Below are 127392 nucleotides of genomic sequence, written 5' to 3'. Positions count from 1 at the left end.
TGCAGCTGTGCCAGGCGCGGCGAGTGCGGGGACCCCCACGCCATCCCCGGGGCGCTGGGGGCACGTCCCCTCCGTCCCCAGCCGCTGGGCGCTGGGGGCACCCCGAGGGACCTCGTTCAAACCCGCGCACCCCATTTCCCAAGCGAGAGGCCGGTTGGGGGGGATTCATCCTGCACCAAGCCCGTGCGCGTTGATTTGCAGGCAAGTTCTTCCAACACTGCGTTAATATTTCGTCGGACTTGTTGAACGCGCTGCTTTACCCCCGCTGCTGCTCCAGCAGCACCGGTCAGAAAAGGCGTCCAGCGTTTCGCGTTCTCCATCAGCGATGGAAACCGTGGCCCCATCGCCGAGGGCTGCGTGAGAGAGGAGCGGGGGTGCCCGGCCCCTGCGCCCCCGCGGAGCCCATCTCGGGGGCGGGGGGCTGGAGCCCGCACCCCTCCCGGCAGGAGCACGCGGCTCCTGCCTGCGCGGCTCCGTGTCCTTTTTGCTCACCGCGGGGACGGCTGCAGGCTGGCCTCCGCCGCCGGCTCCAGCAGCTGCCTGAAGTTCCTTGTGGGCACCTGGTGCTTTTCGGCAATGATGAAAGGCAGGGTAGCTTCGAGGGACTTTGCTTCTGCTGCAGGTGCGAGGGCTTTTAGGCAAATGTATGAAAGCACCTGTTACCTGACCGTAACGTGAAGTACGATCTTTACATTCATAAAGTAAAGCTTCATTTACTCATCCCAAAAGAAAAGTGGGTGGTTTTTCAGTTGTTTTGGGTGTGGGTTGGTTTTTTTTTGCTACAGAAAACCAGGTTTTAACATTAGCGGTGTAGGTGCGAGACGCGCAAGGCGTCTGCGGGGAGACACCACCCCACCCCCCTTTTGCTAATTTTCTGCCTTTTTCTCCCTTTTATCTGAGCGGGAGGCTCGAGATGAAACACCAGAGAGGAGCGATCGCGCTGTAGGGCGTGCGGTGTTACGTGAGAGCTCTGTCACGTTTAGCAGTAGCCGGCGCTGAGTAGCCACAGCTTATTCTGCAAACTGGAGGGGCCGCGGGCCAATTTCTGCAGGGAAATAGGTGGATTTGGAGGGGCCGCGCGGCCGCGGGCAGCAGCCAGCACCCAAGCCTGCCAGCGCCGCGGTGCCCCTTCCCAGCACCAGCGATAAAATGAGGGCTTCTCCAGCCTTATTACTATTCCTCGTCCTTGCTGTGGTCTCTCCCCGCCCCCGAGCAGGGACAGAGGCGGCGTTCTGGCAGTGCAGAATTCTCCTAAAATGATGTTTGGGGTTATTTTTTTGGCTGCCCCCACGTGCCGCTGATGGGCAGCGGGGAAGCGCTTCTCACCGCTCGCTCGCGCAGCGTTTTGCTTTGTTGCAAGACTGGGGGGTACTTTTGTCTGTGGGCAAAGGACGAAGAAGTGCTCGGTATCTCCCAAGAAGTGTTTCGTGTCTCCCTTGTCCGGAGCTCCTGGGCAGCGTTGAGGCCCAGTGTCCGGATTCCAGACGCTACATGGGAGCGGAGGGCTTCTAAAACAGCGCTTAGTTTTAACCCTGAGCACCGGATTTTCAAAATCCTGGTATTCAGAGGGGGTTTTTTTTGGCTAAAACCTGAATGTATAGGCCCAATTTCCAGCACTGTGGGTGTGTTTGCAGGGCTGCGAGGGCGAGCGGACCTCGAAGAGGAGCGGGAGCCTCATCCCGTTTCCCTGCCCTGCGCGGGCCGGTGCCGCGGCGGCCGGGGGCGGCTGGAGCAGCCCAGCCCCGCCCTGCCCTCGCCCACCACGTAGCAGGGTCCGCCTGCGAGAAGCGGCTGTGGAGGTTTCAGCTTTCCCAGTTTGCTGAGCTTTGCGCTTCCAACGGGAAGGTCTGACAGCACCCACCCCTCGGACCCGAAGTGCTCCACGGCGAATGTTAAGCCATCAGGTAATGAAAGGTAATAGAAAGGTGTCGTGTTAGATTAACCTACGTATCCACAATATCTTTAATCTCTTGTGGTGCCTCGTGATGAGACCCGGCCCGGACCCAGCCCGCAGTCGGGGGAGAGGCCGGAGCATCGCTCTTCACCTGCACAAGGTAAGATCTTAAAAATAGAGGGCCTTGGGAAGATGCTTGCTTGTGGGAGCGGGGCTTGGTTTATTTGTACCAAACTTGTTATTCCTGGAGGAACTGTAGTTATCATTAGTTTCTTTCGGAAGTGAAGGCGATTTCGCTCGTGTGCTTTGCAAAGCTGCAGCTGGTGAGGCGCAGCAGCGTGCCTGCACGGGGTATTCGGCGGTCAAACAGCAGAAGCCGCGAGAATCGTAAATGTATAAAAGTGACGTCGCACAACCGTGGTTCACGACGTTCATACGTCTTGCCCCCGCTCCCACACACGTTACGTGTTTTTTCCAGAAAAAAAAAAAGACTATCTGCCGATCCTCGTTGCATTGCAACTGAGTATCGGAGTCTCCACGTGCCAAAGCAGGATGTTTAAAAATAAGCTAGTTACAAGTGCATATTTTATCTCTGCATAAATGATTTCTAGCCAAAACTGTGAAGACAACTTTTTATGTGGTCTGTGAATAAGAGCGTGCTTTGTTTTGTTTAGCGCTTCCCTAATTCTGAAATATCTATGACACAGAAGAAACCCAAGAAGCAGCCCAGGAGGAGCCGTGTGTGAATGCGGCTGGGTGAAAGCGTCCCCCCGCGCCCTGGAGAGGCTCTTTGGCTCAGCGAGGGGGTGAGAAGGTCTGCAGGGAAGCCAAAAAGTCCGTTTTACTAGGTAAGTGCTTCACTGAGTTCTTTGCACCCCCTGGGCGTATGTAAAAAGGCAGAAATACAGAAAATCAGAGAAGAGGAGGAAAAAAATCCTAAGGAGATGCTACGGTTGGAAAATGCCTGGTGAGTTTTGTAGAATGGCGTCATCTTCTGGCAAAAAATGTGGAAAGGCTTTGAAAACTGGGTTGGAAAAGAATACTGTAGGGGGTTTTTAAACTGGTAAAGTAGATGAACTGAATAAACTCATAGAGCTCTCTAATAGATGTGTATATATATTATATAGGTGCGTGTATATACACGTATATGTCTGTTTATTTAAATGATGCTATTTTTTGAGCAAATTCTAATGGGCGTGTTGCAGGTTGCTCCAGGCTAAAGCTTGACTTAAGGTATTTTCAGACCAGGAAGGAACAGGCTGCTCTTCACAGGGTTACAGCCAGTACCATTTTATATTTTTGTTAGCACAGGGAGAAAGCGCAAGGTATTGGCACAGCGTTAAGATCAGCGAGTTTGTTTTGAGGCTTTTGAGAGCTCTTTTCTTCATAGCTGTCGCGTATGAAGAAGAGATAACGATGGCTACCTACTTAGAAGTACTAGCAACATATTCATTAACCTTCCTTTAATCCTTACGATATTGCTTAATGAAGACTGTTGTTAGATTTATATCCCAGTAAACTGCAGTTCCTTAGGATGTGAAATGCACTGGAAAATAACATTCAGTGGGAAAACCTGTTCTCAGAGGGATCGTGTACTTAATCTTACAAAATCTAGGAGTTTTTTTTATAATACCCTGGCATTTCTTGAGCACGTAAAGAAGACAGAATTCAGACATGCAAATAGCAGTGTTTGTCACAAGCCCGTCTGCTCGGGGCTGGGATGCGAGAAGCCTTGCTGAGCCCTTGCCGCTCTTCTGCAATAAATGCACATCGTGCTTCGTGAGATGCTTCGCTGCTCTAGCTCTCCATCTCCCCGTGCAAGAGCCGACGTGGGACTTCGGTGTATAAAGTGGGACTTTGACAGGATTTGGCTGCAAAGCAGTGGTCTTGCAAAGCAGCGCGTGCGTTGTAACCTCACCATCAGGGCTGGATGGAGCATTGGAGTCAGAGGGGATCTCATCACCACGTACCAGTACTTAAGGGGCAGCTACAGAGAAGATGGAGACTCCCTTTTTACACGGAGTCCCATGGAGAGGACAAGGGGGGATGGACACAAGTTGCTCTTGGGGAGATTCCGATTGGACACCAGAGGGAAATTTATCACAGTGAGGACAGTCACCATTGGAATGATCTCCCCAGGGAAGGGGTTGACTTGGCCACGTTGGGCACCTTCAGGAGTCGGCTGGACAGGGCGCTGGGCCGTCTTGTCTAGGCTGGGCTCTTCCCAGAAAGGTTGGGCTAGATGGTCCCTGAGGTCCCTTCCCACCTGGGAATCTGGGATTCTTTGAAAGAGCTTTGAGACCTGTTGTAGCTCTTCAGCGTGCCAGCCCTTCGCAGAGGCTGTTACGAGGAGCCGCTAGACAAGAACCCTGGTTATAACCTTGGGTTTTTCTTTTTCTTTTTCATTCTTTAAGATGCAAAGAGCTGGACCTGAAAGCTGTTTGCTACTTCTGGAACATTGTCTGTTCTTACCACCAGCTGGCTCCCCAGCCCCCCCAGCAAGGGAAATAGCAGGTCCTGACTTCCTTGCTTTTAATCAAACCTGTGTGTGCAGGAATGAAAATTTATTGCGATTATGAAATCCCAAGAGCTGTAACGTGAACTGTGCATTTCCAGAACACATTTGAGATGTGAGAAAAATGTATTTTAAATCATTTTCACTTGAAGTATAGTGAAGATTTTTGGCACTTCATAGATGCAGCAGCAGAAAGAAAGGAAGGATTTATATCCCATGCATTTAAAGCAACCTAACACATGTTTTTGAAAGCTCTGAAGCTGCGAAAGGAGCTAACGAAGCATGTATTTCCTTCCTTGTGCTTTTGCACTTCAGTGCTTACTCTTAATTTTCAATTAAAAGGAAAAGGAGAAAACCTGCTACTTGAGCTCTTCCTTCTCACCATGGGTGTAAGAAACTGTCTTAGAAATCCTGCATTAGGTTCAGGTGGGAAAAGCAACCTTCCGCATAGTGCGCACCCCAGCAGACAAACTGTGTTTCTTCTAAAAGATACCATCTTTATGGCTTATTTAAGGCTGTATATTCTTGATATCCATATAACTGTTGATCATCCTTGGGAAGCAAGATATTTCCTTTCACCTTAATGTAACCTGCCCCTGTGACGCCCAGCCAGACCTTGGTGTTCCTCCAGCGAAGTGACATGTGCTAAAGCTCCGTCCCGCTCGCCTCTAAGGCTCCGTCCCGCTCGCCTCTGCCTCCAGCCAAATAAACCCAGTCCCTCCTAGAGGCATGTCGGTTGCTTTTAGGAAGCACAATTGCTAAAGTCACTCCAATTATCTGCTTGTTTGCAGTCTGTCCTCGAGTAGCCAACGGTTGTCTCCAGTTTGCTGATAATAACTCATCCATCAGATATGCTCGCCACGGCCCACGAGCAGTGGCGGGGGCGACCGAGAGGCTGGAGCTGCGCTGCTTTTTAGCACCACGTGGATTTGGGTTTTTCCCTCGGCTGAGGGATCGTCACTCTTGGAGATTTTATTTGGGAAATAAGTTCAGCATGTTCCCAATGTAACCGTTAGTAGGCTGGCTGCCAGCAGGTGCGATGTGGGAAGGCAAGAAGCAGAGGAGGGAGAGCGACAGAGACCTGCGCTTGGTGACCGGGAGAAAACCTGTAGCAGAAGCTGGGAGAGGATTTTTCTCTGTGTTAAATGTGAGAGAAGCTGTCTCCAGCGGCAGCTTTCATTCGCCTGCAAGCTCCCAGCGTGCTAATGGGCCTTTCTCGCGTTTACCTCCTCCCGACGCGTTTGTTTGCGTGCGTGCACGCCCCGTGTTCGCCTTCCTGGGAGCCGCTGCACGGGGCATTGACAGTCCTGCTTCATCTGCAGGGGCCGATAACTTGGGAGCAGCCCTCGGTGTCTCGTGGTTTTGTGATGGTGACAGGGTTTGATTTTTTGTGGGTGTCTGGGAGTCCTTATTCCCACCCACACACACCCCCCAGCGTTCCAGCCCGAAAAGTAATTTTTTAGAATTTTTTTTGCATGATTACTTTTTTGCTTAGATGATGTACTGGCTCGGCCTCTGATAATGCTCCATGAGTCTAACGTGGTTGCGATGAGGCAAGGCAACGAGAGAGGCATGCCTCGGGTAAATTAAGATCTTCTATGTCTATTAATGATGCCATTATTATGGACTCTCCTACAAATAGAAGTGGATCCTGATCCCTTGGCGCTGCCTCAGGGGGAATTTTTTGAATAAAAATGAGGATAATAAGCACATCCAAGCTAAGAGGCGTGCATGGTTTGCACAAATTTGGCTTTGTTGTGAAAGTAAAATGCTCTTTCTTTCTTTCTCTCTCACTGATTTGCCTTCCCGTGAAGCGAGGTTCCCGGCCTGCTGCCCTCCTGGCTCCCGGTAGCTGAGCTCCCGTCGAGGAGCCTGGTGCGTGTCCGGTGCCGTTTGGTTTGGTTCGGTTTCCTTTGCTGTCTGGCCCCTCCGCGTCCGTCCCTTATTCATGTAATTATTTCACATCTTCTTCCTGGGAAGAAGACCCAATTAATATGTTTATTTTTCAATTTGCACATAGTTTTGGATGTAAAGCTGTAGTTAAAAAGCGTGTAGGTTTTGTTTTCTGTGTAATGAGGTCTGTTGGCCGCGTGCTGGTCTCACTGAAGTCACTGCAAGATCAATCACTTTATCACTGGATTTAATGAGATCTGCCTCTCAACGCCGGGAAGCGTCTGAGACAAAATTGCCCCTTTAATCCGTTACTAAAGCTGGATATACAATTTGCATACGCTGAAAATATAGGACCAAATTCAAACCCTGCTCTCGCTCTGGGGTGACGGCCACGGTCTCTGGGTTTGCGATGCCGTGTGACAACCCCACGCCTGCAGCGGTCGGTGTTTCGCAGGTCCGGGTGGGCGCAACGAGGTCTGCGTGAAGACGCGACGATGTGCCGACAGCTTCTTTCTGTCATGAAGCGAAGACTGTGTGCTGCCTGGAAGGTAAGCTGCCAGCACTGGGAGGTGGATGTCGTTCAAAGTTTAACCGTACATATTTATTAATCTCTTTACAGCCCGTTGTCCTAAGAACGTGAGGCTTGCTCGGTCTGCCGTCGCCCCGGCCCGCGCTGCCTGGGCTGCCAGCCCACCTCCTCCTCTTCCCCGCCCTCGGCTCAGCGCGACCCACGCTCGATGGCAAAGCAGTTTCCACTCACTTGGCTGAAAACCTGTGGGGATCAGAATTTGCCTGTGCGCTGTATGGCCCCGCGTGAGATGAGGCCCTGCTCACCACCTTCTTGGCCACCTTTAGATCGCCCTGACCTAGTTCGTTGCCTACAAGTGCCAGCAAATCTGTTGTGCGCCGCGATGAGGTGCTGCCGTGTGCAAGATCAGGCTCTCCCCGTGGACCGGCATGAAACTGCTCGCCCTGTAACGTCGCGTGGGCTTATAAATAAAGGACATTTTAAAAATACTGGCTGTCCTTATAATTCTGCAGAAATTACAAGGCTGATTTTCTCCCACTGTGTTCAGAACCACCCCGTGACGCCGAGTTCGGCGCGAGGAAGCCGTGTTACCGGCGCGCTGGGTCCGGGGGAAATCCCACACTGCAGCAACGGCTTGGAAAAAATCGATGCAAAAGGACAAGCATTTCCCCACACAACCAGGTATTGCAACAGTGCTGGCACCGGTCACACTTAGAGGATTTAATTAGCAAAGAGAGGCGACGTGGGGTTTTTCATGTTTGTAGTTTTAACATTTTTAAATTTTTTTTTATTTTGTTTTGTTTTATTTTATTTTAATATTTTCTTTTATTTTTATTTTACTTTATTTTTTTTGCATCTCCTCTCCAGTCCCTCTTTCTGTCCTGTGTGTCCTTTGCTGTCGGGTGTCACGAGCCGCCGGGAGCTCTGCTGGGTTTGGGAGGGCCACAGCACCACGGTGCAGTGGAGAACCCTTGGTATGCGCATGTCTGAAGTCACCCAGCTTTTAAAAAAACGCAAAGCTGTCCTGGCCACCCGTGATCTCCCATCAGGCAGACCAAAAGCACTTGGAGCTGGTGAGCGTTTCGCTCTGGAGTCAGTAGTTTGACGTGGTAGCACAGGGTTTAAATAAATGTGAATATCTATAAATCTGAGCCAGTTACAGTAAAACAAAATAACCCAAAATAGCGAACCCAAAACAAACCAAACAAACAAAAAACCAACTTCTGAATAACTTTTGAAAGGAAAAGGGAGAAATTTTGTGTGAGAAGACTGGTAGAGCCAACGAGCCGGGTGCACGCAGCAGTTTGAAGCTTGCAGGCTACCGCTGGCAGGAAAGCCGTGCGGATGAGGGAGCTCACATCGGTTACCCTCTCATCTAACCTGCTCGTGCTGTCCTAGTTCCTGCCTCACCATAATAGCTAGTGGCCATTTATTTTATCTAAAAAGTGTTATTTCTTTGCAAAGGCAACCTGAATATCAAATAGAGGAATTATATGTCTCTGGAGAGCAAATTAATTCAATGCTGGCGTCATCCTTGATGGATGGAGCCCCACCACTCCTGCTCAAGCCCTGGGCAATCTGGAGCAAACCCAGGCGTCGACTCACCGAGGGCTTGCTCAGTTTATGGGGTATTTCCATGCAACAAAATGTCTGTGTTTCATTTACTTCCCTCTCTCAGGGTCTCCCGGAGAAGTAGTGACTTGGGACTGATATTGCTGAGGGCTGCCGGTCCGTTTGCGCATTCACCCCGTGCCTGGTTTGAAGGTGTTTCTACCTCAGTTGGAGCCTCTGGTTCGGATGGTCAGAAACGGCTGTGAACACGATCGTACTCGCTTTGCTGTAGTTCCTCTGTTACTTACGTTGTACTTTTCTTATGCCCTGAAAACACAGAGGGGGTGTGCACGGTAACGAAAGGAAATTAGCCCAGTGTAATGTAAACAAAAGGAAAACGTCGAGGAGTCAAGTGAGGCTGAACAGAATTTGTCTCTTGTATCGCCTTACCCTTGGTTACGATACCCAAGTCCTTTATGGCTCTGGGGTCCTTTAACTCTTCCTGGTGGGAGTCAGAGCATTAATTGTCCTTTGTATTCATTTTTTTTAATACACACTGGCATTATCCCCTGGAATTTATTTTGAAGGTCAAACAAAAAGCTGAGGGAATCGGCTAATGTAACCGTCGCAGGTGACTTGCTTGGCTTTCAGCGAGTTCAGAGATAAGTGCTCTTATGAATATTGCATGAAAACACCTCTAGTAATGGATTTTAAATGATTTAATTTTGAAAAACAGCAGAGTTTAGCAGAAGAACAGTGTTATCTGCATGGGAAGCCAGCTCAGCAGCGCGGGCCCCTCGGTCACAGTGCTCCTGCGGCTCCGGCGCAGCAGCCCCCCGCGTGCAGGGGGTACAGCAGGGCATCCCTCCCCCCGGGACGAGCTGCTCATGGCCAGGGGCTTTGCCATCCAGATCCAGTAGATAATGATGTAATGCTCTAGAAAGCCCTTCCCTTCCAAGGAAAGAGCTGTTGGTATGTGTCGGTTCATGCTAAGCTTGCATGACTCCGGTTGCGAAGACCAGCGGTGCTGACTGTGCGCTCTTGTTTCCCACCCTTCGACTGCGAGCTGCTTACTTTCTGTTTAGGCCTGTAGTGGAGCAGCCAACGAAGAGAAATAAATGACGTACTCGCTTTGGCAGCGACTCTCAAATTCCCATTAAATATGCTCTTGGCTTTTGAGCGATTCGCACTGGTGCAGCAGGCACTGGGTGCAAGTCAGGCTTTGGGTGCGGCTCCTCCGGCGCTGGGTCTGCCTTTGCAGCTGCTGGGCTGAGTCCGAGCAGTGCCCTGGGTGTCTCTGCCCATTTAACCAGCTGTTAAGAGCAAACGGGAGTGCTGCCTTCCCATAGAGACTCGCAGACTTTTAGGCAAGAAGGGCCTGTTACAGCAAAGGCCAGGCTAGCTAGTAGGCTGGAGGGCACCAGCCCATTTTTCCTGTGTTTGAGTAAAATGCATTTTAAAAAGGAATCGGCTCTTGATTTGGAGAACTCTGGCACTTCAGTTGGAAGACTGCTTCAGCAACCAATTGCCCTTAGTCCTGCAGGTGAGCTTCTTCACTGCCCTAGCATTCTTCTAAATGCTTTTTTATGAAGAGTTCTGTCTTAGCGTGTAATGCTCCCAAACTGTCCTTGCAACAGATCAGTCCCTTTTCAGTTATGTTCCCCTCATTTGTGTGGAGACTCTGCAGAGAGGCTTTTTTCCCCTTCCATTGTGTTTGCAAGTGGTTTTGAGACAGTCCAAAAGTTTCTGACTTTTAGTCAGAGTTTAGTTCAGTTCAGTCACTTCTGAGAGCTCACAAACCTTCCCGTGGTTTCGCCGTTGTACCAAGCGAGGTGAAAGCTCCTCCTTTTGTCAACACTGAGACTCAATTACATGGATTTAAAGCCGCCTTAGGCAGTCCCGGTCCCCGGGTCGGAGCGGAGGTAAGTCCGCAGGCTGGTTTATCTCTCCGTTGAGCCCAGCCCTCCTCGCTCCAGCCGCAGAGGAGGTGGGGATGCTCTGCAAATCCCACTTGGCTTGACGGGGCTGCGCTTTTGTGTTAATGGTGATGGTCATAAGATATGCATGCGGCAACATGATTCATGGTGTCTGGTGCTAAAACAGGAACAGGGGACAGTGAGGAGCAGCCCGCAGTACATGGCATTCCTCTTTACCGTCCCAGGTGGCTTGTCTGGCCCTTCCTCGCCAGGGTAAGGCATCTTTCTTTTAAAAAAAGTTCAAGCAAATGAAAATGCTGAGTCTCTGCCTTCTGCCAGAGACAGCAGCAATAATAATTACTTGCACTGTCTTGAGGCACCTGAGTGGACACCAACTTCCCTCTTCAAGGAGGGCTGCAAGTCCCTCTGTGTTTTTACATTGCAGTGCTGAGGTTCCCCCAGGCACTTTGGGGTCATAGAAACATGGAATCGTTAAGGCTGGAAAAGACCTCTAGGATCGTCAAGTCCAACTGTCAAACCAAGACTAAAATGTGTCCTAAACCATGTCCCCAAGTGTCACGGCTACGGTTTTTGAACACCCCCAGGGATGGTGACGCCCCCACCTCCCCGGGCAGCCTGTGCCAACGTTTGACAACCCTTTCAGTGAAGAAGTTTTTCCTAATTTCCAACCTAAACCTGCCCTGACGCAGCCTGAGGCCGTTCCCTCTCACCTGTCCCTGGTGACTTGGGAGCAGAGACCAGCCCCCCCCTCACTCCAGCCCCTCTCAGGCAGCTGCAGAGGGCGAGAAGGGCTCCCCTCAGCCCCCCCTTCTCCAGGCTAAACCCCCCCAGCCCCCTCAGCCGCCCCCCAGCACACTTGTGCTCCAGACCCTGCCCCAGCCCCGCTGCCCTTCTCTGGACACGCTCCAGCCCCTCCAGGCCCTTCTTGTCCCGAGGGGCCCAAACCTGAGCCCAGCACTCGAGGTGGGGCCTCCCCAGTGCCGAGCACAGGGGCCCCATCCCTGCCCGGCTCCTGCTGGCCACACCAGTGCTGACACAAGCCCAGGGGCTGGTGGCCTCCTTGGCCACCCGGGCACTGCTGGCTCATGCCCAGCCGGCTGTCAGCCAGCACCCCCAGGGCCTTCTCCGCCGGGCCCTTCCCAGCCCCTCTGCCCCAGGCCTGTGTGAGCGCAGGGTCCTTTCCCTGTTTCCTACTCCCTGGCCATGCTCCCCCCCGGCGGTTCCTCCGGCGCCCCTGGGAGCACGCCATGGCGTCCTGGGGCGTCGGGCACCCCCCGGGCTGCCGGCACAGGCCATGGGCCACCTGGCGCTGCCAACGTGTGGGACTTCGCTGCTTTCCAGCGGCGGAGGGATGCAGCCTCACGGGAGCAGATCCTGCTGAGATCACAAAAAGGCATTGCCCAGATCCCACCTTTTTTTCCCCCGAGCAAAAGGGAGCCGTGCAAGGCTGCGCATCAGGAGGTGCGACACCGGCAACGCGCTCTGCGGTGGGTCTCTGAAGGGGAGACAGCATTGCAATTGCTGAGATTAATGGAAATAGGACAGAAATATAATTTTGATTTCAAATTTGTGATAAAGGCTTCCACAAGGCTGTGAATTTTTTAATGTTAGAAAGTCCTTTCTGTTTTTTACATGGGACGAACTTGATTCAGTGTAATACGACAGCTTGTGGCAGACCAGGTCTTTTCTCTGGTGCCAGAAACAAACCCATTCATTTCTGTTCCCTTCTTCAGAGGAGCATCCCTTGGGTTCTGAAGGCCAAGCCCTTCCAGCTTTGCCAAGGCTGGGTCTCAGGGATGCAGGTCCCCGTTGCTGCGGCTGCCCGGGCAAGCTCTGCCCCGCTGCCTTGGGTGGGTTTTTTGGACACCCCGAGGAATTTTTTGGGGAAGCATCACCACTCTGATACTTTAGAGTTCTGGTTTCTTTCTTGCAGGCTTTTAAATATCCTCGTCAACCTGCCTTTTCCTCCCTGTTTCTGTTGGCTCAGGTTGCTGCACTACAGTGTCATTGCTGAGTTGCTAAAGCCCTTGTTTGAACGATTCAGATGCAATACAGTGCAAAGAACTACAAAAGATCACATCTCCAGATATTTTAAACAGGGCTCTCAAAATACTTTTGACCTCAATTCCTCTGACTTAAGCTCCAGCCTGTAAAATTAGGGGAAGATAAAAATCTGTTTGCCTCCCAGGGATCTGGTAAAAACCAATTAGCTTTTATGAAGTACTCCGATAATATAATGACAGGCGTGACAGAGGAACATGGGGAGAAATTTGTGGTTTTCTGCCTGGAATAAAGTTTGAGTTATGTGCAATAAATAAAGCCCGGGGCAAGGCATTGAACAGGAAGGGACAAAAGCACTGAAAAAAGTGCTGCACAGAAAATCAGGAGTGGGGAAAAAACTGTCATGGGGTCTTATAATTAAAAATGACATTGTACAGCTGTAGAGAGAGGAGGGGGAGCAAACCCAGGCTGCACAAGCAAGCTCAGTTCTGTGGTTTTCTAATTAAGTGCCTAATTTCACGATGGCATTAGGGCTATGCGCCAGGTCCCACCTCCCTGGGATATGGTTCCCACCGCCCCTCTGCGAGGGCAGGTGGGGGGGCTCTGCCCCCAGCACCCCCTATATCCCGCCAGGGCTCCAGACGGGCGACTTCCCACCTGCTTTACTGGCTTTTATCAGCATAGCCCTCGTCCCACCGCGGGATAAGGAGCTGGAAGGCGTTTTCCAGGGAATATTCAGTGGCCGGTGTCCTCAGTGGAGGGGGTGCTTGGGGGCTGCTCGCACCGGCGGCTGCAGGGCACTAAGCTGTAATACTCACGCACCTGCAAATTCTCCCTGCTTAACCCTCGGTAAGTACCTAAGGAATGGCCACAAACTGTTCTTTGTCTTGTTTTTATTTCCCCCCCTCATGCTTGGTAAAGTTTGAACGCACTGTCACAGTGGAAACAGCCACAGTCCTCATGTTCCTGTGCCAAACCTTGCATATGAGCACCATGAAGGATTTAAGCAAGTAAATAAATAAATAAGCTTCCCAGGGATGTATTGTACAAAATTGTATGTTTTCCCAAGTCATTTTTTTCAGAAAATACTCCGCTTTGACTTTTTGTTTTCTTTTCTCTACAAATGGATCACCTCCAGTGGACACTTAGCATCGCCAGTCTTTAATCGTATCAGTTAAAATCCTCTGAATGACGAAGCAGCTGGACCCTGCTGGCAGGAACCGCTGCAGGTTGATAACGGGGCTCGGGGCTGGGCGCGGAGACGGTAAATGCAGCGACTGGCACCGAGCCGTGCCGGGCAGCTGGAAGCCGGAGCTCGGGTACCCGGATAACCTGCGGGACGCGCACCCTGCCCTGGCAGCCCGCTGGGAAGTGCTTTGGTAGAACAGAGACTGTCTTTCCTTGAAGGTGCGGCAGGAGCTGTTTTCTGGCGTAGTTTTGGTTATATTAGAAGGCAATTGCCAGGACACTTTCAGCTTTCTGTTAGTTACTTGTGGTTTTCTGAGAGTGACTCTTAATGACGGCTGGGGTGCCGCCGCGCCGTGCCGCAGCCCCCCTGACGCTCGGCTCCGCTTGGCTCTGTTTTACTGAAAATTTGCCCTCAAATCTTCCGTAAAATGGGATATTAGTTATCAGCGTGGCATCATTTCCTTGGGAATGCTAACAGAAGGTACTGAGGGAGGAAAAAGGGAGCTGGGAGATGCTATGGAAGTGAAATGTCTGCGGGAATATTTTGAGCAGCCTGAATCTACGCTGGAGGAGAGAGACTTTTGCACAGTCGTAAGGAAACTTGCTGAGATTAGTAATGAACCCCCTCAGCAACGGCTTAAGGAAGTGGCAGTTTCGATGCAATGTCTTCCGTGGCCAGTGGACTTGGCTGCCAGCAGATAAAACCCACTACTTCTGTCTGGTAAACTGAGGCGTGGGGTGTAAGATTCACTGCCTTCTGTAGGCTTTAGGAATCGCATCCCAAAGGTATTACACGGGCAGCCTGCCAGGCCAAGAAACGCTGAAAAATGCCCATTAGATATAAATTAAGCATGGGAGGCTTAAGTTGAAGCGTTGCTATTCTATTAAACTGAGCATGATCCGGAGGGAAGCCATGCCTTGAATCAGATAAAATGTAAATGGGCAGCTTCTCCGTCTCAAGTTAAGTCGCTAAGATTAGTACAGATATCCGCTAACCAGCGCCGGCCCGTGCTCCTTCTCAAGCTGCTCTAAGATCAGGTTTTCAACCGCATTTAGCCTGACTGATTTTTCTGGATATTTGGATTCTGTCCCTGATCCTGACTTAAGACCAGAACAGGGGAGATCAGGGGTGGGGTGGTGGCAGAGCAGGCAGGTTACAGCCTGGAGGCATTCACGCTGGGAAAGATGCAGGGGAGCAGAATAAAGGCTTTCCTGCAGAAAAGGATGAGCCCTCCTCTTCCCCGGGCACAGCAGTTTTGGCCCCACGAGAGAGAAGAATATATGAAGAATTTCCCCCCCCCCCATGTTTTGGTGGCCGTAGTGTGCACGTGTGTGATTTTTGCTCTGGCTGTGAGGAATCAGGTGTGAGTGCCCCAATGCTGACCCAGCAAGGACCCCCTGCCCCGCTCGGGGAAGGAGCCCGTCCTGCCTTTCTGGCACTCCCCCTCGCAAACCACGGGAGTGCTGCAGCCCAAAGAGCTCCTTTGATCCCTAAATTCAAGAAATCTGACTTAGGACAGAGCCTAACTTTCTCCACAAAGCTCAGCTTTTTTTTTTCCCCTCCTCCCTGCAAACTTTTCAAAGAAGCCTGACCCGTGCCCAGATTCACATCCGCTTCTCTCCCAGATTTCAGGAGCAAATAAAACTTTCCTGCAGAAAGGAGACCTAGGCTAGTTTATTTAAGATGTGATGAGAAGGGAAGAATTTCCAGACCTGCCTGTGCTGACATTTCAAGCAGAAATAATTGGGTGTATTTTTAGCTGCCTACATTCCAGCAGAAACAGAACTAACTGCACATTTTTGCAAGGTGTGAGTTTATTTAAGGAAGAATTAATGATTTGAGACTTCAAATAGGAAGATCATAAAAGCCTACAAATGACCTAGGGTCGACTGTCTGGCACTGTAACTTTTTAAAAAAACATTTATAAAGGAAGCCAAAGAGCTGGAAACACGCACACTTTATTATCTTTTAGCCTGTGTGAATCTTTTTGTTCTGTCAAATGTCAGTGCGGTGTCTCGCAAACTTCAGGTCGAGCGGTGGAAGGGTTGAAAGGGAGGGCAGGAGCCCCACGGCCGCAGCGGGAACAGGAGGCACGACACATAGAGCGAAAATGTCATCGCAGCCTGGTGCTGTTATATATTAGACAGGTTTTGTTGCTGTGGAGGACACAAGTTTTAGCCTTTAATTTAAAGAGCTGGTGTATCAGGAATCGAGGCGGCTCGGACTGGGAACAGCAGCGGGTAGCGGACAGCGCATCCTCGGGGCCCTCGGTATGGGAGGCTGGGGTGGGTAAATGGAAACAAGGAGGTGTATCTTTTTCACCAGGACTCCCTCACTTGCTGATCCCAACCTCAAATCCACATTCCCATCCCTCTGCCTCAGCCCATCCACGCAAACCTCCGTATGGCCCACGCAGGCTTGTGCCCAGCCGCTGTGGCTCCCGCTGTAAAGCCCGGCCCTGGGGGCATCCTTCCCCCGCCCAGGTCATACTGGTGAGCTGGGCTCAGCAATCAAAGCTCTGGAGCGGGAAGAAACCCTGTTTGGGTTATATTCCATATGCAGTTATGTGTGCGTGTGTAGTTTGGGTATGTACCTTAAACACTGCTGGAGAATGAAACAAGTGCAGCTTTCCACATTTCTTCAGCTGTCAGGAATGGGTGCATGGGTGCAACCTCACGCCTGGGAAAACCGACGGATGACCCAAAGGGACAGTAACTACTGGCAAGGATGGGGTTACTTGTGCCAGAGAGCAGGGCTGGACGGGTGTGGGAGCCTCTTTGCTCAAAGGGCTCAAGGCCCTGGCCATGCATGCGGTAACAGAAATGGGTGGTATTTGTGGAGGTCCCTTGCGGTCCTCCTTTCTTTAATGGAATACAAGCTCATGTAATACACTCTTCTTAGTATGGCTTTGAAACGTTCCAGTAATATTTAATGTTATGCAAATGGTGGGACTAAGCTCTTTTCAGTGGTGCCCAACGCCAGGCCAAGGGGCCACGGGCACAAGCTGGAACACGGGAAGCTCCCCCTGAACATGAGGACAAACCCCTTCCCTGTGCGGGTGCCAGAGCAGGGGCACAGGCTGCCCAGAGAGGCTGTGGGGTCCCTTCCCTGGGGACATTCACCCCCCGCCTGGACGCGGCCCCGTGCCCCTGCTCTGGGGGTGCCTCCCTCAGCAATCCTCCTGCACTTGGGTCAAGCCCCAGGGATAACTGGAGGCAGTTACTGACCTCGGGGCTCGGAGCTGTGCTGTTACACGGGAGAAAAGCAGATGCTGTTTCGGGGTTCTCTCGTTCATTACCCGCGGCGCTGTATGCTCTACCGCTCAATTTAATGTTCTGGAGGAACGCGCAGCCCTCTGTATCTTTAACACCCAGGCTGGAGGCATCTCGACCTAGCATTTAAAACAAAAGCCTTGCAATAGGGCATATCCCTCCAGGTCTGCTGGATGTTTGGTGAACAGCGGAATACGAATTAACCTCACAGAGTTTGAAAAGAAGGAAGCAGGGCGAGGGGAGGCTGGTGCTGACGTTGCTGATAGGAATTGTTCAAAAGTGGATCATACTTTAAAAAAAATAGATCCAATCGATAGCTGCAGTTGCCAGTCTGCATTAATGCTGACAGTTTGTCTTAGCGTTTCCCCTTTCATTTGATTCTCTGTGAGAGCTTTTGCTCTGATACTGGAACGAGATATTTTTTCCATTCTCATCTTCACTGCAGTATATTGACTTAATTGGGGTATTTATTTTTCAAGTTTTGGTGTTGGGAGGAGACAAGACAAGCTGAACCGCTGGGACGGGGCAGACCTCTCTCATTCACTCCAGGGATGAGTACAATACAAAGTGGACAGTAGGACATTTTGGTGTCTTTAATTAAGGCTAATTTACTGGAAGAAAAATAGGCAGCGCAGTGACTGCTGCCCCCCTGCTCAGGGCTCCCGGCCCCCCCAGGAGCAGAGGTCCTGTTACCGCCTTCTCACGCTATTTGCTCTTTGCATTGGTTTTGTCCCAGAGGTCCCATAACCATCTCTCAGGCTCTTCTTGTCTCCGTGCTCCCCTGTGTCGCGGGGTCTCCTCAAGGTTGCTTGTCTTCACACAGACACTGAAACCATAAGAGACCGTAAGAGTAGAGCAGTTCACTTGGAAGGGACCGACAACGATCATCTAGTCCAACTGCCGGACCAGTGCAGGTCAAAGCACTAAATTATACTAAAACACTACTTTTTTTTTTTATTTTTTAACTCATCGTCACATCTTTGGAACAGGGAAAGGACAATCTCCAGAGTGCTTTTGATGGCTTTCAGGGTTTTTGTTTGCTTGCTTGGTTGGGTTGGGTTTTTTTGCTTTCTTCTGGGGTCATTTTGTCCTAAGGAAAATCCAGGTATTTCAGCACTAAGTTACTTCTCTCTTTTTCCTGCCTCTGCCAGGACTTGTTTTCTCCTTAGGGAGAAGAAAGGGCTGAAAGCAGGGAATGAATCGGCAGCTCCCCGCAGCAGGGGCTGGCAGGGGAGCGGGGGGAGCAGTTGCTGCAGGGCAGGGGGCTGCTCCAGGTGCCCGTCCAGCCAGGTCCCATCTTTGGGACCTTCTTTATGATGAATAGAAATGGGATTCCTGGTTACCTGCTGGCAAGACGGTCCCCGCAGGCGCATCACAGGAGCCCGGCAGCTGCCCTTGCCCACGGGCAGCGCGGCAGGGGTTTCTTTGGGGTCTGGGCAGGTCGGCGCGTTCTGCTGAGCTGCAGCTTGCCCGTCAGACCGCAGGAGGGGAAAACGTAACAACTTCTGATAGCAACAGCACCATATTGTCATGATTTACACTTGTTATATAGGAAAAACAGGGAAAATGCTAGTTTGCTAATCGCACCGATGGGAAATTTAGAGACTACTTGAGTGCTTGTCTTCAGCTAATGGCCATTTATTCTCCACAGAAAAAGGCATTTGCTGCATTTCTGCTTTGACTGTTTATCTGATATGAAGACTGATTTCATTTTCTGATCAACACAGCCATATTTTTCTATAATTTGCCAGCTTTACGCATGCGTTTTGGTGAACTACTGCTCTAAACTCGAGTTAGTTATAAGTATATGCTGCGCTGCCTTTCTTTTATGGGACTATTTTAGTCACTCTTCCCTTTCAATGTGTCAGTTTGAAGGTGGTGGTTCCTCTCCAGATCTAGTACTTTAAATTTTGCCTTATTTAATAGTACTTTTTTTAAAAAAATCCACATTATTGTTTAAGTTTGTCAAGGCATTTTAAATTCTAGTTTTGTCCTCACTCTCCTTGCACTGCCTCTACGTTTGGTATTGTCGGTAAATTTAATAACACTGCTTATATCCCCGTCTTCCATGGCTTGACCTGGAACCAAGAGAAGCTACTGCAGACACTCGGTTATTAATCTCCCCAGTCCAGCTCCGAGCCTCTAAATCTTGGCAGAGTCACCGGCTGCAGCTTCTCAAGAACTTGCACAAAAGGCACTGCACTTTTTTACAGGAAAGAAAATATCTCAGAAGCCATTGTGGCTGTCAAAGATTCAATTGGTGACACTGTAATTTTGGTTTATGAGGGGGGTTAAGCGCAGCACGATGGAAGAAATATGGATCCGGTGATGCCTTCTGGTCATTAGTGGCTGCACAGAGCTATTCCGTCTTATTCCTCGGTGAGTGTTGATCTGGCATCACTTCCACTCTGAACTGTTTTGAGTTAAAGTGAAAAAGCAGCACCTGTTGAGAGTTGCGTATGTCAGGGCAGGACGCAGCAGTTCCCACCGCTGGGCGCCCTGTGCTCCCTGGGGTCACTACTTGTACGCAGGGAGGAGCAGGAGAAACGGGATTTGGTGATAATTCTCCCAAACGCTGATTTTCCTCATATTGTTTTGAATTGTGCCTTGGGGCAACAACTGGAGATGGTGTCTGTGTGCCTGCCCCTCTGGCATAGACCTTCATTGAATTTCCCCTGTTGCTTATCGAACCCAGGCATATTTTTAGCTTCCCTGAGACCTTGCGAGGAGTCCCGCGGGGCAGAAAGGGTTGGTATATGCAGCACGTGAAGAAACACTTAATTTTTATTCCCCCCCCCACCCTTTGGATGTCGGTCTACGTGTGCCCTCACATGAACAAAGCAGCAAATGGGCATCGATCATTAAGGCAGAGGTTCCTAAGTGCCAACGCAAATGCATGGGCTGCAATCAAATCAATAGCTCTGATGATCTATTCAGGGCAACCTAATGCCTCTTCCAGCCAAATAACGCTGCCCTCTTAATGGAGGAAATCCATCCTCGGCGAGGGGAGCCTCGGCATGGCTGGCAGCCCATTTAAAACCTGCAAAAAAAGGCATGAAAGCAGCACAGATGGAGAAAAAACCTCCACACTGGAAAAAAGCACTCTTTTGCTCAAGACCATCTTTTGACCAATATTTTTACCATATTGGCCATGACAAGATTGAAATATTTTAAATTTCAGACATGCATACAAGGCATTCTGAATTTGCCAGGTTTTACCAGTAATCATAAAAATGATGTTAGCTTCAGAATAGCAGAGGAAAAAAATAACATTTGTGTCCATTTGCGTCTGATGGCTCAAAGTTTTGAAGCCTGATGTTGCTACAAATTAGTTGGATGTAAATCAGAAGTAGTTTCTCCAAAGTCAGGGGAATCCCAAGCGCCTGAAAGCAGCGTGGGTGGCTGGGGGTGGCGGGGGGTCTGCATGCCATCAGGGCAGCGCGGTCCTGCTGGTGCCCTGAGAATAACTCCCCGCCTCTCCAAAATGAACTGTGTACAAATATATGAATTAATGTTAGTGTGACTTGTATTTTAGAAGATAAAGAGATAAAGAGATAAAGGGACCGGGACGGGCTGGATCGATGGGCCGAGGCCAGTTGTGTGAGGTTTAACAAGGCCCAGTGCCGGGTCCTGCCCTTGGGTCACACCAACCCCAGGCAACGCTCCAGGCCTGGGGCAGAGGGGCTGGGAAGGGCCCGGCGGAGAAGGCCCTGGGGGTGCTGGCTGACAGCCGGCTGGGCATGAGCCAGCAGTGCCCAGGTGGCCAAGGAGGCCACCAGCCCCCGGGCTTGTGTCAGCACTGGTGTGGCCAGCAGGAGCCGGGCAGGGATGGGGCCCCTGTGCTCGGCACTGGGGAGGCCCCACCTCGAATGCTGGGCTCAGGTTTGGGCCCCTCGGGACAAGAAGGGCCTGGAGGGGCTGGAGCGTGTCCAGAGAAGGGCAGCGGGGCTGGGGCAGGGTCTGGAGCACAAGTGTGCTGGGGGGCGGCTGAGGGGGCTGGGGGGGGTTTAGCCTGGAGAAGAGGGGGCTGAGGGGAGCCCTTCTCGCTCTCTGCAGCTGCCTGAGAGGGGCTGGAGTGAGGGGGGGGTCGGTCTCTGCTCCCAAGTCACCAGGGACAGGTGAGAGGGAACGGCCTCAAGCTGCGTCAGGGGAGGTTTAGGTTGGAAATTAGGAAAAACTTCTTCACTGAAAGGGTTGTCAAACGTTGGCACAGGCTGCCCGGGGAGGTGGGGGCGTCACCATCCCTGGGGGTGTTCAAAATCTGTAGCCGTGGCACCTGGGGCCATGGTTTAGGACACATTTTAGTCTTGGTCTGACAGTTGGACTTGACGATCCTAGAGGCCTTTTCCAACCTTAATGATGCTATGATGCTATGATTCTATGAGGTGTCGATTGGACTTGCTGTGCCGTGACTGTGGTTCCTGGTTTGTGAGCACCGCTGCAAACAAGTTCATTTGCTGTATTTCTCCTGTCACACAGTGCTGTAAGCAGAGTGGTTTCAATTGCTGTCACGCTGCTATTACAGTGGTTTTATGCCTCTTGAGGAAGAAATGAGACTTAAATTGTGGTGTCTGTGCTGAGGAGAAGGCCCAGGAATGTGGCCCTGAGTGGCAGCTGGAGGTGCCACAGCAAGGGAATATTCTGCCCCTTCCCAGAGCTCTTCAAGGCCCAGCAATACACATCTCCTCCTGCAGTGTCCTGCTTCGGGTGAACCCTCCTGGCCGCAGTCAGTGGCCTTGAGCTTCAAAAGGGTCAGAGCTTTACCTCCAATGTTCCTTCACAGCCTTCAGATATACCAAACAGATGGATGCGACAGGGACGGTACGATCACGACCGCATGGCTAAGTCGAACATCACAGTCCTAAAGGGTCTCCTCAGGTATGCCACCATAACATTTCACAACACTTGTGCTTATATTTGACACCCTCTTTCACCACATGGGTTTTTCTTTGGGTTTACCCAGCAGTTCCTGCAAAAATGGAAACAACTTCATGACTTCGGTGCACTGATGCAAAATGCCGCCCTCGCAGCGGGGTGATGGGACCACGTCCTGTGTATCTGTTGCAGGTGGCATCCCGCTGAGGCTGGCAGGCTTTTGTATTTGTGACCCTGATTTTCAGGCGAGAGGCAGAGTTAAAGGTTGTTCGCGCTGGCAGAAGGCACGCTGGGAGGCGGAGGGCACTTGCGGTTGCGGTGATTCACAGAAACGTAAAGGCTCTGCCGTAACTAGCGTTGACCCCTAACACAACCAGCGCTGAGCTCTGCTGTAACGGGTGCCACAGGCCATGGAAGCCCACCCGGACCATCCGTGGTCACCCTGAGGTGGAGCTCTATGGTCGCCAATTAGCCAACCGCACGGTTCGTTAGCTGTGCCTCTGATTTTGGTTATAAGCACATTTGCTTATGAACTAATTTGATGATTCATGGCGGAATTTTCTGTTCTGCAACCCAAGGACATTCAGAATCTCAATTTGAATTTGAATGGGAAGTCCCTACATGGGTTTCCTGAGTGGCTTTGCATCCAAATAAGAGCTTCATTGCTCTGCCAGGCCCCGCTGCCTCCTCCCACCCTGGTGGCAGGACCGTTTGTGTCAATGGCACACCGAACTGCCGAGAAAAAATCAGTCAGCTCATGGTTTGGGTAGGGAAAAGAGTGTTCTGGGCTCTTCCTTCCTAACTCTGTGGCTGCCGAGTTCTGGACTGAATTGCGAAGCAGGCGTGGAGCGAACAGCATCACGGGCATCAGAAGGAATTAGAGGTTAAGACACAGTTACCTCCTGGGTCTTTTCACTTTGTCCCGCAGCTACAGTGTAATGAAATTAGCAGGGACTTCCATCAGTTTTGGGCTCCTGGGTGGGAGAAAATAACTCTCTTCCAAGGCGTTCCCGAGAGCAGAGTGTTCTTGTCACCAAGATCATTCATATGATGGAGGACTTTTTTTTTTAACATCTATCATTTTCTTTTCCACTGGCATTATTTCCCTACCTCACCATGGATGACAGAGCAAGTACATTGTCAATCTGCTTGTCTCCCCAAAAGCAGTAATAATTTTGATTTTCATTTCAGTAATTAGAAGGAAATAGCTCCCCTCAAACTCTTGTCGTTCTGTAACCATAACATTGTGATTAATAACATAAAATCTTTGCCTACTTCTCGCCTACAGACAGGAGAGAAGAGGCGAGAGAGGCCAGCCTGGGAAAGCAGGGAAGGCTGCAGGGAGGAAAAACACCCGAGTACAGGGGAGGGGAAGCTGGAGAGGCCACCGGGAGCACCGGAGGGTCCTGGTAGCATAACACTGCGTAGCCACAGCGTGGGATGAACCTTACCCAGCATTTGTATTAACTGTGGGGGAAAATTAAGAGACGTCGTACGCTGCAGGAAGGAAAGTAAGGGACGGGACCTGAGAGGTTAAACACGTGAATAGGAAATAGCAAAGTAAGACTCATTTTGGTAAAAGTAAATTCATTTTGCAGCAAAAATGTAATGTGAAACATAAATGCAGTGGCAGTGAATCACCGAAAGGTTTGGGTTGGAAGAGGCCATCCAGCCCAACCCCCTGCAGTGAGCAGGGACACCTTCAACCAGACCAGATTGCCCAGAGCCCTGTCCTGCCTGACCTTGAGTGTTCCCAGGGATGGGGCATCGACCACCTCTCTGGGCAACCTGGGCCAGGGTTTCCCCACCCTCAGCATAAAAAATTTCTTTATATCTAGCCTGAATCTACTCTCTTTTAGTTTAAAACCATCACCCCTTGTCCTGTTGTTACAGGCCCTGCTAAAACATCTGTCCCCATCTTATGAGCCCCCTTTAAGCACTGAAAGGCCACAATAAGGTCTCCCCGCAGCCGCCTCCTCTCCAGGCTGAACAACCCCAACTCTCTCCACCTGTCTTCACAGGAGAAGATAGTTTTTGTGGCCTCCTCTGGACCTGCTCCAACAGGTCTGCGTTTTGCCATGGAAAGGCTGGGGAATTAATGCTGAAGAAGGTGAAGCAGTAATGGTTAGAAAATTAGGAACATGCTCTACACACGGCTGCCGGCTGATGCTGCAGATTTGCTCTGCACGGCCTCTCGGGGTGGCGTCAGGGGGCAGACGGCGGCGCTCATGGGCCCCTGCCCCCGGAGCCCCCGCGGGAGGAGCGGGTGAGGACCTTGGGATTCGGAGAATCACCAGGACACACCGAAAAGGGGAAAACGCCAACCGCTTCTCGGCAGGAAAAGCGGAAGGTTATCAGGGAAACACAACAGCAGCTCGGGTTGCTAAAGAAAAATATCGGGTGGAAGAACATGGTTAGGTTTGCATAAGCTGTTGTAAACCTGTATTGAAGTTATTGCAGGAAAGAAATGTGAGAAACAGCCAGAATAATTAGTGTATTACAAACAGCCTGAGAGTAATGAGGATGATGGGCATCCCCGGTCCCCCCTCGTGGCAAAACCCATCTGTTTGGGCTACGGAGGTACGGTTTATAACGAGGCACCGCACACGTGCAGTGGGGCCCGAGCATTTGGGTGCCGTCGCCTTCCCCAGGGCATGCCTGACCCCCGGCAGGGCCACCCCACGCTGCCGCGTTACCCGCTTTTTTTTCACTTAGCTGATTTTTAAAAAATCTTTTTCTGCAACTGCTTGTTAACGGGGAGCTGCTCAGTCCGTGCGTCCTGGCGAGCTGGCAGCTCAACCAGGCGAGCTAAACCCCACCGGTATCTAGTCATGGCTTACGTAAGGTCTCGTTCAGCGTTCCTGCCAGACAATTTTACAACACCCCCCCCTTGAAATGAAACGTTTAAACTGCGTCATTCTAAGCTTCCGCGGCGTGCAGCCATTTCAAACATGCAAGATAGATGTTGCTGAACGAAGGTAACTCCCCGCACGTGCTGGTGAGGGCTCAGGGCCCGGCCGGTGCCACGGGCAGTGGGATGGCCGTGACCTGCTTCTGCCCCTGCTCCTTGACTCAGGTCTGCGCTGCCCTCACTTGCTTCGTTCCTGACCTAGCTCATCCCCTTCTTTTTCTTCTTTTTGCTTTTTAAATAATCTAAAGATCCCCGGTGGGCAAGCACCCACCATACCCTAGATACAATTTCCAGGTGTGGGCTGCAGATTTTCCGAGGGGCTTGGAAAGTTATCTCCAATGTTTGGGGTTATTTTTTTTGCTCTCACTTGGAAAACGTCTACTTGCGTGAATTTTCAGACCGACGACGAATACGAGGGCTGGGCACAACATCCCATTGGCACTCGCGTGATCGCAAAGTACAGAGATACCGATACATCCCTGGTCCCGCTTCTGCTTTTGTCCACAGATGTCCGCCCCGCGAGACTTTCTCATCACAACACGATTTCCGTGCGCTTCTGCCCAAGGCTTTCCCAGCCCCGGGCTCCCGAGCGGTGAGCACGGGCAGCACGCCTCCGTCCCGCCCGCGCTCGTCGGCCTGCTCCTAGGACCAAAAAGCAGAACAGGTTATTTTTACAACACCTATTTTCCATAATCCCGAGCTGATGAACCTCCTCTGATGCCTCAGAAATCGTTACGGATCGAGTCAGTTGTTTTGCCTGCGACTGTCATTGGAAAGCGTGTAATTCTCTTGTTTATTGTTTTCAAATACGGGAGCTTGGTTTCCTTCTGCTCTTTATCTAAAAACTCTTTTGAAAGTTACCCGGTATTCTCCCAATTATTAAAAATGGCCATTAGTGATCAAGAGATACTCAAACCCACCAATTTTAGAGCCCCCCCTAAGCCAGTTTCTTTGACCACCTGGCCTAGAAATACCTGTATGTGGAAACCGTGCCCTCGCCCAGCGGCACGGCCGCATCGCCCGGCTTCTCCACGAACACACCGAGGTGGGCTTCCAGCCCCCCGCGCACCGCCCGGGCAGGGTTCCGCCGGCGGCGCCGCTCGGGCTAACGCAGGTTGTGAACCCCGGTCATTGCCTTTGCGGCCGGCGGGTCTCCCTTGGCCTTTGGTTCCGGTCGCTTGAGCGAAGGGTGGGGAAAATTGAAGATAAAACGAGCCACGAGGGAGCCGGGGCGCCCCACCTTCCCTCCCCGCACCCCCTCCTCCCGGCAGGTTTCCCACGGGGGGTGCGGTGGGGGAACGGGGGGAGACCGGGGTGAGGACGGCGGTGGGGAGGATGATGAGGGGGAGGAACGCCCCGACGATGCGGTAGGCGCTGGGTGGGGCGTTGCACGGGGGGTGCGTTGTGGGGGGCGTTGCGCGGAGGGGGGGGCGCTGAAGGGGGAGTTGCGCGGGTGGCGTGGCGGGGGCGTTGCAGGGGGCGTTGGGCGGGGCGTTGCGCGGGGCGTTGCGCGGGAGGGCGGTGCAGGGGGCGTTGCGCGGGGGGGCGTTGGGCGGGGCGTTGAGCCGGGGGGCGTTGCAGGGGGCGTTGCGCGGGGCGTTGCGCGGGGCGGTGTTGGGGGGGGCGTTGCGCGGGGCGTTGCGCGGGGCGGTGTTGGGCGGGGCGTTGCAGGGGGCGTTGCGCGGGGCGGTGTTGGGCGGGGCGTTGCGCGGGGCGTTGCGCGGGGCGGTGTTGGGCGGGGCGTTGCAGGGGGCGTTGCGCGGGGCGTTGCGCGGGGCGGTGTTGGGCGGGGCGTTGCAGGAGGCGTTGCGCGGGGCGTTGCGCGGGGCGGTGTTGGGCGGGGCGTTGCGCGGGGCGTTGCGCGGGGCGTTGCGCGGGGCGGTGTTGGGCGGGGCGTTGCAGGAGGCGTTGCGCGGGGCGTTGCGCGGGGCGGTGTTGGGCGGGGCGTTGCAGGGGGCGTTGCGCGGGGCGTTGCGCGGGGCGGTGTTGGGCGGGGCGTTGCAGGAGGCGTTGCGCGGGGCGTTGCGCGGGGCGGTGTTGGGCGGGGCGTTGCGCGGGGCGTTGCGCGGGGCGTTGCGCGGGGCGGTGTTGGGCGGGGCGTTGCAGGAGGCGTTGCGCGGGGCGTTGCGCGGGGCGGTGTTGGGCGGGGCGTTGCAGGGGGCGTTGCGCGGGGCGTTGCGCGGGGCGGTGTTGGGCGGGGCGTTGCAGGAGGCGTTGCGCGGGGCGTTGCGCGGGGCGGTGTTGGGCGGGGCGCTGCGGGCGGGGCCCCGCCGGGGCCGCACCGCCCCTGCCGCCGGCTCCGCGTGGGTGGCGGCCGCGCAAGAGCGGTGCCTCCGCGGCCGCAGAACGGCGCAGCCGGGCCGGGCGGAGGCGCGGAGCGGAGCATGTCGGCGCTGCGGAGGAAGCTGGGGGACGAGTACCAGGTGGTGAGCACCTCGGCCAGCGGCGGGGGGCTGCCGCCCCCCCGGGCGGCCCCGCGGGGGAAGCGGCAGCGCTTCGTGGACAAGAACGGGCGCTGCAACGTGCAGCACGGGAACCTGGGCGGCGAGACCAGCCGGTACCTCTCGGACCTCTTCACCACGCTGGTGGACCTCAAGTGGCGCTGGAACCTCTTCATCTTCATCCTCACCTACACCGTGGCCTGGCTCTTCATGGCCTCCATGTGGTGGGTCATCGCCTACATGCGGGGCGACCTCAACAAGGCGCACGACGACAGCTACACCCCCTGCGTGGCCAACGTCTACAACTTCCCCTCCGCCTTCCTCTTCTTCATAGAGACCGAGGCCACCATCGGCTACGGGTACCGCTACATCACGGACAAATGCCCCGAGGGCATCATCCTCTTCCTCTTCCAGTCCATCCTGGGCTCCATCGTGGACGCCTTCCTCATCGGCTGCATGTTCATCAAGATGTCTCAGCCCAAGAAGAGGGCCGAGACCCTGATGTTCAGCGAGCACGCCGCCATCTCCATGCGGGACGGCAAGCTCACCCTCATGTTCCGGGTGGGCAACCTCCGCAACAGCCACATGGTCTCGGCGCAGATCCGCTGCAAGCTGCTCAAAGTAAGTGCTGCCCTGCCCCGCTTGCCCCCACCGGTCCCCCCCGTGCCGTCCCCACCTCTGCGCCGCCCCCGGAGCTCGCCGAGCAGGGGGGCTTCGCCGTCCCTTGCTCCTGCCCGGGGCTGCCTCCCTGGCCCTGCGATGCTCTTCAGGCTCAGCCGTCGGGCACCAGATTTACTCTCGACCGTCTGATTTACCGGCAGCCTTGTAGGATAATACATGGGGTTTACACGCACGTTTCTATTTTTCTATAAAACGCTAGATTTCTCTGACAAGTAACTACTTTGTAGCTGGAATTCCTTGGTGTGCGTTTTACCAGAAGGCTGTTTGCCTTTCTGGCGTGCTTCTCTGCTTTCAGGCAACGGTGAGTCCAGTCAGGCAGAACTTTATTTACATGGTGCGTGAACTTTGTGGAAAGCAGAATGCCAGGCTTAGAGGCTTAAAAACCGTGCTAAGGGGCCCTGCGTGTCTGGGGAGAACTGAGGGGTTATCTGAGACTTGCTGAGATGGGATGAGCGTGGAAGGGGGTGGCTCGGGTGACGTTTGCCCGCAGAGCATCCCGCATGTTTCCTCGGCCCGGGATGCGGGTGACCTGCCCTTGGGGTGGGTGCTATGCAGGGGCAGGTGGGGTCCCCTTGCCTGGAGGGGGGACACACCCCACTTGGAGGGCTGCCCTGCTTTCTTCCCTGCTCCGCTGGCTGCCCACCCCCCCACCCCCCGCAAAGGGATGCTCATCCCCCGTCTGCTGCACCCGGATCCAGCGAAGCACAAGTGCCTTTTGCTCAGAGCCTTCTGAAGTTGTCGTGTTTTGGCCCAAATACGTGTTTCCAACGGGGGTTTTGCTGGCAGGAGCGTCGCCGCGTTCAGTGAGGGTTGCAGAACCCTCGCTGCATCCCGAACCGTGGGGGAGCCTGTGGCCAAAAGGAGGGGTAGTGCTCGCACTCAGCAAGCTGGAGGGGGGGGAGGCAAGAGGAGTTTAAAGAATCTCCATAATTTCATTTGTCTCCTTCGTGCCGTGCCCGGATAATTGCGGTAGCTGGGACCGACATCGGTGAAGATGCTCTCGCTGCAGCTGACCTGGAGGCATCTATTCCCGTTCTTTTCTTTTTGAATAACGGGCTGGCATCTCGGTTCCGCTTTTCCCTGACACGAGCTGTCCCTGATTGTTTCCTCGTGTCAGAAGTTTAGAGGCGTAAATTGAATGACAGGCAATTAGCCTGGTAAGGAATCATCCGGTCTTTAGAGGGCCCCACGGTGACCCCTCCACCTGCCTTGTGAGGCCATCCTGATGAGGGAGAGGTCCGACCGTCACATTTAACATACATCTTTAATAGCTTTCAAAAAAACCAAAATGAGTCATTTCCGTTACAAATTTAGAAATTAAATCTTTTCGGATCCAGAGGTGCCGCAAGGGGAATTTTAAAAGTTGGAGCTTAAAACTTAGTGAGGCTCCAGAAAATTTCCTGAACTTAAAACATGTGAAAAAGCGGCTTCATAGCCATCTTTTCTTCTGGCTTTGTGACGGCAGTGCCGAAGTCACGAGGGTGAAGGTTTTGCAGCTGGGTATAAACCAGTGAAAAAGCGAGAGGAGCCCGGGGAGCCCTGCCATAGCTGCAGCTCAGACAAAGCAAGCTGTCCCTGCGTCGTGGGGCTTCGGTCGCGGTAGGGAAAGGAGACGCCACGCGTGAGGCACGCACTGTGTTGGGGTGCGGGCGGCTGCGGGCTGGCGCGCTGAGCCACGGGCGTCCCGCGGTGCCCCCTGCCTGCTAGGCTCGGGGGCTTTCCCCCGGCCCCTCGCTGCCCAGCCCGCGGGAGCTCTAAATGCGAGCAAGAATAATAATAAAGGGCTCAAATGTGGCTTTTCTATGGATACGGTTAGAGCTGGCTCTGCGCATCCCCTACCAAATATCTCTGCACGGTGCATCCTTTCGCTGCTGGGGGGGAGCAGTGCTTGGCCGGGCTTCCTGGCCAAAAAAAAAAAAGGGGGGGAAAAAAGAGGATTGCAGCAGGGAGAGCGACCTCCCTTCCAGGGGCTGCTGCCACGCACGGACGGTCTTTCCGCCTTGCAGGAGCACGAGTGCGTGGCAGAGGGGGATCGCTGATTCGGTGGTTCTGCTGGGGTTTGCGTGTAACCTCTGTTGCAGGTTTATCGCAAAAGCGGGAGGGCAGAGTTAATTGTAGGGCTGCTCGCAGATTTCCTGCTGAAACGCTTCTTTTCTTGGTAAAAGGTTATGCTGCTTGCAAAATCTATGTAAAACCGGAAATCCCAACACACTGTTCTTAATTTTGGGTTGGTTTGTTTTGGGTTTGGTTTTGTTGTTTGGGGTTTGTTGGTTTTTTTTTTTTTCCTGCTAAGCTTAGACCATGCAGGAGAAAAAAAAAAAAACAAATAGAAAGCCTTAAAACAGGGAAGTGAGTGCAAAGACTCATTCACTGTAATGTTAACTTTTCAAAATGAATCTCCAGGATTGTAAAGAACATGAATGAAACTCAGAAGCCCTGTACTTTCCTCCCTACATTACAATGAGTCAAAGGAGTCACTCAAGGTCATTTGATTTGACAAATGTATTGGCTCCAATTGCAAAATAGTCAGTAGTCCAAGTTCTCACGCCCTGCCTTGGGTTGGATACGGCCTGTAACTCAGGGGTGGCTGTGAAATAATATTTGGTTTGTCTATAACATTTTCGCTCTCAATCTTTATCTCAGTCCCCTCGGAGCAGAAGCAGTCATACTTCATATAGATGGCTTCACAGCTGAATAATGTAACACCTGATTTTACTGCAGCTGTAAAGTAGGAGGGGTTTGCAACAGAGGGGATAGGTTGCCCAGGAATCCCATAAGACCCACGCAAGCGGTGGTGGTGTGGCGATGCCGAGGGAGCAGGATGAGGGTCCCCGGGAGCCCCATGTGAGCGGTGGTGGTGTGGCGATGCTGTGGGAGTGAGAGGATGGTTCCTGGGAGCCCCATGTGAGTGGTGGTGGTGCGGCGATGCCGAGCTAGTGGGATGAGGGTCCCTGGGAGCCCCATGCGAGTGGTGGTGGTGTGGCGATGCCGAGGGAGTGGGATGAGGGTCCCCGGGAGCCCCATGTGAGCGGTGGTGGTGTGGCGATGCTGTGGGAGTGAGAGGATGGTTCCTGGGAGCCCCATGTGAGTGGTGGTGGTGCGGCGATGCCGAGCTAGTGGGATGAGGGTCCCTGGGAGCCCCATGCGAGTGGTGGTGGTGTGGCGATGCCGAGGGAGTGGGATGAGGGTCCCTGGGAGCCCCATGCGAGTGGTGGTGGTGTGGCGATGCCGAGGGAGTGGGATGAGGGTCCCTGGGAGCCCCATGTGAGTGGTGGTGGTGCGGCGATGCCGAGCTAGTGGGATGAGGGTCCCTGGGAGCCCCATGCGAGTGGTGGTGGTGTGGCGATGCCGAGGGAGTGGGATGAGGGTCCCTGGGAGCCCCATGCGAGCGGTGGTGGTGTGGCAATGTTGAGGGAGCAGGATGAGGGTCCCCGGGAGCCCCATGTGAGCGGTGGTGGTGTGGCGATGCTGTGGGAGTGAGAGGATGGTTCCTGGGAGCCCCATGTGAGTGGTGGTGGTGCGGTGATGCCGAGGGAGTGGGATGAGGGTCCCTGGGAGCCCCATGTGAGCGGTGGTGGTGCGGCGATGCCAAGGGAGTGGGATGAGGGTCCCTGGGAGCCCCATGCGAGTGGTGGTGGTGTGGCGATGCTGTGGGAGTGGGATGAGGGTCCCTCTGGCACCACAGCAGCTGTTACAGCTCATGGCACCCAGGCAGCAGCCCACCCATTTTTAACCTTGCTTCCCTATCATTTTATTGGAATAGAATAATAGAGTCATTAAGGTTGGAAAAGACCTTTAGGATAATCAAGTCCAACCGTCTGTTCCCCATCTGCAGCTCGTGCCTCTTTCTCTGGACTTTGCGGTGTCCCTCAAGTACTGCGTGGTCTTTAACCCTGCTTATTCATCACTCTTCCATCTGTTAAAATGTTGATTATATGGGAATTTTTTTGCAAAATAATAGTTCACCCTGCTTTGTTGTCCTCTCCTCTGCACTGGTAGGGGTTTTTTGGCTGCTTGATTCAAACTGAGATTTTGGGGCAGGTACTGCTGGGTATTCCCTGGATCTTGCTTGGAAAGCATCCGTGGAGAAGTTCCTCGTAAAGGCAAAACATTTCTGACAGTAGCGGTGATAGCTGAAGTCCGAAGTAGAGGAGCCAGAGCTTTTACAGCCAGCCCTTTAGAGGATTTCCCCAAACCGTTCGTGTTCGTAACACAGGCTGGTGCACGCAACTCCTAATTGCGTTTTGCTGGGTCTGACCTGGGGCCACCATCTTCCTCTGTCCCAAAGCTGAGCTGGGTGGGGGCCTCTTGGTGTCCCCAGTGACAACGTCACCCAGAAATGGGCCAGCCTTCGCCTCTCCTGTGGCTGTAACAATGTTGTAGGGGTATGGGGTGTCTGATGGAAGCAGTGCCCCCCTAGAGCTGCTCCTTGCCCTGCTTACAGGTGTTATTTGGTGCTTTCCTTGTGTTCTTGTCTTTTTATTGAAAAGTAGAGTTCTCTCTAACGAAAGAACAAACAAAACCCTGCAGGCAGGATATTTATGCAGATGTGCTCTAGATGTTTCTCGGCTCCAATGCCTTTATGTAAAACTGCACGGTGTACGCTAGGATGGGATAGCAGAGGCAGGTGTGATAAATCTGGATTTTCACACACAAAAATTAAAGCACGTTTCTTAGCCGAAACTTCAGGGCAGTGAAACACACAATTGTTTGTTTGGGATTAGATCTCCTTCAAATCCAGCCACCGTTTGGGGAAAATTTTAAAAATAGAAACCAAATCCTAAGCGAGACGCATAATCCGGTTTTGCTCTGTCTGCTGCCGTTTGCATTTAGGCTCCCAACCGCTTCCGACCCCGGCGGGCTTGGCTGTAGCTGTGCCCTCCCTGGGGGCTGCCCCGCTCCCTAGGGGCACCCCGCATCCTCCTCTCCCTGCTCCAGCTCCCAGTGCGGGGCTTTTTTATGGGAGGCACGGTACTGGGTTTCTCTGGGAGCTGCTGGTGTCGCTCGTAGGAGCGCTGATAGTCCGGAGGCGACGGCTGCGCTGCTCCCTGTCCAACGGGGCACCCTCCCGCCCAGCCACGTACATAGTGCAGCAGGTCTGAATAACGAGGAGAAGGGAAACAGAGTTAGAGGAAAGGTTATGCTTTATCCTGCAAGCCTAATTGTGCTCCCATTCAAAAAGAAAAATCCCATTTCAATTCAGTGGTTTTGCTCAATATGGGAAGTTTCACATCAGCTCAAACCGCTGGGAATGATGGAAATGCGTCTCAAGTAGTGATTTAACGTTGGGATTTGGCTGTGTATGATGGATACAACAGTTTGTAAAACTTTCTAAAATCTGAGTAGCAAATAACGGAAAATTCCATAATAATGACCAGGAAGGTCTGTAATGTTCTGTTCCTGCCTATTCATAACACGGGGAGAAGAAATAAAAGCCGGAGGGGGAGCGTTTGGGCAGGCCCGTGCTGGTTACAGTGCTGCTCATGGCCCGGGGATGCGCGGCGTAGCTTGCAGCGAGGCGCGCGAGCCGGAACCCCGGGTTTGAGGTTTCAGCTCTAGGTGTGGTTTTCTGGACGTATGTAGCTGTTAAATTGTGGTTTGCAGTGTCTTAGCAGGCAGCTCTAACTGAAGTAGTAACTGCATCCCCTTCTTTGGGCTCCTCTGGTCAAAAGGACAGAGACCTATGAACTTCCCATGAGAACTGTGTGCTCGGCTGCTTGGGGGCTGATGGAGGTGGCTGTTCGCTGGCACTGGGGAACCCTGCCTTATGGGTATGTTGGTAACTAATCCAGCTGCTACTGCTGCAAGGAGTTTCTGTTTGTGGACCCTGGAGGTGGCTGTGGGCCCCTGCCTGGGGTCACTGTGTCGCAGCATGGATTTTGTGAGGTTTTGGGTGGCTTTTGCTTGCCAGAGCCTCAAAGTGCTTCATCTTCCCCTCCTGGTGGGGGGTGCTGCGGGTCAGCGGCAGAGCCGGTATCATAGAATCATTAAGGTTGGAAAAGACCTCTAGGATCATCAAGTCCAACCCCCAACCCAACACCCCCAGGCCTCCTAAACCATGTACCCAAGTGCCACGTCTGCACGGTGTTTGAACCCCCCCAGGGACGGTGACTCCCCCACCTCTCTGGGCAGCCTGTGCCAGGGCCTGACCGCTCTGGCAGGGAAGGAATTGTTCCTAATATCCAACCTAAACCTCCCCTGATGCAGCTTGAGGCTGTTCCCTCTCGTTCTATTGTTTGTAACTTGGGAGAAGAGCATCCTTCCAGAGCTCCTGTGTTGGCGAGCTGCACTTGCAGTAAGACAGGTATTAGAAATAATTCACCCCTGCTCTGCTTCCACCCGTTTCATGGCCATGTGGCTGGGCTGGGGTTTGCCTCGTGCGATGGGTGGTGGCACAGCACCGGCAGGGATGCGGGATGCTGTCGGGGTCCCTCAGTGATGGCTGCTCCAGCAGTGATGTCTCTCTCTGTGTCTCTCCCCTTGCTGCCTGTCCAGTCCCGCCAGACCCCGGAGGGCGAATTCCTCCCGCTCGATCAGCTGGAGCTGGACGTGGGCTTCAGCACAGGGGCCGACCAGCTTTTCCTCGTGTCCCCACTCACCATCTGCCATGTGATAGATGCCAAGAGCCCCTTCTACGACCTCTCCCAGCGCAGCATGCAAACGGAGCAGTTTGAGATTGTCGTCATCCTGGAGGGCATCGTGGAAACGACGGGTGAGTAGAGCAAGCAAATGCTCCGCGAAAGCAGATGTCACCCCGCAGGTCGTACCACCCGCGCTTGGAAAAATTGGGTGCTTCAGATTGCCCTTTAATCCAACGACGCGGTCAAATTTTGCAAATGCTTTAAGACAGCCAAAGTTGTGTTTTCCTACAAAGTGAAAATGTTTGAGGGATTTTTGGCCATGTGTCTGTTACCAAGGTGATGCACTTCGGTGCTCCCAGCCAGGCTGAGAAGCCTCCGGCGCGGTCGCCGCCGTGGCTCGGCGGGGCGGGGGATGCGGGTTGTGCCGTGGTCCCCGCGCCATTGCCCGGGCTGGGGGCGGGTGCTCCCCCCAGCCAGCGAGTGCCTTGCTTCGCTTCCCAGGCTGCTGCGGGGCAACGCTTACGAGGGATATGCGGAATATCTTTGTTTTTCAGTCTGTATGCTGGTGTCCCAGCGTTTCTGTGCTGGGCTGCTTTCCTAGCAGGGGGGGCAACCTGCAGGGGCCTCAGGCTGCAGTAGGGTAGCAGCTCAGCCCGGTGCCCGGGGAGGCTGGGGCAGCAGCGGTGAGTTGTCCCTGCTGGTCAGGAAACAAGAACCACTCCCTGATGTTTCCAGAAGAACTCCCTGCTGGGATCGTAGCTGGCTCCTGCAGGGATTTCAGGGCTGACACGCAGACCAAAGCACTCCCGGTTGTTGTTTTTTTTTTTCTTAGCAGAACTGTTTTAAAACTGAAAGGATGGAAGAAAAGGAATTTTGTAAATAGCTCATTAGAATTTTAAAACAAAGTGGTGTGTTTGTATACTTCTGAGTTTATTTTTGTAAATATTTTGGGCTTAGGCATTATACACAGAACAGTGAAAATGAATGGTGGTATTTTCTGGATCTGTAATGCGTAACTGGTATAAACTTGCAAATTTTGTGACCTCGTTTTAAAAGATGAGATGAATATTGGGTAAAATAGAGCAAAATCTGGATAAAATATGGAGAGAGGAAAGGGTTTTAAAGTTAAAAATATCTTTTAAAATGTGAGTAAATGAGGGAGGAGGAGAGTATAGTGCTGGAGGGCAGCGGGACTGGAGGAGAACCAATATCAGCTATGGTGAGAGACTCTAAATATGAAATTGGAGGTGCTGTAGGCAGTGGTGAGGAGGCAAAAAGCCTTGCTTCGTGGCACTGCCTTTGGCACAAGCCCTGGGGGGTTATTTTAAGCTGCAGCACTTGTCACCGATGGTTTCCAGTCAGTAGCTTTTTCTGAGCCTGGTTGAGGTCAGGAAAACAAAAACAGGCACGAGGGAAGGGCAATCTCATCTAAAGGATGGCCTTTTTTTGAAGAGAGGAGGGGAGGACACTTGGTAGGTCTAAAACTTGCAGAAAGCCAGGACCCATCTCTCTATCCTGGTGCTCTTCCAGCAGATTCTTTATGACGGTTTCCCCCTCCCCTGTTGCTCACCTTAAAGCCAAAACACATCTGGCAAGCCAGAGGTCTTGCGGTGGGAACGTACAGTAACCAATGCACACAAACGCGGGCGACTTGTGCTTACCAATGTCCATTATGTATCAAGAAAAACGGGCAAGGTTTCATATGGGATAAGTACCTGAACACCTCCGCTAAGGTAAAAGGGATTTAGTGCAGAGGCGGTTTCCTGAGAAGCTGCGTCTGGTGCTGCGGCGTGTGACCGCCGGAGCTGGGCTGGCTGAAGGTCAGGAGGCATCAACCCTGTCACTGACAGAACACCTTACGCGAAATAGGCTTCTTCTCGTTGTGGAAAGAACGTTGCAGAAATCTTCTGCCTAAGCTGCCTTAACTTTTGGTTTGTGTCTGATGGCCCACAGCCACCCCCAGAGCAGGAGCAATAATTTGAAGGGGTTTATTGGAAATGTTATAATTTGCAGCTTACCCTGTTGTGTGTTTTGTAGATAAAGCCGGGAGGAGACTCGGTCTGTGCTTTCTTCCTCCGCGGCGTAAGACAGTTACCCGCCCTCGCTGTAGCGTGTCAGTGATGTCAGAAGTGCAAAACGAGTCTGAACCATGAGGCTGAAAGATAGGAAGTTCTTTGCTCTGCAGTTAACATCTGTTTTACACCTGGGATGCAGGAGAAACCCATCCTAAGGACAGGGCTTGCTCTCTGGGGGCTGCTGTCCTCGCTGCACAGGTCTCACTCATAATTAAATTAAATGCTGCTCCCAGGAGGATTAACAGAACATTGTGATTGTACTTCAAAACTCAAGGCACCGCAGCCGAGGTGTAAGACAGCAGCCATCAGAAAGGCCTTCCGCACCCCTGGAAGGGCTGAAAGGCAGGCGGGAGCATCGCCTGAAGTACCGCTGGGCTGATGCTGGCACCACAAGTCATCCCATAACTCAGCCTTCCTCTCCGCTCAGCCTCGGCTCTGGCCTTTGCCTGGTCCTTCTGGGCTCGGCTGGACCAGGCACAAACCCTGAACCCCCTCCTGCTCGGTTCAGAGCAGCCCCCGCTTCACTCACAGCTGTAACTTCGGCTCCTTTGTAAATCAGCCACAGTTTATTTAATCTTCCTCCAACCTACGTCCCGCAGGCTGCATATTCATCACCCGCAGGGCTCTCCGGGGCTGTGCGCAGCCCCGTCGGGCTCGCTCGGCCCCTGTGAGACCCACCGGGGCCGCCACCGCGCTCTCTCCAGCCACACGCAATCGAAATTAATTGGAAAAACCTTTTCAAATGTATGACCTGCTCACTGACGTTCCGAGACAAAAAAACACAAGCATCATTTTTACACCAAACCAAAAATAGCGCCCTGGTTTCCAGACAACTGCAAGTTATTTCTGTTCTTCCCACCTTTCAGCCTAGAGAGCTGCCTTTGTAGCGTTATCTGTGACCCTCCTCTCAATTTCTGCATGGAAAAAAAAATCATCATTTTGTATCATTGCACTGAATTGAAATTGAATTTGATTTTGAAACTCAGATGACTTTCAATACCAGAACACAATGAAAATGAATTCGTACAGTGATGGTACAAATGCCTTTGGTTTCTTTCCAAAGGCAAGAGGTCCAAAAGCTAACCTGAAGCCGGGTGACGATGCGCGCCCCTTCCCGTGCTGACGCCGTGACGGCGCATCCCCCACGCTGCCACAGGCCAAGGCAGTGTTCCCCTGGGAAACCCTGCCTGGGAAATGGGGTTTTTTTAGTTTAAAATTGGACTCCAGCTTTAATGTTTCCCTGTGAAAACAGTTAATGTCACTTGGATGTCTTCATTCCCAAGTGGGGAGACGCGCACTGAGCAGAGTAGCAGTTTTAGGAGAAGCTTTCCCCCGGCGCTGGATGCGCTGCTTGGCTTCTGCGCCGCGGCTCCCGACTTGACAACCAGTTCAGGGACCTGATAAAATAACATGGCTTCTGCACGTAGTCATTAAGCAACCTGATAATACGGCCAGTTTTCTAAAGCTGCTGTCTTATCTTCTTTTTTTCTTCTTTTTTTTTTTCCCCCCAAAATTGGCTTGGCGAGCATCAATACCAAGGAGGTGACTCGTTTTCTCACCCACCGCACAAACGCGGCGCAGGGGAATCGCACTGTTTGCTCCCACTGCCAAGCCCTTACAGCGCAGCGGGGCAGCCCCTGCCGCGGCTGTACGAGGGTCCTACCCCAAATCTTTGCTAATAGTGTTTTGTAGCATATTTAACGGCGAGGGCTTTGATATCCATCAAGGTTCTTCAACTTGCAGGGTTTAAAGGGGGAGCTAGTGCTTTCAGCCTACGCTCCTGGTTTGTTTTTCAAGTAAACTATTTTCTCTGCCTGGAAAGTGCTGTGAAATTGTGCTCAGATCTACAACACCCTTTGCAAAGAACCGAGTTACTCGGGCGCGCCTCTGGTGTCCTGCAGGGATCTGCTGGTCCCAACGAGAAGAATTAGATGGTGAGGAAATAATAATAAATAACAAAAGTATTTCTGTTGTGGTATATTCTTACCACTACTTCTGGTTGTAGTGACATGACAGAAGTGACCTTTAGTCTGGAGCTGAAGGAGGCAGAAATACCTGTAAAAAATAAATGCAGGCTTTTGGTTCAGCAAGGGAAAAATAGGAGAGAATTGAAGTCACTGGAAGGATCAGTGGGGTGGATGCAGGGCTGTTGACGTGCTTTGGAGTGCTTCAACCTTCAACTCGTCTATAAATCATGTCTTCAAAATCTATGTAGCAATATTGTCGCATTTCTGCGTCCGTGTGTGATCGTGTGGCGCCGTAGGACGCAGCGTTTGGGAGGCGTAGCGTCTCCGTCAGGTTACGCCAGCACAGCACAGTTTAAGGGTAAGTCATCTGGCTTTGCCCTTTCCCATGTTACTCCCGTTCCGGTCCTCCGGGATCGCCGGCTGGGGCGGGCACCTTACGAACTGTAGAAAGTAGTAGTAGGTATTGAATATTTCTCTCTTTAATATAACCTTGTATTTATAATAAATAGGGGTTTAGGAGTCCTAATAGCATTCGGTTTGAGCCAGCTCTGTCTTTTGATAGGGACTTAGAGCGTCTTGGTTTTCTTTAGCAGGTGCTTAAGAGGACGTTTCTTTTTCCTTTGACTTTGTTTTCTGCTTTAATCAGTTGACTTTTGATATGCAATGCTACCAAGAGATTTAGAGAGTTAGTAAATATATACAATAAATCTTGTTTTGACTGTCTGCAGGGAGAGTAAAGATTTTTTTGAGAAGTCTAATGAGTTGTTTAAGCAGGATTTTCTTGCTTATAAATCCCACTTGGCTGATTAAAATCACCATTTCCAATGCCTTCTCTCATTAAATCATATAAAAATGATTTCTCATAGATGCCTCCCAACTTGATTAAGTTAATTTACTGCCTCATCACTGAAACTTTAATTTCTGGAAATATAAACATTTCTTTATGCTCTCCTTACCCTCCTTAATTAGAGCTTTTAGGTTGTTTAGATAATAGCACGTGGAAAGTGGGAAGCGGACCCAGCGCATCACTTGGGGAAGGGAGCCGGGGTCTTCCGACCGCTCCTGGCAGGGAGCAGCAGGCTGGGCTCAGCAGAGCCCGTCTCCCCTCCCCAGAGGGGACGTGCCCCCTTCCAGCCGGCCCTTTCTTTTAGGAAATAGAAGCAAAACATCTCAGCGGACAGATTATTTCTGTTTTGGAGGTCACGGGAGGGGGCACGGCCATGGATGCCTGGGGTAACCATGGGTGGCTCCTGGCTCTCCCTCCTGCGTGACCCGCAGACGAAAGCTCATGGGTGGGGAGTGCTCTGAGGTCCTGCCGGCACCAGAGCCCGGGAGCGTTCCCGGGGCCGCTGGAGGATGCTCGGCGCTGGCCCTGGGCTTTGCTTTACTTGCATTTTCTGGAGTGTCAGTCAGCAACGGGCCAGTTTCACAGCTGAGATGTTCAAATGGCTTTTCAGAATCCGAAGATGGCTATGATTCATAAGGGTAATTGCTAATCATTTAGGATTATTTTTGATATATATTCAACCCCTCCATTATTATGATAACATATAATTTTGAGGAACACTCAAAGCGTTTATTTCCAAAACCTATTGTCCTGATTTCACATTATTGTGATGGAGGATTTTAAGCTCCGTTGTCAGCAAACCTTCCCGCTCGTGTTCATGGGGAGAACAAGTTTTGACTCTTAGGCTGGGTTCCCCTTCTGGGGCTTTGCATCTGTGTGCATTTAGGAGTCCGTAGCCTCTTGCAATCGCTGTATTATCCTGCGACTTACTGATAAGCTGCTGAAATCGTTAAAAAAAAAAAAAAAAAAAAAGAACAGTTAATAAGAACCTGAAATGTACAGAAACCTGGCAGGAATGGTATATGCATCCATTTTCAAAACTCATTAAATGTTATTTTGAAAACCTTTTAACATCATTTTCTCGTTAAAGAAACCAAACAGCCTGCCAGGCTTTTTAATTAAATAAATAGAGATGGAATCAAAGGCATATTCCACCGGCTTTCCTTTTAAAAACATGACTCGCTTGAATTATGAAACCCTGGGTCTCCATAGGAAGGTTTCTCTCAGAAACAGGTACGTGGGAATGATTTCAGAACTGAAACAACTTGAGCGAACAAAGATCTGAATACAGATCTGAAAGCAAATGCAATTTAGACAATTTCCAGGGCTATTTAGAAATGTTTTGCCTGTGCATTATTCTCAAGGTTGCTTAGCTTCAAAGAAACCCCAATACAAATTCAGCAGCTCTAAAGGTGGAGCATAAAATATATTTATTGTCTTTTTATCTTACTGTTTGGATTTTGGGGGTTTTGGGCAGATGTGGGCAAAGTGTTGTGGGCAGAGGATAGGAGAGAGGGAAAACGCTCTGGAGCGAATGGAGGAGCGAACCAGACTCAAAACATTGCAACACGTGATAGTTGGTAGACTTCATAAATTATACCTTGCTCATCCTCTCGCTCTCCCTCCCCACTGTCTTACAATAGTTTTTGTGACCAGATCTTGGTGTTCATAAGGTATTGTCAATGTCGTTGGATTGACAGGACAGAAGTTCGGGTAAGAGGTAGAGCGAGGAGCTCAAGGTCCAGAGCAGACCTGCACAGCACCGTGCGTTGCTCTGCCCTCGATGGCTCCGTGCTTGCTCCGGGTTTGCCCCTCTGCGTGAGGGCGGCACGAAGCTGTCGGTAGCTTGGGTTTGGTGGAGTACAGACCTGCCCCTCTGTCGGGGACCTATTCGTCATGGTCTTTGGCAAGGGATGAGGGGAGTCCTCACCTTCTGCATCGGTGGGAGGGGACCGGTGTCTTGGGGAGCCCGAGGCAGCTTTCACCAGGCATAACTTGATGACTAAATTGGCTTAAAAATCACCCCTCTGAACCACGTGTCTGCAAAATATCACAGGAACACAAACAGTTGAGGTTGGAAGGGACCTCTGGAGGTCGTCTGGCCCAACCCCACGGCCCAGGCAGGGCCACCCAGACGCGGTTGCCCAGGACCACGTCCAGGCAGCTTTTGAATATCTCCAAGGAGGGAGACTCCACCACTGTCTCAGTACTGGGACGTCAGTAAGGAGTGCCAGGTGGGAAGGTGGCAGGAAAAGAACAATTCAGCACTTCTACATGATGAAAGTGGATTTCTTTCCTTTTTTTTTTTCCCCCTAAGCTTAACCTAAACATGATAAAATAGCCATTTAAAATGTTGTGGTCTTAGCAGTTCAGCAAATCTTTTTCCAGTGCTACCATTAAATATTGGTTTTTCAGCTAACAGATTTTATATGTCGGTCATGCAGGCAAACGCGTTTGTCACTGTCAAAGCAAAGGTGTGCTGAAATTGGGGCTTTCATCGCCCAGCGTCCCTCTGCCCCTCCTGCAGCTGCCTCTCGGGTGCAGCACAGCCAAAGGGCTCAGCTGGACCTAAAAAGGGAAGAAAGCACTTTTTAGTGCTAATGAAAAGATGTAAGGCTCTGGGGAAATGTAGCAAAGCTGTATGGGTTTGTGTGCTAGTTCTAAGGAGGCACAACTGGGAGAGAAGAGTTTTGCTCACTGCATCCCTTACATAACTTGCAGCCGTTGCATAAGGCAGCAATTCCCCAAAGTACTGAATTCTGCTGCGTAAAGCCTTCCTGGCTCCTTCTCCTATTTTTTCCCCTTAGATCTCTGGAGATATAGGAGAGAAAAACAATAGTGGTTTTAATCTGGAGCTCTGCAGGAGCTTTCCTTTCACCATATATAATCTGAATAACCTGTGATTCATCAGAAGTCATGTCTTTGCAAAAAAATACTTGTTCACGCTTAATCAAACAGAATACGTTCTCCTTGAACAAGCCTCCTTGTGCTGATCTTGTGCTGTGTGTGCTGGCACAGACGGACCTTGTACCATCCGTCTACACATCTAGTTCAGTTTTTTCTGTGAATAAGTATTGGAGGGCTGAGCACGAGCTAGTAATCTCGGGGGGAGTGACATGTGCAATCATGCAGAAAACTCAGGAGCACTAAAACTTGATCTCTGGTATAAATCTGCACCGTGCCTTCAGGAAATCAAACCTAGATAAGAAGAAAAATATGAATACCCAGTTCCCCGCGAGCGTGCGAGCTACGTCCCTTCTGCAGCTGGAGCCGTTTGGGTTTGGTTATGGGGGTGCCGGGGGGCAGGATGTCCCCGGTGGGGCTGGAGGGCAGCGTTAGCACACGCCGAGCCCTGGCAGGTCAGAGCTGTTGTGCGAGCGCTGGTTGGAAATGTGTGGAAAGCAAAGGGCTTGAATTTCTCACGGAGCAAACGGGGTGCGGTTGCGAGGGGTGTTGCTTCCTCGCGCTGCAGTGCTGGGCGGGGGATACTTCGCTCCTGTAAACCCACCAGCAGGCAGGGACGTGGAGATGCTGCTTGCTAAATATAGACCCGAATTGCTCCTCTCTGAGAAATTCATAAACTAATAAGAAACTCTACAGTGATCAAATTGTGCTGTTCCTCGCTTATTGTTTTTTTCAGTTAATAAGCATAAATTGGAGGTCTTCATTTTATTCGTGTCCTCTTACCATCATTGCCTCTCCTACCGAGTTGTACAAATGAGTTAGTGATTTTTCAGATTTCTGGACAGAGAAAAGCTTTGGCTACAACAGCCTCGGTACTGGAGTGACGAGGATGCTGTCGCGCATCCGCGAGGAGATCAGCTTAGAGACCCGTTCAACTCACATGTATGGGTTGTGCCAGCATCTGAATTTGAGCACCATGAATCTGAGGGACATATTTTATTTGTCCAGATCTGGAAGTGGGGCACGGCATGTCCTAAATAAGAAGTTTCCTGCAAAATAATTTGAAGAAAGAATGAAAATACTCATCTGGGGAGGGCTAGTTTTATCTTAACTCGGGAAGCAGTTTAATTGTTGATGTGATTTGAATGATTGGTTTTTCCATGTCCATGTTTCCTATAATAGCGCTTTCCTTGGGGACGTCCCCGTTCAGGGCTCAGCAGCTCCTCCCGGGCCGAGTGCGGTGGCGGTACCCGAGGAGGTGACGGCACCCGAGGAGGTGATGGCTGGCTCAGGGGTTTGTCACCCACATCAATGACTTTGTTGCTTAACCCTAAATGAAGCCCTCAGAAGTGACACTTGCTACCACGGATCTAACTGAAATCCGGTTGGGACCAGCTGCCTCTTCTCTTGCTGCGTTTGTGCAGAACAAGCACGTCTGAGCAGCACGAGGAGCAGCAGCGGGAATCCCCGTGCCCGGGGGTCCGTGGTGTTAACCCCCGAGTGGGACTGCTGGAGGGGCTGGGCGGGGGGGCTCGGCCCCTTCGGCTCTGGAGACCCCCGAAATCCCAGGCGTGGTCAGTATAGGGGATGGAGGCGTTCGTTTCTGAGCTGCCGTGCTGCAGCAGGGACCGTCCCCGAGACCAGGCTGGGGCTGCCGGCAAGGCTGTCGCCTTAGATGGGGTTTGATGGGACACAAATGGAAAATCTTCCATTTTCTGTTGGTGCAGTAAATATATTCCTACTTCCAAGAGCGGCACTTCCTAGCCGTTTCCTTATAAATTGCATCTTTCTCATTTTTTCCTCTGGTTTGTTAATATTATTGTAAAATACATTTTAGAAAATGGTGTTCTTGCAGGCAGTCCTGTCCTCTCCTCCTCAGCAGCCCCGTTCCTGTGCCTTAGAATGAAATAAAGTCCATTTGACTTGATTCACTCCGACAAATCAATTTTTGCCCTTGCTTGCAACCTTGCTATCTTCTAGCCGATGCAAATTGCTTGGTTACTTTGTGCGGTGTTTTTCCGTGGTTTGAAGTTAGCGTGGTGGGGCTGCAGCGACCCGTCCCCGGCCTTTCCCTGCCTTCGCCCCTCGGCGGGTCTCTGCGTCCACGCGCTGCTCCCTGCAAGCGAGGAGCAGGTCAGCAAAAAGATTTTGTGATATCAAGGGGGGGGGAAGAGCAAAGCCGGGAATACCAATAGTTCCCGGCAAAGGCTTGCACCTGGCAGCCAGCTCTGCGAAGCCCTTCTAGCTTGGCAAGGGGTCAGAGCGGTTTGCACTTTGCTGTGTTTCTTCCTTCCACGTAATGAGAACTCTTCATGTTTTCAAAATTAAAAAAAATTCTTTGTACCTTTTCATTCCTTGGAAATTCTGGAGGGCCACTGCTGAAGCATCAGCATCCTTCAGTCTTCACATGGTTTTCCTTGCTGTTAAATCTTGTTACAAAACCAAGGTTTTTATTCTTTTGCCTGAGAATTCAGCTATGGGGACGCAAAGCGCTCATTACCGAGCGCTCCCTCGCTAGACCTAGTAATCAAACCCTCACCCATTCACATAAATAAGCACAAAACTGTTGCTATCCTACCGTATAGTTAGTTAGCTGTTAAAAATATCCATAGGAGCAAGGGGCTGCCGCAGGGGTGGTCTCTAAGGTGTCAGCGGTCAGATGAACCGTTCCCTACCTTTCCTGTTCAAATGCATTTGCTCCTTACAGATTGAGGCTCCTCTTTGCCAGAAGTCTTTGCAAGCATAGCTGTTTGTCATGGCATACACATGCAAATTTTTAAGCAACCTGTCCTGATTCAGAAGGGCGTGGACCAGGTGAGGCCAGGCCGGGTAGCAGCCCCCAGCCCCCCGGCGTACAGCTGCACTGTCGTATCATTGGTAGGATTTTCCTAAATTCTGCGCTTCTGCAGTGACGGGGAATGATCTGCCCAGGGATATCGTGGCGGGGGTGGTGGTGTAGCTGCGTCGCATGAAGGTTCCTTGGGATTTTCTCAGGCACTGAGTGCTTTTATCAGCCAGGCAGCAATTTTCTTCTGAGCGTATTAGAAGGACGTGAGGGTGGAAGGGGTGAAGGAGTCTGAACTTCCTACGCTTCATACCTGAGTGTGATTCCTTCGGGGGGGGTTCACTATGAATTGTTACAGGGAAGAGTGATAGTGGCAATTTCATCTTAATATGAATGGAAAACTTCAAGAATACTCTTTAGGCATTTCCAGGATGCACCTGAACTGTCAAAGATCTGCATGTGTTCCCAAGAAGAAAGCAAGTGGTCATTCTCTGTGTGCTTTGGTTATTAACAAAGACTTTCCATTCTCTTTAACTTTTGCGTAATCGCTTATGTAGGCTTCGTAAACTTGTTAAAAACTTTATAGGTATTTTATTCTATGTTGAAATTACTGAAGTGATGATATTTCACAACCTCTCCCAAGGCTGTTGATGAAATAAAGGCCTGAGGATGAGTTTCAACTCTTGGAGAGTCTCTTGCTGCTTTTTTTATGCTTATCAGGCCATTTCTGTTGGCTGATACTGGGCCAGATCATAGGGTGATAATGTATAATAAATATAGTATATAAGTATATGTAAGTAATATACGTATAAGTATTTAAGTATAGTAAATTCAGTCCTGCAGAGGGGCAAATGAGGTGGACACCCCTGGTTGATGTACAAAGCTGTGGCCCGGGTGTTTAGTGTATTTGGCGCACGTGGTGTTGGCAGGGGCTCCTAACGGCAGCCTTGTAGCTGCTGGCGTGTGTGCCGGCGTGTGCGTGTGTGCCGGCGTGTGCGTGTGTGCCGGCGTGTGCGTGTGTGCCGGCGTGTGCGTGTGTGCCGGCGTGTGCGTGTGTGCCGCGGCAGCAAAGGGCCGTGGAGGTGGAGGAGCAGACCTGTATGGCCTCTCACCAAAAAGGTGCTTTTTTTATTTATGTCAAGGATGCGAGTTGAAACCTGGAGTGCAGAGGAAACCCATACTGTTAAAGATCTCCCAGTTAACCACCGCGGTAGGAGGCTCTTGTGAAGATCTATTTCTTTCATTAGGTACAGAAATGCATTTTCTTTCTTGATTTCCATCGCTGCAGCCGAGTCCCTTAGGACTCGTTCTGTTTTAAATTTTTTCTCATAGTGAAACCTTGATATTGAAACTATGCTAACTCACAAAAGTATCAGGAAAGGGAAAAAACGAGATTTTTTTTTTTCTCCCCCACTGTTTCAGATTTACACGCGTGCCAGTCCTGTCCGCACATGCACCGCGGCGTGGGTGGGTGATGTTTGTTGTCTGGGGCAGGGACCGCAGTTTATCTGGGTGCTGTTTGTGCCCAAGCAAACGGGGCATTTCTCGTAACGGCACCAACAGTCAAAATCAAGCCGTGCCCTTGAGGCAGGGGAGGAGTGCCCTGAGATTCATTGAGTTGCCACCTTTTCCTGAAGGACCACCCACCTACCTGTATTTTGACTGTAGGTGGAGTGTCTTGGCACAGTTGGGAAGGCATCAAATAAAGTCTCAAGACATGGGCAAGTGCTGTGCAGTAACTCGTCTGGGTACCAGTAAGAATTCAGCTTCCTGGACTAAGTAGGAAGATTATTTGTGGTACCTACAGAAGGCGATTGTGTAGGAGATTGTTAGTGAAGACAGGTCTCCAAACCTATCGATAATGTACCTTGCGTAAAGGGTCAAACGAGATATTTCTGTATATGTGTCTTCTGCTTTAGGTAGAGAGAGGTTATTTGGTGGGAAAATACACGGCCAGTATCTAGAGTTTGTTTCATTCTGGGGGAAAAAAGGGTATAAGTAGCTGCATGTTGCCCTTTTTAAACTCAGCCTAAGCCCTTCCCAGCTTGGGCACTTAAATGAAGTGCAGCAAAAAGGGGACGTGGGTCCCTCCCTGCGGGGCTGCGGCCTTCCCACCGGGAAGGATGGAGGGAAGTGTCCTCTGGGATGAGGGAGGAGGGGAGGAAGGAAAGGTAGAACCATTTGCGAAGGCAGAAACAATGAAATTAAACTCATTAAACTTAGTTAAGGTAAAGAATTGTCTGCTGACTCTGTTCCTTGTTGGGCTGCATTTTATTAATCACAGACTTGCTTGTCTTCGTTGCTCTTGAGAGCTCACTTCGCATAGCCTGGCCTTCCCCTGGGTTGGTGCTGCTGGGGAGCTGCCCGGGAGGATGGGGGCGTTTGGGTCGCCCTGAATCCTGCGATGCCCTTGTGGGACAGCCCCGGTGAGGAGGCTGGGGCGTCCCCTGGGCGGGAGCACAACCACATTGACGGTCCATTGCTCATTTGTCTCTATCATCTTAGCCGACACGAGTGCCTAGAGCTGCCCTGTTAGAAAAAGAACATGTTCCTCTTTGGGAAGAAAGACAGGACCAGCGAGCAAGAAATAAAATCTGCATCCTACATGTCCTGTGTATTGATGTTGGAATTCAATCTGGAAACTATTTCAGTGTTGGGATTCATGGGCGCAGGTCATGGGGCTCACAGAGTTAAATATATGTCTTTGAGATACTTAGCTGGAAAAGAAAAATAGCAAGCCAGCGAGTGTTTTGTGGTCACTGCTGGGAATTAAGGGGTGATTTACTGTGCCGTCTTGGAAAATGAGTACTTTGTCACAAAAATTCTGTCTTATAAGTTGAGATTGTGATTTTTTTTTTATATATATATATATATTTATCGGTCTTACTGGGTTGTTTGTAAAATTTCCAAAGCCTGGTTGGACAAGGAGGAAGGTTTTCCTCTCGTCCGCAGGACGTACAAAAGCCAAACCTCTCGGGGAGGGTTTGGCGTGAGCAGCACGCTGCAGCACCTGCCCGGTGGGGAGTGCAGTTGTGCTGAGCATGGTGTGTAGTTATTCTCTGGTTTAACGCAGTGTTGTTCTTCACCATTAAGTACCTTCAACAAGAAGAGAGCTTTCTTGTGTTTAATGGAATCATAGAAGCACAGAATCACTTAGGTTGGAAAAGAACTCGAAGATCATCAAGTCCAACTGTTAACGTGCCGCTGCCAAGCCCACCACGAAGCCACGTCCCCAGTCACCGTGGCTACACAGCTTTTAAATACCCCCAGGGATGGTGACTCCACCGCTTCCCTGGGCAGCCTGTGCCAGTGCTTGACAACCCTTTCAGTGAAGAAATTGTTCCTAATATCCAATCTAAACCTCCCCTGGCACAGCCTGAGGCAGAGGGAAGGTTTGTGTTTGGTATTTATACACCTGCTGGTTTGGTACCCTTTAAGATGTATCCCAGAGCATCGGTTTTCAAACACCAAATATTGTCTTTTTAACTTAATATCGAATGAGCGGTGCTGTGCTGACTTCCCCCCGATCCTCTGTTGTCTGAGATACCAGCTCACACAGCCAGTCAAGCAAAGCAAACGTTTTACCTGGTCACACGAATGTCCTTGTTTTAAGAATCTGGTGTTAATAAATTTGACTTGTGCACCCTGTAAGCACGAGATGCTGGCGTGCGTTTCCTCGTGCGGGGCAGGGCGTTTGCATCCCGTACTTGCATTTCCCGGCCTAAGAGCAGCTTTCGAGCGCATTTTCCCCAGGAGTCCATCCACTGAGGCAGGGGACGTGCAGCAGGGTCGGGTCCACGGCTCCTTCTACAGCTGCTGCCCTGTGTTTCTTGCAGGGCTGAGCCTCCTCAAGCTGAAAGGCGGCCGGGCGCTGCTCGGTGCGGCGGGGGGAGGTTTTCCATGTGCATTTTGCCCTTTTTTGTATCGTGTTAAATGTTCCTGGGGTGGTGGTTGCAATCTGTATCACAGTTCCCTGAGGTTTTTTTGTCCTGCAAAATCTGCAGAAGGCAGGGGAGGAATGGGAAATATAGACTGAACTCAAAAAATGGACTTACCGTAAATGCAGTAATTAAAAGACAAACACGTGACAGTCAAATTATAGCATATTTTCTGCCTTTACTGAAATCATAATGATAAAAAAAATAAATCTGAGAATGATGTTTTTTAGCAAAATGACTAACTCATTGTCCATTGAAACAGCACATGCGGTTTTCTGTTTTAATACCGCACCTTTAGGCAACTGGTTGGAGACCATTTGCGGTTCATCGGCCCAGCTGGACCATCGGACTCGCAGTGGCGTTTTGCATTGTTTCCCAGTGCTCATTCTGGGGTTTTTTTGACTGCAAGCCAGTAAGAGCGCATCAAAAGGCAGTCCATCCCGGTCTGCGCAGTAGGTGTGTGGTTGTCCTGCTCTCCACCCTGTTGCAGAGCTGGGTGTCCCTGGGCTGGGTGACGGCTGCCGCTGGTGCTCGGTGGCGGAGCAGTGACCCAGGGTGGTACCAAACGCGCGTCGAGGTTTAGGATGCACAGTCAAGCGGAGGCATATACCACAGAATCCCAGAGTGGTGGGGGGTGGCAGGGCCCCCTGGAGCTCACCCCGTCCCACCCCTGCGTGAGCAGGCACCCCCAGAGCAGGGGCACAGGGCCGCGTCCAGGCGGGGGGTGAATGTCTCCAGGGAAGGGACCCCACAGCCTCTCTGGGCAGCCTGTGCCCCTGCTCTGGCACCCGCACAGGGAAGGGGTTTGTCCTCATGTTCAGGGGGAACTTCCCGTGTTCCAGCTTGTGCCCGTTGCCCCTTGGCCTGGCGTTGGGCACCACTGAGAAGAGCCCGGCCCCATCCTCCTGACACCTGCCCTTCAGATATTTATAGGCATTGATGAGACCCCCCTCAGCCTTCTCTTCTCCAGGGTGAACAGACCCAGGTCTCTCAGCCTTTCCTCACGAGGGAGATGCTCCAGCCCCTGATCCCCTTGGCAGCTCTGCGCTGGCCTTGCTCCAGCAGTTCCCTGCCCTTCTTGAACTGGGGGGCCCAGAACTGGCCGCAGCCCCCCAGATGTGGCCTCACTGGGGCAGAGCAGAGGGGGAGGAGAACCTCCCTCGCCCTGCTGGCCACGCTCCTTTCCATGCCCCCAGGATACAATATCTTATCATGGGTTTGTACTTACAAGAGTGCGTTTATTACAAAGAGGAGGAAAATGTAATTCAGTGGGATTGGAGAGCAGAAAAAGCAAAGCAGATGTTTGGGACTAGGGGTGAGGTCTCTTTCTGCATGCTGCTGAATATTTTAATATTGCTGTGAACCATTTACTCGTAGTTTTAGATACTCATTAAGGGTACTGTACGTAGTGAGCTTCATTATTAAACCTGTGTTAATATTTCGCGTCCCGCATCACGTACATGTCATTTGATGGGTAACAGTTGCGCTTACCTGGATTTATGGTCCATTATTCCATTTTCTTGTTTGTTTGCTTGCTTGCTGTGAAGAAAGGCTCCAGAACGAGATCTCCTGGTATGTTTTTCTGTTCGGAGAACAACTCTCCGAAAGCCCAAGCCCGGTTTCGGCGCCGCTCCCCCACCTCTCCTGGGAGGCAGGGTCAGCTGCGGCCTTCAGCAGTAAGGCCATAATCGTCTCTGCCTGACCCGTATGAGCAGCAGGCTCAGCCTCCCGTGCCCCGGTGTTTCCGATGGTTTGGTGCGGCTGTAGCAGGTGGTGACGGGGCTGCTGGACTCTGTCGAGCATCTCGCACCGGGCGGAGGGTGCTGGGTGCCGGTGCCGGCGTCCCGCCCGTGGTCCTGCACCAGGGCCTGCACAAAGATTTCTTTCCTAAAGCAACGTTTTGTGGAAACGAGTCTGAATATTCCCTGTCCTCTTGGCTTTGGCATCTCAGCCCGAGTATGCAAAAGGTGCCGTATCCGCTGTCTTTTTTTAAATCCATTGGCTTTGGCAGCAGGGCAAGCCCTGCCGGCGTCCTCACTGCAGCCAGTGATGCACGTTTTTCTCTGTTTCTCGCCAGACCTTAGTGGGGAAAAACAGGGAAATATCTTTGGTTTTGGGGCACGCAGCTCACTGGATATTTTGGAAGCGAAACCCACAAGCTCGGCGCCTGTGAGATGGCTCGTGGTGGCCTTGGGGATGCCCAGGGTTTGGGTCAGAGCTTGAAATATCATTAAACGTGTGTTCACCTTTAGTCCTGGAAGAAGTGGTGAATCAGAGAAGGCGATGCAAGCTGTGTTTGCAGTCCTGCCTACGAGGAGAATTGTGCTTGGCTGAAAGCAGAGCTCCTTGGTCATACTGAAATCTCAGCAAGCATTACATTCTTTACATACATAGATGCCCGCGTGGCCTTTCCTTTTACAGTTTAATACATGTTCTTGACTTTTGCATAGCTGGGGAAGGGGGCAGAAATGGGTTTTTTCCATACTCTGTCACCCATCTGTAGTCGGGAGGGAGCAGTCTTTCCTCGAAGGTCTGCAAGCTCTGCTGAGAAAACTCCTTCATGGCAGTGGGCGATGTCTCCCAGGCTGAGGCGGGGTCTCTGGTCCCCAGGGTGCTGTGGAGCAGCAGGGGGGCTGGGGCTGCTCTGCTTTAACGACAATATTTCGTGTATGGTATTGAAGTCTTAGCCATTATTTTTATGTAGCAAATTATTTCCTCCTCTTAGTTAACATATCAGATCAACCGGCAATGCAGACTTTCTCTGGATGGTTATCTTCCATAAATTATTAATGATATCGTCAGTATTTTTGTTAGCAGCGAATTGATACCTCTTAAGTATTATTTATTGTTTTAAAAACAGTATTCAGCAGGGTACCTGCCTCCGGCAGGTGTTCTGTCTGCTTAAAACCTGGAAGAAATGCCCAGCTGTCTTCTCCATGGATACCTGTTACTTGCCCTGGATACCTTTATGCTCACTATTCTTTATTTAGAGCGCTACACAAAGGGAGGTTTTTGCCAAATATTTCAGCTGACAGCAGCTCCCTCCCGGGTGGTTCCTCATGCACTTGCTCACCTAAGGGATCATGAATTGCAATGCAAGAAAAAAAATGTATTAAATATCCCTGAAACGTCTCCCATCAGCATTCTGCAAGCCCGAGAAGAGGCCCCTTCTAATATAATTTCTGTGTTCAGATTGCTGAAGGATGCTTATTTTTGTCTATAGGGTTTATCTGCGCTTGCTTGCTCTGAAATAATGCGATTTACGGGGCTGTTCAGGTGGACTCAGATGCCGCTGGGACACGTGCCGGGGAAGGCAGGGGCGGAGAGCCCGCGCGGGCGCTGCGGTGCGAAGGGCTTTTCTGCTTACAACTACAAACACTATTTATGGCAAGGCTCCCCCCGTCAGAAACCCGCGTGCTGGATTTGCCGTCGGTGTAGAGGCTGCCTGTCAGGCCAAAACTCGTAACCGTCGCGCAGAAGGCGCGTTCAGATGAGATCTCGGAGCTGGGCTCTGCCGGCGGTGCGAGCGCGCGGCCGTGGAGGGATGCGGTGCCCTCGGCATCTCTCGCCGGTGCCCTAAATGCAGTTATTTTGAGTGACCGTGGTTTACAGCTTCTTCCCCAAAACCTCTCTGCGAAGGCTTGCTCGTGTGGGGAGCAGCATGGGGACCCCTCTGAAGGCTGGTGCCGTTCCCTCAGGCGGGAAACTGGTTTAACCCCAGCATTGCATTTCCAAATGGCTTTTGGGGTGCAGTTGTTGTAACCCCTGAGCAGCAACGCTTGATGTACGGTTTTGAAAAAGTCTCCGTTGGTGCGTAATCCTGTCCTCTTCCTTGCGATTAACTTCTTTGTTTCTTTTGCCTTTTGGAAGTTTTTAAAGCCGAGGGACCCTTAGGGGAGCGTGCGGGGAGCAGGCTGCGCTGGCCCCAGCGAGGGGCTTCCCGTGCCGTGGCAGGGCTGACCCGTAGAGCTGAGCATCGCTTACATCCCACAGCAAACCAACCCTTCCCAAGCAAATAACTCCAGCCTCCAACACCCCCCAGCAACCCATAACTGGGTTACAAAACCTGGGGCTTCATTTGCCAAAGAAGAACCTCGGCGAAGGTTCATTCTTTCAGCCGCAGCTGGAGGGATAATTTGCAGCCTGTGGCGGCTGCAGGGCTCGCAGAGTTTTATGGGCGAAATGCAATAGTTATAGTTTCTGTTTAAAGCCTTATGTGTCTGCTTTTTTTTTTGTCAAGCCAAGGTAAGATTTAAGCTAAAGAGGACGGCTGTTTTAGCTGTGTGCGTTAACGAAATAAAACCTTCACTAAGTGCTACTTTTAACTAAGGTTTAATAAAATTGTTTGGCAGGGAAAAGGGGAAAAAGCCTGTTGAGCGTAAAATGCTGTGATCTTTCAGGAGGGTGCTGGGGAGAGGGTCATCTGAAGTGTATTTAGGAGTTCCTGAATTTTAGGAACAGTTTCTTTACTGCAGGAGCAGTCAGGCCCTGGCACAGGCAGCCCAGAGAGGTGGGGGAGTCACCGTCCCTGGGGGGGTTCCAAAAATGTGCAGCCGTGGCACTTGGGGCCATGGTTTAGGAGGCCTGGGGGTGCTGGGTTGGGGGTTGGACTGGATGATCCCAGAGGTCTTTTCCAACCTTAATGATCTGATGATTCTATGAATTTTATGGAGGGGGAAAATGTGCGTGTGCTGAACACAGCCCAGCGGCCCTTCCAGCGCAGGGCTGGGTTCGGGGGTGAGAGGAGCAGCCTGCGGGCACTGTCCTTACGGGGGGCAGGCTGGGAGGCAGCCCACAGCGGCTCTAACACCCCCCTTTTGGGGACTGCTCCTCCGGCCTCCCTTCCCTGCCCATTTGCGTTGGCTTTGTGGGGTTTGGAGAGAGCAGCTAGAGGGGCAAGCGGTGAGGACAGCCTGTGTGCCCCCCCGGGACGGGGAATGCTGCCGCCTGGGCCGCGGGCTGCATCCCTGCATCCCTGCAGGCGCGATGCTGCAGCCTGCCTGCTGGCTCTCCGCACCCAGGAGCCATCCTGCCTTGCAGAGCCATGGTTTGTCTGAGTTATTTGATGCTGATCTGGTATTGGAGGCATCCAGTAACGGTTATCATCTTGGCTTGTTACACTGAATTAATCCTAAAGTCAAAAATAAACCCGTTAGCAAATGTGGCAGGGTTCAAGGCACTGCTGATAAAAAACAAACTGCAGCTGCAGAAAATGTTCATTAAAAAACAAAAAATTAAGAGAAAGGAAGGTGAAAAACAGGCATCTGATATTGCATCCACACTTCTCCATCCTTTTCTGCTCTGCTTGTACACAATTTCCAGCTACACTAGAAATAAAGGAGGCACTGAGAAGGCTTGCCTGTAAGGTTATCTGCAACGGCTGCGGGACTGAGCGCTTTTGATCTGACCTGCTCCTGGCGTATCACCCTACAGCAAGTAACAGAGTTCAGGGTCGGCTGGGTTTGGGGACATGCAAATAAGTTTTTTATCCGTGTATGTCATCGCAGCATCGGTAGAAGATGCTGGGGATCCTGGGAACAGCTTCCTCCTCCAACTGCGTTACTTATTATAGGTTCATGGTTGGTTTTTTCTTGCTTATTAACTCTCTGTAGGTCACCAACATGTTACTTGTGCAGTAGATTAATAAATCATAAAACTCACTGCATTGCAATACATTTTCCCCCTTATTTCAGTAAATTCTCATTCTCTGAATCAAGGCTAGGAACTTTTATTCTTGCCGGGAGATCTGCGTCCTCACTGACTCCCTCCCTCCCTGGCAGGGCCAAAAGTGTGCTTCAGCTGTAATTCTCTGCTTCCAGTTATTTATAACTTTCCAGTCAATTAACTTTGAAGACTGGAATTTTTCATGCTTGGTCTTTGTTTGGAGGAAAATATATTTTGGCAAGTTGCTAGACAAAAAAAAAACTGTTTGCATTTTGTGGATTATGCATTCATGGTACACAGCTGCACGTTCCTGGCTGGTACAGGCAGCTCTCTTGGGAGACAGGGAGCAGAAATGCGGCAAAAGAGGCAGAATTAACATCGCTAAAAGAACATTTTTTCTTAATCTGACCTGATTACTGTCTCCTGTCGTATGTGACTTGCTAAAGAGTTTCTTAATTGCCTGAGGATCCCTAAATACTGAGCGGCGTTTCATATAACGAAGCGCTATTTTCAATGTATTTCCGTGGAAAGATGTTTAGGAGCTCACGGAATTCACCCAGAAGTTCCGGAAAGTTTTGCTTTTCCTAAAAAAAGAGTTGTCTGATAGCTAACAATTAATTTCTTAGTGAAAGTTAGGAAGAGCCTTGCTTGTTGTTTGCTGTTCAGTGTCCACGGTGTAGATGCTTTTTGACAGGAATTATTGTTTTGGATTACTTACGTAAAGCAAATATAACGTGGCACCTTTGCGTGCCCTGCTCGTGCGCCGGCACACGTTGCTGCTGGCCAGTTATTTATGGAGGGGCTTTATGCAATATATTGACTTCTGAGAGATAAATATGCAATGCGCCAAGCCATTGCCAAGGTGATGCATGATTGTAGGGGCTTCAGGGGGGTCTTTGATCATTGTACTGTAACTGCTGTCGCGTTCAAAAACATAGATAAATACAGTCATCAGGTAACTGATGTGCTGTTAGGTGATCTTTCCAGCTAAATGCAGCCATTGGCAGAGTTATGACTAGCCTTTACTATTTCCTATCTACCTACGGTGTGGAAGTAAATTAGCTGAGAGGTCATCTGAGTGTAGAGAGCTTTCTCCTGCACACTCAAACACTCCCGTCTCCTTCCCAGCCTCCTCCACGACCAGCTGGGCCTGACCCCCCTTGGCATCCGCAGCATCCAGCAAAGCACCGGTGGCGATGTGACAGGTCACCAGAGGTGTGGCGGTGATTTAATTTGCAATGAAGATATAGAGCTCAGCCCTGTTTTCTGTTCCCTGGGGGAGATAAACACACAGTTCTTGAGAGGAGAGAGATTTTGGGTGCGTGGTGGTGCCGCAGGAGCAGCGTTTGCTGGCAGCCCTCCAGGGAGGATTTATTGCAAATGTATTCAGTTGCTCTTGTAGTTTATGAGCGAAAGTCAACATTTGTGCTTTAATGGGGGGTTTGGAAGTTCAGTTTGGATCTGATTGTTGTGGCTGAAATACTTCTTTGCATCTATGGCTTATTAATTGGCGGCTCCTGCACACTTTTCTGGCGGTGCTCCTTGTGCACCGTTGTCCCTTGGGAGCCAGTGGCACGTTCTCCTTGACCCCCCAAATACAGAGTCACAGAATCACTAAGGTTGGAAGAGACCTCTCGGATCATCAAGTCCAACCCCCAACCCAACACCCCCAGGGCTCCTAAGCCATGGCCCCAAGGGCCACGTCTGCACGTCTTTTAAATACCCCCAGGGATGGCGACTCCCCCACCTCTCTGGGCAGAAATATGAACCATAGGAAGAGCCGCGGGGGTTATTTTCTACCTTGCAGCAGTGGGGAGGCAGTCTGGTTACGCACCCCGGCGGTCTGCTGGAAAATACACGTCTCCAGCACGGTGATTTGGCACTAAAATACTGCAAAACAGAGGAAGAAGTCAGCATTTTGGGTTTTCCCTGATCGATCCTTTAGAGTACGTACTATTTGCATTTATTTCAGCCCTCACAAACGTCATTGCCCAGGACTCCTCAGCCAGGTCTGTACTGTGAAGCCTTGGGATTGATGCTGCTGAGCTTTTCTTTGCAAGGAGGGCCTGGACTTAATGCTTAAACCGTCGGTGTCTGTGCTTGGGCACAGGCTAGCCCGGCACGTTCGTGGTATGTTGTGTGTCGGGGAGCGCTACAGGCGCGTAGACACACAGAATTCATTGCCGAGGTCGTAGCTCCTTCGTCATACGATGGCTCCTTGAGCCTTTACCGTTTGTGACAAAACCTGAGCGCCAAGAATACTTCTACGAAAGAAATGAGATAAATCTCTGACAACAGGAGGAATTTTTACACAATGGGTAGGGCACACGCATAAAGCAAATCCAGAAGCTGACTAAACAGCGGATGATTTCCAGCCCAGGACTGCATCGTGGCTGCCACAGTCTCACACAGGTAACACGCTGAACCGGCTCTAATCCCACAGTCAATAAATCTCCGGATAAATAGACTTCATAGGCCGTTTTACTGTCTGGTGACGGATTTGCTTGTTTCTTTTGGGTTTTTTTTTTGTTCTGCCAGCACCAAATGTGCTTGCAAAAATTGGGTATTGACAGCAAGTCAACTCCTTGGCATACTTAAGACAGAAAAAAAAAAAAAATTTGAACATGATACGTATTAACTGTCACTGGCAATTGCAAGAATGCATATGTTGGTGACAGGGCATTAATGAGGAGCTGTGACACGCGTACGAAGATTTTCGCAGCCCAGCGTAGGCGCAGGGGACATCCCCAGGGGTGCAGATCCGCAGGCCACCGCTGCCCCCCCCGCAGCAGCACCCTCGGGGTCCCTGCCCGCCCGCTCGCGGGGCACGGCGAAGTCGCGTCACACACAGTACGGGAAGAGAAATACACCCAGATGTGCGGAGGGCTGACAGAGGATGCTGATTAGCAGCTCTCTTCTTTTTAATGTACGTCATCTGCAGTCGGCTCTGCCCCTGCAGAGCAAGCAGGGCTTCTGCCGGGATAAAATAGATAAAAAAATTAATGGACTACAGTTGAGCTAAGTAAACGATGTAAAAAGCCTACTTACCTACTAAAAAGGCAAAAGTTTAAAAAAGTAATCGCCTCCTTAAGTCATTCTCCCTCATGGGCTCCCCCAGCTCAGGCTCCATCTGAAACAGCCGGTGTCGGCGACGAGGCGGTGCTGGGAGCTGCAGAAGGAGCTCTCGCTGGGTTGCAGGCGAAACTCGTACGCGTGGGTAGCGTACGGGGCTGGGAAGATACCCGGGAGGTGGTCGGGATGTCTGGGGAGGGCGAGCGCTGCCCTTCCCGGCTGCTCTCGGCCGTGCCCGGAGCTGCGGCGCGGCAGGGCTGGCGTGGGGGGACTCGCTTTTTGGGTAAACCTCTGCGGAAGGGGTGCTGCAGCTGCGCGCGTTACCGCAGTGGGAGGTGGTGTCGGCATCCCTTCCCCAGGCGGAGGATGGATCTTATGGAACATGTGGGGGAGTGACGACGCTGACACGCTGCGGGGTCCCACGGCTGCTCCAGCGTGAGTCGGGCACCCCGCTCCCATTGGGAATCGCCACGTGTTTAATTTGAGCAGGTCCGAGGAAAGCTAACACAGAAACGCAGAAATAAATATAGTAAAAATGAGGCGGCCTCTTGGAACAACAATTTTTCTAAGATTTCCTCCGCTCCTCGTTAAGATATCGACCTGTGTCTGCAGCGGGATAATTCAGGACAGAGCTGAGCGCTCCCACCTCCCGCATAAATAACTGAGGACCCGGCGGGACTAATTGTTTGTGATTAAGGACATGTGTACGCCGCCGCGTCCGACGAGGCTGTGCTGTGTCAAGGTCTTTCAGTCTTTCTTCTGTCGATTGCTGTTAGCCTTTTCACGGCTTTGCGTTGCAAAGTGGCTCCTCCAGCAAACCCACGATGCTTTCCCTCCCTCCTGCGGTGTTTTTAACGTAGGGTGGGTGTGGGGTTCTGGCTGATTTTTGGCTTCTGGAGTGCTTTTGGGACCGGATAACTAAGAGTCGGAACAACTTTAACTTTAAAATTATGACCTCAGAGCATAGGAAGGTGCAACGGTAATAAAGACGACGCCTGGATGGAGCTGTGAATCAATAATGTGGCTCTTTTGGCACCAAATTTGGTTTCCTCTCCATGTGGAGAGCTGCAGAGCGATGTTCCCAGCCCATCGGCCGCCCGGGCTCTTCCTGCCGGTCGCCCCCCTTTCACCTTCGCTCCCAGAGCTGTAATTTTAGTCCCCACATTAAAAACCGTGTTTCCACCGAGTTCACAGCTGCGGTGATAAATGCTGGAACAGCATTGGAAATGCAAGATCTGTAATTCAGGGATCATAAACCTCGATAAGAGGCAGTAAAGAGGCCAAGACTGGTCCAGAGGTAGGCCAGCTGTGTAGAGCTCGTGTGCGGCCGTGGCGAGCCCGGGCGGCCCTGGCTCTGCGCCCCCTCGTCACGCTTATCCTGCTTGGCAAATAAGTGTCTGGGAGTCATCAAAGAAACGCACAACCGCACACAACTCGACAGAAATCTCAGTAATTACTGAACGATAACAAGATACGTTAGAAATGGTTTGTGAAAAGTAAACTGGTTTTTTTGTTCTGTTATTCCTCTACGTGACAGAGAAGGCTTTAATTTCAAATACTCTGATTTTTTTCGATGTGACTGACCAGCAGCAGAGGGGTGGATGTCCCACTGAATCCTCCCCAGTTTTTGCTGTGTCTTTAGGCAAAGAATATCCAAATAAGTGGTTGGTTTGAGGGTGCCCTGGGGCCACGGAGTGCTTAATCATTAGTTAGCTGGTAGCTGGTGTCATCCTCTGAATTTCTCTCCCAGAGTTTCACAGCCAGATTGGAGCTTGAACGTGCCAGTAAGTATTTTGCCGGTGAAGGAAGGAAATGGCATAAGAAAAAGAGAGAAAAGAATCAGAAGAATATTTAAAACCAAAAGGAGTGTGGGGTGAATAATACATAACAAACTAAATTGCAAAATATTTTTCTTAACATAAATGAGCCTGATTTTGGTGCTTGAAGAGCACACAGATTGCTGCGTTCCTAAAGTGGCTTGCTCTGGCATTAAGATTTATTGTTCAAATCATATTATTACCATGGCTCCTAATGGGAAATTATTTACTATTGATGTTGTCATTTGGATATGAATTTTCTGTTCTCTCATGATAGCCTGCCTTTCCTCTAGCTCACCTTTGGAAACACAACTTTTTCTTCACCTCCTGTGTTTTCAGGAGAACAACATAGGGGGACTTTGCCCGAGAAAAGCTGAAACCTCCCTGTTGCTTCGTCTGGACACCTTATCAGTGCAATACAGAAACAGCTTTTTGGCACCTGAGACAGTAATGCTTTCTAAGAATGATTGTCTCTGTCTTAAAATTGAAGGCCGAAATATTTAATTTTCAGGATTTTCACGGCTGCTGATGTGTTCAGCTCGTGGGTCAGAGGAGCCGGGGGCCGGCGGGATGCTGCGGGCAGCGGGTGATGGGCTGCTTTGCTGCCTCCGTGCGTGCCGGACCACTCGGGACAGGGGAAGACCCTTTCTTTCAATATTTTGGAATCTGACAAGTGTGGGGACACGGGATTTACTAGGATGTCCCTAAAGGTACAGGACAGGGATAGGAAGGAGAGTCTCCGGTAGCTTTTACTTCGCAGTGCTGTGCAAGTTGCAGTCATTGCCCCTGGGATTTCCCATTCAAATAGCTGTTGCCCACAGGGGTAAACACTTAAAATGAGCTGTTAATATGTAACTGCAGCTAGAAGCTTGCATCTCTATCCCATGGCGGGAATTATTGCCGTATCTTTGCCTTTTCCAACAAATTGTGTCACGCCCTGCATAGGAATAATTCTCGAGCAATCCATGGTCACCAACAAGTTGCTCTTTGAAATTTTTTATGGTTTTCTGCCCTTAAAGAGCTACTTATATTTACATGAGTTCCAGTCATGAAAAAACCCTTGCAGAAAGCTGAGCAGAATTGGTTGCCTCCCGTATTTTATGTAACTGGTGAAGAGCTAGACTGGGATTGAGGCAGGGACGTGTCTTCTCAGTAGCCTGTTAGGAGTTTCTGGAGGCAGCTTAAGCACGCTGAGCTACGACAGCAGTAAAACAGAGAAGCCAGCGTGGGCGTGCTTCGAGGTTTCGGTTCTCCTGCCCTCACTTCAGTGCTCCTGGTGGTACTGCCGCCGTAGCTCAGCAGGGCGATGAGGCGATGCCACGCCGCGTCCGTGGGGCAGCCGAGGGGTGGGAGCGGGTGCCGTGCCGCTGGGTGCCCCCAGGGCTGGGCTGGCGGCTTCCTGAAACAGATTTCACCTGCCTTTCCCTTCATCTCAAAGTAGCTGAACCTTCCGCCTTGTTTAAATTATTAAATCCTTTCCAATAGTTCCCATGTACACCTACTCTGCGCGCTGTCATGACATAGCCACGCCAAGTGTATCTCACAGTTTTTGCTTCTCCGCCAGCTTCTGCAGCGCTGTAACTAGGGTTTTTTTTCTTCTTCTTAGTTCCTTGCCCCCAGTTTGTCACCTTCCATGTAACACAGAACTTGCTCCCAAGTATTTTGCATCTCGGAACGGCAATTTCAGCTCTTGGAGATGCTGATGTCTACAGTAGAGATGCGTCGCTGGAAAGTATTGGGGTTACCCGTGTGCTCTGGGGCTGCCTGCGTGTTCTCCCCTTGCGCCGGGGTGCCGGCAAGCCGGCTCCCGCTTACAGCCCCCAGAGCGGGTACACGGCGCTTTGTGCAGAGAGGAAGGGGCTCGTGCGTGCCTCAGTGCCTGGGGAATATCTCTGGCGCTTTTGTCGTATTAAAAGATGGGCGTATGCAACGTTGTACTTGGGCTGGTAGAACCTGCGGCGTTAATAGCAGCGGCGGGGCGACGCATCGCAGCACTGCGGTTTGCCGGGCGCCCGGGGCGCTTGCTCCGTCTGCAACAACCGAGGGTCCAGGGTCCGAGTACCAGAGAGAGCAGACCCTAGAGCCTCTCTAAATATAGCTGTCATCCAAACTACCCTTCAGAGCCCTGTTAATTACTCATTCTATGTTACCTCTTTATTTTGTAGCGTGATGCTTCGCGTGCATTAGCTGCCATCGTCGGGCGGGACGCAAACCGTAGTGCTAAGCGCATCCGCGGTGTTTCACTGGAGCTCCGTTCGCCTGCCTCATTATGCTGCAGATGCTTTAAGTTCACGCGGTACGCGGTAATGGGGATGAAATTTCCCACAGTGGAACATTGCTGACTTAATGTTGCATGATGAAATAGCACAGATTTGTATTTAATATTTCTTCTCAAGCAAGCGTCGCAGTGCAAGGTTTCTCTGCTTGTGGCTGTTCCTCGCAGTACTGCTCAGCAGCCAGACCTGGGCGGCTTTTTAAAGCTGTGGAAAATTCATGTAGTGCTTTATACTAAGTGCCTCATACATAACAAAAAATGGATTTTTAAATTTATTTTTTCTTTTTTACCTGGAAGAGCTTAAGAGTTTAAAACCTGTTTGACAAACATGCCTCAAGATGTTGCTTGATCTGTGATACCAGTGAAACCATCCTTTCTTTCCACCCCAGGTGTATCTGGGTATGTAATACCCACGTGAATATGTCACTAACAGTGGCGTTAAGGTAAATGATATTCTCTGGGTGCCGTGGCTCAGGGGACCTCACTCCGAGGGGGAGGGGAAGCTCCTGCAGAAGGCTGAGCTCACGTTGTAATTAATTCATCAGCAAAACCCGCTGGAATTAGAGCTCTGTTCTGAGAGGCGCTTCTAATTGAGAGTAAATGGCTCATTAACGTTGAACAGATCAACCTGAGAACATCAGTAAACACAAACACAATAATTAATGACTTTCAGGTAGCGTAATACGCGATTGCAGCTCCCAGGATTGCTCCTCGTGCACCTGGGGGTGGGACTGGCCCAGGCGCGGTTTGCAGCGGGCAGATTGCGGGGGCTCTGGGCGGGCAGATTGCGGGGGCTCCGGGCGGGCAGATTGCGGGGGCTCCGGGCGGGCAGATTGCGGGGGCTCCGGGCGGGCAGATTGCGGGGGCTCCGGGCGGGCAGATTGCGGGGGCTCCGGGCGGGCAGATTGCGGGGGCTCCGGGCATGCCGCTATAAAGGTCGCTTCCCTGGGGTTTGTGGAAGGCGCTGAGGCGATGTGCGGCCGGCGCCGCGCCGCCGGGGTGGGGTGCCCATCCCCTCCTGCCTGGGTGCCCGCACGGACGGCTTCCTCCCTGCGAGGCTCAAACTGGGTAAAGAGAAACAACAGGCATGTGGGTTTTGGGGGGGGCGGGGGGGAAATGTGTAAAATGAGCAGCAGTGGCTGCTATCCAGAAAGTTACAAAAAAATATAAACGTGAGGTAGGTTGCTGAAGGAAGGGGTGGGGGACCGAGGGGGTGAACCCAGCACAGTGGGATGAAGCGGACCTTTGGGCGTTTCCAGTGCCGTGAGGGATGATGCTCGCGCCTGTGTTCAGGGCTGTAAGCTGTCCGTGACTTGCTCGTAAACATCATGTTTTATATGAGGGGCTGCAACAGAAAAGCAGCAGCAGATCCCTATTTGGGCTCGGGAGCATTGCATCTTTTGCAGAGAGAAGGATAATAGCTTGAAAATGCACCAAATGGTTTTTCATACCTCAGTGCACAGAGAAGTGAGTAATGGGCAAAAAAAAAAAGGAGGAAAAAGGACTATTAATTTTTTTTTTGTAAAAGAAAAGAAGAAATACGCTCTGGAGAGTGTCTGCCCATGTCAGCGCGCAGCTCCTGCCAGAAGCCAGGATTTTAGAGGTGTAACTGGACTTGTTTTAGCAAGTGATTAAGTTAACAACTTAACTTTGCATTTGTGCCAATTTAACTGGATTTTTTTTTTTAAACATACGTAGAAAGCCTGACATTGCAGATGAAAGTCCTTCGGGGGGAGAGAAAGAAAAAGCTGCAGATCCTAGCAACGGGCAGCCGGGAAAGGGCATGCTTGAATCCCGTCCAAGAGGAGGAGTCACCTTTGCCAACTTTGAGTGGAAAAGGGAGGATTTTTTCCCCGGGGGCTGCCCTGACCCCCCCCAAGCCTGCTGCCCTGCTGCAGCGGCCCTGCCCGCCGCGGTGCGGGTCCCTGCTTCAGCAGAAAGCACTCAGCCCTGGGGAGCGCTGACAGCCACGGTCCAGCAGCAGCCGCTAAACCTTTGCTCCAGCTTTTCCGCTAGACCAGCCTGCAGTTTGGGCTCGGTTCTCTGTTTTCTGTAACTTTGCACTCGCAGAGCAGGGTTTTGCCTCTGCAGCTGCGGACAGGGGCTGCGTCGGCGGTGCTTGTGCCCACCGCCCGTCGTGGCACCGCCTGGCTTTCGGGCCATGAGTTGGCCTGGCTTTTATCGTTATTTTTGCTTTGCAAGTAACCAAATCGCGAGCAGCCAAGAGTAACGTTACCCTTAACATACTACTTAAAACTATGGAAACTTTGAACAGTGGCATTTTTTATTGAGTACTTTTATTAAGAAGCTGGGATGTGGAGTTTGGGGAGAAAAACTGTAAGTTTTTCTGTAAGCCTTTACAACAAAATGTGTGCAAGGCTGTGCATACAGGACCTTGTCAACTCTTTTATTTTTCCTCCATGCAATGTGTTCCCCACCAAATGAAGTTGCGACTTCTCTACGCTCGCTGCCGGCGCTGGTGGGCTGGGGTGGAGGATGCTCGGAGGCAACAGGCTCTTTGGGTCTTGACAAAATGCTTTTAGATTTATTTTTTTTAATTATTTTTTTACAGTGCATTTGCAAGGAAAACCTGTGGTGGAGTATCTCAGTTGTTAAGAGTCAGGATCTGCAGGGGAAAGATGCTACCCAATGCCAAACAATTAATCTGGGCCAAATTCGCGGCTGCTGGAGCGGTTTTGGGTCTGGAGGGGGGATTTGGCCGCGCGCCCCTTTCCCGTGGCAATTTACCAGTGCACGTGTCAGTCTGAGTGTTTATCCTGGGAACTAATACACTTCTTTTTTTCTTCTATTGGCTATAATCTGTGTTTCAAAAGTGGCTGTACATAGCTCTTTTAATACTGGAGAAAACAGTAGGGAAGAAGTAGTGGTGGAAAACAGGAAGAGGACCTGCAAATACCACTTGCTTCATTATCTCTCAGGACACTGATTATTCATTAAAACATATATTTTCTATTAAACCTGGGAAGTTATGTTTTCCTAGCAATAAACGTAACTGAAAATTGGACTTTAAATGAGTTCGCTGATCTGCTAATGGCTGTACCTCAGCCGCTACAGCAATCCACCTGCGTGGCAATGAATTGCTTGTCTCTGGAGGGATGGGGGGAGAATTGTGTCACGGGCACAATTCTTTGCGGTGTTTATTTACAGAGTTCAGTTTTCTCCACTTCAGCCTCTGCCGAGCATAAACCTTAAAATGTAGGTAAATACGGATTTATCTTTTCCTGAAGTGACATCTTGGTTAGCCCTCAGAGCGCGGTCCCAGGCTGGAAGCAGCTGGCCTTGGGGACGTGTGTGCGTCGCGCTCTTCCTGCCCTCCGCCCATCGCCTTTTGAGCTAAGGATATCCCTAGAAAAAGGTTCCTACTGTAAGTCAGCCTGGGATTATAAAATCAGCTTTTCTAGTCGGAGGTTAATGCCGTGTTTCCTCGCTGTGGCATTTAACCAAAAGGGCACGATGCCAAAGTGGCAACCTTTTTCTTGGTTCACTTAACTTTCAGTTACTCTCAGAAGTGGTGTGTTTATTGCATGGTTTTATTAATTTCTTTCTGGTCTTGCTTTTTACAAGAATCACCGGATTTTGCCATAGGAGTGCCAAGTCCTTTTCCTTGCTAAGAAAAGGAGATAAGCGCCGACCCCCTCTGCCCTGCCCCTGTGCAGGCAGGGGCACAGGCGCTGCCCGTCGGGCTGCTGAGAGGGATGCGCCGTGAAGGTCTTAGCAGCAGGTCCCCGACCTTCAAAAACGAAGTGAGGTGCCCATCCTCACTGGCTCCAGCACGTGGCAGCTAAAGCAGAAGAGAGGCTTCGGTTTTGTTGTAACTCACCCTTTTTTCCCCCCTAGGAATTCAGAACATTTGCATCGTCCTTCGCTGTAACGTCTCTATTTGAAATCTTAATTTCAGCGTGGCATTTCTGCTGCTGCATTGACAAGCGGTGCCTGGGGGGGAGCGAATCAATGCCCCGCCAAGCTGCCCGTATCAAACGGGCTCTGGTGAAAGATCGCAGCAGCTAGAAATACTCAACAGTGCTGTGGAAAGGGGAGAAAGACCAGATGCCACGGTGCTGGCACGAGGGTGTGGGGCCCGGCTCGGGCATGGAAGTAGCGTGTTCATGATTTGGCACTGTATTTCTCAAAAGAGAAATCTGCAACACCTTTAAATGACTTTTCCATAGGAAAGCACGATAATTCACCCAGTCCTGGCAGCGCTTGTGCCTGCTGTGTTGAATTCCTGAATACAACGGTGCCACAAAGAGAGAAATTGGGGTGGGGGGACGAAGGAGAGGTGTTCTTCCATTGAGTGCTTCATGGTGGTGTTTTTTCAGAGTACTTATGGGCGAAATGAGTACTTTCTGGCAGCCTCTCCTCCTCCATCTCTCTTGCCCATCCACCTCCATCTCTCGCCCTCCCCTTCCGTCTCTCCACCTCGCCCTTCCCCGCGCAGGTCTCTCCGGCAGCCGTGGGCAAAGCCAACGCGCCGGCTTCCCTTGGCCTCGTGGCTGGTCCTTGACCTCCCTCGGTCAAACCCTCGTGGTGCCCAGCCCCAGGGGTTTCACCAGTTCCACCAGCATGTTTTGGGAAGTAATTAGCAAATCTTTGGGAAAACTGTTTAGCTCTGAAATGCTTGCTAGATTTTTTTGTGTGTTCATCAAAGGCTTTCTCAATACTTCCTTGGGTTTTTATTTTTCACGTTTAGCTTAAAACTGAACAAGCGATGGAGACTGACGAACGCTGCTCTTGAATTTGAACAGGCCTTTTGTGGTGGTCTAACCATCTCAGAACTCATGTTCACTCCTTCTGCCTCATCCCGTAGGAAGGTACGGGGGCACCCCTGCAGCCCAACAGGTCTTTTCCCAGAACAAAAGCAGTACTCCGACATTTAGGGTTGGAAGTGAAAAAGGACACCGTAAAAAATTCACAAGGAAATGTCAAAAATAACGAGTTGCTTTTGAATTTTTCAGAAAGAAAAAGCACGATTTTCCCCAAAATGTCAAAAAGGGCCCAGACTTACAGGATTTTAAACTAGCCCGGTGAGAGTTAGCATCAATGCAATTCGAATGTAAGGAGGAGGGTTTGTATATAAAATTAGAAACTCCTCGTAGGCATATGGTTATTTGTACAGTACAGCTTCGCGTTGTGGCTTATTTATTCTCCTGGGGCGCGCATGGAAATAACAAGTACGCTGCATGACATCACACTGCAATATATATAGTTACTAATTAACCTTCGCTGACTGCCGTAATAGTCTCACCCCTGTGCACGCCACAGGAAATTATTTTCTGCTATATTATCTTCTTGATGCTTTGTATATAAATGTAATGGAAGATGGGGCCATATGAAGAAAACAGCATTCAATAACTCTGAGCCTTATCTGCCTTTCCTGCCTTTGCATCAGGAAATGCTGGTCCTGTTTTATTTTGGGATTTTTATTTTTTATTTTGAGACAGGAGAGGTTTGGTGACGCTGCAGATGAAGGAATGGCTCTGGAGTGTTGTGGACCTGGTGGTACGAATGCACCTGTATAATCTGTAGAGATCAGCCAAATATACTACCAAGGGAGGAAAAAAACGTGCATGAAGATGTTTTGTTCGAAGTTTGTCAGGAGGGGAGCCTAAATTCAGCAGAGTAAGAGGTTGGGGAGGCAATGGGAAGATGCTCTGCTCACCACATAGGAAGGGGAGACCTTAGATTTGTGCAGGCTGATTTTCACCTCTCAAATTTGTGGAAACACCCAGTGTTTATTGGTTACAAGTGGTAAGGCTTCTTTACATCTTTACATGTGCCATTGAGATGTTGACCCAGCACATTAATTCAAAGAGAAGGAAGCAGCTGCCAGTATCTCTTCAGGTCCTGCACCCCAACTTCCACCGCGGCTCCTCCAGGAGGATGGGGAGGTTGACAGCTCTCTGCCAAGCGAAGACTCCCCTTTCCAGAGGGTGGCACAAGGCCTGCACATCCCCACGGTCCCACGAGAAGAGCTCATGGGTGGGTCCTCCAGGGACATCCATGCAGAAGGTGGGATGGTTGGTACAGGAGGGGATGGAGAAGGACAGACCAGAGCACCTTTGGGTGCCCTTTTCCTTTCTTTTTTGTCTTAAAAGCTGCTCGTGTCTCAAGAGCTCCAAACCACCCGTATAAAACACCTCAAACAAGAAATAACGCTCACCCTCTAGGACCGGTGGCACATGGAAGCGGGATGCCCTTCACTGGCTCCTGCAGGGACGCGGGCCAGGACCATACCCTGCGGTGGCCTCCCGCTCGCTCGTTGGGTTAACGCCCCCAGCGCTGCGTCCTTAGGTCGGAGGGGGTAGCGGCATCCCTTGTTTGTAAGCAGGAGCCCAGGGCTGACGTTGCAGAGCCCCTCGGCATGGGTGAAGGGCGACTGGGGATGCCGCTCACCATCTGGAGGGCTCAGCCCACCGGTGCCCGCCCAAGCTCTTCTCCCGGGCTTTCACAAAGCTGCGCCACAGGCGTCGGAGACAAGGGAGCGTGAATCTTCCTGTGCTTAGTCTAACATCGGTTCTGTTATTAAGAAAGCGTGTGGCACGGCTTCGCGTAGCCAAGCGTCTACGTGATAGTAGCGACAGAGCCCCGCACGCTTTCTTCTGAGGAGTCGGGGAAGTGAACTAGTCCCGTGGTTTTTCCAGGAGAAGCATCTTGTCTTTCATCTTCTCTGCCTTAAAAGTCATCAGGCAGGGCTTAGAGACTGTCCTTGGGCAGGGACCAGCGTGGCGGTGTACTGCTGAGCGAGCCCTGTCGTCAAAGGCTGAAAACCCAAGGTAAAGGGCAACTTATTTCTCTGCTCTTTGTGGCCAGGGGCCGCTCAGATGGGAAGAACAAAACCCAGTTATGTCCCACCGGGTGCCTGGGGCTCAGTTGTGGCTCTTAGGAAAATTAAAGCAATTGCATTCCTGTTAATTCACGCTTAAAAACATCCTTTAAAAAACACCGCCATTTCAACTTTATATTTTAGCAGCATTCCCAGCTGGCCAGGCTGAGCAGAGTCTGCCCAGCTGATAACAAAGGCAAGCAGTGGTGTGCACTGGTATTTGGGGCTCACGCCTAGGAAGAGGCATTTGCACTGGAAGTACGAGCGAGAACATCGTTTTGCCTCCTCGCTAGCGGCTGAGGGATGTAACGTCTGACTTAAACCAAAACGCGAAATGTCCTGATCAAAGGGAGCACAGCAGGTTTGTCTGAGCTTGTACCGAGCCTGCGGTGAAGCGTGTACAACATGCCAGGGAGGGAGGGAGGGAAACCGCGAATGAATGTTCGTTGCCTCCCGAAATGTAAATAGATGCTGGCTTAGGTGGAGACGCTCATACGTATCCCAGGAACTACCTGCAGCACCATCAACAAATTACTGCATAGAGATGGGAAACCCCTGGTTCTTAAGGTGTTCTTTTTAAAGTTCGTGATTATTCTGAAACCTTGGAAGCCTTTCTGGCCTTCTATAGATATACAGTTGTCAAGAAAACCTGAAATTGCTGCCAGGAAATGAAGCCTAATGAAGAACTGTGTATTTGCAAGGATATACTGCCTGGTTTTCCACTCGTCTTCATGCAGCTGTGTTTATTTTCTGAGGGAGCTGCTGGGACTAAGAGCACTATTTAAAACTGCATATTTTGGGTGGGCACCTGGCTGGGCGTTGGCTTCTCCCGGCGAAGCATCCTGTTTCTCCCAGCCTTTGCGCAGATGCTCCTCACAGATCGCTTCTGGAAAGCTGTACGAATACTATTGCTCCCGTGGCTTTGCTGTAATCCTTGACGTTACAGAACAGTACGGATAATTGAGGCTGGTGCTTGGGTCCCTGTAGCAACCTGTGAGGCCGTTCTCCTGCCGAGGGGCGGCCAGCACTACGCTGAAGAGCATAACTTGTTTTCTAAATATATATACGGTGTGTATGTATATGGTGCAGCATGGTGTGCCGGGTTTCCCAGAGAGGCTTTTACAGCCCAAAGTCCAGCCTGACAGTCATTTCCCCCAGCGCTGACAAAACCGATGCATCTCTTCCCTTAGGAAATTCTGTGTGCCTGACGTGTTTGCAAGAAACGTTTGTCAGCTAAAACTGAAGCCTGTGTGGCAAGTGCTATGTTTAGTTCAAGGGATCTTGCGTTAAGCATCGTGCGTTAATTTTAAATACGTGACAGAAGCTGTACCAGGCCGGGAGGTGCTGGTGACGGAGCTGGGACCTGCGCGCGTCTCAAGCGCGTGACAGGTGCTCTTGCAGGGGGTAGACGCGGGTGAAGGAGCTGGAGCTAGAAAAGCTGGTTTAAACACAATGTCCAAAGCTGTCTGTGTAGCAGAAAGGAACAGAATATTCCCTCAGAACAGAAGGTGGTGGTTTAGGGTTGTTAGGGTTGCCAGCGTTAGGCGTGCCCCTTCTCCAGCTGTTTGCTGTGGCTTTGCCCTACGCAGCCCCTTCCCCAAAGCAGGAGGGCATTTGTCCCCCATCTCCCCCCGGTCTGGGGGCCGTCCCCTGGTTTCCAGCAGCCAAGTACCTCCGTCACCCCTGATCTAGCCCTGAGAGGAGTCGTCACACCGGTGCAGGAGCAGGTTTGAAGCCATGCAGGGGATGAATTGATTGCCTCAAAATGTTTAATGTTGCAATGATATTCAACAAATTAATCCATATGTTAGACCAACAACACTAAATAAGGAAAGTTTATTTCCAAACACAGCTCCGTGTTGTATTTCATCCTTCTATTGATACAGTTCATACCAAATGGCACATTATTTTCATCTTACAAATTGGCTGCCGGGTTTATGGTATGAAACAAGCCTCCCAGCCATCCCCTGAGAGCCTTTTCCCGTACCAGGATGCAGGGAGGGATGCTGGGGAGGAGGAACCGGTGCGGCAGCAGGTCGCTCTCCGCCGCCTCTCCCCGCAGGCAGCAGTCAGGAGATGCTCGTGTAACCTGGAGCCCGAAAACGCACCGGCTGCGTGGCTGTATTGTATAGCACCAGCAAATGGTGCTTCTCAATAGGAAGAGAAATAGTTTTTCCATCTCGGGAAGGCAGTCTCTAACGTGAAATATTTCTTCAGTGTTTTTTTTTTTTAGGCCTGCCAAAGCCCTGAAGATTAAAGCGCTCTATTTTGGTGCTCAGCGGCATATGGCTGGGTGGGTGTTTGGAGAAGCGTAGGGCTGCTGAAGAAATCGTGTATTCAAAGGGAAGCGTTGGGGTTTGGGTTTGTGTTTCTTGCCTCATAATTAAAATGTTCTCATTCGAAGAGGGTAATTTATTTTAAATGTCTTTCCCCCCCCCCCTTTTCTGACTGATTGGCAGACTTCTCTCATGTTTCACTCTAGCCGTATGTTCCATCCTCTGACCCCAAACAATTTTCTTCTGATTTAACAAAACAATCCTTTCTTCCCGTGTCTCTTCCCCAACATCCCCAATGGACAGTTACATTGTGCTACAAATAAAAACACTGCATTTTTTACTGCATTCTGGAGCTGAAACTCCTTTAGTTGCAGAACCCAGCTTTTTAGTGCTGACTGAAGAGCTGTAGTTGCAATTTGAAGGGCGATCCAGCACAGAGGCAGCTACCCCGGGGCTTTTCTTTAAGCAGTCAAGGGAGGAGGTGGTTCAGGCAGCTCGGAGGCAGATCACTTCTGATACTAAACAAGGGAAGAAACGTATTCTGATATTAATTAAGGATAACTGAGAACTTCTTGCTTTTGAAATCAAGGCCTGCTATTGATGGAGCAGGCATGAAATAGTAAATAGTAAAAGAGCAGTGATTTCCTCCCTGCCCTGTGGCGTGGCCGTGGCCGCAGCAGCCGGTGCTTGCCACGAGGCTTCTCCAGCCGCCGCTCGGGTGGTGGATCTCGACGCATGTGCGAGGAGCAGGTCGTGGTTTCACAGCCATCGCCTCTGCAGCAGACCCCGTTTAGTTACGCCCTGCGCAGGCTGGTGCTGCAGCACCCGCGGCAGGTCGGCCCCGAGCCCGGTGACAAGGGGACTTTGCCACGTGGGACCCGGCACAGTGCTGCATTATCTTGAAATGTGCGTTTTTTGGTCAGTGTTCGTTTTTATTTTTAGAAGTTATTTCTCCTTTGGTAGAAGCTACTCACAGACTAACGTTAAATGAAACACTTTAACTTTGCAATAATTTGGGGAGCCCGGAGCTGGAAAGAGTTACCGGGTTATGGAAGATGCCCCCTTGCCCGTTGCGACGTGTCCTCGGCCACGGAGAATTTCAGTTGTTGTCGCAGCGTGCGGTGCCCGGGCTGGGGCTGGGGAGGTGGGCGAGGGCACCCCGAACTTCCCCGGCACCGCCGCCGGCCGCTCGGCTCCCCAGAGCGGGAGGGCTCTGGCGCACTTTGCCACCGGTGGTGAGCCTTCTCCGTCTGCTCCAAGGTTTTGAAGATATTGTGAGCTATTAGCATGGGGAAAGTTACTGTAGGACTGTGTTATCGGTGAAAATTATGGAATACTTGAGGCTGGAGGGGAGCTCTGGAGAGCATCCACTGCACTTTGTCCGGGCATGGACAGGCATCTCTGTCTTATGTCAGGGACCACTTGCATCGCCAGCTCTGTCTATGAGCATCCTGCAGATATCCCCATCCAGTGCAAACGGGTGTGCTGCCTCTCCCCGTTACCGTCCCCCTTTCCTCCCTCTATCCCTTTCCTCCTGCCTCTTCCTCCTCCCGCGCCCGACGCCAGCAGCGCTCGCGATGCGTCCTAGCAGAGAGCTGCATGGAGCAGGGAATTAAATACTGCCATTTTGGTGCTGCTGCTGCTTCTTCAATAACATCCCGGTAGGAGGGAAATGATGCAAAAACGGGAATGTGGCAGATGGCTCTGCAAAAAAAAAAAAGATCTGCTCAAAGAAAGGAGCTGAAGGGGCTGAAATCAGCCCTGACGCACTCCTGCACGTAGGTAGGAGGGAACGGATCAGAGTCTCTCAGAATAATGTGGGGGTTTTGGTTAAAGAAAAAAGAGATAATAAAAATACCAGGCCAGATTCTCAGATGGTGCAGATTTCTGTCACTGCATTTAACGAGCGTTGGACAGATTTGTTCAGATAACTGTACTTCTGGCTCTGTCTTTTCAAAAGCATGGGAAATAGTGCTGCAGACGTCTGCGGGCTGAGCACAGAAGGGCAGCACTGAAGGCTGCCCTGCTTTCATTTTTTCCCCCCCCTTTTTTTTTGTAGGTGGCTAATACAAAAGAGGGAGGGCTAACTCGCCTGCAGCAGCCTGTTGCATTCCTATACGCGGGAGAAGTATTAATATGTGCAGTGGTGCCTTGCTTTTATGCGCTGGCTTTATGGCATTTTCCGAAGCCTGCTGTAATTTGTGCTAATGATGGGTAGCTGTGGTCCTGGTAAGCATCGAGATGAGCTGTCTGCAAGATGTCAGAAAACTATGTGTCTATGAGTGATTAAAAATTGCCCTGAGAAGAGGACAGGCTGATAAGAAAAATACCTTGGCTGTCACCGCTATTTTTTAAGTGTCAAGATAGCTCCTGGGAGAACAGCACAGTCTGAATAAACCAGGAGGTATTTATAGTGCCGGCGCATAAACAACGTGTCTAAATTGAGTAGCAGAGCAGAAGCCTGGGTTTGGTATTCAGTGTGATGAGAAATTAAGATGTTTAGCATAAGACTGATGTCTGACTCTTGCATCAACGCGTGCGTTGCCTTCCTTGGTTGGCTCTGCTCCCTTTGTTCCCTTTTGCATACGTGCTTAATTTGTTTAATCTCTGACCTCCTTTTGTGGGGGCAATTTCTAGATCTCGGTAATAAATGGTGATTAAGCATTAAGTGTTCTAGAAGGGCCTGCTGCAGATCGAAATTTCGAGAGAAATGATGCTCTCACTTGAGTTGGCCGCTTTACCCTGCCCCGCCGCCTGTCCAGCACCCGGAGTTACCCCTCACTCACGGTCTGTCCCAGCTGTGTGTGTATCGAGGGGGTGCCCCGGGACACCTCCGCTCCGGTGTCTCCGCCACTGGTACCCCAAGATCTCCACGGTTTTTCCCACTTTTTCATTCTGCTGTGAAAAAGGGAGGCGGCTCCTGTGGAGCTGGTCCACTGCTTTGCTTTGTGCTCTGCTTTGCCCCGCGCGTCTGCTGAGCCCTGCTCGGTCACTGCCTGCCTCCGCCGCCTGAAACACCCCCGCGGCCTCAGGCAGGGCTTGGAATTCACATCCTTCTGTTTTCATGAATTCATAGAGCGCCTGTTTGCAGCTGTTGCCTTTAAGAGTCTTGGTGTCTCTTGCCTTTCGGGAGATGCCGTATCTTTTTTCTTTTTAACAAAAGGCTTTTTTTTTTTTTATTGAAACATGACTCTAAAGGTAACCAGAAGCAATAAATGGCAAGTTGGCTGCCCATCTCCCTTCTACTGAAGAAAATCAGGCTGCAAAAGTGCCGGTGCATTAAAGCAGACATTGAGAGCAGACAGTGGCAGAGGCTGGCGGCCGCGCGTTGACAGAAAGTTTCATTTGCTCTTTATTGCATGTCAAACTATCATCGCTTTAATTAAAAAAAAAATCCCCTGAAATTATGACGACGCTTAAAATAGCTCTTCTTTCCAAATAGATGGGAAGTGCTAGAGTTTAGACGCCGTCTGCTTAGGAGCCCTCCGTCAGGCTGTACATTTCTCAGCTGTGCATAGCACAGCGTGTCATTGTAACTTATATTAAAAAATAATGTGGCAACGGACATTGAGAGGAAAAGCTTGAGAGCATCCTTCGCTCCGAGCTTTGCTTCTGACCTGCCATTTCAGGCTCCCGTTTTCTGGCTTATCGCACAGCTCGGGCATCTATTGGCGTTTCAGATACAGGGTGGTGCAGGGGCCAGATGTTAACATCTGGGTGTCACACCGTTACCGAGCGAGATGTGATAAAACCACCTTCTCCTCCCGTGTTTTCTCTGCAGTCCTGGAAGAGGAGAGATTGCTGCGGAAATCACGCAGCTCCTTTTTTTCTGCGGCGGTAAATCTTCCCTTGGTCCTGCAAGAGTGCAGGATGAGCGTGGCGTATTTTCATATCGAGTCTCCCACCAAGTTTGACTCGTGCCTTCATGGGCCTTAGATCGCAGCTGTAAATTAGCTTAGTTCTTGGTAACTGATTTAACATCGCTGGGTGATTGATTTGTAACACATTTTTCAGGCTTTATAGATAAAATGCAGGTTTAAGGGAGGAAACACCCCCCCCTCCCAAAAATGCAAAGTAAAGCGTGCGAAGGGAAGAGTGGCCTGGCTGGCCAGGCAGCCTTTTGGAGCTGGCTTAGGTCCAGGCATTTTAACATGCAGGGCTCTAGCTCTTAATTAAAAAAAAAAAAAAGAAGAAAAAAAAAAGACAAAATATTAGCATACACTTCTTGTATTTGTGCGTTTTTGCTGGAGGGTCTCTCTTCGCTCCCGCCCTGGCGGGTGGGATGCCAAGATGCCCCTTCTTGGTGCCGTTGGGGCGATGCACTGTTGAGCCATTGTAATGCCGAAATAATTCTCTCTTTCCCCTTAAATTTTCCATGTTTCCGTGTTAAGAAGGGCCCCTCCTGGTGTCCCTGTGCCCAGCCCTTGGCCAGCAAGTTGCAGCCCAGAAACACAAAAAGATTTAAGGTGAAATTTCTGTCTTTACCTTGGAGGGAGAAAAGAGCCATATAACCTTTGTAGGCCTAAATTGCTTCTGAAGACTTTCACGGGGGGGCTGTAAGAGCTTTTTAGTGTTCTGTGATTTGTCAACTATCAGCCAACTTCATAAAATGTGAGAGGGCCGTATAAATAACAGCACGCCTGTGATTTTTTTTTCAAGGCAGTATATTACGAGTTCTAGAAATTGCCTGAATACAGCCAGCTCCATCTGGGTACTTTAGAAATTTAGAAATAATTTGAGGGTTATTATAGGATAGAATTAGTCAAAGCGTTTATTTACAGATATTTTTGTCCTCCATCTGCCCCCCCCCTTGCTAATTTGGGGAGGCAGCTCTCAGCTGAGCTGGCAGCAGGTCACAGGCGGTAGGACTCTGCTTTTTCGCCATTCTCTGGTTGCTTCGGAAGGACCGTGTACCTGGGCACTTTAGGACATGTCTAATCTGTCTAAAGCCAGTGCTAACCACAGTCATGACTGTAACTGAGCTCAGGCTTACCAAGCCAGCGTGGGGTCCGAAGGCAAGCGTGCTCGTGACAAAGGAAGGGTTGTCCATGTCCAACTGTGTCAGGTACCTGCAGCAACGGGGACGTCACGGCCAACATAGACGGGACGGGACTTCGGGCGATGCAAGATGAGGCTGCCCAGAGAGGTGGGGGAGTCACCAGCCCTGGGGGGGTTCAAACACCGTGCAGCCGTGGCACTTGGGGACATGGTTTAGGAGGCCTGGGGGTGTTGGGTTGGGGGTTGGACTTGATGATCCTAGAGGTCTTTCCCAACCTTAATGATTCTATGATTCTATGCTGGAGTTTTGGTGGCTTTGCTGGCAACAGCCGTTGTCCTTTGGGATGCCTTCACCTTCCTGGGGAGCTGGCCTTATCCTGTAGCAAAGCTAGAAGCAATCAGGCTCATTAACTGAATTATTAGGATTTCAGATGCTGAGGAATTGTCACCGGCATCACCCCAACGGCACCAAACCTCTGTATTACGTGGTTACTGAGCGAGCACGCAGGGAGCTCTGGTCCCTGTCGGCTGTCTCCAGGTGTTTGCACAGCCCTGTTTCTTGCTGGTGTTTCCTGGAAGTGGAATATTCAGTCCAAACCTGCGTTTAGACAGAGACAGAGAAAAATAAAAGCTTAAATAGTCTGCTGCTTGGCTGAGGGTGGGATAATTGCATCCACTTCTCCAGCTCGGCTAGGGCTCTAAAACCAAGAGTTCTACCTCATTAGAAATAACAACTTGTAATTAATAATTTATAATATGACAGATAGATGCATTTTTCTCCAGTGATAGCACTTGCTTCAGATAGAGCGAATGCTGAAAGGAGAAGACATGATTATTAAAAAAAAAAATAAATAAAAGGGACTTTCATATCAAATTGGGGAAAGAAATACCTCGGTTTAATCCATGCTCATCCTCCGGAGCTGCTCTGCTGTACATTATTTAAGGAAGTTAATGGAAAATTTTCCTACATATGCATGGCTGGGGCTTCCCTGCGTTACGGACCGTGGCGTTATGTGGCGGACTCTACAGAGGGATGCCAGATCGCTACGGGTGGGTGTAAGTGACTGAATTTAATCAGTAGCAGAATTTCTAGTAATGTCTGATACCGACGCTGGCCCTAACAGTGCTGCAGCCTCTGCCCGTGCGGGGATGAGTCGCAAAACTTTGTCCTTCCCTTCCTTCAAGCTCTTTATTCGTAATATTTTGGAAACAAAGTCAGCTCCTGGTTTCTGGAGAAGGAATATAATTCCTGGAAACGGTGGGAGGTGGTGTGGGTAGGGGTGGTCCCAGGTACACGGGGGTGAGGTTTGTGAGAGTACGGGGCATTCAGGCACAGCGGCATTGCTTGCCCCCGTAGGAGCCGTGCTTCTGGGTGAAAGCCTCTCCCCTCGCACATAGCGAGCAATGACTTTGCAGCCTCTGCTTTTTAAATAATAGAGAGGGGCTGTATTGGACATTTGGCCTGGGCTTTGTGCTGGAATACACGCATAAGCGTAGCTCTTTTTCAGGTGCCCTGTTGCTGTTTGTACGCAGGCAGAGCTTTGCGAACACGCGCTGCGATCACCGGCCGTTAACGGCTCGGGAGAGCACTTCGTGATGGAAGGGTGCGTTAGGAGCGATGAACAAAACGCATCGAAACCTTTTACTTTGACAAATGGGTGGCTTTTTAATTATATGCACTGCATACAGCGTGTTTGCTTCCAAACAAGAGTTTTAAAATTTATACTGCAAATGAATATTAATAATGTAGGCAACTTGGTAAAATTTTAACAGGCCCATTAACATGATGAAGGCATCGAAGGATCCCTGGCTGCTAACCCTGCTGATGAATAACTTCTTATGAACAAGAAAAAGCACAAATAAAAAAAAGAAAAGCCTTTCATACCGACAGAAGGAGAGGAAAACTTACTAGCCTGACCTGTTAGAGGCGGGAGCCCGTGCCCACGGCAGCGTGGCAGGTACCCTCCAGCAGCCCGACCCCATGCCTCGGCATGGCCCAGCGCGGCTGCCGGCCTCCCGCTGCTTTACGCGTCTTTATGCATCTTTATTTTTTAAAGGTCAGAACGAAACTACATATGCATTAAGATAAAAGGCCTATATTTATCTCAGCATAAATTAATGGAAAATAATCCCGAGGCAGTTAGCAAGAAGGGCTGTCGGTGGTGGGTTGCACCCAGGTGCTTGTTCTATAGGAAGATGTGGAAATACCCGCTGATTTTTGGTTCGGTGCTTTCCTGCCCAGGCAGCCTGTTCGCGCCGCAGCTCGTGGAGCAGGTGAGGGGAGAGCCGAGCCGTGGGCGATGTATGACCCCACCTCGGCTGCGGTGAGTCTTACCCTGGCTGTGGGAAACAGCGTTAGCGGCTCTTGGACGCCCTGCGCGAGGCGAGGCGCTCCCGGTGCGGGTGTACACGCTGTTAGTGTTCTGGCTGGCAGCGCCCAGGACCGTGCCTCTGCCAGGAGCCGAGGCCAGGAGCGACCTCGGGCCGTGCGTTTAGGACGCGTGGGAAGAGCTGCTGCTTGTCCCGCGCCAGGACGCGGGTAACGGCTCCGGTCATCAGGTGCCTTCCGCGACGCCGTTGTTTCTGCTGCAGTAACAGCAAGGAGATGGTTACAGCCGGGGCTGTTGTGAGCTGGCTCTGCTCGAAGCGTGTAACAGCAGGAAGGCGTTGCAAAGCTCATAGCTGGGAGTCTGAGGCTTTGCTGAGAAACTGGGAAGGGAAGGAAGAGCCAGGAAATGCAGCAATGCTGGAGGAAAACCTGAGAGTTGATTTCTTGTCCAAGGGCTTATCAGAGCGTGTTAGCAGCCCTTAGCATCGTCTGCTTAGCGTGCCAGGTATTCCCTATAACGAGGAGCGTATTAACAGCTGCTGTTCATCCTGAGAAGCTATTAAAAATAGTTTGCACCCTCAGGTTTGTTAGTGAATAAGATAAATAGATTTTAAAGAAAAATTATATACCTGCAAATGTTTATCTCTCGGGTGAGCTTAAAAAGGGTTACATCAATGCCACAAAACGTGAAGCCGATCTTCCTGAGATTCAGCTAATATATTTTTTTTTATCGTAGGCAGGTATAAAGTTCCTCCTTTGAAAGCCCGCTGGCAGCAGCAGGTTTGGTAGATGGCAGGGTGATAGACTGGGGGGGGGGGTAGAAATAGCACGGCGGCTGGCTGGGATGGGAGAGCCTAACCCAGAGGCGGCAGGTCCCGTGCCCGGCATTGCTCTGGGGGTGTAGCATCGGCCGTGGGATCTCCCGCGGATGCGGGCGCAGGCGCTGGCTGGACCCGTGTGCCGGTCCCCTTCCTCGAGCCCTGGCAGTGCTGCTGACCCACGCGCTCCCCTCACGCCCTCTGCTACATCCCCCGTGGCATTTTGATAGCGCACCTTTTCAAATAAAACTTAATTCTCTTTTTTTTTAGTGCTGCTGACGCAAAGAAAAAGCCGTGCAAGTCGTTTCCCCCCAGCAACCAGCTCTCTGCAGGGCAGCGTTGCAGTGGCCGGGGCGGCCGCCCCGGCAGCGTTCCCACGGGATCGTGCCCGCGGTCGGCTCCGACCCCCTCAGCAAAGCCCGTGGCACGGTGAGAGCGGCCGTTACCGACTTTTCTCTACAGAGAGATTTGCATTTTAAGCAATTTGTTATCGAAGGCGTAGGTCGCCGGAGTTAAGCAGCCATCTGCGTCGCAGGCACCGCAGCCCCAGTTCCAAGTGCGGCTCCTGCCATTTGCACCCGTTATTAGATGCGTTCGTTCGCTAATGAGGTCTCCCTCGGAAGTCAGGTCTGAAGAAGCAGAGGGGGAAGAGCCTGGGCTTCCGTGGCGAAGGTACGGCGAACGAGCAGCTGCAGAGTAAAGGACACAGATGGAAGAAGTACTCACTCTAATTACCATTTTTCTAAAAACTGCAGGTTTTTTCTAAACCCATTAGGTACGTGATTGCTTCCACTTCACTTAGTAAACAGAACAGAAACACATGGTGACCGGGTGAAAATGCATCATAAAGTATAAAATCCCGTCCCATCTGAGGCTGTGGGAGGGGGGTAGGATTGCTGGGTCTCAGGGTAGGCTCCTGCGGGTGTGTGAGCTCAGGTGGGGCGCCTTCGGGGGTGGTGGGAGCAAAAAAAAAAGCCCCCTGGGGTTCGTACTTTCCTCCTAAAAGATAAAACAGAAAACTGAGGTTTGTGTCTTGTGATGTACTCGGACGTGTCAGCAGTAGAAATCGCTATGCAAAACTAAAACTTTGATTCCATTATCAGTAACATGAAGTGTAATAACATTTTATTTTTCTGGCTGTTGGTGGTGATGATGTGCACCAGGCGCATATCCATCCCCCGCCCCCCCTCGCTACAGCCCCGCTGCTGTTTTTCCTTGTGCCTTCCAAAGTTTCCTTTAATTTTCCCCTGACTTAAAGGCGTGTGTGCCGGCTAAGCAGAGGATGTGTTTGCAGAGGTAGATTTAGCTTCCTGAAAACCAAATGTCATATTTCCAGTTTGCTATACTAGGATAAAACGGCAGGGTAATTCTGTTTATAGATTGCGACAGGTACCTTTTAAAAAAAATAGCAAGAAGCGGCAGCAGGATTTCTTCTAGAAGCCTCCGATGATCCACGGTCATCGTTTCCCTGGTTTCTGAGGTCAGATGGGTCCCTGGGCCAGGCAGGTCTGGGTGCTCGGGAGGAGGACTTTTCTCCGTGGGGAGAGGCGGCGGAGGAAGAGGAAGGGCAGCGTTGTGCCTCTTAGTCATATGTCTTCTTCCCCGGTAATTTTTTTGAAGCGTGGATCTCAGCCCGGCAGCGACGGGTCTATGGGCAGATTGCTGGTGAAGGCCTTAAAGGGGATTACATGTATTTCACAGGCCACACCTGCTGCTTGCTGGTGGGTTGGAACGCCCTAACTCGGGCTTGGTTTGTGCATACGGCGCATGAAGCGTTGGGTCTGGTTTCGTAGACATTCGTCATTGTGATGAAAATATGAAATAGCTTAGTAATACTTGAAGATCCTGACAAGTCCAACTTTATATTCCAATTAGCAGCTCTTGCTAGTTTAAATCCGGGGTTATCAGTTAGCCCTGTGTTTCCCTTTGTCAGCAGCGCCTTCGAAAGTGTCCCTAACAGTAGGTGTGAATTATTCAGTTACTCTTCTTCCTCTGTTGTTGGCTCCTTTCGCCTTGAGGATGGCAATTTAATAGCTATCGCGCGCAAATGGTAGGCATGCCAATGCCTTTTCTTCTATACATTTAAAAACATAAAATATGTTTTGCTGAAATGTTCAAAAAAAAAACCCCAAGATTTATGTGCATCCACAAACGTCCGTAACTGGTGAACGTTTTTCTCCCTGGGTCGTTGCAGGGATGACGTGCCAAGCCAGGACATCCTACACCGAGGACGAGGTGCTCTGGGGTCATCGGTTCTTCCCTGTTATCTCCTTGGAGGAGGGGTTCTTCAAAGTCGATTACTCGCAGTTCCACGCGACGTTTGAGGTCCCCACGCCCCCGTACAGCGTGAAGGAGCAGGAGGAGATGCTGCTCATGTCCTCTCCCTTGATAGCGCCCGCCGTGAGCAACAGCAAGGAAAGGAATAACTCGGTGGACTGCCTGGATGGTCTCGACGAAGTTGGCACAAAACTACCTTCAAAACTGCAGAAAATAACCGGGAGGGAAGACTTCCCCAAAAAACTCCTCAGGATGAGTTCCACCACCTCTGAGAAGGCCTACAGCATGGGGGATTTACCCATGAAACTCCAGCGGATCAGCTCGGTGCCCGGGAATTCGGAGGAGAAACTGGTGTCTAAAACCACAAAGATGATGTCGGATCCCATCAGCCAGTCGGTGGCCGACCTGCCGCCCAAGCTGCAGAAGCTGTCAGGCGGCGGCAGGATGGAAGGGAACCTTCCACCCAAACTGCGAAAAATGAATTCGGATCGGTTCACATAACCCGACGGGACTTGTAGCTAGCGTTTAGAGCTTGAACTGCTACCGGCACGGGCAGCGTGGGCAGGAGAGCAGGCCCTCCACCAGCCGTGTGTGTGCTAAACCCTGTGGTCCCCGGCGTGCCGGGAGGCAGGAGCATCCCCTCGGTAGCGGTGGCTGCGCTGTAAGTACGAACGACGGGACGATCGGCGAGCTGGTGTTCGTTGGCATGTAGTATCACAACACGCATGCAATAATAGTGTGCAATTTTTGCATATAGTTTTATGGCATGACTCCTACTATATTTATACTGTATATTCTGAAAAAAATATGGAAAGGGGCGTTCCTTTCCCCTGTATTTCTTAAGAGTAAGTAGTAGGTAAAACATGCGAGTGGGTAACTTTCGGGGTGAGTTCTAATTTGATTTGACAATGGTTTGGTTTTTTTTTTTTTTTTCCCCGGATGTGGATCGTGATGTTTTGTTCAACAAAGTAGTTATGGTGCATGTCTTTTTTCTCAAAAGAAGGTGTATTAGTTAAGTCCTAACACCAATTCTGCTAGCCTTAACTTAACTGCTGGTTTCTCTTTTGCTTTAACATTTTCTTGGGGGTTTCTCTTCCTGCATCTAGGCTACTGGAAAAAAATTAAAATGTATTTCGTAAGGCATTGTTTAGAGAAGAAAATTGTATTAATAAGCCTAGGCAAAACAATAAATAAATGAATAAAATTCACTCTTTAGATACGATCGGTAAAATTTTTTTTAAATATTCATTATTTATAATATATGTGCAAGAAAAGCATTTTAAATACGCAGGAAGTACTTGATTTCTCGTGTTGATAGAATAGCTAACCATGAAAACAGCTGAATGTCTCCGTGAAGCCAAGCAGGCGTTTATTCTGGACGAACTGCGCCCCAAAGGCAGACTCAGAATTCCCCCTAATTCCGCAGTGCCCAGCCTTCGCTCCCCCTTGCTTCGATGGCCCAGTCGGGCCGGTAGCGATGCAGGCGGCGGTGGCGTCAGCCGCGCTCTCGCAGCCGGAGCTGTGCGGCGCCGCGGCGAGCCCCGGGCTCGGGCAGGCGCGCGGCTCCCCGCCCGCGCTGCCGGTGGCTCGCTCCTTACTGCTTTCTCTATGGTGAAAATAATGTTTAAACATGTTCTTAACTGAAGTTGACCCTGTGGGTTTCAAAATGAGTAATACTTTGTATAAATGTTCGGTTTGATATCCTTCTGTGCTTGTGTTCGGGTTGCCTTTTCCATCTTCTTTTGCTCCGGTGGGGTCGAGCCAGGAGGGCTGGGTGTTGTGCAGGTGCCCCCGTCATCGTGGCTTGAGGTGCTGGAGCACCCCACACCACCCGGGACCCTCCCCAGAACGCTGGAGGTCGGCTGCTGTGGTGCCCAGGGACACCCGTGGTCTGTGTTTGGGGGCCAGGTCGCGATGGCTTCCCCGGGGCTGCTTGGAGGAAGAGGTCTGGGCGAGATGGAGCGATGGGTGGCACCATCAGAGAGCCAGGTACGAAAGGCACCGCACGCGGCCGCTGGGGAAGGGGCTCTGCGCGACATCGTCTGTGTGTTAAAAAAAAAAACCCCTTGAGCCCACGGCCGGGGGTCCCAGACACGGACGCGCGTGGGTCAGGAGGTGCAGGCGTAGCTGCGGTCATGGACGGGCGGTTCTGACTCGCGGGCTCTGGACCATCCTGCACGAATGCTGATGCTCGCTGCGTGACTGATAACAGCAGATCTGATGGTCTTGGAGGAATAAAAGAATTTGGTTTTGTTACACACGTTGGCACGGAGTGAGAACCCAGAAGCTCAGCCCTGCTGGAGGATTGGCTCAGAGACCGCTGTGGCTCAGTGCTTTCCCTGGAAGTTGCAGTGTACGACCCGCCGGTTGTACGCCCAAGGACTTTCTGCTAACTTCCAAAGTCTCTTTCCATTGTTTATCATGGGTTTTGAGTGGCACTGCATGCTTTTTACACCTTTGGCTGTACTTCAAATCTCTGCACGTGACTGTTGAAGGGAAGGGCGTGCATTGCTCCCCGTGGGCTGATCCTGTGCTCTACACGTGCAACGAGCAGACCCCTCACGTGGCAAGGGTAAAATCTGGACTTCTTTTCCCCCCATTTGCTAACACTTCCTCAGGTTGTCTTGTAAAATACTGCTGATTTTTGTACCACATGTAACTCTTCTACCGGTCCTTGACCGACAGCAAAAATAGCCATGTACAATTGCCAGGTGTCAGCAGTAAAAAACACCACCAGCGAGCCAAGAACGTTAATCAGCACGGTAACCGCCGCCGGTGGCACAGCCGAGCGATTGAGCAGATCGGTCTGGTTTGGAAAGAAGGGTCTTCGGCAGCTTGACCCCCTCCTCAAAAGCTCCTTCGGTTTAGTCAAGGTGGGTGGAGGACCACTGCCGCCTTCCCAGGATGGTGCTGGAGCGTGCCCCAACCAACCCGCTGCCGTTCAGTGATGCTGCTGTGGTGCTGGTGCCCACGGTTTTGTGGCTCCGGTGGCGTCCCCCTCCCTGGGGCACTGGGGTCCCACCGGGGGGGTGGGGCTGCCCACCTCTGCCCAGGTCTCCCACCCACCACCTGAAGCTCTCAGCTTGGGGAATGGCTCATGGTCCGGTTGGCTTTTCTTTATGGAAAAGTGAATGCGCCGTGTCCCCAGACTAAGAGCAGAGGTGTTTCACCAGCCGTGCCCCGGGGCCGCCAGCATCCTCCCTCCCGAAACCGAGGGGAAGGTGCGTGGCTCCGGCTGCTCAGCGGCTGCAAAGTCCTGCCTTCGGGAGACCCAAGCGGCGTTTCTCTTTGGGAAACTTTGGGTTGATTCTGTGTGCGAGATTGATTTAAGATTGATTGCTTTAAGCGTGGGCGTGTTCTGTAAGTTAAACTTAAAAGAGGTGACAGGAGAAGTGCCATAGCTGTAAAATACACTGGCCATCGGCGTGGCCGCAGCTTACTCGGTAGCCTGCATAAAAAACAAAACCTGAAAGTATGTGAAACGCTGGGAAAGTATCCTCGCTTTTATTAAATTAATGCCATAGAAAATATTAAGTTATGATTAACTGAAAATTTTGATTTTTTTAAAAAAATCAAAATATGCACCTGTCCTTGCTGGATGCAAGATCTCTGGGGCTCGTAGCTTGTATTGCAACTCGTTACCTATGTTAAGGTGACGATATGTGCGTCTTTCGTTAATAAAAGTACAAACATGAACGCTAACGTTCTTTAGTTATTCATTTTAGGAAGTTTTTTTTTTCTGGTTAATACTTCATTTTTGTTGGTGTGGTCGCTTGTTTTTTTTCCCTAATTAACATTTTAGCCCAGCCCTAACGCTTATGCTAAGAAAAAGTAACTGATTGCACAGCCGGTCTGTGTTCTCTACTGCTGAATTTATGCTTGAATTATATTGTAGATTGTACATATTCAGATTAGAATAAACCAAATGCATTTTCCAGCATGCAGTCTATAACTGTATAAATGTACAAGTTTATTTGAATTATACGAAACAACAAACTCTTGTATTCATTAATACTGCAAGCTCAGTTTTATCTAAAGCTATATTAAACTTTCAAAAATTGTTCAGTTTAAATGTGTTTGTCTTTTATCCAGTCCACTTTTTATTACTTTAATAAATGACTATGTATTCAAACTGTTTAAGGACTCCTGATTTCGCATTTAGTATGTGCAAAAGCCCAATCTCTCGATTGCTGTTGCTAGCAGCAAAAGTAAAACCTCAGTTTAGTTGAGCTGCACTTCCAGGGTCTTTGGAGGGGGTCTGGCTGAGCCCAGCCCACGCAACACCGCGGGCTGCTTCCCGAAGGACAGCGAAGAGCAGAGCCCAAGGTACGTGCTGAAAACCCTTGGGGGTCTATAACTCGGGCAGCCCCGACAGGCCAACGTCCTACGGAATTTTTGAACTTTACATCAATTTATGAAGCGCCGCTCCCGCGTAGCACAGACACTGGGAGCTCGCTCTCTGCACAGAGAAGCAGGAATTTTTATCATTATCTCCCCCATCCAGCCCCAGGAATTAAAGCTCCAGAAATCAATAGAGGCTATCAGATCTCTCCCCATTAGAGCAGACCTTCCTCTTCCGTTTGCATCTATAAATTGCCCCGTTAGCGGCTGGGTATCACCGCTCAGGGTGGGCAAAATAGGCTCTGTGCTACGAAAATAAAAGAATGACAAAAGATGTGGGATGATAGTTGGCTTTTTAACTCCTTCCCCTCAAGAGGCTGCTGAAGGAAGGTTTCTAGAGCATAATCAGATTCTGGTTTTCCCAGTTAAGCACTCGCCTACTTTGAGTCCGGACCTTGCGTTGCTGGTCCTGTACGTCCGCCCCTATAGAGATGTATTTTTTCCCATACTGTTGGAAGCGATGAGGTAGTAAACGTTGGCGATTTCTTTGCTCACACACCTGGTTTCCAATCAGAGTTTTATTCTCGTTATTTCCACATCCCCCGGTGCAGCATAGCTGGGCTCACCCAGGAATACCCGCGTCAGCTGGCGGACGCCCCGGCCCGCGAAGGGCATCCCTGGGGACCGGAGGAGCCGTCCCGCGCGGCAAACCCGCCTCGGGAGCGCTGCAGACGGCGGCGTCGGGGCTGCGCTTGGTGTGCCCGCATCACCGCCTGTGGCAGAGCAGAGGCACGGCAGCGCGGGGCTGGCGCGACCATCCCTGTCACCAGACGCGGAATACGTGTGAATTTATTTCCTCAGCTGTGGTTGAAATGAAGCGAATTTGCTGTGCTTGCTTGGAAATCTGACAGTGAAATGGCAGGTGGGTTTTACGTGCTTATGTGGGGAAAGTATCGGCCAGGGAGGAAGGGCGAGAAAGAAGGAGAAGCATCCCTGGTACAAGAGCTCAAAAGGAAATATATCCTCACCCTGTGTTGGGGCAAATGAGGAGCGTTTAAGCACCTTTACGTGTGGTGGGAGGGCTTTATTCTGCCCACGGCAGAAGGGAGGGAAGCGGGGTCATTGCCGGGGAAGAGGGGGAGCTCCGCGCCCAGGCAGCCCGGCAGCAGCCCTGTCCCTGCCGGCGGATCAGGTCGCCACCAAAGGCAGCTGCATCCATGTATTTTTTTTAAAAAAAATCAGATGTTGGCGACAGGCTGCTCCTGGCCACGCTGCCGCTCGCACCAGCCGCCCTGTGATGGAGCGGCAGCACGGGGAGGGGGCAGGGAGGGCGGCCCAGCGGTCATGTGTGGCGATAGACTCACCGATTCCAGGGATTTGAGGTGATTTGCACTTATGCTTCTCACATTTCCAGTTCACAGAAAGCCCGGGGGAGGAGGGAAGGAGAGTGAGGGAGAGTCAGAGAGGGGAAAGAGGGACAGCAAGAGAGCAAACTCATCCTTTTATGGCAGCCTAATTTTTGTGTGGTTATAAGTACTATTTCGCATGAGTGCAATACTGGTTTTGTTAATCTGTTTACACCATTTCCAAGCACTCTCTGCTGCAAAAATGCACTTGAGTTGTTATTCCCAGGATGAACATCTGTGCATCAAGTCATCAGAGGCCCGGGCTGCTGTTGGGCTGTGTGTAACCCCCCCAGCCCCTCCGCACCGCAGCTCGCTGGGCGCTGCCTGGGCGCAGCATCGAGCTGCTTCTCGTAGCCTCTGGAGCCCAGGAGGGCGGCTTGTGGGGGGGGCCGAGCAGGTCTGGGGGCAGAGCTGGCCCCAAAGCGGCAGCGAGAGAAGGGGTGGCCTGTCCCAACCCCTCCTGCGGTCGCTGCACCCGTGAGTTCTGCCGCTGGGGACACGGTCTGAGGGCCGACAGGCGATGTGCTCGGTGAGCATCGCGCCCGCTGCAGCCCACCCGACCGGCCGCGGCTGGGGGAGAGCGATGGGCTTCGACACCATCCCGCGGGGGCGGCAGGGAAAGGCAGGGAAACAGGATTGTCTCTTTTCACAGCTATATAGTTTTGACTGTAGACATTGACTATCCCCTGGCTGAGACCCCTCCCCCCGCCCCCGACTGTGCAGTCCACCAGAGACCCACATCAGAGACCCACACATGCATCTGCCTGGGGTGGAGGGGAAAGGGTCTCTTCACCCAAGTGTTGTCACCATGTAGAGTCCTCCCCATGCCAACAGGTCTGGTCGTAACAGTCGTGGACAGTGGGCATCCAAGTGATGAATGGAGCTAAGCCCAATGCCGTGAGCGGTTTCTCACTGCTAAGCCCAGCTTATGGCAGTTGGGTAACTCGGTGAAACCACCGAGGCTGCCATCACTTTCCTCCCGTTGGATGGGGGATGCTAATGAGAAGTGAGCAGAATATTTCACATGAGAACCACTTATGCAATTTGTCTTCAAAAGCGCATGCCAGCCCGTGCCGAGAGGGCCGCCGGCACTCGCCACGCCAGCATCGCCCCGCGCGGCACCGTGCGTTTCGGCACCTGCCTCCGTTGGCCCCAGGAATGGCCTTTCCCAGGTCGTGGAGGTTTGAGGAACAGCACGAGCGTGATGGGAGGGTGAGACGTGCTGGTGACTGCAAACGCTGTGGGCTCAGCAGAGCTTCCTTGTCCGTGTGCCTACGTATGGGATCTAAGACCATATACAGGTAAGAAAATACACAGTTTGCACATAATATATGTATTTATATATAACCTGCGGTGGCCGTGCACGTAGTACATAGGCAACACCAGTCAAGACAGCTGTTTGCCAATTCTGATATATCGCCCCAGATCCACTCGCCAAACTGCTAAATTTATTTCGGTCTAAACCGTTTGTAGGTTTAGATGAGGTTGTTGGGCGCTGTCTTGGGAATGGGGCCTTTGGACTCATTCCACACCAACTGCGTGTGATGGAAAGCGCGTGACAGATGGACGAGCGTGCGGAGGAGGGCAGGCGAGGGAGAGCGCGGGCACAGCAGCGTCGCTCGCTGTCGGAATAACCTGGGAGAGTTTTCTCTTGGCATCCTCCCGACTGCCCTGGGAAGGCTCCAAGCTTCGATTCCTTAAGCGTTCTTGGAGCCTTCGTCAGTAACAAAGAAAAGAAAAGCCAAATCGGTGCATGTCCCAACACAGGGACAAAATTAAGTCCTGTGATGGGATGATGCTCAGGATGAATAGAAACATGACCTTACACCCAGCCCTGAGAAGGAACTATGCAAAATATTTGATACTAATTGGCTAGATTGCTAAATCCACACTTTACAGCAAAATTAATTTAATTTTAAAAATAAATTAACTAAGCTCCCCTTTGAGACGATAAAGCATTTTGTTCTTCTTTTAATAAGTATATTAAAAATTTATAACTTTCATTTTATGCAAATTGGCAAAAACTCTCAACTTATTCCCTCAAATGCTATTTGCTAATACCTTGTTCCTTCAGGCACAAAATTTTCCTTGCTAATAAGAGAAAAAAATGGCAATGCTTGTACACTGAGACAGTGTGAACGCAAACGTGGGACGCTAGCGAGTCGATGGAGGAATGTTCCTCCCAACTATCAGTACGGTTTAGCCATGCTTTTGGCTGCCTGAGCCAGATTGCTTTAATCGAGCTCTGTGTAAGTGCAATGTTAGCTGCCTGCGTGCTGTAAGCTGGCCGCAGAAATCCCCATGCCTGCTGGCGGGGTTCTGCTCAGGGTGGCTGCAAGTGAAGGCGATGCAATGCTTCTGCCCGCGCCATGGGGCGCAGAGGGCAAGAACGGCACCACCGCGACCTAAAGAATCACAGCAGCGCTACCAGGTGCCGAAAGCATCACAAGAGATGGGTTCAGAAAGAAAAATAATCCCATAAACGTGTCTCCTCCAGCTTGCTACCAAAGTTGTTCACTCTTACAGGCTCGGTAATGAGATCATCAAATCCTAAAATACAAACACACATCCAAAGAGCACATAAATACAATTTCCCATTGACGTTTATAGGAATATAGTCATTTATTCTGCTTCAGCCATCCCCTGTGGCATAAGCGGATGAAAAAGCTCTAAGTGAAGATAATTGATTTCTCTTTTACTGACTTTTGATGGTCTGCAACGGGGGAGAGGCGGGCGGGCTGCGCCCACGGAGCAGCGGTTCGACACCGCGGGGCGCGGTAGCGATGTTGTGCTGGCTCCCCGGAACATCACATTTACACCGTGTTCCCCCCTTCTGAAAAGCAAAAAGCAGCAGACTTCAGCTCACGCTCGCTAAAGCTCAAGGCAGCTGCAGCCGGACAACACATGAACTGCCTTATGCGAGGAGCTAAAAATAGGACGGTACGTTCGACTTGGAAGATTTGAAAATGGAAGTGAAAAATTTATGCACGATAGCTGCAGGGTTAGCGCCGGGTTAAGCTTTGGGAAGCCACCTGTTGGCCAAAATCCAAATGCCCTACGCTTGCCAGGCTGCGGCTGGCTGGATCCTGGGGACCCGGTGCCCAAGTGCCCAAGAGCCAGCCCTGCGAGCGCATCTTCCCTGAGGATGCTTCCCTGGGCAGGGCTTTACCCCCTAAGCCGCACGCTTAGGCCTGGCACGAGGGCGCTCGGGGCTTTCCCGTGAGCTCAGGGGGATTTGGGGCGCTAACGAGGGCTGCTGGGACGCGTGGGGAGCGACCCACGGAGCGTACGTACACTCAGACCATCCGTACTCTAAACATACACACGAGCTCGCACGTGCAAAAGCACAGCGCACAAAAGTACCCGCTTCAGGCCGTGACCGGTGCAAACGCAGTTTTTTTCTCATTTCTGAAGCTCTTCGGTATGCCCAGCATTGCAATATCACAGCTAGAACCATCACAAATACTCACCCCCTAGGAAGCCCTGCCACCTTTATCTCCATATACTGAATTTCCTCCTATTTGCTATTACCCTGCTCAACACACAGCTCAAGCACCTTTTGCTCCTGGCTCAGCAGAAGTGTCCTAACGCCAACAGTCGTATTCCCTTAATCGCACGTGTAGCGATGCCGCAGGGCTACACACGCCGGCTGCGGCCGCTAAGGGAAGGTCGTGTCTCCTCCTTCTCGGTGAGGAAAAAATGCTGCAGAGGAATGGGGCGCTCACCTGACAGCGCTGGCAGCGCTCGGCTTTGCTCTGCTGCGTTCAGGGAAGGACTAGCGCTTCGTAGGAGACACAAAACACAATTTAAAGTGTCTGCTGGCCATTAGCGAGGAACGCTCAAAACCACTCGGTGGCCCCTTCCCCATGCATAATTTAGCGTTTACTATTGAAAAAGCAAGAAGCAACAGTTTCTTTGACAAGCCCTATTCTTAATTTTTATATAATACTCCTAAATTATCTGTTATAAAATTAGGGTGTCCCGTAGCAGGGCCTGCACAGTGCGAATATAACAGTCATTTACAATTCTGCACGCACACAATATTCAACTAGACCATGAGGGCTCCATACAGATACCTTAATGCTATTGCATAATTTATGTATTTTAGATTATATCTTTTCCTTGCGCATACACGCTTAGTTTGCTTAGCCCTCAGGAAATGGCACACTGTGAGAAATGCCAGATATTGCGCTGATGCTTCGGTACCAAAGTTAATGGAGCAGAAACACCATAGTGGAAAAATGTTTCTAGGTGCTTGTAGGTGTGGTGAAGACAATTAATTTAGTGTCTCGTTATATTTAGATATAAAAATCTTAACCCAACTGGATGCGCAAAAAAAAAAAAATATGCTGATTTGGCTGTCAGCCCCGGTCCTCTTTACTCAGGCTGCCTTCTCCTTCCAGCAGTAAGCGAGCTGGGCGAGCGCGGGCACTTGCTGGCGCGCACCAAGCATCGCGCATCGCTCCGCCTTGGGCTTAAACCTCTGCTCCGTAATGAGCTTGTGAGCCATTCGCTTCCTTCCGCAGGGGCGCTTTGGGAGTGCCGGGGACTCGAGGCGCTGGCGTGTTTGGGTATGGAGTGATTAAAAAGGAAACCATTGAAATGAGGCTGTAAATGACCTTGTAGTCAAATAGATACATTTGAGGTTTGGTTTGGTTTTTTTTCCGAAAAAAAAGAAGAGGGTCCCGGGTAAATGGCCGGGACCAGCCCCCGGGTGGAGGGAGCGGCTGCTGCCCTTCGCCGGTGCGCTGCCGGGAGAGCCGGCGCTGGCTGCCTGCCGGCTGCAGCCGCCTCCTACGGCCTCAGCTTCAGCTGAAGAGACTTCCCTGCTTTAGAAACACCTGGTTTAAATACTGTGCAACCTGCTCATTGATAGCCCTTTGGGGTTTGGTTTTGTCACGGTCTCTTTGTGTATTTTGTTTTGGTTTGGTTTTCATAGAACTCCTTGCTCTGGGAATTAAACAATTCTCATATTTCTTAAGAAGTGAAGAAAAGCTATTTTCCCATTTTCCTCGTGACCTCCCTTGATGGGTGGGGGGGCTGGGCACGCAGACAGGTCGGCGCGCGGGGTCGGTGTCTCCTAATGGTGGGGTTCAGGTTTCTGTCCTATTTGTCATCGCATTGCCGGCGAGCCACCCCCGGCAGGGCACGGAGCACAGAACAGCTCCTGGGTCGTTGAGCCCCTTATTACGATAAAAGCAACAAATACTCGCGCAGGGTCCACGGGCGGGAAGGAGGCAGCGGGGGCGTGCACGCCCCGGCAGGACGTGCCCACATGGGCATCTCCGGTGATGCTCCTTACCTTTATATAAATAACAATTATTAAAGTAATTACTACTATAATAAAAATCTCTGTTAGTCTGGTTAGGCCAACTGCCGGAGGAGTCAGGTTTGCATCCATAAATACCTAATCTTCGTATTAAAATGAAAGGGATTTAAGAGATGAAAACCTGAATTACATTCCTGGCTCTCGCTTCAGTGCCTTTTAAGTGGTTTGGCACATACGGTCTGCTTCTAAAGAGTCAAAAAATAGAAGTAATGTAGATTAGCTATTTTGAATGAGCGCTGAACTTCCTTTCCAAATTTGTAGGAGCTAGTGTAGTAAAAATACTTGGGAAAAAAAAAAATCACTGTTCTTCCGGCTGGAGAGGGAGACAGCGGCATTTCCCCAGCCCTGCCCGGTCTAACACCGCCCGGGACCAACACAGCAGGCGCTTTCTGTTCGAGCCGTGGCACTGCCACAGCTGCTTTGGTGTGGTACAAGCACTCATTCCGAAATCCCATTAGCCCACGCCGCGCTGGTGGGGGCTGCGGGGGGTCGGGGGGGGGTCCTGCAGCCTGGCGTGGCCATGCAAACCCCTGCTGCTCCTGCAGAGCATCCTTTCTTTCATCTTAATTATTCTCTGCGACATACTCCTTTAAGGCCAGGAAAAGATTTTGTAACTTAATTTATGAGCCTTCTTCCTGCTCTAGGCTTGCCTTTTTCTTTTTTTGGTCTTTTTAATAAGGTTGCAAGTGGCTGTATTACAGCTTAAACAAGCCAGTGCAGGCTGCAAAGGTCCCTTCTTCCCTGCCTAATGCACTTCCCTCCTGAAGGATGCCTGGTGTCAGGCTCTACGGTTTTGCAACATCTGGGTAAAAGGTGAGCAAAGCTTTACGTGACAGCCCGACGCGCCGAGGAGGTGGGAGCAGAGCACACCTGGACCGGGAGCTGAACCGGCCGCTCCCCTCTGTGCTTCCCGGGCCTCATACATAGAAATTCATATACGGGATCTTCCCCGCGGGGCAGTCACCGCAGAGGGCGACGGGCGGGCCGCTGGGGCAGCTGCTTACCCCTCCAGCGTGTGAACGGCTTCTGTAGAAATGGATCATTTGCGGATTATCTGTTTCTATGGTGATAGATCGGAATAAACGCGTCGTGGTCCTGGCCGCCTTCAGCTGCCGGTTTTCTGCAAGGTCCCCGTTATCACCGGTAAAAATACAGCCTCTAATTCCCAGTAGATCATCAGCTGAGACTTATGGACAAGACTACAGGCTGTAGCCTGTGAGAAATCGCTGTGGCAAAACCGCATATGAAAGTTATAGGCTGTGCGAGCGCGGTTAATAACAACCACTGTCCTGATGCCAGGGACATCGGAATTACTACAGGAGAGGGGGGGAAAAAAAAAGTAAAAAGTTGTTTTTCAATTCTGGTCTTGTAGAGCCAGAAATATCCTGTTGTCATGGGCAGATCAGAAACTGGAAAATCCATAGATGCCCTACATATTAACAAAAAAAGGAGGCGAGTGCAGACATGAGCGTTAAAAGGTATAATGTTATTTGCGGGAGGAGTTAATAAAAAAAAAAAAAGGCATGTATTTTCTAAACTATTCCCCTTTCGTCCTTAAGTTTCAGAATCTGCTGTTTCCAGGTTGGCTCCCACATCAGCATGCAAAGGCCAGCACTACCAGTGGGAGCTGTGCACCCACCAGGAGAGGTGTCTACATTGTGTGTGGAGTCAGTGGCTGTTAAAATGGAAATACTACCCAATCCTTCTACACCTGTAAACACCACTGGGAGCAGGAGTTGTTCCTAACGTTATCTAAAATCCTGGAATACGAGTTTTGCGCGAGTCAAACCAAATTACTATCCTCCTCTTATGATTCACATCACGACTGGCAGCCACAGTGGATAGCATCATGCCTCTGCTAAATCTTTAATAACACAAATGCATATTTAGACGCCGCTTTCCTGATAGGCGGCCCCTCAGCGCAGCACTCGGGAGGGCTGCCCTTTGGCGTGCGGCAGGATTGACATATTTAAATGTGCTACGCTTCCAAAAGGCTGGCTCACCGCTCACCTTGCTTGTAGAAATAAGAAATAAATAATAGAAAAGTGAGTCGCATGATTACTCAGTGCCCGAAGTACTGAAGTCACAGAGTGGCTGCAAAAGCGCGCTTTTACGGCACAGGGGACTGCACCCTTCTGGTGGGACGTGCCCGTGAAACCGGGTACAAAACCGACTCCACAATTAAAGCCAAAAGCCAAACCAAAGCAGCATCCAAAGCCGGCGTGCTGGAGGAATATCTCTGCTTCAGACAGGGTATTTTATCGTCAAAGTTACAGTCGCCGGAGAGCCCGCGCACAGCGGATGCAAGGTACAGGTGCCGTGGGATGTGGCCTCTAGCCGGTCTTTAAAAGGTAACGTCTAATGTTTAATTGCTTCAGTGCAGCACTTTGCTTTGGAAATGTTAATAACATCAACTGTAAATAAGCAACATGCTGCTGTAGCGAGAAATGTCCCATATCTATTAATATATATAACAATGTCATCATCTATGGACGTCGATGTAGACACAGCTGCATATACAGGCCCACGCCTACATAAGCTAGGTTTTGGGATGGAAAATATGTTTTTTTCTGAACAAGTAACAACCTTATTCGTTTTGAGCAGCCCTTTCTCTGCCTCACCTCCTTTTTTATGGCCTATTTGTGGCTCGCTTGTGCCTTCACGTTTGGCAGAACGGCGCAAGTAACCCTCCTCTGCGGCGCGCCGGGGAAGGCGCACCCCAGGCACGGGATGCTGCCGGGCACCGCACCGCGGCCGCCGCAGAGGCTAACGCGGCCGCTTCCCTCTCGGCACGCAAAAAAGCATTGCCAGGTGTGATACCAGCTGCCTGGACGAAGGCAAACCGTTCCCGGTGGTGCTCAGAGGAGGCAATTAGCCATCGGAACAACCTTCCGGAGAATTTGACCAAAGCTACTTAAATTAAGGCTTCTTAAGAGCGGCGGGTGTGGGCTGTGTGCAGAGATGCTGGCAGCGGTCTTGGCACGTGCTCCGCAGGAGGCAGCTGATCGCCGAGATCCCTCCCAGGCTTCAAATCTATTGGTGCACGTTTTCCAGTGTTTCCAGCTATTTCTCACAAATATTTCGCTACGCTCGTTTAAGTTAACATTATCACGTATAAATCAAGCATTCAGGGCAGGAGCGTAGGACGTATCTGGTAGACGTGATCAATATGTAATAAACACTAGTGAACCCTTTATCAGCCTTCCTAAAAACCCTTCTCCAGTTTTCTTCTCTTCATCCTCGCCTGCATGCCGGGGGAAGCGGCAGCGAGTGTGTCACACGTGATGAACCATTACTTGTACTTTCCAGTTGTTTCTGCTCTCTCTAAAGACTTGTGTCGGGCGCATTGTTATGCGCAGCCAGGCCAATCTGAAATGTTGTCGCTATTTGTAAAAGAGCTTTTCCCGGTATTTTATGTAGAACCGTGTTTTTACGGGGGTGGTTGTGATTAGCGTTGACATTAATTAGAAGAAATGCTAATATACCAGATGGGTTTATTTTTTTAAAAAGGCGCAGCGGAGGAGCAATAAGCCCAGCGCATGTGCTTACGGAAAAACAGGAGTATGAGTTGTTAGCTATGTATGTACGACCTACGCACGACAGCATTTAAGAGACTGGTACGATGCACTTTATTAATAGCACTGAATTCTAGCACGCACCCCTTATTTACGGATGCGGATTTACCCTCGCGCAGCGCTGGCGCCCTGCCCGCGACATCTCACACGCTGCAGCGCGAAGCGCAGCAATTAGGCCCGCGCCTTTGACTGGTGCAAAGCTGAAGGGAGAGAAGAGAAATTCAAATGTCAGACCTCGCCGCGGCCTTTAAGGCTTAATTTCAGGCTTTTCTTTTGAGCTGTTAGAGCGGGAGGGGGCTGCTGACTGCACTGCAGCCCGTGCCCGATGCGGCATCCCCCCAGCACCAGCCCAGCCACCCGTGGGGACCCCACGGGGTTTGGGGACAGGCCGGCCCAGCCCCCCGCAGCGCTCGGTGGGCACGGTGGGCTCGGGAGCCCCCCGCAGAGGGCAGGCAGGGCTGGGTCTTTGCCACCTCGAACCCTGAACCTCCTGGCCTTGAGTCGCTGCCGAGCCGAGCCAGCCGAGCACGGGTGGCGTGCGTGGGAAAGGATGGAGCCAGCCCCTCCCGCGGTGCCATGGTAACAGCTCCCCCCTTTATCCCCGGTGTTTTCCATTTTGTGTTTTGAAATTAATTATTCAGCGTAGAACAGGAACAAAAAGGAGATTACCCAGCCCGGTCCCACAGGTATGTGGGAAGAAAGAGCTTCCCAGGGTTTCCAGGGGAGACTGGGATTAGAGAATGGTTTTTCTGTAACCATTCTTCTGAGACAGCGGCTGGGGGTGCGCTCTGAGCGTGCCGATCATCCCCATTTCCCCGGGAATCAAGAGATTTTTATAATGACAAACACTCTATAAAAGATTTGCTACATCTGTTTAAAAAAAAAATAAATCATCAGACTGTATTTGTTTTCTCGGTGCACCCAAGCATCTCTGAATCGTGGCCAGGTTCATGTGGGGGTTGGATTTCCAGGTCCCAGGGGAGCCCATAACCATCCTGCCGCAGCTAGAGCAGCAGCGCGGCCGCTCCGACCCCCACCTCACCGTCTCGATGGAGGTTTTGCTCGTCTGCGTCGTCTTCGTCGCTCGAAATCCTCCCTCTCGCTGCCGAGCCTGCCCGGCTGGCGGAGCACGAGCGAAGGCGTTAAGCATCGCTTTGGCGGGAGGCTTGGGGTGAGGAGGTTTGCTGGCTTTTTTTTCTTTATTCTTTCAAATTTTTTTGCCATTCCTTAAGCCATCCTTGAAAATGGCAGGTCAACCTTTTTTAAAAAATGTTTTAGGGGATGGCGACATGGAAGGAACTTCAAATTTATTTACCAGAATGGTATGGGCCGTACAAGACACGCTATACGTGGTGTATATAGTGCAGCTACTGCATCTGTACTATATATTTTAAAAAGTATCAAAAGATGAAATTATCTAAAACATGGGCTTTATAAAAAGTGCATGCATTCCTTCATAGCCTTACTGCGGAGGACTGACGGAAACAGAAATCACAGTGACCCCCCCCGCCCCCGCAGCTCATCGAATTTGGCCCTCCTTTGAGGTTTTCATTTCATTTTTGTAAATGACTGGAAAACTCCAGCCAGGTTGCTGTCTTGAAAGTTTGGAACCTGACCAATCTTTTCAGTATTCATTTTGCATTTCTACTGTCAAAACTATCACCGGAACCACAAACCATCTTCTAACCGATACTCTTCTTTTACCAAAAATCTTAACTTTTTTCCCCCCAATATGTTCAGAACCAACTTGACACGCATTTGAAAAGATTTCTGCTAAATACTTTACGTAAAAGTAATTTATTTTTTTTTTAAATACACCCTTTTTTTAAGTAATGGCTGCTTTAGGAAACATTTTGGATGTAAGATTATTTTAAGAGTAAGCTGAACTTGCTCAGCCGGGGAGGAAGCCCTGGGTGGCCCCTCGGGGTGGGGGTGGGGGTGCAATCCTCCCCCATCCCTTACGACCCCCCAGAAGTAACGCTGCTGAGCCTTTGGAGTGTTTCATAGGAAAAAGGTCACACCTCGGTACTTTTACCCCTAGACAATGCCTTACCACTGGGACTGCCTCTTTTTAGACTCGAGCCCCGTGCGCAGCTCTTGGAAGGGGGCTGGCAATCGAAGCGCTGCCGGCCTGCCCGGGAACACACCGCGGGGAAGCAGCGCCAAGGGAAAATACCCCGATGGCACTGGAAAAACACCTAAGCCAAGAAGACTTAGGCTTTCCATGGGGGAATAATGTGATAGTGATTTTGTAGTTTAGTTTTATAATTAGTTGCATAAACCAGACCGGGCTAAATTGAAATCTTTGCTCTTAGCCAAGGTAAGGCATCACAGAATCACAGAAGCTGGATCACAGGGAGCTGGTTTTGAGGCTGCCTTTGTGGCCTAGGACTTCTTCCCTACTCTTAAAGGCCACAGATGAAGCTGCCGCGCTGCCCCAAGACCTCTGCTTTGCCCCCGAAGCGGTGAGAGGAGCAGTGCAGGGATGCGTCAGCACAACTTTCTGCAGCTCTCCAACCCCCCCAGCCCCCCGGCGGGCTTCCAGCAGGACTCGCCTGCTCCTGCCGGAGCACAGAGGCCAAGGAGCCCCGTCCCGCCGCACCCCGAAGGGCCCAGGGCTGGGAGAGCATCTGCTGGAAGCCCACCAGTCGCTCTGTCTGTCCCACCGCGCGCGTTGTCCTCCAGCACTCAGCCTTGGTGTGCTGATTATGTTAATCCCAGGCCCAACAGTTAGTGCCAGGCCCAACAGATATTACCGTGCTTTAGCACATATCGGACCAGAAATGGTGAGACCAAACCTTTGCTGAATCGAAAGAGAAAAAACAATCCAAAGATTGGCTGGACGGAGGTTAATCTGTCACCAGTGCGCAGACGTGCCCTGGCAGCGCGGCCGTTCTTGTACGGTCAGAAATGATACACTGGCTGTTTTAGGGAACCAGGATCTTACAAACCCTAGCAAGAAACGTGCATTATACAGTTAGGGAAAGCTTGCATAATTGTAATGCATACGTGAAAACAGCGTTCCTTGTTTTGTAAGATGCATTTATTTTTAAGGGTTTAAAAATAGCACGGTTGGAATAGCCTGTGTTCACCTAAGGCTATTTTACTTTGGCGTTATTTATCACCGTACTTTCTCTTCTATTAATTAAAATAACAGAAAGCAACTATACAAATTTAAAGACCACAGAGCCCTACGTTTTAAAGGTAGGTTACATTTCCTTAGGAAGAACCACAGAAGTCTTGAACTATATTTACATGTGTTTATATTTTATCTGCACATACTAAATGGGCAACTTGTGCATATCAATATATATTTATGTGTCTCTGCATAGAAAAAGAGCAAAACCTCATTAATACTGCTACTTTAAAAAACAGGTAGTCCATATATCTACAGTTTTACTTAAGAAAAAACCCTTTTCTGGTAGATTACAGCTGACCTTAGAGAAACAGCAAAAGGAACCCTCTGGACCAGAGCAAGCCCAGCGCCTCGCCGAGCGGGCGGGTGTAACGCCGTGAGTCGGCGGGTGGACGTCGCCCTGCCGCGGGACCCTCGGCGCCGGCTCCAGCCTCCCCGGGCTCTGCGGCTGCTGACGGCCCACGCAGCGCGCCGGGCTGGGAGGGGGCCGCCAGAGGCTGGGGTAATGCCCCACAAGGCAGCCGCCACTGTTATTACCCCCTTTTAAATGCCATTCCTGTTCTTTAGAGTAAAAAGCGAGCATAGGAATAAGTTATATATAGCCTCTCTGCGCCGACATTCACACTGACTCAGCCAAAGAGCAGTCCTACGCACGGTACAGGAATTTTCCTTTCCTATGGCATACAGGGAAAAATCATTAATTTTGTTCCCAGAATAATAATTCTGACTGCTACGCTTTGCTATGTAAAATAAAGCGCACTGAAAAAAAAACAGTTTCTAAAGCTTTATTCATTATTCTGAATTTTAAATGTCTATTGGAAGAGCGTTGTCCCTGGTTTCACTGGGGCTGGACTGCCCTTGAGCGCCACATCGCTGCCCTCACGGGTTTCTGCTGCATCCTACAGAGGTGCAGGCAGTGATGGCAGAGCCTAGACAGGGCCCCCAGCCCGTAAGCCCAGGGCACAGGCTGCTGGCCTGGCTTTGAGGGCTCAGCGTTAATAATGGAATAGCTGAAAACTGTAAAAAAAAAAAATTTAAAAAAAATTGATAATGGACTTCAGCTGACTGCCGAAGCCAAGTTATTGGTGCTGGTTTGGTCCAGCTTGCTGGTGAATCAAGCTTCAGCAGCAGGGGACGTGGCATATGCATTCGTTTGGGTGATATTCAGTTCACTTCAGCCATAGGAAAAATCTGACACTGAGCAATAGCAAAAAGAAGAAAAAAAATTCTCTCGGAAGCTCACCAGGGTCAATCACCGATTGACCATAATCTCCGACGTTCTCTTTTTGCCACCAGTTTGGAAATCAGTGTATTTGTAAGAGGCAAATGCTATTATGTTATCAAGAACAACAAACTAAACGGTTTTTTAGGCATCACAATAATTCCCGTGAGGTTTTATGAAGAAGCGGCACCTCCGGTTACATGTTCTTAAATTGCATCAAGAGCTATGCACCTGCCGCGGGTACGTCGCGAGCGATTCAGGCTGAGCAAGGCAACAATCTAAAATGGGATTTCTAGTTACTAGCAGCGATATGTGCCACATCTCCCTTCCTTTTCCATCCCGAAATACCCACGCTGTTGGGTTTTGTGTTGCTCTCGCTGCTGGGGGCGGGGGGGGGTGGTGTTCAACCCCTCCGTGCTGCGGCCGCGCCGTTTCCAGCCCGGCTCCCGGCTGCCGGCGCGGCCGTGGCACAGCCCGGAGGGCGGCGGAGCCCGCGGGCTGCAGCACGTAGGTGTTTCGCCCCGGTCCCCAAGCGGCAGCTCACACCCAGCGCTCGCGGGTGAGCAACCTGCGCCCCACCGGCGGCTGGGCCGGCTGGGGTCGGCGCTGAGCACCGCGGGGCCGAGCGGCTGCTCCAGGGAGATGACGGAAGGCATCCTTCTTGCCTGGAGAGCCGCTGGGAACAACTCGCCCTCCGTTAGTGCCGGTTCCTATGGCTTTCCTACAGTATGGTGTAGCCCCGGGGGACCCCCCCGCCGCCTCTCCCAGGAGGATGCGGGCACCATGAGTCAGATTTTCAGCGGTGTTAGCTGCAGAAACCCTACTCGCTTCAGGAGTCAATAGCAAAATGTTTCGGATTAAAATGTCTCAGGCTTTGACTTTATACAATGAAATCGCTGGAATAACTAAACATGACGTCAAGTAGGAGCCGCTTTCAGTCCGGGTGGGGATGTGAGACATTCAAGCAGCGCCCTGGGCCGGGGATTCAACCCCTGCTCTGGTCCCCGAGAAAAGAAAGTCCCGTTGAGGCTCCACCAGGTCGCGTAGGTCATCCAGGGAAAGGTACTGATTGCTTTCCATAACTTACTAGCCAAACGGAAATGAGATCTCTCTGATCACTGACGTTTAGGGGAAAATCTTTGCTTTTTGGAAAGATCATGCCACAGTTGCTCAGCAACAAAAAACAAGGCATCGCTGTGCTCCGAAGGTCCCTGCGCCACATCACCCGTATGCCACCACCAAAATGAAAACACCTTTTTTATAACTAGGTGGGGGGGGCAAAGTGGACAGGCCCGGTTTCTCCGCAATGCCTCGTCCCTCCAGACCCCGTGATTAACTCCATCACGGGGACAGACACAAACCGCACGAGGTGACGAGGGAGGGAAGAGGCAGAAACAAAAATCCGCACTGCCTGGCATTAATTTTGGTTAGAAATAGCAGAAAAACCTTCGTGCCTCGTTCATGAAGGAGCAGAGACGTACCTGCCCACGCAGGCTTTTGCCCACTGGTGATTTTTTTTCTTCCCCCCCCCCACCTCCAGCTTTAAGAGGCCTGAAGATGCTCCCAGCACGGCAGCACTCCGAATTCCCGGCGGCTTCTGTAAGTGTTGGCCAGGACGTTTCCAATTCTTGCTTCTGCCCTAGCTGATGCCTGCCTGCCTTTTTTTTTTTTTTAGTTACTTAGCAGTATTTATTTTAAAAAGAGTTTTCTGAAAATTGAAGTTGAAGTCAAACTGAATACAATCCAAACAAAAAGGACGGTGGTATTCCTGAATATATTTCACCCCTAAAAAACCTCTCATTTGAGTGTGCGTGATACAACCAGCTTGTCACATTCGGCGGAGAGAATAAACTAAAAGAACAGAATATCTGGACAAATTCAGAGGGAGGTTCAGAAAAAAATAAAAAGAATAAAAAGGCAGATGAGTTTAATTTCCCCAGGCTCCCTCAGCAGCCCCGGGAGGTGGGGAGGGAAGCGCACGACAGGCGCGGACCCAGGGCTCACCAGCGAGCTTGCTAGCTCTCCAGCCGGAGTAGTTTCTCCCTCTCTGTTGAGCACTAAACCCGGGCAGACTAGGCTCTCAGCACTGCATTTAGCCTGTGCAAACACCCATTAACGTAACTATTTATCTGATATTCCATTATCTCCAAAGACATAAGCTATCTGCCTGCCCGTGCAGTGAAATAGCAGCAGGCAGCGCCGTCCCACCGACGGGCTGGGTGACTTCGCACCCCGGGCCGAGTGGTTTCCTCCCTGCCCATTAACCCGCGCCGGTGGTTGGGGAGGCGCGGCCAGGGCACCGCGCAATTTCCCCGCGGCACCGGGTAGGACAGGCGGCAGAAAACCATCCGTGCCGCGAAGACACGGCGTTCCAAACCGTGCTGAACCCACCTGTCCGTGGGAAGCCGTGTGGCGGAGCCGCCGGGGGACGAGGCAGCTCCCGGGGCTCGACCGGCGCCACCCGCACGCCGGCGGGACCTCGCTCGGGGCTGACGGCGGCTCCGGATTGCGGCTGCAATTAGCTCCGTGCTCACTTCAGCTAGTGTTGGTGGTAGCCGAGGAAGAAAAAAATAAAGCCGTAGTATACTTGCAGGGAGCCATTGATACACTTCCTATGTAATACTCAACAAGGTACCATTTTTTTATATATGTATATACACACACACACACTGAGACACACATATAACCCTTGAGCTGACATAGATGATAATATTTCTAGGTAAATCTGGTATGTAAATACCATAAATATAATGAGAAAACAAAACAAAACAAAACAACAATGGTTGTGGAGAAGGTCTGACCTGCAGGGAGGCCGGCAAACACAAGATGCAGCATCAATGTTTGGGTTGTCACAGGCTGCCCGGGGAGGTGGTGGCGGCTCCATCCCTGGAGGTATTTAAAAGAAGGGCAGACGTGGTGCTTGAGGATATGGTTTAGTGGCGGCCTTGGCAGTGACAGGTTAGCGGTTGGGCTCGATGATCTTAAGGGTCTTTTCCAACCTTAACGATTCTATGATTCTCTGACCCCCCAGCTTTTTTGGGGGACACGTTGCATCTCGGAGCCGTTGGGTCGCTGGCCCGTGCTGCATGTTTGGCTAGAGCTTGCGGCAACCGCGGCGTGGTTTTATACTGTCAACATACCAGAAAAGCTGTATGACCGCCTCAAGTGCGCCTGTACGCAAAGAATACGGCGAATGTGCATCCCTTCAAATGTTGTGCTTTGTGGAGCAGTTTGCAAGGCTTTTTTTCCCGAAGGATTTAATTGTGACGGTTGTGTCTCCCGTGGGAAGGCAGTTCTGCTGCATGGCTAGAGAGGAGCCCAGAGGACGGCTCCCAGGCTTCAGGCACGCGGTGTGAAAGGCAGCTATCAAACACTTCTCTGCACGAAAGGCTTTTCCTCAGAACCATGTTTCACCATTTCTGCGTATGTTTTACCTGATTAAAACCCCTTGGGAGAGCAAATCATTTTTAGTGTTGGGGGCCCTGCAAAAGTCTCAGCCTTAGCGCTTGCATTATAAAGGATCTTTTTTTAAAAAAAAAATAATTCTTAATTCAACCTATTTCTTTTCCTTTTAGTTAAAAACATTCACTGAAATACATCTTCAGTAAAGCAGCACCTAGTGGCTGAATTGGCTTTCCTTGCAGATACAAAATCCCCACTGAAACAGGCGAAGGAAACGCGGGGCGGCGGGGGAGGGACGCAGTGCACCCCGCACCCCCGCAGGGTGCTTTTAAGCTTCGCGTTTCCCCACGTTTGCCCGCTTTTCCCCCAGGGTGACTGCCTAGAGGAATAAATTTAACTTTTCCCACTTGCTGCTAGAACACACGAGCAAAGGTCGTGCCGCAAGGGCACGGCAAGTCCTGCCAGGCTGATTTCTTACCCCTCATCTGAAAGGTAGATTTCAGCTGTTAACGCACGGCTGAACAAAAAAAAGGTGTTTGTTAATCTGTTTTTCAAATGCACAGCGATTTCAGAGCAGCGCCGGATGAAAAAACAATGGTTCAGGAAAATTGCAGTAGTATCACAAACCCATTACAATTCCTGCAATCCTTTGCTATCGCTACGTGAACAATTTTATTTCTGTCGGAGGAAGCCGTTAATACCTCCAGCAGCCGCCTAACGCCCCTCAGTAAATTATCTCCAAAAAGCACAGGGCTAACACCTATTCCCTGTGCCTTTTGTTAGCGGGAAAGTGATTCAGTGAGAAAATGTTTGGCACAAGTGTAGGAATTAAAAGAGCTGGTAAATACGCTGGTAGATTTGGTACCCAAGGCTGACCGTGGACGGTCCGTAACGCGCTGCTGATGGAGGAGCAGTACGTAAGAGTGACGTGGAGGCAAAGCACAACAGACAGATAGTCATTTAATGTGACTCCAGGCCAGAAACCAGCCTGCAGGCAGCGGGGCCAGTCTGTGTTTGCTGTCTGTCCTGCTGGGATCACCACGCCAGCCGTCGCCTCCGCGGCTTGCCACATTACTCCCGCTCACCCAGCAGATCTGCAATGAAACGTAAAGGCAACTCAGGACCCAACCCTTAGCTGCAAGGGTTAATGGCAGGAAAGCCGCGGCCGCCTTTTCTCACGTACAGTTGCACTGAGAAGGGCTGCAAGACACACGCCGGGAGGTGGTATCTGATGGCTCCTGGAGGCGTTTACACCCGTGGGAGCCACCGCGGCAGCTCCGGGGTCACGCCTGGCCAGCAGCGCTCCGGCAGGACGGCCGCCGATGGGAGCGGGCTCTGCAGCACCGAGCTGAACGAAGCGGCGCGATGGCATTTTTGCAGGAAAAAAAAAAACATCTAGTCCTGTAAAAAACCCCTGTTTTGCAGTAGCTGTGGGCCAGGCCGGCAGGGGATGGGCACTTGCAGTGCTTCCCACCTCTGCCAGCATCACTCCTCCTGAAAAGCACTGTCCCTCTTCATTTAATGCTAAGTAATATGGTCCCCTCTGAGCAGTAGATGACCCAAATGATATCTTTTTATTATCTTTAGTTACCTAAAAAATCTGATACGTTCTCTGATTTCTCTACAAAGGAGGAAGATCAATGTATAAATTTATTAAAAACCAGTATATGGCCTTTAATAGCTGTGTACATGTGCCTATGTATACATTCATATATGATGACATTTATACCTCCATATACCACATCTACATAACGCCACAGATTCAACGTAGTATTACATGTAGATATTTTACGATCATTTTACAAAGTTCAGTGCCTGAGTAAGGTTCCTTGAGTCTAAACCCGCATTTTCCCTGCCAGAGCCCCACCAGGAGGAGCGATACCTATGATGACAGCTTACAGAGCATCCCCTCCCCTCCAAAGGATGCTCTCGCTCGAGCGCCCTGCCACGCACGCCCCCAGCCTGACCTCCGCTTGGACACCCGGAGCTGCAGCCTGGGAGGCCAGGGTCATTCAGCAATGACTCAGGGACTTATCACTGCTTTATTTTATTTTATTTTAAATATTTTTTAAATTTTAACTCTACATGAACGACTCCAAATATTTCTTTACATGAGAACATCCAAAAGGTTTCCTCTAGAAACATGTCTAGCGATGCAGCAAGAGCCACCCAGGGAGCCCAGCCCAGCCATGGCGCACACCCAGCAGGGTTTCCTTCCCTAGATCGCAGCCACACGACAAGTAGAGGATCCACAGATCTCCTGGCCCACTAGTGAGCTGGAAACTTCTCGCAGCGGCAGAGCTGCCAGCTTGAATAAAGCAGGAAAAGGGGAAAGCTTTTACTCGTGACGCCTTGATGCTGACCCTGCAACTAAGTCCGCCCACGGCATTTCACGCGCTGTTGGCAGCTCTTCCAGATAAAGGTGGATGCGGTGACGCGCGGGTCGGCAGCTCGTAGCACGTCTGGCTTCCCGGGCTCAGCGGAGAGCGCGAGCGGCCCCACCGCGCCGACGCCACAAAGCCCGTGCCCCTGACCGCGGCCCACGCGCTCACGCTGCTGCCCGAGGCTCCTGCGCCTTAGTGTCACGCTGCCAACAGATCGCTCTAAATAATGACACGGAAATATTAATTTTGATATTTTTTTTCATAATAAACTTCAGAACCGATTTCTATTATCTTTTTCCAACCCAGATTCGCCCACCACTACTGAAGACGTTGCTGGCTGAGTACCAGCAGATACCAACAGCCGGTGACTTACCCCGCTTCCTCAAAACACCCTGCTGTTCTGGTGGTAGAGCGCAGCCCACCTCGCACCCGTACTAATAAGAATTTGGGACCATCATCGTCGATATATGGAGCAGATATTCACAATAGCTAGGGCTGGCGTGGCACAAGACGCTTGGAAAGCGGTCAATGGTAAGAGCAGACTAACTGTGGCAGTTCAAGCATCCAGCCCGATGTTCTGGATTTAAAGAAACTGAAGCTCTTCCAAAAGCATTCAAGTGTGGAAAATCATTTTTAAATGTAGATTTTCACTATAATTAAATATGTTCACATGTTTTCACCATCTTTGGTTTTCCTTGGCATCCTGGTAGCTTTGGTTTTATTTATTGTCTGCAGATACTCGTTTCAAATTCCCATATGAATTTCTAAAAACGTTTAATCACATGCATTTCCCACCAGCAGTTCACATGCATAAGCCAAATTCTTTAAGAATCCTTTTTGGCATTTAAATAATGATTTCAGGCATGACACAAAAGCAGCATCCTGTTGTTGTTTCATCTTTTTTTCAAAGGGACACAAGCTGCGAGAAAAGAGGAAAAATCTGGAGGAAGATGTTCGCTAACAATTTACTCGGCAAGACCCCAGGTGCGAAAGGAGGGAGAGAAGAGCTCTGCAGAGCTCGAGACCCTGATCAGCCCTACCCTGCGACTCTGTGCAGGCACCTGAGACCCATAAATCACGGCTCTGACTAAGATAACCGCATTCAGTCTACGCTGCAGAGAGGGCGGTTTGAGAAGCGACTCTAAATGAGTATGTTGGCACAATAAGATTTTATACTGCGGGAAGCAGAGAAGGGGAAAATACCATCCTTTCAGATGTGAAGGACAAAGCATGGGCTCCTGGGCTGGCGCGGGGAGCCGCGGTCACAGCCGGGCCAGCGCAGTCCCTCGGGTACCTTGGGCCAGACCAGGTGCCGAGTGCTGCTGTGGCGGCGGGCGCCCGGCGCCGAATCCACCCAGGAGAGACGTGATGGAGAGGATCGCTTTTAAAATTAGTCGTTGGTTGCAAATGGCATTGAAAAAACCCAAGGTGCAATAGTTTTTCCACTCCTTTCCAGCAGGGCTCACCGCCATTGGCTCAGGGCCATCGCATCCCTCCGAGCATCTCTTACTGCGTCGCGGACGCTGCCTGCTCCCAGGACTGCCCGGCACCCACCCAGAGGTGCCCGCGTGCTGCGCGGCAGAGCCCGGCACAGTCCCAAATATCTCACCTTACAGCAACACATCTGATGCCTGGGGAGGGAAAAACCGACGGAGAAAGAGAGAGAATTTAAAATATCTGACTCTGTGTCATTAATTTCAGCTCTGACTGTGAAACTAATGAGCAAGGTCCTGAAAATCAACAGCTACCTGGGAAAGAAGCAATGCTAGTAAACAGCATCACCTTTTTTTTAAAAAAAAATATATATTTATATAATATTAACATTATATATAAAATATATATAAAATAAATTCTGTTTACTAGCATAATGATGTCAAGCATTTTTTATATATTTAAAAACATATATATATATATGTGTGTGTGCGTGTACCTGCACATAGCAGAAAGGGTGAAGGGGCTGTACTGAGCTAACTGCAGTAATTCGGTCCCCAGAAGCTCTCGAGGGGAAGCCATCCCAGCCATGCAGGGATTACCCCTCATCTGGGGTGGCGGAGCTTTCCCAGCCCTCCCCTCAAAAGCACGCTCAGCCTTTGCATTCCTGCAGTATGGTTTCCTGTGTTTATTAGAGCAGAAATAATGAAAACGTAAAACCCGATTAAGTTTAATAAGTTTTTTTTCTTTCATGAGAGCTTGCGGACACATTAACTGCCAAATTATAGATTAATTCTGTTCATTGAGCTGCAAATGTTTTGGCAGAAATAGAATCTGTCCTTCACAAAGCAGGGAGAATTCTTCTTCCAATATGTAACTTAGTAATGATAATACAAAATTAATTCAGCTTAACAGTCTGGAACTGCCGCCTTTTAGGGGCTCTGCTGGACCCGCAGGACAAGTGCTGTGCAGGATGGGTCTGTCCGTGTGCGGGCTGGGGGTGCTCACAGGGAAAGAAACTGGGCTTTTTGTTCTCGCAGCTGACTTTCCCTCACCGACCTGGGCTCCCAGCAGGTCCGGGGCAGGGGCAGGGAGGAGTTTGTGCTCTCAGAGGGGAACAAATCTGATCGCCGTGATGGCCTGAACCGCTGAGAGACGCCTTTCTCGTCCCGCAGCACAACCTCGCCAGAGAGCCCGGAGGCGGCGCAGCAGGCGGTTTGCTCCTGGCTGCACCCTGCAGCAGTTTGGAGCGTTAGAGATGGCTTAAACATTTTACAGAAAGAGCTTCACGTGCAGAAACCGAGGACCCAGCGCAGGGGGTGGCACAGTCCCCCCCAGCCCCACCCCGCTGCCCGCTTCTGCGCTCGCAGACCGAGGGATGTTCTGCAAAGGCAAAAAAGCAGGACTGCGGATGTGTCCTATGTGAAAAAGCCATCCATCGCCCCGGGAGGCGTGAGCAGGGCTGGGGTGGCCGCCACGCGCCCGTCAGAGGAGCAGGGGAAGACCAGGGACGTGCAGCTCCGCCGCCACCGGCTGCCAGCATCCGCCAGACACGGGCACGTGCTCCTCAAATAGCCCGCTCTTGGCTAATCTGGTGGTTTGCTGTGCTTGCCTGAAGTATCCCTAAGTTATTCATGCCTTCGTAGCAAGGAGGCTATAAATACTAAAAAAAAATCTAGCATTTAAGAACATCTTTCTATCTTTTATTCAACTATTTGATCATCCCATTTCATGCAGGCTTCCTTTATCCCCTATATACCTCTAGGTTGCTTCCTGCATCCCCTATATACATTTACATTGATCGCTTCCTCCAGGGCATATTAACTCTGTCATACAGCCATTATCTGCCATTTCCTTACCCGGTCTGCTCACCTTCAGCTCTGTGAACACGCCAAGTGCTGGTGGGGAGGCTGCGGGAGCGATCCAGCTTCCTCAGGCCCTGGCAGCGCCTCTTGCCCTGTTAAAAACCAACATGGCAGTTGGAAAAAAATGATACACCAGGGCCTGCTGCCGCCGCCGCTATATTTAGATCCTCCTGCTGCTGTTTCCGTTGTGCCAGATTGAATTTATTTCTATTAAATAACCATTAAATTGATCTGTTTGGACAGAAGCGGCATTGCGGTATTTTAAATAAACCTTTATTGCATTTGTTCAACATATAAATGTTGCGTTGAAGGCAGCCATACCATCCAGCATCTACAGGCACCTCGTCATGGAAAAACGCAAGAACTCAGACAATCTCTTCTTTAAAAATTAAACTCCCACATGATGGTGAAAGGCCTCTCCTGCGCTGCCCGGAGTGGATCAGCTCTGGGTTCGGGTTTTCTTTCTTTTCTTTCCTTTTTCTCCCTAGCACTATTGTTGCCCTGACCCTCAGCATCCTAAACTGCATTTACAGATAAAGATCCATAACCCAGTTCCTTGGAGCGTGCGTGAGCAGGCCAGGCTTCCCCGGCACTGAGAGCGAGCAGGACCAACGGGGAGTCACTGCCGGTTTCCTCGTCGTGCACCGCAGAGGCGATGCCACCAGGTAACAAGAAAAGTCAATAATATTTTTTAAAAGCACGCAGTGCTTCGTTAGTTTATCGCGCTGGAATCCTCACAGAGCGCAGGCGGCTCCTCTTCTTGCTGAAGGACATCATCATCTGGAAAACGGACAGAGTTGGAGCCTGATGTTTTGTGGGTGAAAGGGGAAGTCCTCGCTTGGACAAAAATTCACGTTAGCGTAAAGAAACTCGTGTGACAGCCCCTGGCTGGCTCCTGCACCTGCTGGCAACAATTCTGGCTATTTTCGCTCTGCAATATATTATTTACTGAAGCAAAAAGGGACATGGTGTATACTGAAACTCATTAAACTGTAGCACCGTGTCTAACCCAGATCAAAGAGTTTAAGATGAAAGTGAGAGACTGGCCTCCGTGTTACTTCGCGTTACATCCCAGGAAAGCGGACCGTTGCTGTTGTAGTGCCGTGTTCAGGGTAATGAGCTGCACGAGCGAGACGGAGGCAAAACAGACGGGGAAAGGACTCAGCTGACAAACTGAAGCGGGGAAGGATAAAAAGGGACGGTTGTATGATCGCATCGGGGACGGGTCCCGCCAGACACCTCGTGCACTTCGAGACTAAAACTAGGACAATGAAGACGAGGAGAGCTGGCTGCACCCCAAACGCCGCTGGGGACCCAGCGCCGGAGCGGGAGGTCAGGTCCCAGCGCTGCTTACTCCAAAGCACCATCCCAAAAAATGACTTTGGGACTTCTGAGGGACAAGGAAGCCCCGCGGCACGGCGCTGCAGCACGGAGCAGCCGGCAGGAGCGGCGCGGTTATCCCCCTACGAGGACCTGCAGGAAAGCAGGAGTGGAAACGCATTTGCAGTTCAAGCAGTTGCGTGTATATAACTTTTCTTTTTTTTCCTCTAAAGAGCCATAAAACACCCCGTGCTGCTGCTCCGAGGACGCTCATGGCACCAGAGGGATGACCTGCGGGGCAGGATGCTGCACGGTGAGGAGGGACCTGGGGCGGCCCCTCGCATCTGAGTGCAATCTGTGCCTGTTTGCTGGTGTGTGGGGGCAGGTATGTACGCGGTCGCTCCCTTTCCTTCATCCAAGAATATATTTTGTCATTTACAAAAACGCCTCTGAAGATTGCATTATTCATAGGCTCCAAATAAGCAACAGCAAAGAGCTCTAATTTTCAATGCATCTTCTATTTCCATTCAAGACAAACGCTCAGATTTCCCCAGAGCACGCCGCAGCCCCTAATCCTGCCTCTTACCACAAGTTACAGTGACGATAGCTTTCTCTCATGTACTTTATTTTCCTTTTCTGATTGCGCTGTTTCCAGCAGTCTCTGCCTGTAAACAGCCCTACCTCCTGAACTAGCACAATCAAAAACACAGAACACACAGAATTTCATTTTTTTGTTTCGCTCCTCCCAAATTTACTGATACAAAGGTCAAAAATAACAAAGCCACTCCTGAAGTATAGAATTTCCATGGGGGTTTTCCCCTTTTTGGTTCAATCTCTCTGTCTCGCACAAAAAGCTTTCTGTTGAAGCGGCTTTAGAAGGCTGCGTTAGGACAGGGTGGGTACGGGGATGGACCGATCAGCCGGCGGTGGCTGTCCTCTCAGTAAAATTCATTAGCAAACCAGAACACGAAGAGCCACAGCTTTCTGGCCACTGCAGGGAGAAGAAAGCAAACTAAAGGCCACATGAAATTACAGCCCATTTACTGCACCAGTCGTATCTGATTTTTTGAGAAGTCTGAAGCACGTTTTACAGAACTCGTTTCTATCGTTGCTATTTCATAGGGATAGAAAAAAAAGAGACTAAACCCATTTTACAAGCATAGCTCAAGGCTAACATTGCACAGGCCTGATTTACATTTATTTGCAGTAAAATCTCGAGCCACAGGTCCAGGATGGGACTCGCTGATGGGGCTTGGCGGGGGGGCTGGAGCGGGGGCCGGGCAGGGACCCCCAGCCCCGAGCCAGGGCCAAGCGCAGCCCCTGCAAGCGCTCACCACCCCAGGCTCGAGCTGCCGCCCGGACCTCCCGCAGCGCCACACCTCGGCCGCCCCATGGAGACCACACTGCCCCACTGCTCCTTTTTGATCCAAATATCAGGTATTCCAGAAATCCCTAAGCCTCTCCACGCTCATTGTGCTCAGGCCGGCTGCAAAGTTATCCCCTTAGTCCTTCAGTGCAAACCCCGGCTCCTGCCGCAGACGCTCTTGCTGCCCCCAGACCTAAACCTCACCTGAATTTGGGGGGACGCAGAAGACCCCCCCAGCCCCCCAGCCCGATCTGGTCAGTCCGCACCAACGCCGCGTCCATGTAAGGAAGTAATCTTCGTGCTGACAGTTAAGGACCACACGGACACTGTTGGTTTTATTTGTTTTTAAATTTAAATTATTTAATTCCGCCATGAACCACACCACCAGGAAACACAAGGGCGTCAGACAGGAGAGCTCTTACGGCGGCGGAGCAGCAGCGACGCGTGGCTTGGAGAAACCGCCTCAGCCTCAGCCAGTTCCCAGCCAGCGGGGCTGAAACTCCTGGAGCAGCGCATCCATTTCACACGTTACTGGGGGCATTAAAGAAGGCCAACGTTCAGTCTATTTTAAGTAAAAACCATGCTGTTCTATATAAAAAACCTTTCATTTGTGTTTGTTGTGACACTTTTTTAAACTTTACAATAAAAATCAAAGAGAATCCCCCCCAAAACAGCTGAGTTACTAATTTATAATTGTTCTTATCAGATTAAATGACATTTTGCTGGCTGCTTTCTCTCTAAGTATGTAAGCTCCGTATTAAAGAGGACTCCAATTCTGGAGGCGTACAAGCAAAACGCTGACGCTAGCAAGTTTCTTTCCCTGCCCCCGAAACACAGCGCGGGAGGGGGAGATGGCAGCGGGCAGGAGCAGCCCCCAACACCAGCGACCATCCCGAATCGCGGCCAGCCCTTCGGTCCTGCTGGGACGGCACTGCCACGGAGGCCGCCCGGTGCGGTGGCACAGCCTGAGCCAGGGCAGCGAGCTCCGCCTGAGCCGACGGCCGCTGCTTCTGCCAGGAGAGGCAAGCACCAGACCGGCCACTAGGCGAGGTCTGCTTAATTCATCCCCAGATTTTAACTGGGTTCTTTGCAGATTCACGTCTTAATTGAGCCGAATGATAATGCCTCGTATTGCTCCACTGGATTATATCTTGTGCCGAGCACGTACAGACGGGTCCGAAGCCGTGGGACAGGGTGACCAGGAAGCAGCAGAGCCGCCGCGGTGCAGGGCATCTTCCCCAGCACCCATCACGCGCCAGCACTCGCTCTGCTCCTCAAAATCAGCTGCAAGGGGCATCATTAGGGGCTCCTCAAAATCAGCTGCAAGGGGTATCATTAGGGAAGAGGTTCGGGCTCGTTGCCAGGGAACGCGCTGGCCGCAGGCTATAACGAGATTGTGACTTCATTTTGTACATCAGTTAAATAGTGGAAACTTGGTTTTGCTGTTTATTTACTCCACGGGGCTCAGAAGGACGTAAGGCCCCGCTGCCCGGCGGTCGGGCTGGGTTGCAGTCCTGTGTTACAAGGCAGCACGTATATAGCTGTATGTATAGACGTATCGGGACAAGGTATTTCCCGGCACAGGTTCCGTGGTGTAACCTGATGAAATGCAATACCTGGTCCAGCTGTAACAGAAGCAATTTAACCTACATCTCTGAACACACCAAGGCATATCCAGTATTGACCAGAGCAGGCACTAATTGCACCCAGTGCTGAGCACAGGAAGGAAGAAGCCATATTTCTGCTGAAAAGGCTTTTTCTTGCCATTATCATTAGATATGCAGTTCAGACATCTGCTTTTGCAAATCCATTCAGCGTAAGAAATGACCTCCCTGCCTTCACTGCCTTTCACTCCCTGAAAACTACTGAAAACTCCCTTTGCAGTTTGACCCCTCTGCATTTTCCCCTGGAGGGGTTCAGGCTCTCCGGACGGAGCCGAGCCATAAATCCCAAATCCACTGACATTTGCCGACGCAGGGAAGTGAAAATTCACATGTAGATGCAAATTTTAACTTCACACGGGGCATTGGCTTTCCTCCAACAGGAAATGCAAAGGGATTAGGTGCTCTCAGGCAGAGAGCCACCACTCTGGGGCATTCCTCTTTTGCCCTTTTGTTATGTGTTTTAATACACTTTCAATATAACGCCTGCATTTGCGAGCAATAAGCGTGTTTCACAATTAGTGTCACATAAAACCTTTTACTGCGCTTAGCGTGTGAGTTACTTCAGTGAAAATAAGGTGCCCTTTAAAAATCATAACTGAAGAAAAACCATAGTGAGTTAACCAGTAGTGGCGCATTTAAAGGTATAAAATTCCACTCTGCTATATCAAAACACGACCATGCAACATTGATAGGTCATCTGAAATATGACTGCTTAGGGCTGAAAAATTAAAATACGTGGGTCTCTAAGTTCCTTCTTAAAAGCAGCTGCTCATTATGTTCTTACTCTGTTATCAGAGGGAAAAAAAAACATGTAAAGTTCCCCCATGAAAACCTGTACAGGTACAGATTATATTCCTTGCAGCAAGTTTCATACTGAAATTGGAGCATAAGCTTCAGAGGAGTCTGGAAACCCTGTATTTGCGGAGTAAGGAAAGAAAATTCCTCATTAAACCCTAAAAATATTTTCCATGGGGGGTACCAGTGGGGGATGGAGCCCCGGGCTGCGCTGGTGGTGCTGCTGGGGGGAACCTCACACCTGGGGTAAGTGTTTAGAAGCGTAACTGCAGCATTTTTTTAAGGACATTTTGTTCCTGAGGAAGCACGCCCGATAGCCTTCTGTCCCCGGCCTCTGGAGCTGCTGTCCCTGCACGCCGCGGTCTATAACCGAGCTTACGAGGCGGCAGCGCCAAGTCGGACACCTGCAGCTGCACTTGGTCCTTGACAGACCTCCAATGCCAGCCCCCTGCAAAGCCACCCGACCCGTTCTGGCAAATAAAAGCATGACAGAAATATGCCTGAAATACCCCTAAACCGGCATTTTATGTTTTGTGGCTCCAGCTGGCCGCACCAGCGTGGGCTTTGCAGAAGAGGGGTACGTCCAACTGACAAAACAGCGGCTCCCCGTCGACGTGCTCGTTAGTTTTCAATAAAGCTGTGAACACACCACTGGAATTTCTCAGGGAAAGCAAAATATTTCCAGTATTGCCAGCAAGCCATCAGAGCAAGCCTCGCCACAGTCGGTGATTCGGGTGACGGGACAGGAGTAGCCCCGTGTGGACTTGCCTGGTGATGGTTGTGCACTTTTCCCAGAGGTACCTCAATAACTGCCACTTTAATCATAGAATCATTAAGGTTGGAAAAGACCTCTAGGATCATCCAAGTCCAACCCCCAACCCAACACCCCCAGGCCTCCTAAACCATGTCCCCAAGTGCCACGGCTACACTTGTTTTGAACCCCCCCAGGGACGGTGACGCCCCCACCTCTCTGGGCAGCCTGTGCCAGGGCCTGACCGCTCTGGCAGGGAAGAAATCATTCCTAATATCCAACCTAAACCTCCCCTGACGCAGCTTGAAGCCGTTTCCTCTTGTTCTGTTGCTAGTAAATCATGGTGGGAGATGTTGTGAAAGGCTCCTCGGTGGAGACCTGCGCTCCCGGGCGCTCAGGGATCTGACCTTGCACCAGCTCCTGAGCCCCTTCCCACCCTCCGCCCCCGGTTTGAGCAGCCTGACCTGGACCACAGCAAGCAGCAGAACAGAACTACAGCAGGCAGAGAGCCAAAGAGCTCAGTCTCTCAAATTGTAGTTTAATGAAGCTTCTCAAGGATTTGTTTCTTACCCACCAGAAACATAGGTTTGACCTCGAGGGAGCCGTTATAAACCTGGCAGGCGTTCGCTCGCCTTAACTGCTTTTCTGTGCCTTCCATCAGGCATTTCCATTAGAGATTTCCTTCTCCATTTAACAGCTTTTGACCGGGGGGCAGGAACGCAAGGTTTGAGCAGAGTAAGGAGTTAATTGTGGTTTTTCTGTGAGTTATAGTTGGAGCGTGGAGACATAACTGGGAATCGATCCTGTTGGCTGCAATGGAACACCTTTGTGTTCACTTCTTCTAGTTAAAAGGCTTCTCTCTACCCTTTCCCCAGGACATCCGAGTTACTTCAGTTCTCGGGGCAGAGCAGGCATCGGGCTCACCGCGGACCCCAGCACAGCCGAGCGTCACAAGGGAACTTGGGCGCAATTCCTCAGTAAAAGCAAATTCAAAGGAGTTTTACTGCTAGAAGTAGGTCTGTTACCTACAAAGTTCAAGGCTTAAGATTTTGTCATAGACACTTTAATGAGCTGGACTTTCCTGCACGTGGCTTGTTACAGCCTCCCTTGGGAGCCCAAGTGAGCTTGGTGGGGCTCCTGTCATTGCCAGTGCCCCGGCTCGCATCTGCAGCAAATATTTAAACCGTGGCGTACTGTTTGGACTCCCCACTGCCAGCTACAAAGGTCTCTGCTGGGAATTTTATTTCCCCTCATTTACAGGGCACATTAATGTATATTATCCCCTGTTTTTACCTACGGGATACAACAGAATCCACAATTTCAGGGAGGGTCTATACATTTCAGTAGAAATAATAATTACTAAACCAGCCTATTAGAAGACTAGTTTACCTTTATTTTTTTTCCCTTTACTTATTTATTTTTCTCTAAGCTATGAGGTGTAAAGCTGACATTAACCACTCATCTTTTTCCTTCTACGAGTAATGGACTGTTGAAGGACTCGACTCCACGAGATCCATCCCTTCAAAAGATGATCTTAAATCTTCTGGTTTATTGGTCATTTGCATCTACTCTGCCTGCTCCAGTTGCACAAATTATAGCTAACTGAAAGCATTTTATGAAACTATTATATGGTAATGTCTGGAATATTAAAAGGTGCTAATGTATATGAGGGCAAAGCCTATTCACTTGTCATTTCAAGCTCTATTAGAGGCATACAAACAAAATTTGTTTCCTTCAGGGAAGGCAACGTTATTTTGAAAATTCTAATGGAGCCTGCAGGTTTCAAACAAAAATTGAGTGCTTTCTTTTAAAATGCATGCTTGAAAATTGAATTTAGAAAGGAAAGCTCTGACGTCCATGAGAGATGTAGAGAGAACGTCATTCACGTCTCAAGCTGCTGTTAAATTCTAGATGTAGCAAACAGGCGAAATTGCTTGGATGAGAGTTTCTCTACCACTGTACGGCTTGGAAAAAACTTTACTTTTAAGAAGAAAAGGAAAGAAAATCTTCCTTTTACTACAAGGAGCTGATCGCATTTGGATCGTTAGGCGATCACGCCAGAAGAGGAGACTAGTGTAGCTCTGGTTACGGCAGTCTTGGAAGCTTCTGTTGAAGTTCTGCTTGAAACAGAGGATACAGAAAACCTGCGGGACGCACAGTCAATGGAAGCAACAGCCATCGTAAGGGTTATAGGGAAAACCAGCAGAGAGAACAGTAATTAGAGTATAAAACTAACCGCCTGCAACTCTCCCAGCATTTCCCTTGATGACCTCTGCAGGCAGACAGCACCGTCTGACAGCTGGTGTATGACCTCTGAGCCGCCAGAATTACATGCTCGCAATTAAGATCCCAGCTTGAAGTTACGGCTATTTAGGAATCTGCTCTAAGGCAGAATTTATGCCATTTTGCATATACTAACCTGCATTTAAATGCATTATAAATACAAGGAAGAGACCTTCCATTTGTATAGTCTTTATAAAGGTAAATCTAAGTGTTTTTTTTTAAATAAATCCGAGCATAAAAGTGCAGTGGCAAGTGAAGAACGGCTTCTTCCCCAAAATAGACTGGGATGTCAGAAGAAGCAAATCTTTAATTCCCTGAAGATGGCAATGCACTGAAGTATTTAAAAGGAAGCAAAATACCCAAGTCCTGCTGTCTCAGCTTACAAAGCCCAGAGTCATTTCAGCTGGAATTGCCAACATTTGAAGGAGATGCCACATCGTGAAAGTCCAGAGGAGGACCTTGGTCCAAAGACTGGTCTTTTGGGAGTTACTTTGAAAAACTCAGTCTCTTCATTTCATAGGAAACGGAACACAGTTTAACAGACTATGTTGTGTTATCCTTGAATCATATTATCATCACTGTCATCCTTGGAGAAATTTTATAAGGTCTGTGAACAAAGTCCCAGCACATGTAATACGGTGCAAAAAGCCCATTACAAAAATGTGAGCAACAAGGTATCCTCCAGGGAACAAAAAAATCTAAAGAGGTGTTGATGGTTTATGTGACAGCCAAGAAAACAATTAGCCAATTAAAAAAAAATCAGTTCATTGTGGAAATGCCCTTTTTTTTTTTTAATGAAAAAGCTCTATTTGTACCATGTGGTAAAATAAATTAGAGTTCCCTAATAACCAAGGTGGTTAATGCTGTGTTCGTTTGGACGTGGATTTCTGGCTAGCCGTTAGCTAATCAGCGCAGGAGCCGTCCCTGGAGATTTCTGCAGACACCAGGCAGGGTAGGAGAGGACATCTGGGTGACTTTCAACATCCCTTTCGGAGGTGGAAGCTTCCCAGCCTGGGGGTGTCCAAACGGGACGCGAGGGCCTCCAGCCATCGCGGAGGGGTGTTCTCGGGAAGGGGTGCTATTTGGCCGACGCAATCCTGTCACGCGCAGCGACGAGCTGGTAGATGGCACCATTACTGATGAGTTAACCCTCCCCCTGTTACACACAGGTTCAGCCATTCGAGAAGGAAGAGGCTTTTATACTAAGGACTTGTTGCTGGGCTGCTGAGCTAGAGCTGTGGTGGAGATTAGGCCAGCTCAACCCAGGGCACTGCAGAAACCCCAGTGTGGTCAAATCCACTGGAGCTTGCCAGCGAGTGAGAAAAACTGGGACTATTAACCATTAGCAACTACTTTGATGCTAAAACCATAAGAACAAAGTATACAGAGTTTAAAAACCCTGGCATGTTCAAAACCAGACAGAAGCAATTACAGCCTATGCCTCAGCACGTTTGCACCATGAAGTCTAAGCAAGTCTCAAAGAGGTTACAAAGCAAAACAGGATTATAGCACTCATTAATAGAGAACAAGATAGATTTTTGCAAGTGTAGTGAAATACTTTGCAGGTTTTTTGGCTTATAGCAAAAGATGATGTATCTAAAGGGGTGCCAGAAGTAACCTACCAGAAAAAAAGCTTAGGAAAAAAAGCTAAGCTTAGGAAAAAAACCGGCTTTGTTGTGAAAGCCTCCCAGATCTCATCTAAGGGAAGGCAAATTGCTCACAGGAGGAGAAAGGCTCTTCAGTTCTGCAGACAAGAACAAGGCGACGCGATGGCCATGAGCTGGGTAGTTTCAGGACTAAAATACAGATGCAAGTTTGATAGCAAAGGTAATTTTCTCTTGGTAGATTACCCTAAAAGATGCATACATTCTCTAAGAGAAGACATTTCATGTCAAACCTTAAAGTATATGCTCTGTGAGGTCACTTACTCAGAGAGAAATTACGGCTTTCAGGAAGGGGGGAGGGAAGCGGCCGCACCGCGGCTCCGTGGGCTGGCGCTTGCCGGGCAGGCAGATCAGGGATGCGGGACGGCGCGAGAGGGGCCTTCAGCCTCCCACAGGGGGCCTTGGTGGTCACCTCATCAACCCCCATCCCCGGAATAACAACAGTAATTTGAGAAATAGCTCAGACCAAGGACTTTCAGACTGCTGCATATGAGCCGTTCAGAGCCCTGCAGGGTCGGGAAGGCTTTGGAGTGCCTTGGTTTGCTCTTTCCTGAGTTGGTTTTAGATTGTTCTAGAGATTTTTTAAGAGGAACACTCAGAAGCAACAGGTTAGGTGTCCCCATCCCCCGCCAATTTCTAATTTAAATATTCATTTTCCCAGTGTACTCATCAAATCGGCGTGGTGGCACAAGAGTGAAAGGCGGCACCAGCTCCTCACAGAGCCCGGTAGAGCCCAAACGAAAGACAAACATCAATTTCTATTTCTTTTCTGCTCCCGTGAGGTATTTTAGGCAGGAGCTGTTTCTAACTGAAGAACCCAGCGAGAACAAGGCACTTGCATTACTCCAAATAAAACAGACCTCACAGTACAACTTTAAGGTGAAATTACTTTCTACAGCGAACTTTGTATGAGTGCTTTAAATATTTACCACCTGGTTTATGTTAGACATTCTTGGCAGTAACAAAGTCTTCTGACAAGACCTTGCTTTCTGCAGAACACAAAGCAGCATATAAAGATTTTTTTAAAAAAATTAGTCATTTGCAGCAGTAAAAATTATGTATTTTTATTTCACTTTTCCTCATGCTATTAAAGAGATCGCTACTGTTTCTGTAAAACAGCTGCCCACACAGCACCTGCTAATGTCATAGAGAGAATAGTGCATTAATTTATTTTTCCAGGGTATTTTGAAAGTATAGGCTGTACAAACATTTATTAGAATTTCTATTACTTGCTAAAAGTATGCCCTAAAAAAAGGAGATAAATCTAACCCAAGACATAGTCAACTCACCCTTTTGAATAATTTCCTAGGAACTTAAACCAAAGAAATGTATATTTATATGGCATCTGCTCACAGAGGAAAAACAAAAGAGGTGCTAGTCAAGTATTTTCCAGGGAGACACGATTGCTACGAGGAATCGCGGCGGCTGCTGTGCTGGGGATGGTGAGAGCGGCCGGGACAGCCCCGCTGGGATGGAGACCCTCGGGTCCCCAGCCGTCGTGGATGTTCCCCTCCAGCCTCCCTTTGCAGACAGGGGGATGCTCCAAGGCTCACCCAACAGCCAGGCTGGATTAATTCAGTTTCCCAAGGGAAATAAGTCCTTGGCATGCCCTCCCCCCGTGGTGGAAGCAAAGTCTGTATGGGAATCTACAGCGCTTGCTGGGAATTGAGCAGGAGGTCTGACAGTGCTCCAGACAACACCAGGTATAATAAACAGAGCAGAGGATTTAACCAAAGAAACATCGAGCTATTGTCTTCAGAGAGGGGAAAACACCGACAGCAGGGAGATGTATCAGTCACTGATGGATTTTTTTTTTTTTTAAATTGTATTTATTTTCCATTAACCTGTGGTTATTTGAGATGGCCACTGTTGGCTGAAAAGTCATTTAAATACTTCCATTCTTTCATGTATATTAAAACGTTGATGAAATATATATAACCCACTGTAATTTTTCTTCCCCTTTCCCCCCTCCATTAGGGTAAAACGTTGCCTTAATTCATAGATTTGAGGTCTTCATAACCGATCATTCCCTATTCCTCATGACATCTTCCCCCTGCCTTTAAATTTCAGAACATTTGTTAAATTAAACACTTAAGAAATGACTGCGGAAAACCCCAGAACCCGTTTCTATAGAGACAGGTCTGTCTTGATTCAGTAAAAGACGAAGAAAGGACAAAGCATCAGGACAACAGGCAACATTAAATATGCTGGATAATGGTAATCCACTGAGATTTTGGGGGTTTACAGATGAGTCTAGTTAGCAAATAACTGTTTGTAAAGAGGTTGCATGACCTAACGGCTCACATACCCCCTCCTGCTGCTCCTCTTGTCCCACAGGGCCATCAAGGACCGGCTTCACTGTTACTATGGCCGAGGGATGGAGTAGGTTTAATTTAACTGGAGAGTAGCGCTGTGACCACTAATGGAAATGCATTTACCCCCACCCCCCCAAAAAAAAAAATCAAAATACCCAAACCACCCAAAACCCCTTTCTATCTGGCATTGAGGGAAAAAACACCCAAAGACAAGCTCTACCTTTGGTGACCAAGCCACACTGCAGTTAGCACGAATAATTTGAGCTAAAAACCTGGCACAGAAGCTGAGGTCTAGATGACCTATAGTTCATATATGAGGTCTATATGACACACGTTGAACTTGGCCAGCTGTGTGAAAGCACCCTACTCCAGGAGGCACTTAAATTGTGCTATTTGGGAAAGATTTATTCACCCTGGGTTTTTGGGGTTTTTTTCAGATCAGGGGCTGAGGCTCACTAGATATTTGCAGGTAATTTACATTCTGTTTCAAGACCATAAAATATCCACTGTAAGGAAAACCAGTTACAGTTACACACCCTGCATATTTTTCAGCCCTTTGAGAAAGGGGAGCAGTGATTTATCAAAGCATCACTCCACATCTATATTTTCTTGTTACGGGTGTGCTGTATTTTATACGCAGTACTTCAGTAATCCTGATTAAAGTATATTTCAAAAGCTACGGAAAGCAAGGAAGGATTTTTTTTCTGTTGCCAAGTTTTTAGAAGGAAGAGTTGCTGTATACGTATTTTGTATCATTATTGTTAAAAAGGTGACAAAGAGGCACAATGCACTCCAACCAGCAGTTGGTGCCATTGTGGCAGCGTTACACCCCCAAAACCTCATTAAATGCTCTTTCTGTAATAGACAATAAAGTGATACAGTTTGGCACTGACTGCCCATCATGGATACCGCACTCACTAATTAATTCAGTCTACACACCAGGACCTTGCCATTTAATAAGCATTTCTGCTTTCCCCTTTTGAATGAGAACCACCAGCTCCAAGTCTGGTGCTGTCACCGGCAGACTATGGACATTTTCAAGCTATTTTGAACCGCTCAGATTTGTCAAAAAAAGCCAAACTGCACAGCAGCCAGAAGGGAACACACCGGGGTACCGCGAGCGTTTTGGCCTTACTTTGTTTAAATGAGCTTTAGCGCATTTTGAAGGCCAGCGATGGCCAAAGGGGTTGAGGTCTCCAGCTGGAGGGACTGGGGCTTTCTGGCACCAGGAGGAAGGGATGGATCATGGCAAGGTGCCATAGAGACCTCAAACACACGACTAATCGGCCCGTGATGGGACTGCAAGTTTTTACTTCCAAAACTCGTGCAGTTCTCTCTTGAGCAAAAGGCAGGTCATGTAAGAGAAAAGGCTGCAACACACCGACTACTGAAGTGGGAAGACGTACAGAATTCCCACCATCAGTGCACTGAGCAGAGACATGCCTGGTCCCAGCAACCGTGTCCAGTTGCCATAGAAACAACCTTGCTTAAAAAGGACAGTGTTTAGTGTTCCATTAACGTGAAGTGCTGCAGCGAATTGTGCTCGTTTAAAAAGGGGCATGTTTTGCATGAGGTGCAATTCCTGTATTTGCACATTTCACTAGATTCCAGATTATTGCCTGGAAAGCTGCTCTTCGTAGCACCTAGCCCAAATGCCAGCTAGGGAGCCGGCTAGATGTTTATCTAGCAGGGGTTTCTGCTCCCTCTGGCCCATCACTGTGGCAGACCTGAGCGCTGCAGAGTCAAACAAGGCAGGGCTGGGACACTGGTGTAAAAATAAATGGTCAAGTTTGCACAGTCGAAATATTTAGCAAAAACAAAGCGCTCCTCGGCCTTCTGCAGCCGTGCAGCAGCTCCCAGGTCATCGCAGTGGGCAACCCTTGGGGCAGCCAGAGGCTCTGGGGACCACCACCACCACACCACCTTCGGGGTGACAAGCGGGAAGAGACCACCTGCATGAGACACACAGTGCTGGGGCAGGACGAAAAAAGAGCAACTCTTAAAATGCTGAAGTTATCAGCAATAATACCTCTCATTCAAGATACAGGCCATGGATTGAAGTTGCTCAGGCCTGCTAGTGAAATAAAACGTAGGAGATCCATGTATGATGCTATATCCCCAAGATCTTGCACAGATAGCTCAGTATATCTCCTTGGATGCCCCCAATGCTCACATTTTGCATTTTTGCTGGGCCATGTATGTATTAATACAACGTTTTGATCTTTTTTTGTCAACAGTTGAGATTTCCTTAACTGATAATTATAAGCCCAGGAAATAAAGAAGAAAAATTATTATTAGTTTATTGGCACCAGTGAAAATAAGAGTTAAAGCGGTAGTCTATACTGCTCTCAATCACAGCTTCAACAGATATGCATGTTTTTTTCCCCAAAAATGCTATTAGCCACGGCAGAGGGTTCCCCAAGGTCCCCTCTAGGTCTCCAGTACCAGTTCAAGCGGCACCAACCACACTGTGTCGTCCCAGGGAGTTTATCCACACTCTATTTACAGGTTAGTTATTTGCCTTTGCTGAAGGCTGTTCCAACACCACGGAACATATTTCCATGCCAAGTTTGGCCTTTGAGAAAGTAAATGAAAAGCTAGAATCAAGTGAAATGCCACAGTTTTTGTCCCCATCTGTACATAAAGTCAACTAAAGGTTTGCTTTCCATCAGCCCTCCCCAAATATTCACCCTCTTGCTTTCCTACTGCCGTCCCAGGAGCTCAAATACCGAGGCCGAGCAGCCTCAGTTTGTCTGCTTTTTATTCATTTATTTTAAGTCATTTATAAAACTTGGCTTTCAAACAGATTTGCTGGGGCAATGAGTTTTGCAATTCCCTTACAGGGGATGAAAGGACATAGTCTTCCTCTGCATCTTCTCTTGGGCTTCATATGAATTTTGTGACTCTTATTTCTCTTATTATTATCTTCTGTGTGACACTGACCATTTTGTATTTCCTGCTCATTCATTTCAGGTGTCTTTTCTGTCGTTTTCGCAACCGAAGCAGCGCAGCCTACTTACTTTTCCCTAGGGAAATCACTCCATTCACTAACGAATGACAGCAATTATCACTCCTATAGTCTTTAGATCCTGGATAAGGGGAAATGGGTGTCAGAATAACACTTAAAATACAGATACACCATCAACTCATCTATTAGGAAGAGAAAGAACACCGAAATACTCCATTGAGCTCTCGACTTACTGGGATAGTGGGCGCACTGGATCAAGCCATCCGCAACAGCCCGAAGATATGTTTTCAGTTTCCTCATGGCCAGTCACGAGAAGTTTTTATGCAACAAACTCTCCGTTTTCCGTGTTCTCGCTGGAGCGATGCCTGCCGGAGCTCTGCGCAGCGCCCGACGCGCCCCGGACCGGCCCCTCCAGCGCGGAGCTCCTGGGGGCTGCACGGGACCCCGGGCTCACTGCCCACCCCAGGGGCCAGAGCTCCTAACCCAGCCCGTCGCCTCAACACTCAGCCTTCCGGCAGCCCGAAGTCTTTATGCCAGGGTTTAGGCTAGACAGACAGACTCCCCTAAATAACCATTTCACAGCTTTTCCCATTCCAGGCGCTTTGCACTTTTCGTGATGCTTAGAGGACAAAAGGCAGAGTCTTTGTCACTTCGATCAATACCTTTGTTAACCTAATCTTTTGGATAACCCCATCAGCAGTGAAAGAGGTAAGGGGACTAAGTAAATGCTAAGTGGTTTCAGCGGGACTTTCCTCTTGCCACCCACTGCCCGAGGCACACGGGGTGAGGACAGACCGAAGGATAAGCGCCGTGCAGGTGTGTTCCCCAAACGCCTCCATGCCCCCCTCACCGAACATGCCCCCCGGTTTCCTGGGCGGGTGTAAGGAGAGGGGACACCGGTGGGGGTTGTGCACCAAGTGGCAAAACCCTACAGTTCAGCCCGCCCCAACCCAGTACAGCTTCCGAGGGTACTGGGAATATCACCCTCTTTCCTCCTGGACTGGAGCCTGGGAGCAGCCCCAGCAAGTGCAGAATACTCCAAGGTCTGAAAGCAGCCACCAAACCCTCACATCTCCCTCCTGACACTTTTATTAAAATACTTCTGCACGTTGGCTGTGGAAATTTAAAAAAAAGTAAAAAATGCGAATAAAGATGAAATTGCATTTACTTTTTACGTGGAAATGTAACACAGCTTTGGGATCTGCCGCTATGCATTTCCTACACGGTTGGCTTCGCCCACCGGTTTGACTCACCGTGCTGGGACATCACCTCGGTGGGGACCGGGCACAGCCCCGCGGCTCGGCTCGGGGTGGGCAGGGGGTAGCAGCCCCCTCCAGCCCTCGCCTCCCAGCACGGACAGCCCCAGCACGCCATTTCCAATGGGACAGGAAGAACCATCGTGGGGTTTTTCTTTTTTAAACATATTTACCTTAAGAAATACAAGGGTTGCAGTGACACCCCATTGCTTCCCCCTGCCCATTCCCTTCCATTCAGTGAAGGGAGACGTGACGAACTCGTTACACAGGTGTGTTACCAGGTGCTTCTCCCTCTGCGATGCTCAGGGCATCGCACTGCAAGGGCCCAGGGAGACACGGGCGCAGACGAGATGGCTACGTGCCTCGCCTCCAAAAAGAAATCAACATAGGTGGAAAGCAAGCTTTGCTGGGCTTAGCTGGGGTTACCTGCTAACGTCAAACTGCACCTGCCACAGCGCAAAGTTTTGTAGCTGAATTTCTGAGGACCTCAGGATTAGGAACAATTTCTTAATTTCATTATTTTCATTATCATTGTAATTATATTTGCAGAACTAAAATATGTAATCCTTACTCTTTAATTATCATATTTGTTTTCCTTTAGAAGTGCTGCTCCTGATCTACATGCTACATTACACCAATCTGAAGAATTCTGAGAATTGCTACTTTATTTTCCTGGGGGCTTTGTTTTGCATAAGGGTATTTCTGCATCAAATTCAGGATCAGCAACAGGTGGTCAAAATCCCTCCTGTGAGAACATAAACACTTCATAACCCTAAAGAAACAAATGTTCAGAAGGTGAAAACGGGTGAAATACGAATGCAGCCACCACCAAACAAAAACTGACAGGGTGGATGTACTGCAAACTCCCTGGAAGTTCGCACGGCCTGCGGGAGAGGGCTCAGATGCCTTGAGGAGTACTTGAGAGCAGCTTTCAAACTCTGAAGAAAGGCCCCAAGTCTCATTGCAAGCAGCTGCACGACCACTTTGGCTTTGCATGTTTTGGTAGCAAAACACTACAGCTAAATCTTACCTCCTTTTTATATGCAAAGATTCACTACCTGCGCTAAGTCTCAGGATTCCCCATCTCATTCAACAGAATCATTTGGTCAACGTTTTGCGATAAGAAAATAAAGTTGCCGATGATGTTTTCTATTAAAATTGTAATTAAAAAAAAAAAATCCTTATTCTTACGCTCAAAAGCAAATAACTCACTCAAATCCACGGGATAACTCTCAAGCCCTAAGCACAGCCCCACGGCAAAGGAAGGAACAGAAATTCAAAGCCAGATTTTCCCCAGGGCCCGCCTCCGCTTCCCAGCCGGTCCCGTGAGCGACCGCGGCTGGGCCACAGCAGGCACTGGTGCCGTTTCGGTGCCTGTTGGCTCCCGTGGGGCTTTCTGCGGCCGGAGTCGGACGCAAAACCTGAAGAGCAGGGACCAAATAACGCCAACGCACCCAAACCAGTTCAGGAACAACATTAAATAAGCTCAAGAAACTCAAAACACACTTGTCCGTCAAAACGATGCTGGGGTAGCTTCCAGCAGCGCCTGCCCGGACCCAGCGGTGCGGCCAGAGAGGGACGCTGCGCGCTCCCTCGGCGCCCCGTACCCCGCTCCCGGTCGCAAACGTCTCTTGAAAGCACATGGGCGGCTCTGCTTCCACCCCCTGTTGCTGGTCCCAGCTGGTCCGGCAGCATCTCCCGCGGGGGGTCCCGACGCCCGGCGGCCCCTGGCCGGCCCGCCCCCGCCCCCCCAGAGCCGCTCA

The 127392-nt window shown here is 50.4% G+C and overlaps 1 protein-coding gene across 1 annotated transcript; it reads left to right on the top strand.

Annotated features, from left to right (window-relative positions):
• Positions 1–26943: 26943 nt before the first annotated feature.
• KCNJ3 (potassium inwardly rectifying channel subfamily J member 3) lies at positions 26944–85291 on the top strand. Its single transcript, XM_064450922.1, has 3 exons — positions 26944–27629; positions 34185–34401; positions 81074–85291. Exons 1-3 carry the CDS (start codon positions 26952–26954, stop codon positions 81655–81657), a joined length of 1479 nt encoding a protein of 492 aa, XP_064306992.1. The 5' UTR covers positions 26944–26951; the 3' UTR covers positions 81658–85291.
• Positions 85292–127392: the final 42101 nt, after the last annotated feature.

The sequence above is a fragment of the Phalacrocorax carbo genome, chromosome 5 (genome assembly GCF_963921805.1).
Source record: "Phalacrocorax carbo chromosome 5, bPhaCar2.1, whole genome shotgun sequence".
Taxonomy (NCBI): domain Eukaryota; kingdom Metazoa; phylum Chordata; class Aves; order Suliformes; family Phalacrocoracidae; genus Phalacrocorax; species Phalacrocorax carbo.
This window is presented reverse-complemented; position numbering and strand designations above follow the sequence as displayed.

Coding starts and splice junctions, on each gene's coding strand:
- KCNJ3 (XM_064450922.1), top strand. CDS start 26,952: ATGTCGGCGCTGCGGAGGAAGCTGGGGGACGAGTACCAGGTGGTGAGC. Junction 27,630..34,184: donor TCCGCTGCAAGCTGCTCAAA/GTAAGTGCTGCC, acceptor CTGCCTGTCCAG/TCCCGCCAGACCCCGGAGGG. Junction 34,402..81,073: donor GGGCATCGTGGAAACGACGG/GTGAGTAGAGCA, acceptor GGGTCGTTGCAG/GGATGACGTGCCAAGCCAGG.